At 38.4% G+C, this 110,381-nt stretch overlaps 1 long non-coding RNA gene across 1 annotated transcript; it reads left to right on the top strand.

The window, feature by feature from the left end:
* Positions 1–35,982: 35,982 nt before the first annotated feature.
* On the top strand, positions 35,983–108,437 carry LOC132342163 (uncharacterized). The gene is made up of 3 exons (XR_009490411.1): positions 35,983–36,062; positions 54,816–55,093; positions 108,137–108,437. It is a non-coding gene; the product is annotated as an uncharacterized lncRNA (long non-coding RNA).
* The last annotated feature ends 1,944 nt before the right edge of the window (positions 108,438–110,381 follow it).

Below are 110,381 nucleotides of genomic sequence, written 5' to 3'. Positions count from 1 at the left end.
GAGGAGAAGGGGACAACAGAGGATGAGATGGCTGGATGGCATCACCGACTCGATGGACATGAGTTTGAGTGAACTCTGGGAGATGGTGATGGACAGGGAGGCCTGGTGTGCTGTAATTTATGGGGTCGCAAGGAGTTGGACACAACTGAGTGACTGAACTGAACTGAACTGTGGAAAACAGAGTAGAGTTTCCTCATGAAAGCAGAGCTACCATATGATCTGTGCTTCCCGGTGGCTCTGCGGTAAAAGAATCCATCTGCAATGAAGTAGATGCAGGTTCGACCTGATCCCTGGGGAATGCATGGGCAACCCACTCCAGTATTTTTGCATGAAAAATTCAATGGACAGAAGAGCCTGGTGGGCTATGGTCCATGGGGTTGCAACGAAGCAGACACGACTGAAGTGACTGAGCACCATATAATCCACTTTTGGGAATATATCCAACAGAAATAAACAGTATACTGAAGAGACAGCTTTACTCCCATATTTATTGCAGCATGATTCACAACTGCTGTGATTTAAGACCATTCACAAAATTGGAATGTGGATTACATTAAGTACTGTATCAATATTAACCACCATAATTAAATTCAGAAAATTTATCTAAGAATATTCTTGTTTTCAGGAAACTCACACTGAAGCATTAATGGTTAAGATGGCCTTGTATATGCAGCATGCTTTCAAGTGGTTCAGAAAATATAGATAAAAGTGTGTGAGTGTGTGTGTAGATACTGAGACAGAATAATCAAAATGTTGGGGTCAGGAATTTAACATTAACCAGTAGTAAAAGCTGGTAAGTCTGGGTATAGGGTTTCCTTTCATTATTCTTCTAAATTTTAATTTTTCAATTATTTCAAAATTTAAAAAGTTCTAAAGGAAGTAGTGTTTCAATGAACTGTTTTACACTCTTTGCTCTTATTCTTTCAATTAGATTTTTTTTAAAACAATTTCTTTCTCTCTGTCACCCATGGCTCAATTGTAAGAACAACTTTAAGAATACTAATTGTCTCATGAGTCACTGGATCATAGCAAAAATAACATTCCCTCTACAGTCCCAGTAAAATACATTTAATTTCATGCAATCTTGCTGTGATTCTAAGAATTTTGATGTAACCAAAACAAAGGAGCATCACATGGGTATACAACCAAGTTACTAGTATAATCCTTTATAATACAGGGTACAACTATTTTTATTATTTAACAGTATGTGAATATGAATAGCAACCAACTTCTCATATAGCTTAATGAACTGCAGGTTAGTTCAGATGTAGCGATATGTAGCACAACCTCAGAATTCAAATAAGTTCAGTTATAAGAAGTCAAAAGAAGTAAGGGAAGAAAAAAAGGTACTGATACCAGAGATGGAAAATTCTCAGTAGCTTTCATGTCTTACCTAGGGATGTGTTCACACTGCCCAGTTATATGTATTTCATATTAATATGGACATATACTTACGTAGACATACACATATACCGAGGTGAAAGTCCCTTAGTTGTGTCCAACTCTTTGTGACTCCATGGACTACACAGTCCATGGAATTCTCCAGGCCAGAATACTGGGCTGAGTAGACGTTCCCTTCTCCAGGCAATCTTCCCAACCCAGGGATCAAACCTAGGTCTCCCGCATGGCAGGCAGATTCTTTACCAACTGAGCCACCAGGGAAGCCCATACACAAATACTTACATATACTTATGTGGGCATCCCTGGTGGCTCAGACAGTAAAGAGTCTGCCTGCAATGTGGGAGACCCAGGTTCAATCCCTGGGTTGGCAAGATTCCCTGGAGAAGGGAATGGCTACTCACCCCAGTATTCTTGCCTAGAGAATTCCATGGAAAGGGAATTAAATACCTGGGATCCCAAAGAGTTGGGCATGATTGAGCGACTAACACACACACACAAACACATATACTTGAATAGAGCTTTGTAAATTACAAAATGTATTTATATACATTGGGCCATTTGAATTTCGAATTTTAAATGTGTCAAAAATCTTCACTCATTTTACAGCTTAGGAAACCAGAACATAAGTGACAAAGCATTTCGCTTAATGGCTATTAAGTTACAGGAATAGACAGTGATTGAACTCCATTCTTATTTTAAGGTTACTTCCATCTTAAGGTGGAGTCACCTTAAGATCTTTTGTCTATATCCATGACAACAGGAGTGAACAAAGAATTTAGAATGTTTTTCAACAGTTCAAGTCAAAAACAAAAGGGCCTTGATTAACTGCTAGTAAGCATGTAACAAAACAGTTATGCAGAGTACTTGGCATATTCTGATGGAATGCAATTCAACTTACATATAGATAGCAGACTATGAGAACCCTTTTAATGTCTCTGTGATATCTAATATTCTAGCAATTGCATCTATTTAAAGTTGAGGAATTGAGGCACAGTTTAACTTACTCAAAATATAGAAAGAAGCCAGGCATCTTTACATAAGCAGCATGGTAAAGAATATTCTTGATTGAAGATTTTGATTGAATCAATCACCTGCATTTGCTCTTTGGGGAGGTATATTTGGAGTGATGGATACTTGGACCACTCAACTGATTGCACTGCTGGATAGAGTGCTGTAGATTTCCTGTGGGTTTTGGAGCTTAAATAGTGAACTTTTCTCCGACCCTTAAAGTACAGACCCCTGCCTTCGTCCAATAACATTAGTATATATTTATCTTATGAAAGGACAATGTACCCTCTAAGCAGTTTCAGATTCCTTCATCTTTAAGTATATATACTTTTTGAGAAGATAAACAAATATAAAAGAAGCAAATTTAGCTGCATAAGAGACTGACAATACTTTAACTTCTTATATTTCTGTTGAGCTGATGGTAAGGATTAATTCATGGATGCAAATTCCAAGTTGAACCTGGTATTCAGTCAAACCCAGTAAAGTGAAGTGGTTATGAGCATGGGATTTAGGAGCAGATTTCTGGATTTGAATCCTTGTCCAGAGCTGGGTACCAGGGGCAAGCTAATTAACCTCTCCGATACTCAGCTTCCTCATCTATAGATTGAGGGTAATGACAAAATCAGTGTCACACAGTTGTTTTGAAGATTGCATGTGTCCACGTGTGAGAAAACTGTTATATAAAAACAGTGCTCAGCATATTGTGTGAGCTCAATGGCTCAGTCGTGTCTGACTCTTTGTGACCCCCATGGACTGTAGCCTGCCAGGCTCCTCTGTCCATGGGATTTTCCAGGCTAGAATACTGGAGTGTGCTGCTATTTCCTACTCCAGGGGATCATCCTGACCCAGGGGTCAAACCAGTGTCACTTGTGTCTCCTGCACTGGGAGGTAGATTCTTTCCCAGTATGCCACCTGGAAACCTGAAAAACCTTACTCAGCATATTATGCACAATCAACAAATTAGTATCTCCTAAGAAGAGCCACTGTAGAAAATCCAAATCAAAGCTTTTCATATCTTAATCCTCATAGATTAAGCAAATACTCAAAACTGAGACAAGCATTTTTGGGGCATGTACACTTCTGATAACAAGGGCATTCATGTACTCCTACATGAATGTACAGAACCTGGGCCACCACAAGTAGAGACAGGGCACCAGAGAGAGCCATTAAGAGCACAAAGCTGAAAGCCACAACTCTGACCCGAGTCAAACCGTAGGAATGTCCAAATAGAAGTAATGGAGGCCTAGAACCCAGGCTAATCTCTGCTTGAACAAGGGATTTAAAGGTATCATTGAAGACACCTGGTTGGCAGGGCATCGCCTTCCATCATTCTTGGCATCTGTTTTGCAGGACTGATTTATTCCTTTCACTTCATGGACCCCAAGATTCTGGACGGCAGTAATTATTATCATTTTTTTATTTTCAAAATACCCCTGTGCTTGGCATATTACCAGATGCTTAATAATTAGGGTAAACATATGACACAGTTTACCTTGAGAAAGCCTGACTTATACATTTTATTCCCACATAATTATTAATAGCATTTCCATTTCACTCTCAAAAGTTAACACAGCTTGGATAATCAATTACACATCTTTCCTATTAATAGCAGTAGCTGAATGAACAAATTTTCCCTATCCATATATCACTGTATTCTACATCTGATTTATGTTCCCTGTCTTTTTAGTATTTTCGTCTACAAATAAATAAGTGAAGGAAGTATTATATTCTGTTAGGTATAGGCCTTTTGTATTTTTCCTTTTTATTGAATTGAGACAAAGCAGTGGAAAGTTGTATGACGTTACTTAATAGAAAATAATATACCTTTAAATATATTTAACCTTCATGAGAGTTAACATAACTATAAGAGAAAAAGCCATTTCAGAGAAAGTATGGGAGAGGCAATTTTCAACTGACTGTAGTAAAGGCATGTACTATCAAAGTGAAAGTGAAAATCGTTCAGTCATGTCCAACTCTTTGCGACCCCACGGACTATAAATTCCATGGAATTCTCCAGGCCAGAATACTAGAGTGGGTAGCCTTTCCATTCTCCAGGGGATCTTCCCAACCCAAGGATTGAACCCAGGTCTCCCACATTGCAGATGGATTCTTTACCAGCTGAGCCACAAGGGAAGCCCTCCACTAAAAATTGGGCAAAAAATACTCTGCTTCCTTGATCACATCGCCACATATTTGAACCATCTGGGGGTAGTTATTGTTTCAGATTATTTTATTAATACAACACTTGAATAATGTACTATTACAACCACCAGATAGATTCAAATATAATAGGAGGCTTCCAAACTTTGTTTTAAAAAGGACTGATAATTCAAATTAGCTCCAAATTGGAAATGTTCACAATTTCATGGAAGCAACTCAGAAATACTATAAGAATTCTATTTGCTGATACACTCAAACATTACTGCTATCAATCCTATTTCTGTTTTCTCATCCATTCATTTTGCAAGATATAATTCAGTTCAATTAAAAATTCTGCAGGTATTTTATCCTTTTTCACATAATTTATGTCAATTGAATTTCAACCAACCAGAATATCACCTTCCTTTGCTGCAATGACACATTCAATTACTAGTAACTAAAGGCATTATTTGGACTGTTTATAACTCTTGGAAGTTTCTGCTAATGCAAGAAAAGTTAGAAGTCATTTTAAGGACTTATTGTTACTACTTAGAAAAAAGTCATAGAAACAGCAGTGTCAGTAAAGATCAGGCTTCTGCCTCCCTACCAGCTCTCTCCCTATCCTTTAGCTTGGCTCATTCTGCATGGTGTTTCTTACCACATTTATATCATTTAATTGCAAACAAAAATTATATTAGTTTCAGTGGGATTAAGACCAAAAATATTAACCTGAATTAGTCTTCACCTTCTCTTTATCTTTTTCCTCCAAAAATGTCAAGGGCAGCTCCATTGTTTATCTAATTTGTGGGTAAGTTATGAGGTTGAATGTAATAAATTTTACACTTTAAATTCTTAAATGAGCATAACTACACAAGTATGGTTTATAAACATCCATATATTTTAGCACTACAGATGGTGACTGCAGCCATGAAATTAAAAGATGCTTACTCCTTGGAAGGAAACTTATGACCAACCTAGATAGCATATTCAAAAGCAGAGACATTACTTTGCCTACAAAGGTTCATCTAGTCAAGGCTATCGTTTTTCCCGTGGTCATGTATGGATGTCAGAGTTGGACTGTGAAGAAGGCTGAGCGCCGAAGAATTGATGCTTTTGAATTGTGGGTTGGAGAAGACTCTTGAGAGTCCCTTGGACTGCAAGGAGATCCAACCAGTCCATTCTGAAGGAGATAAGCCCTGGGATTTCTTTGGAAGGAATGATGCTAAAGCTGAGACTCCAGTACTTTGGCCACCTCATGTGAAGAGTTGACTCATTGGAAAAGACTGATGCTGGGAGGGATTGGGGGCAGGAGGAGAAGGGGACGACAGAGGATGAGATGCCTGGATGGCATCACTGACTTGATGGACGTGAGTCTGAGTAAACTCCGGGAGTTGGTGATGGACTGGGAGGCCTGGCGTGCTGCGATTCATGGGGTCGTAAAGAGTTGGACACGACTGAGCGACTGATCTGATCTGATATTTTAGCCATACTAAGTACTCACTGGATAACTACTAACATTTCAATGGACAAGAAATGTTTTTACATGGCAAGTCCAATTTAAATTTCAAAAAATCACCAAGGATAAAATTTGGTAGAAATATTTTTATTAATATTTAAAACATATGTTTGCTACATCTAAAATGGTGTTGTGCTCATCTGCTTTAAATTCCTATTTTTAAAATCCTTGGCATCCTGGAAGCTCTGTAGGTTTAAACCATCTATTTTCTCATTATTCCTTTATCCTGCCAAGTTTAGAAGATAATATGTCACACCACTGCCTTTATAAGCTATTCTTGACCACATATTTTGGATGCACCCTTAGAACATATTACACTAGAAGATGGAAACTGGTGACTGATTTTCACTACAGATATAGAACAACATAATTTAGAGAAACTGATTTATCAGTAGCTGATTATCTCCATGTTGGAAAGACTTTTACTTCCTGATATTTTTTTCATAAATCTTTTTTGAAAACAAAGGAACAGCCAATAACTACTTTAAAAGCCTGACCTGCTACAAAAAAGGAATAATGTCTCTAGAATATTTGATTGATCACGCAAATTACAATGAACTTAGTAGATTTAGTTGGCCCAAGTGGTGCTTTGGAGAAGGCAGTGGCACCCCACTCCAGTACTTTTGCCTGGAAAATCCCATGGACGGAGGAGCCTGGTAGGCTGCAGTCCATGGGGTCGATAGAGTCGGACACGACTGAGCGACTTCACTTTCACTCTTCACTTTCATGCATTGGAGAAGGAAATGGCAACCCACTCCAGTGTTCTTGCCTGGAGAATCCCAGGGACGGGGGAGCCTGGTGGGCTGCTGTCTATGGGGTCGCACAGAGTTGGACACGACTGAAGCGACTTAGCAGCAAGTGGTGCTTTAAAGTTAACATTCTATAGTAATCATTTGATTATTCACCCTTTTTTTTTTTGTTCTCAATTTGATACTGCTTTGCCTGATTGAAAATTATTTTCTAGTCTAATAGATTCTGCAAACAGATGAGTGATTAGCTTGCTACCCTCATAAGCATAACCAGTGACCAGCGAAATTTTATTGACAGAAAAAACCATAGGCCAGCAGAAGTTATTATCTGAGTTCCAGTCTGTTGATCCAACATCGTAATATGTGACTATGCATGTGAGCATCTTTGTGAGGAGTGGGTTTTGAACTTTTATATAACCCTCAACAAAGCTTGAGACCCCAAAATGCTTGAGAACATGTACACCACACTTCATCACAGAGGCACCCTCCATTCAACTGCCTGTGTACCTCCACCATCTGCCCAAGGCTTCATTGATTCACCATATAGATATTGAACATCTACAATGTATCAGACCATTGGGGAAAATAATGATTAAATACAGACTCTGTACTTTTGTAGCTTACAGACTCTTAAAGGGGACAGGAACAGAAATTATTACAAAATGTAATAAAACCTGTGACTGACAATAGAGGTATCTTCAAAATGCTGAGAAACTATTCAAATAAGATCAGAGTTGATCGTGTGGAAGAGTGGAGGTTTCACAGAGAATATGGCATTGACCTATGTTTGGATAGGTAAAAATGAAGACAAGATTCTGAGCTTTGGGAACAGAATAGGAAATGGTAGAATATAGGTGTGAAAAATTTGAGGAACAGCAAAAGTGGCTGGAGTGTAGTATAAGAGGGTGCAGTAGATAATTAGCCCAGAAGTAGGAAAGGACTCAGTGTAAAGGGATTTACATGGCAGGTTAAGTAACTCATTAAGTTAAGATAATAGTTCTCAATATGGGGGTTCATGTATCCTTTCTAGTGACCCTGGAAGAAGTCTAAATACTATCATCAATGTTTCAAAAATTCTGTGAAGACAGATATTTGCACAAGATAAAAATATTTACTTTTGTGCTGAGATTTTATTTAAAGTGAAGTGAAGTCACTCAGTTGTGTCCCACTTTTTGCAACCCCATGGGATTTTCCAGGCAAGAATACTGGAGTGGGTTGCCATTTCCTTCTCCAGGAGATCTTCCCAACCCAGGGATTGAACCCAGTTCTTTCGCACTATAGGCAGATGCTTTACCATCTGAGCCACTGTTAATGTATTTAGGGAATCAAAATGTTTCAAAACATAGGGTTCATGAAAGAAGAGTAAAGATATCTTTGGCAAAGTTTGAAAAATGTTGTTACTGAATCATTGAAGTTGATGGATTCTAGATTTAAGGATTTGTGTACACTTGGATGTGGAGATCAAGGGACAGTAGATGAATGAAATCAATCCCATCTTCTTATCCTAATCATAGATAGATATAGGTACTCTCCTCTAAATAGACATTCCATTCATTTAGGGAATAAAAAAAGGTATTCAACAGACAACCTCTATAACCCACTCCTGGAGATTAGGGCTGGGTATATCAATTTAGTGCAATATTGTTATTGTTGTTGTTTAGTCACTAAGCTGTTACTGACTGTTTTGCAACCCCATGGACTGTAGACCATCAGGCTCCCCTGTCCATGAGATTTCCAGGCAAGAATACTGGAGTGGGTTGCCATTTCCTTTATTGGTAGAGTGTAAAACAAAAAAAGGAATCCTTGGTGAACACAAATATTTAAGGGCTAAATGGACATGACAGCTATAAATACAATGTGTAATCCTTGATAGATCCTAAATTGAGCAGGGTGGGGAGCTACAGAAGACATTATTAGGCAATAGGGCAAATCAAAATACAGATTATGTATTATATAATAAAATTGTTGTTGTTTAGTTGCCAAGTCGTGTCCAACTCTTTTGCGACCCCATGATCTGTAGCCTGCCAGGCTCCTTTGTCCATGTGAGTTTCCTAGGCAAGAATACTGGAGTGGGTTGCCATTTCCTTCTATAGGGTATTCTTCCCAACCCAGGGATCAAACTCGCATCTCCTGCACCGGCAGGCAGATTCTTTACTACTGAGTACCCAGGGGAGCCCATATAATAAAATTACACAGTGTTAAATTTCCCAAGAGTAATTGTTCTCAGGAGATACAGGTATGTGTATGGAGGCAAGGTGAGGAAAGAGTTAAATTAGGAAAATGTGAATTATTAATAATTGGTGAATCTAAATGTAAGGCATGTGAATAGTGATTACTGTATACTATTCCTGCAACTTTTCTGCAAATTTAGAGTGTTCAAAATCAAAAGGGAACAAAAAGATAGATCTAGAAAAAAAACAAACTGGTAAAGAGAAAATTTGGCATGGAAATCAAGAAAGACAAGCACTGGATTAGAGTATTGGTATGAAGTTAGCCACCACTCTCTTCAACTTTTGGAAGAACATTTGTCTCTGAAAGAAAGAAGAGAGGAATAAAGGGAAGACATCATTTGTAAGATAATATCTGAAGACTGCTATGTTATGTTAGTAAAGGAAGGACACTTGGAAAGGAGATCAGTTATATTATTTTAGCTACTAAGCCCAGGAGTTAATGCTTAAAAGCAAATACATATTTTGAAGGAGGACTGTACAAAAACTCTAAGAACTACTTTAACCAAAATGCATTTGTTAAAGGCAAAAATCTCTTGAAATTTTTCCATGATGACTTTTTATTTCAATTATTTGAGGCCATTGCAGAATTCATTAGTATTTCCTACAACTCTTTTGAAAGATGCCATTCTTTTAGAGAAGATTTTTTTCACCTTCTGAATGGTGATAATATACATCATTATAATATATATAAAAATTATAATTAGCATCTTTTGAGTACTTATTATCTTCTATGTACCAGACAAAGAGCTTTGGCTGCATAGCCAGGTTTGACTCTTACAGAAATTCTATTTGGAGAAATAAATTTTATTGATATCTCCGAAATTTTGCCAATTTTACAAGGGAACTAAACAAGTGAGATGTAATTACATGTCTGCTGCTGCTGCTGCTGCTAAGTTGCTTCAGTCGTGTCCAACTCTGTGCGACCCCATAGACGGCAGCCCGCCAGGCTCCCCCGTCCCTGGGACTCTCCAGGCAAGAACACTGGAGTGGGTTGCCATTTCCTTCTCCAATGCATGAAAGTGAAAAGTGAAAGTGAAGTCGCTCAGTCGTGTCTGACTCTTAGTGACACCATGGACTGCAGCCTACCAGGCTCCTCCGTCCCTGGGATTCTCCAGGCAAGAACACTGGAGTGGGCTGCCATTTCCTTCTCCAATTCCATGTCTAAGGTCATTTAATTGAAGGCCATGGAATCATGACTCAAAGCTCTCTGATTCTAAAGTTGTGTTTTAAAACATAGGATATTTATTTTGAGAAAAATATCCTAAATAGTATTACCAACTTTTCATTAATTTCATAATTTAAATGACTTATTGATATTTATATAAATCATATTGATTATATTCTTTGCAGCTGAAGATGGAGACAGTATATACAGTCAGCAAAGACAAGACCTGGAGCTGACTGTGGCTCAGATTATGAACCCCTGTAAAGAAATACATTAGACTGTTCAGGTATGATCAAAATCAAATACCTTATGATTACACAGTGGAGCTGACAAATAGATTCGAGGGACTGGGTCTCATAGACAGAGTGCTTGAAAAACTATGGATGGAGGCGTGTAACACTGTACAGGAGGTGGTGACCAAAACCATTCCCAAGAAAAAGAAATGCAAGAAGGCAAAGTGGTTGTCTGTGGAGGTCTTACAAATAGCTGAGAAGAGAGAAGTGAAAAGCAAAGGAGAAAGGGAAAGATATACCCAACTGAATGCAGAGTTCCAGAGAATAGCTAGGAGAGATAACAAAGCCTTCCTAAATGAAAGTGAAATAGAGGAAAACAGTACAATGGGAAAGACTAGAGATACCTTCAAGAAAATTACAGATACCAAGGGAATATTTCATGCAAAGATGAGCACAATAAAGGACAAAAACAGCAAGGACCTAACAGAAGTAAAAGATTAAGAAGAAGTGGCAAGAATATACAGAAGAACTGTACAAAAAGGTCTTAATGACCAGGATAACCATGATGGTGTGGTCACTCACCTAGAGCCAGACATCCTGGAGTGTAAAGTCAAGTAGGCTTTAGGAAGCTTTACTATAAACAAAGCTAGTGGAGATGACGGAATTCCAGCTGAGCTATTTCAAAACCTAAAAGACGATGTTATGAAAGTGCTGCATTCAATATGCCAGCAAATTTACAAAATTCATCAGGGACCACAGGACTGGAAAAGGTCAGTTTTCATTCCAATCCTAAAGATAGTCAATGCCAAAGAATGTTTATACTACCTTAAAACTGCACTCATTTTACATGTTAGCAAGGTAATGCTCAAAATCCTTCAAGTTAGACTTTAAGAATACATGAACTGATAATGTCCAGATGTTCAAGCTGGATTTAGAAAAGGCAGAGAAACCAGAGATCAAATTGCCAGCATCTGCTGGATTATAGAAAAGGCAAGGGAATTCCAAAATGTCTACTTCTGCTTCATTGACTCCACTAAAGCCTTTGATTGTGTGAATCACAACAAACTGGGAAATTCTTCAAGAGTTGGGAATACCAGACCACCTTACCTGTCTCCAGAGAAACCTGTATTCAAGACATGAAGCAACAGTTAGAACAGGACATGGAACAACATACTGGTGCAAGATTGGGAAAGGAGTTCATCGAGGCTGTATATCGTCACCCTGCTTGTTTAACTTCTATGCAGAGTACATTATGCAAAATGCCCAGTTGGATGAAGCACAAGCTGGAATCAAGATAGCCAGGAGAGATATCAACAATCTCATATATGCAGAAGATACCCCTCTAATGGCAGAAAGTGAAGAACAAAAAAGCCTCCTGAGGGTGAAAGAGGAGAGTGAAAAACTGGCTTAAAACTCAACATTCAAAAAACTAAGATCATGGCATCTGGGCCCATCACTTCATGGCAAATAGATGGGAAAAAGTAGAAACAATGACAGATTTTATTTTCTTGGGCTCCAAAATCACTACAGATGGTGACTGCACCCATGAAATTAAGACATTTGCTCCATGGAAGAAAAGCTATGACAAACCTAGACAGTGTATTAAAAAGCAGAGATCACTTTGCCAACAGAGGCCAGTAGAGTCAAAGCTATGATTTTTCCAGTAGTCACGCATGGATGTGAGAGTTGTACTATAAAAAAGGCTGAGTGCCAAAGTATTGATGCTTTCAACATGTGGTGCTGGAGAAGACTCCTGAGAGTCCCTTGGAAAGCAAGATTAAACCAGTCAATCTTAATGGAAACCAACCCTGTATATTTATTGGAAAGACTGATGCTGGAGCTCCAATACTTTGGCCACCTGATGCGTAGACCTAACCCACTGGAAAAGACCCTGATGCTGGGGAAGATTGAGGGCAAGAGGATAAGGGGGCAACAGAGGATGAGATGGTTGGGTGGCATCACCAATTCAATGCACAAGAGTTTTAGCAACCTCTGGGAGATAGTGAAGGACAGGGAAGCCTGGCATGCTGCAGTTCATGGGGTCACAAAGAGTCAGACACGACTTAGTGACTGAACAACAACAAATAGACCTTAAATCTCAATGTAATAGGTTTATAAGTTGCCCTCCCCACTTCTTTCCTAACTTGAAGCATTTTGCAAAATAGATTTTCTATTCATTCATACCCATTTATTTGGGGAATTGGTTTGCCTCTATATGACTGATTGCAACTAATAAGACATGTTGGTGCCACGTCTTGAGGGAGGAGAGAACGAGGGAAATCTACAGATCCTGGCAAATGCCACATCTTGGAATAGTCTGGAAAACTTCCCTATTTCTCCTTCCTTCTCCTACTCCAGAAAACAAAGAGTCACCAATTCCAAAGTCCAACTGGCCTCCTCCTCACTCCCACTCTTGTTTATCAAGGATTCTTTCAAAGAAACATCTTTAAAAATGAAGCCCTTGTTGTGAAAGCATCATACCATGTCTTTAAAAAAAAAAAAAAAACACCACTTGAGAATTCATTCTTCCTACTGAATATGAGTATTCCCAAGAATTCACATAAAAAAGAGGCCTAAACTAAAACCTTGGCACAATTCTTGCCCAAACCAAATAAACCCAGGAGATGATGCCCAAGGCCAGCAGTTCTGGTAAGGAATGATGAGTTACTTCCTGAGGATACAAGATCTCAGAGTTCTGTTCTTTTAGAAGAGACCTAACTGATTACAGAAAAGCCTAATTGAAACATGAATAAAAGAACAATCTTTATGTGATCATAGGTAAATATTTTTTCAATGGGAAACAGATTCTAATGGAGTGATACTTTCCATAAATTCAGCAGAAATACATCAAGAGGCAACAAATAATTACCAGTGAAAAATCAGGGTCAAACATGGTCTGCTGGTTGAACAAACACACATGTTTCAATTTCTTGTATGAAAATAGGCTTTTTGAATTTCTTGTATGAAGGCTTCTGCAATTTCTTGTATGAAAATACTCATATAAGAGTAGTTTCAATTTCTCATATAACTTCTATTCCTGCTCAATTAGGCCTTACTTCAGGCTTTCAGAAATAGTGATAGGCATTGAGTGGTAGAGAATCTGCCTGCAATGCAGCAGACACGTGTTTAAGCCCTGATCTGGGAAGATCCCCTGGAGAAGGAAATGTCAACCCATTACAGTATTCTTACCTAGAAAATCCCATCAATGGAAGAGCCTGATGGGTTACAGTCCGTGGGGTCACAAGGTGTCAGACATGACTTAGCAACTAAACAACAACAAAGCATTGAGTGAAATGATAAATCAGCCATAGCTGATGGATGGACCTTGTTGAAGAAATGGTGGGGCGGGGCAGGGTGGGAGAGTGATGATTTAGAAGCCCTACCCTACAGAGACCCAGGAGATTACAGTTGTATCGATTTGACAATGCATAACTGACCCAAAAGTGAGTATTTGGTTTAATTAGGTTTCTCACAGTTCAAATAAAACTTACTAAATGTTTGAACAAATACACTTAAAAAAAAACTAATTTAAGTGAGGCAATCATCTTGGAAAACAGCCTGAGGGTCCTCAAAAGATTAAATAGAGTCACTATGTAATTCAGCAACTTTAATTTTTTTAGTTGTATACCTAAGAGAAATGAAAATATATGCCCACCAAAAATTGGTACACAGACATTTGTAGCAGCATTTTTCTTTATAGTCAAAATGTGGAAACAACCCAAATGTGCATCTGGTGAACAGATACAATATGGTGTATATTATACAGTGAAATTAAAAGGAACCAATTATTGATACACGCTACAACATGGATGAACCTTGAAACCATTATGCCAAGTGAAAGAAGCTTGTCACAAAATACCACATATTTCATGACTCCATTTACATGAAATGCCCAGGAGAGGCAAATCTCTAGAGAGATACCAGAGGTTGTCTAGAACTAGAGGGATAGGGCTGGAGGGTGACAGCTAATGGGAATTGGTTTTTGGGGGGCATAATAAAAATGTTCTAAAATTAATTGTGATGAAGTTTGTACCAACTCAGAATTACTGAAAAATCATTGAGTTGTACATTTTAAATGAGTGAGTTGTGTAATAGGTAATTTATCTCTTAATAAAACTGTTACCAGGAAAAAAAACCACCTAATTTCGCTAACAGAGGCAAAATAAAATAAAAACAAGAACCATTTCCCTTTTGTCTTCTTTCCTGTTATACTGGTGGCTCTTTGTGAGGATGCAGGCTTCAGATCCATTTTTTTTAAACCAAGTTGATCTCACTGCAGTGGATCTTGGAAACATAAAAGTTTAGATGTGTAGCATACAGCATCTATGATTGGGGAACAGCAAGAAATAAAACAGAAAATATAGGACTTGCAACAAGGTAACCTGCAGTCAAGACTTGACCTTGCCATTAACTATCTGGTTGACCTTGAAAAGGTAAGCTAAACACTGTTAGCCTCAGTTTTACTGATTTTTACAATTTAATTGCATAGCAATGAGAAGGACCTTACATAACTGTAGATCAAAAAAATAGTTTCATTCGTTCACTAATCACTACGTTAGGGGTTATAACTAGGGACTTGCAGACCCTGGGGGAGGCTGATAGAAGTTAGCTCTGAGAGCTTTGAGAGCAGATGGGAAAAGCACTTGATCCTGATGAAAAATTTAAGGAATGAACCTCTCAGGAAAGGTTGTACCTTGGCTGATTCTTGAACATGGAGGATTTAGGCAAGCAAGAAGGTACTGTGGTAGAGCTGAGGTTTGAAGGAGGAGAAGCTAGACGAATGCTCAGAAGTGCATATAAGCAGTCTGTTCAAGGAACTGCATGTAGTCAGACACGATGAACAGTGGTTCTCAAACAATGATGCCCAGACCTTTAACATCAACATCACACAGAAACTTGCTATGGATGCAAATCTCAGTTCATACCACAGACCTGTTGAATCAGAAGATGATTCTTGGGACGGAGCACAGCAATTTGTGTTCTAATAAGGTGGTTGTGATGCCTGATTAGACTTGAGAGCCACTGGATTAGAGCCTTGGGTTCTAGTAGCAAGAGACGTGTTTGCCTACCCTTGCTGCATATTTGCACAGTTTACAAAGGCAGTTTTATAGGTCAGTTTATAAGCTGTATAAGTTACGTTAGGCTATTTATCAGGAAATACAGAAAAAGCTAAAGAAAAATGTAATCTCATTATCTATACATACATATTGTTAGTATTTGGTGAATTAAATAGAGTTTTTTTTGAAACATTGGATCATAATGTACTTTTTTGTATTCCATTTTTGTTAACTTAATATTTTATGAGTATTTCTCCATGGATTTTGAATTCTATCAGTCCTAAACACTCATGGAAAATATTTTTAATGACTCCAAAGTATTTCATCGTGTGAGTAGACCATAATTTAATTTACTACTTATTACTGTTGGAGATTTAGATCATTTCAATAACTTTTATAAATAATACAATGATGAAAAACATTTTCCATAAGTATTTTTTCTGCACTTTTACTTCCTATGGTAGATTTTTAGAAGTAGAGTTCTATGCTGAGTACCTATTCTTTGTATCTCTCCTCCTTCTGGTAACAGGCCCACCTTCTCTGGCCACCAGATTGTCAAGTGTCCTTGATTAGGCTAATTATGATGCCCCATACCTCTAACCACACAGGCCATTCAGATATGTGACAGGCTGGACCAATGAGCTTAATGACTATTTTGCAGGGAAGCCATTCCCCTCCCCCTCTCAAGAGTAGAAATAAACCAAGTCAGCTACAGAAAGCAATGACATTAATTTGTAGAGAGCAGAGATGAGAGTCCGAGAGCATCCAAATTCTCAATGTTTTCTAATTTACTTACTATTCCAAAACAAAAATCACTTAAAAAGTCTAGTTCAAGCTAGATATATTAGTCCTGAGTGATACATAGGGCCTTGAATGGTATGAGTACAATTGCATTAAAGCTATTCCTAAGTCTGAGAACACTGACCAACTTTATAGTATCTAGCCTTCCTATTTGGAAGCATTTGATGTTTCTCCAATTATTTGGATTTTCTTTTACAATTTGCAGTAAAATTTTGTAATTTTCTTCATTTAGAAGCAATAATTCCTTATAAAGTATATTCTTAAACATGTTATTTTGGGTCGCCTTTGTTATAATGAGCTTCTCTCCTGTATAAATTTCTAGAGTTGCTGTTAACTAATTACCACAAACTTAATACAAATTTATCATCTTACTGTTTTGGAGGTCAGAGTCCAAAAGGCGTCTCAATGGGTTGAAACCGGGTGTCAGTGGGAATGTGTTCCCTCCAGAGGCCTCTTGTCATTCCATCTCCCTCAGTTTGAGCTATTTGTTGACTGAAGTGACTTAGTAGCAGCAGCAGCAGCCCCCTTCCATATCCAAAGCCAGGAATAGCCATCGAGTCCTTCTCAGGGCATCTTCCTTCCGCTTCTGAGTCTTCTGCTGCCTTCTCCCCTATTTAAAGGTTCATGTGTTTAATTGGGCCCACCTGGAAATCTCCTAACTTTAAGGTCAGCTGATTAGCAGCCTAATTCTTTCTGCAACCTTAATTTTCCCTTGCCAGGTAACTTAGCATATTCATAGGTTCTGAAGACTGGAATGTAGATCTCTTTAGGGGATTATTATTGTACCTACTGTACCCTTCATATACATATCAATTGGCTACTGTTTTTATACACATATGTATGTTTGTATGTGTGTGTATTATATATAATTTTCTGCTTTCACAGCAAAACTCCCCAAGCAATTGTGTGTCTGTATTTTCTCTTGAATGTATTGCAACTATGGTTTCAATTTCGCTATTCTTTAGAAATTTATTCAAGGTTATCAATTACTTACACTCTGCCAAACCCAGGGGTTTATTCATTGTTCTCATCAGGGGATGCTTACTGACATTCATAAAGTCTCCATGTCTTGGCACAATGAAAGCTTGTCTTTTTTGCTCCTAACACAGTGAAATGAAGGTTTTAATATGGGACAACTGGGATCCACACTGTCATTATATGACTCAAACCCTTTCCAAATAATAATTGCATCCTCCCCCAGAGCCCCAGAGTCTTCCCGAGTCCTCTGTATACAGCTGGCAGATGAGGGAAGAGGTAAGAAAAGGGTGCATAGTTTGTTTTTTTCAAAGGAGCTAGTGCAAGAACAGTGTACATGATGTTCATGATGTGCATAAAACTTCCACACCCTGTTTGGCATAATTCAGTTTCCTTGCACCATCTCACTGCCAGACATGGTGGAAACTGGATCTAGCTGTGAGGTCAGGAGGAAAGACAGACGGGGATTAGGGAACACATGGCATTGTGTCTGATGCTCACCTGTCCCGTGCATTTGGTGCGATTGGTACCAGCCTTCCTGAGCCTTCACTGGGCTTCCCTGATAGCTCAGTTGGTAGACAATCTGCCTGCAGTGCAGAAGACCCTGGTTTGATTTCTGAGTCTGGAAGATCCTCTGGAGAAGGGATAGGCTCCCACTCCAGTATTCTTGGGTTTCCCTTGTAGCTCAGCTGGTGAAGAATCCACCTGCAATGTGGGAGACCTGGCTTTGACCCTGGGCTGGGAAGATCCCCTGGAGAGTGGAACGGCTACCCACTCCAGTGGCCTTCATTATTTCCCTGAGACCAACTCAGATAGTGTCTGGAAACTTCAGCCAATTTCAAAACCAATATAATTTGCACCAAATATAGGGCATGTGAGATGATTTAATTCTGTACTTATTTTTCTCTCCCCAAACTTTTCCTTCTCCTATTTTCCATTTATCTTTAGTAGTATTATGGTCTTCCTTACTACTTACTATTTTTTCACTCTTCCCCCAACTGTGACAATATTCTGTCATTTCCTACACAACCTTTGGAATCCATGTTCCATTGTGAACATGGATTACCCCCACCCTCACACTTTTTATTCCCTCAAATAATTTCCTCTCTTTTTTTGATAAAAGAACTTAAATATGGACATTTCTCTGTGAACCTCTCTAGTGGACAATAAACATTTCCCTTAGTTCACATAAAAATGCTGGAAGAGGAAGTTGGCATTTTTTAACAAGAATTCTGCTTGTTTTTTCAACCTCAATCCTTGGTATTTTATTCCAAACTTTGGCCATATAGAATTTAATGTTTACCACTACCATTAATAACACTGAAAGACAAATAGTATTTGTTTATATACTTTCCAATGATTAGAATAAAGATTTACATATATTTATTTAATCTGCAAAAGAACAATTTCTTCTCCCCTTAATTTTGAAGAAAAAGCTCTCTTCCTTTAACACATCGAATTTCATTCTGTTCAACCTCACAATTATTATCTGAAGGTCTTTGCTAATTATTATTTTTTAGAATTTTGTTTAATATTTGATCTGTCACAATCCTTTTTCATAATGATAATGACTACCATGTCTCACATGCCAATTATGGGCCACATTTTAAGTGCCTTATGAGAACTGTCATATGTAATACTCCAAGATGTTGGTACTTTTTACCTGCATTTTACAGAGCAGAAAAGAGGCACAGAAATATTTAAGAAGTTGTCTTAGGGCATGTAGTTTCACAAGTGGAAGGGAAAGATCCATAACAGAGACCCAGCTGACAGGTGAATTCCAGCCCCTGTGTTGTTGTTACAGTTTTCCAGTTGATGGTTCCTTTATCATTTGGCACTCGACTCTCCCATATGCTGACTGCTCTGCCTAGATCCTTGATCGTCTTCTTTATAGCATGCATCCTGTCCCTAGCTCATTTTTGTGCTGGATCTCTTTTATCTACTTTATAAAATGCTAATACATTAAAAATAGAAACAAGGTGGGGATTTTTGTACGTATTCTTTTTAAAATAATCATGTCCACATATTTTCTTTTTTTAGATCTGCATTTATGGAATTTTGATGGTAAAATTAGAATCAAGTTTATGTGCAATCTAGAGAAATGGTATGCTGCTGCTAAGTCGCTTCAGTTGTGTCTGACTCTGTGCGACCCCATAGACGGCAGCCCACCAGGCTCCCCCGTCCCTGGGATTCTCCAGGCAAGAACACTGGAGTGGGTTGCCATTTCCTTCTCCAATGCATGAAAGTGAAAAGTGAAAGTGAAAGTGAAGTCGTGTCCGACTCTTAGCGACCCCACGGACTGCAGCCTACCAGGCTCCTCTGTCCGTGGGATTTTCCAGGCGAGAGTACTGGAGTGGGGTGCCATATAGATGGTCCTATTTGCAAAGCAGAAATAAAGACACAGATATAGAGAACAATTGTATGGATACCAGGGGGGAAAGGGAAGGTGGGATGAATTGGGAAATCGGGACTGACATTTATATGCTATTGATATTATATGTAAAATAGATAACTAATGAGAATGTACTTATAGCACAGGGAACTCTACTTAATGCTCTGTGGTGACCTGAACGGGAAGAAAGTCCAAAAGGGAGAGGATATAAGTATACGTATGGCTGATTCATTTTGCTGTATGGTAGAAACTAACACATTGTAAAGCAACTGTACTCCAATAGAAAATTAATTAGGAAAAGAATTAGGGTTTGATTTTCATGAGGTCATCAATTAGCTACATTTAAAACACCGCATTTTTATACTAAAATTTTTCTAAATAAGATAAATTCAGGCATGTGAGAATGAGATACAATCTCATACCAGTCCAGTTCTACAGATGTTTACAACAGGAAGAAATGAGGGTAATTTTTGAAAAAGATTTTAAATTCAAAGTTCAACATTACTAATGGTGTGATAAATAAAAACATGATAAAAACCAACACACAAATGTCCATATCTGGACAAGGTTACTAATCCATGAACTTCTAGCATGGGTTCAAGGAGGCAATGATCACAAAAACTGTTCCATCATCTCTTGACTAAACAAACTGTTAATAGTCACCTCTCTAGTCATAAGATTGTACACAAGTCATGGTGAAATGAGTAGAATAAAATAGGCTTTGAGGTAACCTGACCCAGAAAATTTCCTGGCTTTTCTCTAAATCCATGTTCAATAAATTCTGGTAATTTTAATTTAGCCAATTCATGTGCCAAGATGAAAACCAATAAAGAGATCTCTTCCAGTATCATTTTGGAGAAAAAGTCTTCATGTTTATTGATAGTAGAACAAAATTCAAAAGACTGAGGTTATGTTGAAATTTTCATTAATGAAATATTCTAAAAATGTTTGTTAGGCTTTAGTTATAAGGAAAGTAGATTACATTCTTATTTGAATACCAGTGTTGACCTTAACCCAATGACACTTGTCAACTTTGAAAGTGAAGAGTGTAAAACTGCCTGGATTTCCATGGTGATTTAACTTTGCTGACCCTTTTCATCAGTTCTTATTTTTGAGGATTTGTGGTTCAAAGAAAAGTCTACAGTTTAGCCCGTTACAAAGTAGCATATGCTCAAATCTGTGTGAACTGCACCAAACATTAACCTAGCTTTACTGGATCTCTTTTGTTTCCTAAAGAATCTGCAGCTACTTAGCAAATGTTTCCTAAAGTCTAATTTGATTCTTCTCCCAGTTTCCCGGATGTATCATCTACATATCTATTAACTACTTAAATCTTTTCAACAAAAGCTGTAAGAATACATACAAAATCAAGGGTAGAAAGAGACAATTACACAAATAAACATAATCTCACCTTTAGTCCTGCTCCCTGTTAATAAATCAAGTTTGCTCTCCCTTTTTTCAGAATATTTTAAAAATCAAGTCAATGTGTTGGTCACCAGACTGTGTTACTGTAACAATATCATCCAAAGCATATAAATGATTCTATGATTTTTATTCTACTCTTCCTACCTCTAGATGCTTTATGTCTGCATAAGTTTATATTAGGTCACATAACATTTGATTTTTTAAATGTACCTTTTTAAAATCTAACTTCCATTTACAAAAGTTGAAGAAGTATCATGAGATCTTAAGTTTTATTCCTTTTAACAGCCAATTCTGTCCTGCTGACCAGACAAGCAGCAGTTTAACGAAGATATTTTCTAGCATCAGTCATGAAAGTTTGGAATTAGAAGGGAGGTGGGTCATTTGTGCAACATTCTTCCCTTGGGTCTGATGCTGGTTAATTTAAGGCTTAGAGCTAATGGGTCTTATCACCTCCTATGACACAGAATTGGCCAGAGGCCCAGACCAAGAACGTTTAATTGGATGAATGATTATTGATTCTGAAGACAATATAAATCAAAGGATTTAAAGAATAGGGCTGTTAATGTTCATCACGACTGGCATCTTTGGTAAATTTAATAATTCCCATTCTACCAGCACTGGCAGACCATGTTAATCTTGGAGAGGGTTTCAATGTAAGAAAAGGTTCAGACTAATATGATCACCAAGCTGTGCAGCTCAGACTCCAGACAAGGTCGATGTAACATTATCTGGGAGCCACCAGATGTCGTACATACATTGTTCTTATTTGATTCCTCCAACTACATATAGTAAGCACCAGAAAGAAAGTTCTGCAGTTGTTAAAAGGTTAAGAGGATTCTATCCAGAGCAGTGTTGAATGCACTGATAAAATTTGCTTCCTCTACCTCTGTACATACAGTTTATTAAAAAAACTTCTGCTTCATTCACGGGAAGCATTTTAAGTTAACATGAAACAGAATAATCATTTTTATGGTGATTCAATTTCCCTGAACACATTTAAAATAGCTTTTCTTTTAAGCTAAGGAAAGGGTTAGCCACTCAGTTGTGTCCCACTCTTTGGCGATCCCATGGTCTGTAGCCTGCCAGGCTCCTCTGTCCATGGGATTCTCCAGGCAAGAGTGCTGGAGTGGTTTGCCAGTTCCTTCTTCAGGGAATCTTCCCAACCCAGGTATTAAACCCAGGTCTCCTGCATGGCAGGCAGATTCCTTACCATCTGAGCCACCAGGGAAGCCCTCAAGCTAACTCCTTACTTATTTTTCATTCATTCAATGTACAACTCCTCACTGAGTGTTTCCTATATAATTATTGTCAGGGCTTCCCTGGTAGCTCAGATGGTAAAGAATCTGCCTGCCATGCAGAAGACCTGGGCTCGAGCCCTGGGTTGGGAAGATCCCCTGGAGTAGTGCATGGCAATCCACTCCAGTATTCTTGCCTGCGGAATCCCCATGGACAGAGGTGTCTGGCAGGCTACAGTCCATGGGATTGCAAAGAGTCAGATATGACTGAGCAACTAAGTTCAGCACATATCTCAGCATTAATATATAATCATCACTAGCTAGGTGCTGGGTATACAGAACTAAATAGGACTTCCTTTGTCCTCAAGGATCAGACAGTCCATCAGGAGGCAAATGAATGGAACACAGCTACTGTGGGGTCTCAGGTTCGGCTCTCTAAAAGCAGGTGCTGACATGGGAGTTGTGGGTGCAAGATGTTTATTATTTGTGATGAACACCTGTGCAAGAATGGGGGGTGGAAACAGGCTTGGGCAGGGGAAAAAGTCAAACTGATGCCCATCTGCCAAAGTGTTGACCAACATGGCAGAACATTCTGGAGCAAGTATTAATCGCCCATCAGAGCTGTTCCATGCTAGGCTGGGTCTTTAAATCTCTTACTCTGCTCAGTGGCTGGATATAGGGGTACCCTAAGAAGGTCATGGCCTTGGAGAAGGTCTTCTCTATCAGCTAAAGACTTTCTGATGGCCATCATCCCTGTAAGCTGGGAAGGAAGTTCTTTCTTCAGGGAAATATAAGTGATACATCCCTGTATTGACCACACATGGGATGCTCTGGGACCTTGGAGGAAGGTTAGTTGAATGTTAGGGGCTAGTTCATAGAGGTTTAAAATGAGGCCATGATGAATCTTAAAAACAATAATGATAATAACAACTAAGATTTATTGAGCAATTACTGTATGTCAGGTATAATATTAAATTTTATACATGGATTGTCTCATTTAAAATTTATCCCACACCTGGGAGATGGATACGTAACTATCAAAAAGTATAGCAGATGAATGATTAAGTAATGTTCCCAAGTTGGATTCACAGTTGAATTCAATTCCTCAATTCAATTTGATTCAATACAATTCAATTCAATTCAAGGCTGTATGACTTTAAGATCCATTGAGTATAATCATATACACCAAAGAGTGTGGGCTGGGCTGTTATGTTGGGAAAATAGTGCATAAAGACATGAACGACCTATCAAAGTTCCAAATGTAGAATGTGAATTGAATAAATATTTGTTGAACAAGGTAGGAAAGGAGGGAGGGTGGAAGAGAGGGATGAAGGAAGGAAAAGAGAAAGTAGACAAGTGTATTTAAAGAACTGTTAAATGGATATGATTAGATAACTGAATCATAATGGATATGATTAGATAACTGAATCCCAAGTGCTGTTAAGAATCTCCCAAATTTTCCTAAAAAGAATTGAATGAGTATTAGGCATGTTGTTCTTTGTGTTCTCTGTATGGGAAGACACTTCTTCTGAGAGTACTTCCTCTAATTCACCATTTTTTAAGCTGTACATATGATTTCTCCAGGGCATATCAGAGATACTCTGTGTTGGGATTACTTACAGATGTCTTTACACCTTTCCTGTGACCTTAGGGACCTCATGATTCTTGTCTTGGAAAGATGTTCAGACTGCCTACTGGATTTCACTTCTCAGAATCTGATGTTCATGCTGTTTTGATTTTCAGCTCTGTGTCTCTTTCCCAGCTCTCTCCCTTTCTATACATTTTCTATTCAGTCCAACTCATTTACAGTCCAGGGGTACTTGTGTCTCTTCCTCAGTTAGAAAGCTTCATGGAAGTGTGTTCACACAACACAATATCACTCTCAGTAATATTGGAGAGTTGTATTCTTGGTCATCCAGTCTATCCTAAGCATATAATGTTGTTAAAGATTATTAAAAGACTACCATGTGATGCTACTTATGATAACTGATACTATTATGACACTTTGTCTGGTAACCTTATATAAGGGTTTCAAGATCTTGTCGATTAGCTTTTTCTACTTTCTGGCTGTATTTTAACTTACGTGTCTCTAAAGCCAGTGTGTTATAGTTTCTGGAGTTGAGGACAACACCATGTACAAAAAGAGCCTCATATCTAAGATCCTATCATGGAAAAGAGTAATAGAAGAGGTGAGTGACCATGTATTTGTTTCCTACACGAGTTTGGAAGAGATAACATGTCAGAAAATCAGTTGCAATGGTGCTGGCTGTAGTAAGCCTCTGGAGCTCAAACATCCAGCAGTGTTTTAAACTTCCACCAGAAGTTCATTTTTTAAAAATATAAGAATCTTAATAAAAAAAGAAGCTGACACCTCTATGAAAAGCCTACACCCCAGGTCCAATCTAGGCCCTGCAGATGTTTGATTTTCTGTTGAGTACTGGTGAGCAGAATTGACCCCAGTGTGATGTCCAAGGCCAGAGCAGAAGTTTTACCTGCAATGATACAGAAAGTAGGACCAGAGCAGCGAGAACTGGACGAAGCATGGGCTTAGTATCAAATCCAAGGTTAAATAAGGGATAGTAAACAAGAAATGGAGGTGATCAAGTACATATCTGAACATCCTGCTGACAGAACAGTGAAGCAGGGTAGAGGTTCAGACAACAAAACTTAATAAAGGCACAGTTTGGAAACACCTCTTAACTAGTTCAGGGAAGGGTTAGGTTAACTCCTTCCCTGATGGCTCAGATGATAAAGAATCTGCCTGCAATGCAGCATCCCTGGGATGGGACGATCCCCTGAAGAAGGGAATGGCTACCCACTCTAGTATTCTTGCCTGGAGAATTCCATGGACAAAGGAGTCTGGTGGACCACAGTATTGGGTCACAAAGAATCAGACATGACTGACTAACACTTTCACTTTTCACTTTAGCGTAGCTTGAGTTTTGATAGTGGCTGTGGGGGTGGTTGTCTTAACATGGGGAGCAGGAGAAAGAGGGAGGTGGATGATCTGAGAAGGCACATTCTACTTTATTTTCTGTTTTTATCTGATCTACTCACATATATAAATATTTTTCAATGTACCTTCACTTGACTGCTGCTAAGTCACTTCAGTCATGTCCAACTCTGTGTGACCCCATAGATGGCAGCCCACCAGCCTCCCCCATCCCTGGGATTCTCCAGGCAAGAACACTGGAGTGGGTTGCCATGGCCTTCTCCAACGCATGAAAGTGAAAAGTGAAAGTGAAGTCTCTCAGATCAGATCAGATCAGTCGCTCAGTCGTGTCCGACTCTTTGCGACCCCATGAATCGCAGCACGCCAGGCCTCTCTGTCCATCACCAACTCCAGGAGTTCACTGAGACTCATATCCATCGAGTCAGTGATACCATCCCGTCATCTCATCCTCTGTCGTCTCCTTCTCCTCCTGCCCCCAACTCTTAGTGACCCCAAGGACTGCAGCCTACCAGGCTCCTCCGTCCATGGGATCTTCCAGGCAAGAGTACTGGAGTGGGGTGCCATTGCCTTCTCCTTCACTTGACTAGTAGACACAATTCTACATGGAGCCCCAACATAGAAAAGAAATAAAGGCAGAGCTATAATGGTTGAAAGGGGGTGGTAATTGGAACCAAGACTTCCTTTTCTCCTGAGGGTCCCCTGAGGGGAAGCTTTTAGCAGTTTCTACAGGTTAAATAGTATTTAAGAGGAGAAATCAGATTAAAGAATTATAGAATGTTTTTATAGATATTTTACATGTACTATTAATATAATGGGGCTTCACAGATAGTGCTAGGGGTAAAGAACCCATCTGCCAATGCAGGTTAGACATAACAGACACAGGTTCGATCTCTGAGTCAGGAAAATCCCCTGGAGTAGGAAATGGCAACCTACTCCAGTATTCTTGCCTGGGAAAGCCCAAGGACAGAATCCCATGGACAAGAGGAGCCTGGTGGGCTATAGTCCATAGGGTCACACAGAGTCAGACACGACAGAAGCAACTTAGCACATTAATATAATGTATAGTTATTTTAATATTTAGTATTCCAAATGGAATTTAATCCATTAAATTTAATTGTTGTTATCATTAGGTCACTTATAGTACAATATATAGGTTGAGAGTAACTCTAAAGCCAGACTTCCTGGGATTCTGTTCCAGTTTCACCACATGCCTGATATGAATTCCTTATTCTTACTGTGCCTCAGTTACTCATTGAAAAATTGTATGCATTTCATAGGTTCTATAATGAGAATTAAATGAATTAATACATATAAAACACTTAGAATACTCTCTGGCATATAATATATGTTATATATTTTCTACTATTTTTATCATTATTACTATTTTCTGTACCTTGCATTGGCAAACAGGTTGCAAACTTCCTGGAGTCAGAGGCACTTTTATGTCTGAGTGACTAATGTTTTGTATATAATAGATATTGAAAAAAGTAATTAATTAATTAACCACCTGTTAACTGGGCACCTATGATACAAAGGCATTCTTAGGGTGAGGGCATAAATATGAGTAAAAAATGGCTCCTGAGAAACTTACACTCTAATGACCCTAAGTAAAATACAGTTAATTAATTTAATGTAATTTAATTTGATGTAAATTAATGTATAAAAAAGGGCTTCCGTGGTGGCTCAATCAGTAAAGGGTCTGCCTGCAGTGCAGGAGACCTGGGTTTGATTCCTGGGTTGGGAAGATCGCCTGGAGAAGGAGACAGCAACCCACTCCAGTATTCTTGCCTGGAGAATCCCATGGACAGAGGAGCCTGGCAGACTATAGTCCCTGGGGTCGCGAGAGTCGGACATGACTTAGCAACTAAACCACAAAACACGATGTATAAAAAAGAGCTCTAGTAGAGGTATGGAAACAAATTTTTACAAATGCTTTGGGAAAACAGGTACTTTGTTTAAATTTTTCTCATTGGTAACAGTACCCTGAATTTTGAGTTGAATTTTGAAGAATGCATTAGAATTTGCTAGGCCTAAAAGTGTAAAGACTTCTGCCCAATAGCATGAATGAAAGTAAGGGCACAGGTGCCAAAAGCAGCGTGGTATTGAGAAATAGCACGTTCTTTAGGTTCTGAAAGGGTGACAGATTATTACTTGCATAGATGTCAAGGTAAGTAGGGACCTTGAACATAGAAGTGCAGTGTGCCATCCTAAGATTTAGGACCAACTCCTGTAGGAATTGAGGAACTATGCAGGCTTCTCTGCATAAATCCTTGTGGATCCTGATGATTTCTGTTCTGGATTGAACAACTTCATCAAGCTCCCTTTGGGGCTTTTGGATTTTTATACATAGATCTTTTACTAAGTGAAAAGTAAAAACGAAGACCTTTGCTTTTTGGCGGCTCCAACTAAGTGTCATTAAAGGTTACTACAAATAGTTGAGAGACTGTGTATTTTGATTATTCACTCTTCCAGGTTTAATTTTGAAATCCAGCTTTTCTGAAGAGAAATTAGATGTTTTTTATAAATATATATATAGTAAAATGTCAGGAACATAATCGTGGGAAGTTTTCACTTGGACAGAAACCACAAGTTCATAGTCTACTGTAATTTTGCAGAAAGAAGAACAAGAGCTAAACTTGGCTGTAACACATTCTTTCTCTACATTTAGGAGAATGAGAACCATCAAAGTACATGGGGTGGCCTGTGAGATTTGTTGATTTAGCTGAATTTCAGTCTACCCTTTTGTACTTTGTTTATCTTTAAAACTGACTTATATTTTTATTATTTTATTAGATATTTTATGCACTTAGGTTTGTTTTTTTAACATTTACCTTAGAGCAAAAATTCAATAGATAATTGTGATGTAATTGAATAATACCAACTAAAAAATATAAAGTTCATGACAAATAAAAATTTCTGAATTCAAATAGAAGTGGAAAGTCTCAGCAAATCTCCATCCTTTAATTTCTATAAGTGAAAAATAAAATTTTCCATCTTAAGCTCACCAGCAAATGCCTTCCCCTTCCTTCTTACTGCTTTCAATGCTAATGGCCTCCCAATTCCTAGATTTTAATAATGGATCACTTTCTCAAAATTGACCTCTAACAGGTGACATGTCTTTTTTCTTGGAGGAGAGGAAGAGGGAAAACAAAGCAAATGAAAACTTCTGCTTGCTCTGTGAAAGCACCAACATTTTCCAAATAAGAATATTACCATATGTTGAAAAGCACATGGTTTTCAGAACTGCATCTGGGTTCAAAACTGGGCTCTGATACTTGTGTGACCAGGCTTGTGACCTAGGTTAATTTACTTTTTACTATTTTTAATTATTTATTGAAGGTTAATTGCTTTACAATTTTGTATTGGTTTCTGCCATACAATAATGCAAATATATACATATATGTGTGTGTGTATATATATATATATATATATATATATATATATATCTCCTCTACCCTTCTTCTTGAGCCTGCCTCTCCACTCCTCCAGGTCATCACAGAGTGCCAGGCTAGGTTCCCTGTGCTATACAGCAGCTTCAATTTACTTTTTCAATAACAAAGTGAGGAATAATAACACATACATCATAGTTGTTTTGAAGATTAAAGAGAAAGCAGGCACACATAGCATAGTGAGCATCATCTGTTGTAAATAGAAGTCATCCAATACACCCCCTGGGTATCCATGCTGCTGCCAAATTATGACTCATGGCTTCTGGAAGCCACTGTCTTTCTAGAAATCTAAACCATGAAACTTTCCTAAAATAGTTACTGAAAATAAGAGTGCAATGAATTCTTTATGATTGCTTACATTGAGTGGTATGGGAGACCTTTCCAGTATAAGAAGTACTCTTTCCCATAGCTGTGTGGTTGAGATAACCCTAGTCACTCCATTCATCTATGAAAGCGATGGTCCTGGTGGTCATAAACCCCAATCAAAATATTTCTTGCTTTAGCCAAAGAGATTGGTTAAGAAATGGGCATGGGATCTCAGTTACGATTCTTCCCTAACTTTTCACCATAAATAATAGTGAAACTATTTCTTTCCACTGGACTCAATAAGTTGACAGGATATGAGTCAGGGGTTGTCTTCAGCTAACTCAAGTACCACAAGAAGAACTGCCTGAAGAAGGAAAAAAAGAGAGAGAGAATCTTATAGTATCAGCTGAATTCCTGAATACAAATATTCTAGAAGCCATTTTTCTCTCTAGATTTCTTCACTATATTCTTACACTCTTTGAGATGGGTTTCTGTTATTTGCCATACAAAGAATTCTGAAAATATACAGTTTGGATTCTAGAGGAAGTTACTTTGATATATCAAAAATATCAATCAGCCATTTTACACATTTATAATTTTCTAAGGACAATTTTATGTTGGAAAAAGATATATGTATATTAATACTGAATATTTCCCCATTTTTAGATCCTTAGTATTAATGGCTGGACTAAAATTTGTAGAGTGGGATCAGACTTTGTTGCATTCAGGTCAGCATATTAATATTGAAGTTAGAATACACTTTTCATTTTCACTTTTCACGTTCATGCATTGGAGAAGGAAATGGCAACCCACTCCAGTGTTCTTGCATGGAGAATCCCAGGGACGGGGGAGCCTGGAGGGCTGCCGTCTATGGGGTTGCACAGAGTCGGACATGACTAAAGCGACTTAGCAGCAGCAGCAGTACATTCAAATACACCTCAGAAGCAGAAGAGGCCACTTGGGTTAAGAATCCCAAGAAAGTCAACACTATCACCAAAATCAAAACCATAGACATGCTGAGAATATCCAAAGGTGTTAATCAGGGCAAGTGCTTGACTAAGCTGCTGGATACAAGCCCCTGACAGCGTCCCTAGAATCTCTACAGTATCTGCAGTGTGGTTCTCTACACCTCACCACTCTCTGGTGACAAGGGATTTAGTACAATTGAGATGAGAGAAAAAGTAAATTTAACAACAAAAAAGTAATAAAGGAAAATGACTGCTTACAATGATATAGAAGACTAAAAATTTGTTCGTGACTAAAAGTCATAAAACACAGGAACTCAATCTTCTTTGGAAACTAACCAGCACCTACAGCATGTCAGTAAACCATTCAGTGTTCATTTATTCCTCTCTTCAACAGATAACAAGTTCCCTTTAAAAGCTTGCTACTCATAGAATCAAGCTTCTATGTTACTCATAGAATCGATCAGTGGGGATACACCACTGTACAAATGCAGATAAAAACTACAATGAGACATCACCTCACACCAGTCAGAATCACCATCATTAAAAAGGTCTACAAATAACAAATGCTGGAGAGGGTGTGGAACCCTCCTACATTGTTGGTGGGAATGTAAATTGGTCCCACCTTTATGGAGAACAGTATGGAGGTTCCTTAAAAAACTAAAAATAGAGTTGTCATATAATCCAGCAATTCCAGTCCTGGGCATATATTGGGACAAAGCTGTAATTTAAAAAGATATATGCACCCCTATGTTCATAGCAGCACTACTCACAATAGCCAAGACATGGCAACAACCTAAATATTCATCACTGATGGACAGATAAAGAAGATGCTGTACAGATACACAATGGAATACTACTCCACCATAAAAAAGAATGAAATAATGTCATTTGCAGCGATGTGAATGGACCTAGAGGTTTTGATAGTAAGTGAAGTAAATCAGAAAGATAAAGACAAATACCATATAATATCTCTTTTAAGTAGAATCTAAAATATGACCCAAAATGAACTTATCTATGAGACAAAAACAAAGACATTGATAACAAATCTGTGGTTGCCAAGGGAGAGAGGAGGGATCAGGGTGGGACAGATTGGGAGTTGGGATTAGCATATGCAAACTCTCAAAATATAGAAGTTCCAACTGTATAGCACGGGGAACTATATCCAATATCCTGGAATAAACTATAATGGAAAAGAAAAAAACAGTAATCAGCTAGTACAGAGAAGCAATGCAAATAAGGTATGTGATAAATTTTCTGAGATATTTTTGTTTCTTAGAGTGCCACCCACTTCTTTCTGCAAATTGTGTTTTAATTGATAGTGAATCTTCCAGGGCTCTCAGTCTCCCCACTTACTCAGCAGTAAACAGAATATGTTCAACTCCCACAGGTGGTAGACCCACTGTATGTCTATGCTCACAGGTCATGGAGATTCCTCCCTATACGCAAAAGAGGTGGCAAGAAATTTCCACATGCACATATCTCCTCTGTTCACACATGCTCCATTGTCCTGTTAGAATTAGCTTAAAAAACATACTTTCAAAGAGTGAGAATTTCAAGGCAGTAACAGCAGAGCATGAAATGAAGCATGGGATGACCTCACAGGTTGCACACCCATAAGCCTGCTGCTGCCGCCAAGTCGCTTCAGTCGTGTCCAAATCTGTGCGACCCCATGGACTGCAGCCTACCAGGCTTCTCCGTCCCTGGGATTCCCATAAGCCTAGTCCTATCTATATCTTACATTTCATTAAGGCTCTCTCTTTCTTTCAAAATTCAAGATCAAACTGCTAGGATTCTTACATAGAGAAGGAGACTCACAGTACTTCCCAAACAGTTTTCTGCTACTTGACTATTTTCTGTTCCTCTTTCATTTTTGCTTGCCTCATTCTTGGTTTTGCCTTGGAAACTTTCAAATCTTTTCAGTCTTTCCTTAAATTGTAGAGTGCTATCCTCATTCCCACATCCAACCCCACCAGAAACCGAGCACCAGTGGAGAGTAGACCCTTGTATCCATATCACTCATCAAATGTCTCTGCCATTTGGTTTTCCCGTTAACTTAATTAACTACCTAAAAGAATTTGCTGTCATTTGTCAAGTTTTCTTCAGCCTATTACCTCATTCAGTTCAGTTCAGTCGCTCAATCGTGTCTGACTTTGCGACCCCATGAACCGCAGCACACCAGGCCTCCCTGTCCATCACCAACTCCCGGAGTCCACCCAAACCCATGTCCATTGAGTCGGTGACGCCATCCAGCCATCTCATCCTCTGTCGTCCCCTTCTTCTCCTGCCCCCAATCCCTCCCAGCATCAGGGTCTTTTCCAATGAGTCAACTCTTCACATGAGGTGGCCAAAGTATTGGAGTTTCAGTTTTAGCATCAGTCCTTCCAATGAACACCCAGGACTGATCTTCTTCAGAATGGACTGGTTGGATCTCCTTGCAGTCCAAGGGACTCTCAAGAGTCTTCTCCAACACCACAGTTCAAAAGCATCAATTCTTCAGCACTCAGCTTTCTTCACAGTCCAACTGTCACATCCATACATGACCACAGGAAAAACCATAGCCTTGACTAGACAGACCTTTGTTGGCAAAGTAATGTCTCTGCTCTTGAATATGCTATCTAGGTTGGTCATAACTTTCCTTCCAAGGAGTAAGCGTCATTTAATTTCATGGCTGCAATCACCATCTGCAGTGATTTTGGAACCTCATTACTTCTGTGCAAACATATTTTTACTCTTTTCAACATTTTTGAAAATGTGATACAACTTAAAATCAATATGCACCTGTAACAGTGTTTCAGGTATGTTAAAATGTGAGGGTGGGAGAATGTGTAAAATACAACCGGCTAACTATTTGCAAACGTTTGGTGGCCTTTGAAAGAACTAATTAAAAGAGAACACATGGCAGCTACCCCATGCTCCTGAGGAGTAGTTTATACATAGTGTGATGACAATACTTATTATCCAGAATTACAAGTATTTATACCGTATGTGCTTTTGCTGCTCTACTGCTCGTACTCTGAGGACACAGACTGTGTCATATGCAGATGGACACCCCATCACCACCTGCAGGGATGATTTTTGGGCAACTAAGAGAAGGTATTCAGCACTTATATCCTGAAAGAATGCAGGATTATTTCTTATTCCTGGGGTTACAATTTTAATTGAGCTTTCAAAAATGCATTTTAATATTTACAAGGCATTTTTCATAGACTGCTCCAAAACTTTTGGTTGATTTATGTGGGAAACCACATTTAGGAACCTAAATGGTTTGAGAATACACGGACACAATATCTTCAGCATTTTATGCCTTGTCTGTACATACACCTTTAATCCCTCGAATCTCTGAATATAGCTTTTTCCAACATCAATATTAGACAAAAGATCGATGGCTACAGAGTGAAATTGCTCCCCCAGGGCTACCCTGTGCCTTTTTCTGGACACTGCTCAGTGCACGTGTGTCCCCATCTGTAGCAATATTTTCTCCTAACTTTCAAGGTCATTGCCAGGGCACCAGTATGCAAAAGCTAAGTTGACATAGAAGAGGCCTCTATCATTCTACCACGCCCACCCCCTTATATTTATTTTATGGAATTTTAGAGCCCCTGAATTGGGAGCAGATTTGAATATCATCTAGCCTGATTCTTTCTTAATACAAGAATTCAGTGTATATCACCCCTGACAAGTTTATAAAAATTTGTCTTTGAGTTCCAGGCTCCGAATCAAGATGCGAAAGTGTGCGCCCTGGAGTAGGAAAGAATGTGTTTCTGTTTTATACTCAGAACGCTTCTTCAAGGGTGGCATTTCTCAGTCACCACTAGAAGCTACATGCCTTTTGATTTCATAAGACCTCAGCTTTCAGAATGCATTACATTTTAAATCATATTTTTCTTTTAAGAATTCAGAGACTTTTTTTTTAATTACTTGACCCTAAATGGCAATAGTTATAATTCTGACTACAGCTATGAATCTCTTTTATTTATAAATGTGCACCTATGCCTAAGATCAGGGTATTTGAATGTAAATCCCCATTTGCTTATTATTTAACAAATATTATTTCACCTGCAAATAAAGTGAGGATCTATTAGGTACTAGATGCTTTTCTTAGGCCCTGGAAATAAAGTGATTGTCTTAGAGCTATGGCTCCTGCCTTCAGAAAGTTTCTAGTTTTGAAGGTAGAAAAGTAATTAAATAACTAATCTTGTTGGACTTGTAGGAGTTTTCTGATGTGAGAAGAACTGTAGGAGAATATGTTAGGAATGCCTACCTGGTTAGTTTTCCTGCACAATGAATCTTTCTACTGATACCTGAATAAGTAGGAATTATCAAGATGAAGAGAACAAGGAATCTATATTTGATCATCCAATAACCAGAGATATCATGGTAAATAAATTAAAGGAACTAAAAAAAAATTAATATGGCTGGGGTATGAATAAAAGAGGGTCATCCAGTGAGACTGGAGAGATAAGCATGGGCCAGACTGTGGAGGGTTTTATCAGTTTGGTGAGGGGTTTGCCACTTAGAGTGCAGGGAAATGGGAGCTACTGAAGTTTTTAAGCAAGGAGACTACAGATGATTGGCTGTGTAAGACATCACATGGAGGCAGTGGTGGGCTTGAGCCAGCTCACACTGACCCAAGAATGCCAGTTGTTAAATGTTTAGGAATTTTGTTAACTGGTTGTTAAACTGTGGGTGGTTTGACATAGAACATGGTGGAAAAATTTACGTGTTGGAAATTGGCAAACACCACAAGTGAGGGTTTTGAGTTTTGCTGTTGTTTTGGAAAGCTGGTTTACCAGCACTCCACTGGATAGACGTAAGCGAGACGGAGACAAGGGGAAGCATGATGGCCTGGACCAGGGTGGCAGCAACAGGAGTGGAAATACACAGTTAGCTTGGAGAAATATTTAGGCATAGCCTGTCCTTGTCGAAGTACATACAAAGATAAAAGAAAGGCATAGCAGGCACCAGGGTCATTTCCAATGTGTCAGTGGACCTCTAAATTGACATCCTTTAAGTAGCCCCAGTGTGAAAGCAAAGGTCAAACTCTTTGGACATTCCATTCTACATCCACTCATGACATTTGCTTCTTGAGAAAACGTGTATTTAAAAATCTTACATAGGTTATTCTGAACTAATTAATAACACTGTACTTCAATTTTGATCATACTATCTGTAAAATAAAGCAAAACCCTCTTTCTCTCCAGAGGCTTGTTTCACTCATCTGGCATTTATTGCTGATGTTCTCCAAGCCCTCTCAAAGACAACGGGAATGCCAAAATGGAAGGCAACTTGGACATGAAACTCTATGTCCTCATGTGATGCTGCAAAGATGACTTTTCTCCAGTGTAATGGTGAAGCAGATGTTACAATTCTGTGAAAGCTTTATTTGTAATTTTATGAGATTAGCCCACCAAAAAAAAAATCCATATGGTATCTTCTTTGGGTTTTCAGCAAGAATTACACATATTATGGAGACGTAAAAAGCAGAAGAGAGATTATTATTTATTTTGGCCAATTCAGTTGCTAAGCAGACTCATTATTTATGTCCTGGCTCAAAAGCAGCACATTTTAAATGCAGATCAGAATACTTTTTTTTTTTTTCCTTGTGTCAGATTACAAGGTTGAATCACTTCACCAAAAGTTACCATTTCTGAAAATGCTGAAAAGCCATATCTTGTCAGTTTGACGTTCCAAAGATGACTCTGTTTAAATAGAGAAAAGTGTCAGGAATGAAGCTTTCTGACAGCAGGGTGAAACTCTCTCACATTGAAAGAATTCTCTCACCAGAAGTGTTTGCAATCTCCCTGTGATTTTCCCTTCCTCCTAAAACCTGTTTGAAGATAAAGCGGAGTGTAACCTGTGCCCTGTCAACTTCCTGCCGAGTGTTAACTCAGAAACCTCCAGGTCACAGAGTACATCATGTAACAAGTTCCTGGTGCTCAGGAATGAGTTCCAGATCACTTTCCTTAGGACTGATCATCTATCGCCGAGGCCATTGCAACTTCTCCTGAAATCTTCAGAAGGCGATATCTAGCTTCCTGATTAAAGAATCTTGAAACAAGGTACAGTGTGAGTCCTTGTCAGCAAATTCACCTCAACTCCCCCAGACGAGGAAGATATGAAGTAGCTTATGAAAATGCAATAGATTTTTTTTAAAAAATCGAGTATGAGAACACTCTTGATATCCAGGGTGTGTTGTTACTGTAGTTATGGTCATTATTTTTAAGATATAAAAATACTACTTTTTTCTTAAAATTTTTACTTTTAAGATATAAGTCCAAATCATTAGATATTATTTTTAGTTCAGTTAAAAAAATCCCCTCATTGCACATTACATGTGGCTACTGGGGCTGCAGTGATGAAAACAACAGATAAATTTCTTGCATTCTAGGAATAATTGATTGATTGAATTAATACATGACAGAAGACAGGAGGTTGAATCAATTTTTTTACGGAAGATTCCTTCTAGCTTTTAAAAACTATTTTAAGTTAATTTTGGTCTTAGTAAGAGTTGCAAAGATGGTTCAGAGAGTTCCTTATTCCCTTAAGGTTAACATCTTACATTTTGCCTGGTAAGATGACCAAAACTAGGATATTAACATTGGCACAGTACTAGTTACCAATCCATAGATTTTACTTGCATGTCCCCATTTTCCCCTAGGGTCTTTTTGCTGTTCTGTGTCTAAGCCTGGATATCATGTTACAGTCAGTCGTCACATCTCCTCAGTCTCCTCCCATCTGTGACAGTCCCTCTGTCTGGCCTTCTGTTTCATGACCTTCTGACCTTTCCTGACCTTTCAACACTTGTGAACCATTTTGGTCACAAGTCGTCTAATATATCCCTAAGTTTGGGTTTGTCTGTGTTTTCTCATGACTAGACTATGCTTGTGGATTTTGGAGAAGAAAACACAGAGATGTGTTCTCATGATCTGAGAAGGTACATGTTATCAGTGTTTTATTATGAGTGATAGCCTACAAGGATTTGCTACTGTAAAGTTACTAAATTTTCCTTTCCAAACTATTCTTAAGAATTCAACACTAAGTCCACACCACACTTAAGGGAACTGGGGATTAATTTCCACCTCCTAGGGAGGAATATCAAAGAATTTGTGGAAAGAATTTGTTAAAATTCAAAGAATAAAAAAAAAAAAAAACAAAGAATTTGTTAAAACTATGGAACAACTATGTTGAAGGAGGTAATTTGAGGCTATGCAGATTTCCTGTTTCTCTTTAATTTAGCCTTGATCCCTGAATCTTGCCTGCAAAAGTTATTACTGTAGTCTTCTTACTGTGATCTAGGAGTGATCTGCTTCTCTCATTCATTCAACATTTATTAACTAGAGTTCTTCAGCTCTCCAGTTCATTTGTGTTTTTGTTTGGTCATTTATTTGCATCAGTGTGGATTCATGAATATGTCCTTTATTCTTTGGGTTAGAAAACAATCTTACTATTATTTATTTCATTGTTCAAATTGTGTAAGCCTTGGCTAGTTCATTTTTGGTTGAACATTCCACTGTTTGCATCTGAGTGTTGGCATGGTTATTTTTTTTCTCTGTACGACACAGTGGAATTTCCTTCTGTGAGAGGCAACTCTGTATGAAATATGTGAGCTTTAGAAAGAAAACTGAAGCTAAGAAATTATTCTCACTGACTGTGAGAATGATTCACATGTATATTTACAAAAATCAACTGCATTTTGGTGAGGAGAAGCAATAACCTTAGCATGGAAAAATAGTGAAAAAATACATTATTATGGGGTTGTTAATGTACTAGTAAGAACAACCATGCATTTCTTTAGGTGAAATACCATACCATGAAGACAAGTGTCAATCCTTGAAAGCTTTCTCTGAGCCTGCTAAACTGTCACACAAGAAAACCTAGCTAATCATTACTTATTGAATGTCATCTCACCTGAAGTCCATTTTGGTATGGGGAAAATTAGAAATGCACATTTGTTGAATAAATAAAGACATAATTCCTCCACTGAAGAATTGGAATGTTCATCAGTGAAAAAAGATGAAAAACTCTGAGGCAATTAAATCAGAGCAAAACATTACATATGGGCTTCACAGGTGGCTCAGTAGGAAAGAATCTGCCAGACAAATGCAACAGATTCAGGAGACATGGGTTCAGTCCCTTGATGGGGAGGATCCCCTGGAGGAGGAAATGGCAACTCACCCCAGGATTCTTACCTGGAAAATCCTATGGATAGAGGAGCCTGGCAGGCTACAGTCTATGGGGTTCCAAAGAGTCAGACACGACTGAGCGACTGAGAATGCATACACAAATTACTTATACATAAATTTACATTTTATGGAATAGATAGTAAGGGATGCTTCTAATTAGAGACTTTGCTTTTTGTTGTTGTGGTAATTAAGCTTTAGAGGTTTAAATGTGGTCTTCATTAAAAACTGAAATGGCTATGAGTTTAGGCTGATTAATCTATTATAAGAAGGCAGACAATATGTTCAATGTCATAATCATTTTTTCTTGTTAATTGGCACCCTAATTTAAAATTGCTGTGAATTAGATTCCTAGCTTCAATCTAATCTAATCTATTACATTTAAGGGATCTCTGAATGACTTTGTAATTTGAGAATATTGTTGGTAAATACTCAGTCAAGATCAAAGTGTTTCAAAGGAAAATTGTTAAGATTCTTCAGTGTATTTCCTTACTCTAAAATGATCTTATCCATCACAGTGTAGAATGGACTATTGTTCCATAGGGACCTTCTCCAGTGTCCAAATTCACTTGAGTATACAAATACAAAGCTTCATGAAGATGTGTGTGCTAATAGATGCTGGGCTTACTCATAACTCACTCATCCATTCTGCAGAGCCAGCATACACCCTTTGTAATAATAGGTTCAGGGGCAGCTAAGATACACAGACATAGACACCATGTACCTGTGGGGTCACTCAGGAATACTTAACATGACAAATTTAAATTGGAGAATTCCAAGTATGTAGTGTTCCTTCAGGCAATATTTAGAATATTTTTCAACATAAAATTTAATTTTCTTATCAGATTGCCAGTCTTTTTTGGTCTTTATGTTTTGGTATCCTGATATCCAGTGGTCAGGATTCTGTACCTTTAGGAGCATTTGAGCTTGAATGGAGGATTACAAGCCCTTCTTCAGTATTAGAGTAAGATGACTGTTGAGATGTAGGACTTCAGCAGAATCAGCTTTTAAAAACAAAGGTTCAGGCAGCTGTCTCTACATCCATGGGTATGTTTGATGGAATCAAGCTTGTGGAGAAGAAGGAAGAATGTATGGGAGTTTCCCTACTAGGGCCTTTGAGAATGTACTTCCCACACATCTAGCAGTATATATTACAGTGTAATATAATGTGGTATAATAAATTTAATTTTATCAACTGTAATGTCTGGGCCAATAATTATTGTATTTTAGAATAGAGCATCATAAAGATAAGCATCAGGATTGTAGAAACTGTAGGTAGGATTAGAAAAACATGACAGGAGGAAATCGATTTCTAGGAGTCATTATTGGGAGGGACTAGAAATCACTTACATAAAATTATATCTTGGTTTTATCATTATAGGTGAGTGGTTTTCCTCTTGTTGTTATATACAGATTTAATCTCCCTCATACTCCTTAGTCAAATGTAACACTTCAAGTGGGTTGGTGGATTATTTCACTGTTCCTTATCTCCTCACCTGACAATACTACTTTTTATTTGCATTTGTACACACACACACCGCCCCCCATATATACATCAGGTCAGATCAGATTAGTCACTCAGTCGTGTCGGACTCTTTGCAACCCCATGAATCGCAGCATGCCAGGCCTCCCTGTCCATCACCAACTCCCGGAGTTCACTCAGATTCATGTCCATCGAGTCAGTGATGCCATCAGCCATCTCATCCTCTGTTGTCCCCTTCTCCTCTTGTCCCCAATCCCTCCCAGCATCAGAGTCTTTTCCAATGAATCAACTCTTCACATGAGCTGGCCAAAGTACTGGAGTTTCAGCTTTAGCATCATTCCTTCCAAAGAAATCCCAGGGCTGATCTCCTTCAGAATGGACTGGTTGGATCTCCTTGCAGTCCAAGGGACTCTCAAGAGTCTTCTCCAACACCACAGTTCAAAAGCACCAATTCTTCGGCGCTCACCCTTCTTCACAGTCCAACTCTCACATCCATACATGACCACAGGAAAAACCATAGCCTTGACTAGACGAACCTTTGTTGGCAAAGTAATGTCTCTGCTTTTGAATATGCTATCTAGGTTGGTCATAACTTTCCTTCCAAGGAGTAAGCGTCTTTTAATTTCATGGCTGCAGTCACCATCTGTAGTGATTTTGGAGCCCAGAAAAATAAAGTCTGACACTGTTTCCACTGTTTCCCCATCTATTTCTCATGAAGTGATGGGACTGCATGCCATGATCTTCGTTTTCTGAATGTTGAGCTTTAAGCCAACTTTTTCACTCTCCACTTTCACCTTCATCAAGAGGCTTTTGAGTTCCTCTTCACTTTCTGCCATAAGGGTGGTGTCATCTGCATATCTGAGGTTATTGATATTTCTCCCGGCAATCTTGATTCCAGCTTGTGCTTCTTCCAGCCCAGCGTTTCTCATGATGTACTCTGCATATAAGTTAAATAAACAGGGTGACAATATACAGCCCTGACGTACTCCTTTTCCTATTTGGAACCAGTCTGTTGTTCCATGTCCAGTTCTAACTGTTGCTTCCTGACCTGCATACAGATTTCTCAAGAGGCAGATCAGGTGGTCTGGTATTCCCATCTCTTTCAGAATTTTCCATAGCTGATTGTGATCCACACAGTCAAAGGCTTTGGCATAGGCAATAAAGCAGAAATAGATGTTTTTCTGGAACTCTCTTGCTTTTTCGATGATCCAGCAGATGTTGGCCATTTGATCTCTGGTTCCTCTGCCTTTTCTAAAACCAGCTTGAACATCAGGAAGTTCACAGTTCACATATTGCTGAAGCCTGGCTTGGAGAATTTTGAGCATTGCTTTATTAGCGTGTGAGATGAATGCAATTGTGCGGTAGTTTGAGCATTCTTTGGCATTGCCTTTCTTTGGGATTGGAATGAAAACGGATCTTTTCCAGTCCTGTGGCCACTGCTGAGTTTTCCAGATTTGCTGGCATATTGAGTGCAGCACTTTCACAGCATCATCTTTCAGGATTTGGAATAGCTCAACTGGAATTCTATTACCTCCACTACCTTTGTTCGTAGTGATGCTTTCTAAGGCCCACTTGACTTCACATTCCAGGATGTCTGGCTCTAGGTCAGTGATCACACCATTGTGATTATCTGGGTCGTGAAGATCTTTTTTGTACAGTTCTTCTGTGTATTCTTGCCATCTCTTCTTAATATCTTTTGCTTCTGTTAGGTCCATACCATTTCTGTCCTTTATCAAGCCCATCATTACATGAAATGTTCCTTTGGTATCTCTGATTTTCTTGAAGAGATCCCTAGTCTTTCCCATTCTGTTGTTTTCCTCTATTTCTTTGCATTGATCGCTGAAGAAGACTTTCTTATCTCTTCTTGCTATTCTTTGGAACTCTGCATTCAGATGTTTATATCTTTCCTTTTCTCCTTTGCTTTTCACTTCTCTTCTTTTCACAGCTATTTGTAAGGCCTCCCCAGACAGCCATTTTGCTTTTTTGCATTTCTTTTCCCTGGGGATGGTCTTGATCCCTGTCTCCTGTACAATGTCATGAACTTCATTCCATAGCTCATCAGGCACTCTATCTATCAGATCTAGGCCCTTAAATCTATTTCTCACTTCCACTGTATAATCATAAGGGATTTGATTTAGGTCATACCTGAATGGTCTAGTGGTTTTCCCTACTTTCTTCAATTTAAGTCTGAATTTGGCAATAAGAAGTTCATGGTCTGAGCCACAGTTAGCTCCTGGTCTTATTTTAGCTGACTGTATAGAGCTTCTCCATCTTTGGCTGCAAAGAATATAATCAATCTGATTTTGGTGTTGACCATCTGGTGATGTCCATGTGTACATACATACATACATATATATATATATAAACACAATTGTTGTTTAGTTGCTAAGTCATGTCCAACCATTTTTCAACCCCATGGACTGTAGCCCACCAGGCTCCCCTGTCCATGGTATTCTCCAGGCAAGAATACTGGAGTGGGTTGCCATTGCCTTCTCCAGGCAGTCTTCCTGACCCAGGGATCAAACCCACATCTCCTGCATTGCAGGCAGATTCTTTACTACTGGGCCACTGGAGAAGTCCCATAAACACACATATATTTATATAAATTCTTAAGTTTAGTTATTAGACTATCATTATAATCATCATCATCATGTTATTATTTCTGGCTATTCTTATCCAGAACAGTAATGGGTGAGAAAATAAACGAAAGGATTTTTTTTAAACTCCCAGCCTTATATATTAGATGACAGACCTTTTAGAGAAGGGAAATTAGAAAATGTTACTTACTTATTAACTTTTAAAATCCTTTTAAACTCCATTTTAAAATAAGAAATATCTTCTGGCTTTGGTGGTCATAAAAAGATCCTCTCAAAATAGAAAAATTAAAACAAATATAAACAGATAATTCTACCACCATCAACAATGAGAGAATTACTATTAACAGCTCTTTTTTCTTTATTGCAAATGCTGGTTTGGGAGGTCTGGCTTCTAAGAAGTCTGCTTATCTAATGAAGTAGCTCTACATAAATTGAGACTTAACATTACCCAGAAATTTGGCTAAGATTCATCACTGACACACATCTTATTACTCTTAGATGAAATTTTAAGGAAGCAGACATTCGCCTGTTTCTGATCATGTAGCCTCAACTCTGTGTACTCACATTTAGAGAAGTTTAAATTACAAATCTTATTTAGAATGTGAGCACCACTCTGATAAGAAGCTCATAAATAAGAGCACGAAATACATTTAAAGATTACGAGCCTTACAAAGTAGATTCAGGAACATATCTTTATAGTGTGAGTTACATATGGGAAGGTTCTCTTTAAGAATTATTACTATATTTGAAAATCAATATTATTTCTCTTGTAGTGAAGTAAATGGGAACCCACAATTTAACATTGCAAGTCAAACAACCCACTTATTATTCCATCCCCCAAATTCTGCTGCAAAATTATTCAGTTGGCATTTTAGAAGTTTAAAAATAGGATCATATTTTATATAATTAAGTATCTGTGACAATGGAAAAATAAGAGTAACATGTTCATTAAGTTTTACTTTTAAAGACTAATGATACTATATTTTTCATCAAATTTAATATTGCTACATGACATTTAATTCTAGTGTCCTCCCTCCAAAAAAAATCAATTAAGAAAAAGTACCTCTTTCAAGGAAAGGCTTAAAAATAGGTTTCAGTTTGTAATTAGTTCATCACTAGCATAATGTATTATTTCATTGTGCGTTAATGAAATATTCAATTAACATATGTGAAAATTAATTAAAAATAAAACATAGACTAAAACTGCTTATGTTAACTTCATACCCTTAAGAATGGACCATGTATCTTTACCGGAGCAAACGCTTCTCTGAAACATTTCATGGGTTCTTTAAGCCTTTTGTTAGGAGAAGGCAATGGCACCCCACTCCAGTACTCTTGCTTGGAAAATCCCATGGACGGAGGAGCCTGTTAGGCTGCAATCCATAGGGTCGCTAAGAGTCGGACATGACTGAGCGACTTCCCTTTCACTTTTCAATTTCATGCATTGGAGAAGGAAATGGCAGCCCACTCCAGTGTTCTTGCCTGGAGAATCCCAGGGACGGGAGAACCTGGTGGGCTGCCGTCTGTGGGGTCGCACAGAGTCGGACATGACTGAAGTGACTTAGCATAGCATAGCATTAAGCCTTTTGTTAACTTCCTGCTATTACCACTACAACTTGTGTGTGTGTATATATATATATATATATATATATATATTTATATATTTATGTGTGTGTGTGTGTATATATATATATATGATCACCAGCTTTCTAATTTCTCTCACCTTCCTCCAGTTTTCTTTTACTTCTGTGGTATCTTGCACAGTTAGTCCAGACTAATTTCAATTTTATTCTCATCATGTCGTTGTCTTACTCACAGATCTTCAGTGGTCCCTCCTCCTTTATTTTTCTTAATGAATAGTACAGACTATTATTAGCTCTTAAAAGCTTTACATATCCAAATGCAACATGATTTTTGAAATTAAACCTTACATTACTCTTTTACATTTTTCTTCAGCTAGTGTGTCTTGTTTGCTGTCTCGTGAAGGAGAAATACTTATTGCTGATCCTATAACTTTTTTCTCAGCCTCGCTTTTATTAGAATTTATGTCCCTCTTCTCAGTTTGCATTACCTTTAAGTACAGTTACCTTTCCAATAACCTTTGTTTCTGGATCCCATTCAACACCCACCTTGTTTCTGATCATTTCAAACTCCACTAACCTCTCCTCTCAAGCACTTATCATATTATATCCATCTCTTAATTTCATGATTACTTTTTGGCATATATTATGTCTTTTTAATCTGCTATAGTTTAGTTCTTGGGCTGTCATTTAACAAATTTTTCAGAGTCCAGTAGGATGGAGGATGTGTATTTTAACCTTTGGAATAGTATGCATAAAAAAGATGCTGATTTTAGAATAGGTGATCCTAAGATGTGACTCTTAACACCACTGTTACTAGCTGTGCCAGGGGTATTTATAACTTCTTTCAGTCTCAGTTCGCCTATCTCTAAGCATGAATGAGACAACTCCTTTATAGGATTGTAGCAATGATAGTCATACTCAGGTAAGGCACTTAGTACTCAATACATGTTCTTCCCCCACCTTGTACCATGTACGATAGCATTGCTCAGTAATTATTTATCAAAAGCATGGAAGAGGCATTCACATGTCTGTTTGACCCTCCCTTTAATTAGTAATTTAAGGCTGTATCAAAATCCAAGTACAGGAAGAGGTTTGAGAGCTACATGGCTCTCTGTGGAAAATTCTTTGTGGATGGTATCCCTGAAGCATTTTACCAGCATCAGCTACATTCTAGGCTCAGTTTCATGTCAATAGGATTAGGTTACCAAAAAGAAGATCTTGGAACAAGCCAGTCATTAGGATGCTAACAAAGCTGCCTCAAAATCAGCTCCATTGAGGTAGTCACATGCAGGAGACAGATGACAGTGTGAATGTGGCCCAGGAGCTCTTCTAATTGTACACGAGGTTGACTAGGCAGCAAAGTCAGGGCAATGTCATATTATCATACAGGGAAAAAACTTCAAACAGAGCACAGTAAAAGAGAGATTTGGAAGGTATGAGCAATGAAGATGGAAGAATTCATATTTAACTACTTAGACTTAGCTAGTCCTAAGCAATGGGAAGGAGCCCAAATCACATTAGATTGTGAACAACAACAAAAGCTGAGCGTGATAATAATAATTGTTAATATAGAAAGTTATATAGAAAACTGGAGGACTTGCATTGATCTTTAAAATCACACTTATATATGTAAAAGTACTGTAATAAATGCATCATATTCAGGAAAGTGTCTGTGGTAAGGGAGTATAGTCTAAAGAACATTTAAATTATTCATTTGTAATAATGCTCATGTAAATATATTTGAACTTAATTTGTCCAGCAAAGATTAAAAGGACATGAGAGCACAGTATGGATACACACATAAATAACACTGAAAAATCTGGTCTGGCCACAGGCTTTCATATCAGAGAATATAATCCACTACTTGAAAAAAAAGAAGGATGTGAATTTCCAGGGTGCTTCTGTCAAAGTGTCATTTCTCTTTACTTTAAAAAATGTTAAATTGTTCCCAATATGTTTTCAAAATATTTATGTACCAGGAGTGACTACTCTTCAGAATGCTTGGGAAATACTTCAGAAGGCATTAATCATTACTGTTGATAGAAGTCTTTACATTATTATTGCTAAATAATGTATCTCATTTATATAAATCTGTAATTCTTTTAAAGGATTGAAAAAGCAAGAATACCTTTTTGCTTTCAGAGATTTTGATGATGTGAAATGCATAGTGTTCAAAATTCTGAGTACATTTTTTGTCATTTTTTGAAGCCCACTTTTCTTTTTTGGTACCTAAGAACATTCAGCAGGGTGCACAGGATCAGACAGTGATTCCTGCTCTACAACCCAAGCAAGGATAAACTATATAAACATTTGTTTCTCTTTTTCTTTAATAAGTTTAAATAATGATTTTCAGACTTCACTTTAGAATCAAAAGCCAGTGGTAAATCAGCTAAATGGCTTGGCCAACTCCCTGAGCAAGAATCAGTTAAATCAGTTTTATGTAGTGCTGAAAACACAACTGATTGAAAAGTGAGTGGTTCTTATTTTCAACTGGCTGTCTGGACCTCACCCGAGATGCAGGCTTAGAGAAGACCCTGGGAGCCTCTTCTTGACTTCTTACCATTTGCTATTGCAGTGGCACTGCAGGGGAGAGGCTGAGGCTCAGTCACACTGACCCATAAAGCAGAGGCAATAACGTTTGCACATTTTATATACTCCTTACTCTGACCCTATCTACTGTTATCACTGGACTAGGGTAGAGAGATGATCCATCAGTTCTCAGGAAGAACTCACACGAGTATGTGTGTTTTGCTTTTTGTTTTATCTGTAACTACAACTTTTATCTGTAACTACAACTTCGAGGACATAATTTGCAATGTCTATCCAATTGTCTTAAACTGTATCATAGTGAGTGCAAAGTGGACAGGAAGAAGGAAAGGTCAAACCTTCTATTTAGACAAGACTTGGCCTAAAGAAATTTGGGACAGGAAGCTCTATTTAAATTAACTGGGGATCACTCTAGATTGAGGTTTATTGTCATCACTGTGCTACTTCAGCACAGTGCTAAAGTAGCTTCTCATTTTGTCTTAAGAAAAAATAGTACTCTATAATGAGCCCTGAGACCTTTGATTACATACATGAACTAATAAATTCCAAAATAAAGAAATGTCTTTAACTATGGGGGTCTATACCCCGGTTAACAATGAAAGAGATGATAAGTCTCCCCAGAGGCTCAAGCCACACATGGGAAAGCAATGGGTCCTTATATTTTATTTTTCTGAAAATGTTTTCTTATCCTAAAATAGATACATGTATATTTATATAGCTACACATAGAGTATAAGTGTATATTTATACACATATATACCAATACACTTCATTAGAGAACATTAGAGGTCAGTTTTTGTCTGTACCCTTAAGATATTTAAATACACTCTGTTCATTTCATTAAAATTAAACCTTAATTACTCAACCCTTCTGTTCTTGGGTTGGATCCTGGTTCCTGTATCTTTAAACCCTTCAGAAAATCCAGGAATCAGGATTGAAGAAGCCAAAGACTTTAGTGAAGAGTTAGAGAAATTCTTAAGAGCTGAGTGAAAGATATAAGATGTGCTAAGAGCTTAGCATCCTATCCAGAAGAAAGGATCAGCATGTGGTCAGAGCCAAACCTCACTGGTGCTAAGTCAAAGATGTTTAGAAAAAACATTTCAAAAAGCAAAAGAAAGCAGCTGTTCCAGCAGTGTGTGTTGGGTGGCAGCATCAGTGGATTGCGGATGATGCAGTGGTGATTAGTAGAAGTTATGTGATGAGTTTGAGTGAACTCCGGGAGATGGTGATGGACAGGGAGGCCTGGCATGCTGCAATTCATGGGGTTGCAAAGAGTCGGACACTACTGAGTGACTGAACTGAACTGAACTGATGTAGGTTGAATAAAGCTAAGAAAAGTAACATCAATGAACAGATCTATAGGCAAATGCTCTAACTTCTCTGAGTCCCAATTTCTTCATTAGTACTAGGAAAATTAGTGATTGAGATAATAAAAATATCTACATCACAGGATTATTACATCAAAAGATATTCACATAACAAATGAAAACTGTTGAGTAAACTGAATTCTTCCTGTTAGCTCTATAACATAAAGTTTTCAAAAATCAGCATCTCTCCTGATATTCCATGCCTATCCACCTACCTATGGTTTATGTTGACTGTATTACCTTATTGATACATTGGATTGTGTGTTATGTACAGTGACAGACTTAATTTTCTTGGACTCCAAAATCACTGTGGACAGTGACCACAGCCATGAAATTAAAAGATGCTTGCTTCTTGGAAGAAAAGCTATGACAAACTTGTTATTCAGTTGTCAATCATGTCCAACTCTTTGTGACCCCATGGACTGCAGCACACTAGGCTTCCCTGTCCTTCACCATTTCCTGGGCTTGTTCAAACTCATGTCCACTGAGTCAGTGATGTTATCCAACCATCTCAAGCTCTGTTGTCCCCTTCTCCTCCTGCCTTCAATCTTTCCCAGCATCAGGGTCTTTTCCAATGAGTCGGCTCTTTGCATCACGTGGCCAAACTATTGGAGTTTCAGCCTCAGCATCAGTCCTTCCAATGAATATTCAGGACTGATTTCCTTTAGGATGTACTGTTTGGATCTCCTTGCAGTCTAAGGGACTCTCAAGAGTCTTCTCCAACAGCACACTTCAAAAGCATTAATTCTTAGGCATTCAGCTTTCTTTATACTCCAACTCTCACATCCATAGATAACTATTGGAAAAACCATAGCTTTGACTAGATGGACCTTTGTTGGCAAATGAATGTCTCTGCTTTTTAATATGCTGTCTAGGTTTGTCATAACTTTTCTTCTAAGGATCAAGCATTTTTTAATTTTATGGCTGCAGTCACCATCTGCAGTGATTTTGGAGCCTAAGAAAATAAAGTCTGTCACTGTTTCCCCATATATTTGCCATGAAATGATCAGACCAGATGCCATGATCTTTGGTTTTTGAATGCTGAGTTTTAGACTTAGACATCATATTAAACAGCAGAGACATCACTTTGCCAACAAAGGTCCATATAGTCAAAGCTATTGTTTCTCCAGTAGTCATGTACAAGTGAGAGAGCTGGACTGTAAAGAAGGCCGAGAGCCAAAGAACTGATGCTTTTGAATTGTGGTGCTGGAAAAGACTCTTGAGAGTCCCTGGGACAGCAAGGAGATCAAACCAGTCAATTCTAAAGGAAATAAACCCTGAATATTCACTGGAAGGACTGATGATGAAGCTCCAGTCTTTAGCCTCTTGATGTGAAGAGCCAACTCATTAGAAAAGACTCTGATGCTGGGAAGGATTGAGGTTAGGAGGAGAGAGGGATGACAGAGGATGAGATGGTTAGACAGAATCACCGACTTCACTGACTCAATGGATATGAGTTTGACAAACTCCAGGAGATTGCAAAGGACAGGGAAGCCTGGAGTGCTGCAGTTCATGGAGTCGCAGAGTCAGAAACAACTTAGTGACTAAACAGCAAATGAGGATGTTAATGTTAAGGATGCATTAGTGGCCATGGAAGCTAAGATTTTTAAGAATGATAAACTCTCAGTGGAGAAGTGTAGTGAAGTTTAATATAACATATTAACTACTTGGACCAGATACTGACTCAATTTGGAAATAATAGATATAGATGTTCCAAGACAGCATTAGCCTTGTCTATGTGATTCCAAGTTCAGCTGATAAGTTGTGAGGAACTTTCAGAGGGAAGAGTTCTGTGGATGGTGGATCTTCTACAAGTCTCTTGTGATTATTTAAGGATTTATTGAAGCAATAAAAATAAGTACAATAAAATAATTAAAAATTGGGCAAATCCTCTTTCTTAGGTAGTGTATTATTAAATTCTCAAAGGTTACAAAAAGGAAAAGATGCCTACAAGGAAACAAAATAATGCTTTTGTTTTTGAAATCCTGTAAATAGTATATTTATGACAAGTTAGATATAAACAAATTAGTTTTTAAAAATATTGAAAAGCCTGTGTGAGAATGACAGAAGAAATTAAAACATTCAAGAAGATGGTGAAAATCTCAGAAGGGCAATGGTTTTTAGGAGATTTGTTCATTGACCACATTTTGCATTAAACTGCTTCTAGGCAAAGGGGCTTTAGATAAAGTAGATTGAAGTAAATAAATCTAGATCTACTTGATCCAAAAAAGAGTTGTCATTTCACACCATAAGAGATTTTCTGGATTTGTCAGATCTGCTTCAAACTTCAATCACTGAATGACTGAATTGTGAATGTAGCATGATGAAGTAAAAGTAATGATCCTCCAAGAACACTCATTACTGTATTTGGGACGAGCTTCTTGTAAGGTAGTTGGTACTTGGGTCTTTTTAAAAGATCCAAGTTTCTACTGGGATTTATCATTTATGTTCATTGCTGCTAAGTTGCTTCAATCGTGTCTGACTCTGTGCGACCCCATAACATAAATGCTGGAGAAATGGAACTTGAAACATATGGCGTTTTGCTGAAACCACAGATATTTCAAATGTATTAGTCTAGACAGTCTGACGGCTTCCTAGGTGGAGCTAGGGGTAAAAGAATCTGCCTGCAGGAGATGCAAGAGATGTGGGTTCGATCCCTCGTTGGGAAGATCTCCTGGACTATGAAATGGCAAACCACTCCAGTATTCTTGCCTAGAAAATTCCATGGATAGAGGAGCCTGGCTACAGTCCATGGGGCTGCAAAGAGGTGGACATGACTGAGCGACTGAGCACAGGGAGTCTGATGTTCCAAGAGGGTAGACACAGGTGTTAATGAATGACCAGGACAAGCTATGTTCTGGAACTCTACTGCCTGGATGGAAACTTGCTTAGGATTAGCTTAAAAATGATGATAGCTGTATGTAAATTGAGGATTTCTGCAAAAAAGTCTGAACAGTATATTAGAATATCATCCAAATATACTACATAGTAACTTTGATCTTTCCCAAGGCAAGAATTAATGGAGTAAACTCTTCATTGGTTAATGGGACACAAAATTACAATGGCATACAGGCATCGGAGAGTTTTACTTGGCTTAGGTGTTTAACCAGAGGAGTTTGTAGGTACCCTAGAAAGCTAGCTTTTTGTAGACACATGAATCTGTAATACAGGGAAACCAAACTGTATTCTTAACTACAGTAAATCCAAAGAAGACCTATTGTCCCAGAGATGCCTGGGTTTCTTGTTGTTGCTGACAACAGGCCAATTGCAAAATAACAGTTGTAGTGTGAGACCTAATATTTAACTTCCTAATTGGAAAAGCCTCCTTCATATGTCACATATTTGGGAAACATCTAAAGTACGGGATAGAGGAGATTTGTAATCTCAGCTGGTCAGAAATGACTGCTTCAGAAATATTCTGTCAGAAAGCACAGTGAGTACTGGTAGCCCTCGCTTTGCATGGTGACCTATGTGAATTCCAAAACAGTCTCCTTGTTCTATATGGTTTCACTGTGCAAAGGTAGCAAGCAGTATTCACATGTATGAGTTTCCATTAACATAATATCAGGCAAAGTGGTAACTACGGTAGTTACTCCAGGACTTAGTCATAGGTCGGTGACAATATAATTTGTTATTCAAACTGGGATGGGTTTGAAAGTGAAAGTGGGCTCTATTAATTATCACGTTGGGACAACAGGCATAATTTAGCACTGTTCCAAGCATATATGGTCACTGTGAGCCTAGGTTTCTAACCAGGTGAGACCACGGATGAATGGGAAAGAAGTGGTAGACACCAGTGGTACCAAGAGCTCTGTGCAGACACGAGGCATGGTCTTGAGAGGATTATGGAGAGTGTTAGCCTATTACGTTGTCAATTCCTTGACTTATATCATGTCGTGGCTCCAAAGGCAGGTCTTGACTGCTCTGTATTGAATAGGTAGCCCAACGCTGCTAGCATTGGCAAAGGTTTCAGGGTTAACAGAGGTCACACCTGAGCTTGACTACCTTCCCCAGTACTGTGGGATGTGGTATTTGGCAATGACAAAGGCAATGACAAAGGCAATGACAAAGGCAATGACAAAGGCAAAATGGACTTGCCTTTCTAGGTACATGGTACTAATAAACCAGCCTACTTGGTATATGAAAACAATCAATAAATATGCAGAAAATGAAATACAAGATGCTGTCATAAAACTCCTTGACAAATGGTCATCTAGATTCTGCTAGAGCTCTACAGCACACCATCTGGGACAGAAAACAAACTTCATAAGGAGTCAATTTCATTGTTAGACAACTCTAGGTGTTTGGTATTCTTTCTTAGATGATGTTGATCTGAAACTTGTCTTTCTATACTTACTGTCCTTTTCTGTCTTCTGAATTAATAAAGAACATGTTTCTTTCATTTCTTGGTACTCTCATTTTACCCCTTGATTCCTTGTTTTACTCCAGGGGGGAAAAAACCCCATTGCTCCCACCATTTATCATATGATTTGTTCTAGCTACTTAGAAGAAAAGTATATTAGAAATATCTTGGGAAGACACATGAAATTCTCTTGCTTTGTGTCAGAATTAACAGATAAGTCACACTATTTGCTTTCTCTATGATATAGAGGATTAACGTCCTGATTCATGAGCTGAACTTATTACTGATGATAAATTTTAGTGCCCTGTTCTGTTAGCTATTATCTTTGCTTTTTCCCATTTATCACTTTTTAATCTACTTTGTGAACAGTCAGATCTGTCACTAGAATTTCAAGAAACTATTAAATAAAACTGTTTTCTAAGAAAATATACTGTCTCCGTTATTATAGAGTCATTTTGCTTAAAAAAGATTTACAATATTCCTGCACCATCTTCCTGTCCCTAATCCACTGCTGCTTCGGTGTTATTAAGCTAAGCTTCAGTGGATATATTAATTCTTTTAAATCAGTCATTATTTCCATAGAATTTTTTTTTTTAAAGTACATCCTAAATGTGCAAACTTGGCATTTATGTTGCCAAGTTTCCAGCAGGGAAATAAAGCTGCTTAAATCTGGATAACTTAAAAAAAAAAAAAGTGGTGTGTGTAAACCACAAACTTCTCACATGATGAGAAGGAAGCTAATAAAGAACTTAGGTTTGCTAGGCAATAGTAGAACTCCTTTATAAAGGGCCTCAAGGGCTAAGACGTATTTTTGTGGATTTTATCTCATGTGGTTTTAAAAAACTGAAGGTTTTTAAAGAAAGAAAACTCAGAGTGCCATCTACACTATGAAGATCTTTTCTAGAATCGATTCTTGATTTTTGAAAGGCAAACCGATGTGACACAATGAAGGGAGGACTCCCAGTGCAGTGGTCAGGACTGCCTTGGGACAGCTCTCTTCAACACGCACAAAGGGAGGCCACGTGCTCTGTGGCTGCCTTTGACATTAGCCACTCTTGGTGATTTCTGCTCTTCACAGTTTATTTTCTTACTCCAGTTCTGAACCAACAAATTTTCGTTAAGCATTGTCTAGGTGTTCACAGCAGGACTCTTAGCTCAGTATTTCAGAAAGAAAAAGAATGTGAAGTTGCTCAGTCGTGTCCGACTCTTTGCAACCCCATGGACTGTAGCCTACCAGGCTCCTCAGCCCATGGAATTTTCCAGGCAAGAGTACTGAAGGGGGTTGCCATTTCCTTCAGAAGCAGAGTGTAAAGGAACAACTGTTTTTAGATTTAGGTGATTTGAGAGTTGGATGTAAGCTGTGAACTTGAATCAAATCAGGAAAATGTATTATTCCAGAGGCTGGATTTTTTGAGGATTTCTCAAGAAATATTCATCTCATGATATTTCATCATTAACTCTGGATGTTTCTCCCCAAACACGTTAACTGTAAGCCTATCCATTTTTAAATTACTCTGTTTTTTAAGATACACATTTTTAGCTCTAAGACAGTAAAGAACTTGAATTTGCCCCTAGGTCAGCAGTTGGACTCTAATTGCTGACATTAGGTGAATACCAACCAGCTAAATCACAGTGGCTCCACAATGTTTTAAGGAGCCGTGTCTGCACAGTATATGGCCTCAAGTGCAAAACAGAAGGCTGCTTATACAAACAGTAGTGTGCACGTGCAAATTCCTTTTTGGGTTGAGAGCTGCTTATTTTGTACAGATAATTACCAGGCCGCATTCCCACTAAATATATTCTGCTGCCTTAAATTGGGGGCTTAATTGTGAAAATTGATCCTTTGAAGACATGAAACTCTTTGAAGGTTTCTTTCCTGACTGCAAAATTTTATGGGTTCTGTCTATAAATTGAGTTGTGCAGGATGACTGGGCTGATGGATTCTATAGACTGAGGTCTAGTGGTGTCACATTACCATTTTCTACCAGAGTACCCTCTTTGGCACAAAGACCCATGGGCTGTAGGTTGATAGTGACCTTAACTCTCAAGCAAGTCAGGTCTCTGCTACTGGACATTCTCCCCATTTGGACCGTTCCTCATTGTGCCAATTGGAAAACGTGTTTCTATCAGGATAAAACATATGGAGGTGAAGGCACTACTTAACACTGCGTGCTGTGTGCTAAGTTGCTTCAGTCGTGACCTGTGACCCCATGGACTGTAGCCCGTCAGGCTCCTCTGTCCATGGGATTCTCCAGGCAAGAATACTGGAATGGGCTGCCATGCCCTCCTCCAGGGCATCTTCCCAACCCAGGGATTGAACCCACATCCCTTACATCTACCTGTGTTGGTAGGTGGGTTCTTTACCACTAGCACTGCTTAACGCTAATGAATGATTGTTTGTTACATTTCAGTTTTGAGCACTGGGGAAGAAATGGCATTATCAAGTCTAAGGCATATACTTTCTCTGTATATCATTTCTGAGGGAGAAAGTGACAGGCAAGATTAATATTAGGTTGCCAGATCTTTCCATGGTCCCAGATAAAAATTTACTTGACATGTAGTTGCTGAGAGCATCTACATAGGCAGGCATATTTTGCAAAGTTATCTTTCAGAATCTAGGTTCAGAGATTCACTGGAGATTTTCTATGTGTGTTTTTACTTATTTCCTTCTCTGTTCTGATTTTGTCCTGCAGAATCAACATGTGATCCTGAAAATAACAGTGCTAACCTGGCTGGGAAAATATTTAAAAAATACCAACAAAAATAAAAACCCAGCATGTGACTGTGACCAGCATGCAAGGTAGGCAGTGAATACTTGTGGTTTGCACTCTAAATCCAGGCTGTTGCTAGGAGCTACTCTGTAACTTTGCCTCAGACATTCCACCAAGAGACCTTCTCCGTTGCCACATACCAAGCCATTCAATCTGCTGTGGTTTGGCCGGGAAGCCCACATCTGTGCCATGTTGTGAAGGTAGGTCACACTGTGGTTTTAAAAGACTACTTTTTAATATATTTTGCCTGTGAATTGATGCAACTCTCCTGAAGGGAAATTCAGCATTATCCACTAGAGGACTTAAAAATGTCTACACTTCATGACTCAGCAGTTTAGCTTCCTGGAATTTATCAGAAGAAAAAAAAAAACAGTGTGTTAAGATTTATGCTATAGTTCTTCAAAGTGTTAGCTATAATTTAAAAATTATACAAAGTGAAAGACTGTTCATATAAATCCCACAGAATAATTGTAAATCAACTATATCTTAATAAAAATAAATAAGCAAAAATAAAATATATTTCATAGAGGAGAATGGTATATGGCCATTAAAAACTAGTATGACTTGGAAATGGATATCAGGAGATGTTTATAATTGTTTAAAAATGGAAAGAATAGTTTTGGAAAGTATGACCACTTTGAAACTACTTTTTGTAAAAAATAAAGGAGGTAACTGTATAATAATGAGCACTGTCATATTACAAAATGTGTGTGTGTGTGTATGATGTTATAGGTTATTATCATCATACATTATCATCATTAACTCTAGATGTTTTGTATTTTATTTTTTGCAATCTTTGGTATTTTCAAAAAAATAATCACCATGTAATAATAGTATTCCCAAGTGGTACGAGTGATAAAGAATCCACCTGTCAATGCAGGAGCCGCAGAAGATGCAGGCTCAATCCCTGGGTCAGGAAGATCCCCTGGAAGAGGGCATAGCAACCCACTCCAGAATTCCTGCCTGGAGAATCCCATGGACAGAGGAGCCTGGTGGGCTATAGTCCACAGGGTTGCAGAGTCTGACATGACCGAGGTGACTTAGGTAGGCATGAATAGTATTATAATTAAGTAAATAATAGCTCTTCTATTTTCATGCCCTCATAGAGAATTACCAAGGGCAGCAGTGTTTTATGGAAGAATCTTAGAAACAATGAGTGGGTCTTCAATTAAAAAAAACCCCTTTATTACACAAAAGCTGTCTAGTTAATATGCGCAAGCTGTCTAGTTAATATGTGCTCATATCCTGTATTTGGTCTTCCTGGGTGCAACGAAAATGGCTACAGTTTCATTCTGAAATCATTGTCCATTCCTTTCCAAACATTACCGAATGGCAACACACAATGCCCACCTCTCCTTCCCGCTGCAGAGCTAGAAATAAACAGCGTCCTTGTATGTTATAGCGTAGTTAACGCTTCAATCAGTGAAGGAGTATCCTTTTATGAAGCTGCTTCTGTCACACTGGAAGTTGAGGAAGGATTAAAGAAATATTAAATTGGTTGAAAAGAGACTGCTGTGTGTGGAGACTGGTTTGACTTTCAGGTTTCTGGTTTGACCTGGTTATAGGAACAGAGATGGATAAGGGAAAAAATACACTGGAATCTAAACACAGCATGAAAAAATTAGCAATGCCACTTGGCAATAAATGTTGCAGGGTTGTAATTGCTGTAGTTTGGACACTGAAACAGTTCAATTGAGAGGGCTTGCCTGTAAAAGTTTTGCAGAAAACCCCAAAGGGAATCCTGGACCATGGCTTCTCGCCACTTCCATTGGACTGCAGGTATCTTCGCACACTACAAGTCCTACTGAGCTGCGATACCACAGCCCATCACCACAGCAAGGGTCTAGGAATAGAGAGATGGACCAGGCACTGCTGTTCACCTGTGACAGCTCTTGATGTAGAAAGTAAGAACAAATATTATAATGCAATGTAGTTAGCATAATAATTGACATATGTACTCCATACTGCCAGCTCAGAAGAAGGAATAATTACTCCATGGACCTTGAAGCTCTGTTTAGGTTTCAAAACCAGGGTGATGCTTGATTTGGATCTTAAAGATTGAGTAGGCATGAAAATTATGAGTTCTTACAAAGTTTGAGTACTACAAATTATGAGTGGTGACATGTGGCAATGTAGTCCCATCATTTAGGGTTTTCTTAGGCCAACACAAAGGTCACATTTGGTTCAGTCAACTGAACCACTGGAAAATGTCATTTTGAATTTTACAAATATAGCCCTCGCCCCACATGCCATCTAAGAAATACCAAAAATTTCATAGCTGTGAGAAATGAGGCAAGTCTTTAACATCAAAGACACAAGACCCACACAGGCAGCAGATTCTGATTGCGAAGCATAAACTTCAGAACAAGAACTGATAAATGTTGTAGAAATGAACTTTCAGTAATTTCACCAATTTATCACAAGGCTCAGTTTAGTGTTTCTCAAACTTATTTTCTCCATCACTCCCTTGGCAAAAAGCCTCAGACTTTCCCCCCTAATTCCTTCTTCTTCTCCTCACAAAATTTCTATTTGTTTGTACACAACTGCAGATCATTTTAACACCTGAGATTATTCCACCTTGCAGGAGTCAGCTTTTGCCCCCTTGGGGTTCATATTGCTCCCCTTTACTGTGTGTGGTTTTAAATGAAGATGCTAGTCTCAAATTTTGTCCCCTAGATTGCTTGTAGCCCAAATTACTTTTTTAAGATTTTTTTTTTATATGTACCATTTTTTAAGTCTTTACTGAATGTGTTACAACATTGTTTCTGTTTTATGTTTTGGTTCTCTGGCTGCAAGGCATGTGGGATCTCAGCTCCCCTACTAAGTATCGAACCAACACCCCACCCCACACTGGAAGACAAAGTCCCAGTCACTGGACTACCAGGGAAGTCCTCAAACCAAATTCTTTTAAAAAGGGGTCTGTATTTTGTTTTGTTGTTTACATGCCTCAAGCATATAAATCGAAACTCACACATTGACTACAATAAAGTCCTTTAATGTGACCCCAAATAGCCATTCAAAGCAAGAAATCTTGTTCAGATTCTTTATGAAACCACTCTCAATTTCTAAAATGTAGTTTTCCAATGAAGACTGTGACTGCCTCTCATTTCTCAGATTTTCTAGCAATACCTCATTTTTGTTGTCACAAGTATCATGAGTAATAATTTTAAAGAACAGACATAGATCAAAAATCCTTCAAGTGGACAGTCCTCCTTTTTTTGGCCATAATTTGCCCTGGCTAACCTCAACTATACAAAATCACAGCATTAGGCAATTAGAGCAATTTCAAAGAACACACACATACTCAAGAACTAAAAAAGAGGCATAATTTTGTTTGGCAAACACAGACTGTGGCCAAAATTGTTCTGTAAAGTATAATGCTTCAAAAAATAGTATACCCACAACTATGCATCATGGGAGCTCTTATGAAAGAAAATAGAGATTGGCTGGGGGAGGGGAGAGCCTCTACAAGAAGATAAAAGGGACGGCTTCCAGGTTTGGCAAAGTTAAATTGGAAGTCATTTGGAAAGGAGATGCGCTGAGGACTTCAAATACATGGGAAGCTAACCCCTCTTCCCTGGACATATTTAGGATCTGAGGAGCAAAGGGCTTTAGATCCCTTCCCAGGATAAAACCAGCATGCACACGAGGGGCTTCAACAAAATGCAGATGGAGCTCAAGAACCCCCAGAGATGAATGTCCTGGGAACTAAAGCAAGAACATCAGCAAAGCATGGAGGACACTCGACAAAGACATCCTCAAATTTCACCATCATAGCTTGATTCACATGCACCAGAATTTTACAGCTGCAGGCAGAAGATTTTGCCAGTTTTGTACACCAATCACTGAAATGACACATCATTAAAATGATTAATTAAAAAAAAACTATGAGTAAAATAATTTAGATGTGTTGCCCAGGAGTAACAGAAATTAGGATGAAGGGCTGAGGAGGGACGGATCTGTCACCTTGTCCGTGAGAGTGTTTACCAGAAAAAAAATCAGGTTGCAATGTCTAGAGAAGGGGGCCACAAGCAAACTGTGCCTCAGTGGTCTCCCCTCCCCTTGGCTTCCTCTGTCATCACCAGATCTCTCTGCCATCCCCACTAGATCTATCCTTCAGCCCTCAGGCACCTGCCCTCTTGACTCCTGGATGAAAGAAAGTTACCATCTGAGACCCACTGACATGACTGATCTATAAACTTTCCATTGGTCTAGGACTTAAGGTTTGCAAAGTGCTGTCCTAAATGGATGGTGGATGTGCACAAACAAAAGGCTCCATGGGAAACTAATGATGAGAAACTAGGATGAATACATTTCTACATAGTTGCTATTGTTGTTTAGTTGCTCAGTTGTGTCTGACTCTTGAGATCCACGGACTGTAGCCTCCCAGGCTCTTCTGTCCATGGGATTTCCCAGGCAAGAAGTCTGGAGTGAGTTGCCATTTCCTTCTCCAGGGGATCTTCCTGATCCAGGGATCAAACCTGTATCTCCTGCATTGGCAGGTGAATTCTTTACTGCTGAGCCACTAGGGAAGCCCTTAAACATCTTTATCAATATGCTATCAAGAACTGGATTCTTCAAGAGAAGCATATGGTATAGTTTCCTAACATTGGGAGATAATTTGAGAAATGCTAAAATGCACCATTGTATTTTACCTTTACACTGACTAATGGAGGCTGTTATTTGTTAATACTCATTTAAAGTTAGGGGTATAAATAACTTTGGTAAGCAAAAAAATCAACACCAAAACAAACAAAAAAACCCAAAACAACAAAACGCCCTCTGTAGTCACTTGGGCTCTATATGAATATTCAGTTTATTAAGTCTGACAAATTTGAAAAACTTGGCTTTCTTTTAGTTTTTCAATTCAACCTGTAGTTCTTGATCATCTCTCTGTATATCTATGATTAATACTATGAGAATAAGATCAATTTCACCTGCATCAAAATACCAATAAATTAATTCAATTTGAACAGACTAAAATCACCTTAAACCATCAACTATATTTAAAATTTAGTTAAACTCCTCTAAATGTCTTTTTTGTTTTTATAAATTTAATTATTGTCTTAAGTGACTCAACTATATGACAGTGTACACGTATGAGCTTAACTTTCAAAAACTTTCTAAACCCTTACAGCCAATATTTATATAATGCTTACTTTATGCCAGATAATGTTCTAAGTTTTTCATTTATTTAATCCTCAAATCAGTCCCATGAGGTAGCTATCCTAATTTTTAATTCTGTCTAATTAAAAACTGTTCTAATTTATGTTTTATAGGTTGAGGAAACTGAAGTACTGAAATCTTGAATAACTTGCTGGAAGTCACACTGATAATAAGTGACAAAGTGCTCATTAGTTTAATATAATAAACTTAACAGTAAAATAAATCAAATTATTTTAGTCATGCCGATACTCCTAACTTAAATTCTCTAGAAACTTTCACTTAAAAATGACAAAACTGACTGATTCTCTCCAACATACAAATACCTTAAACAACAAACAGATTATTTGGAACTTAAAATCATCTTTTAATACTAAGTTTGATATTTATTTCTAAGTGTTCGTAGAGTTTACAAGACCTAAATGAAGAAGAGATTACCATCTCAGTCAATTCACAAATTCAGGATCACAATACAGTTACTTCTCAACCAGAAACCAGAATGAGAACATGGGGCCAGGGAGCAAAAAGCTTCCAGATGACCCTCCAAGCATCACAGTGAGAATGTCAGGTCATTTATTTTAGTACTGCCCACGGAGCATTGTGTTCAACTGAAATTGCAACCTACTTCTGAAATTATAACCTACTCTACTGGTGTGTGAGTGTGTGTGTGTGTGAGAGAGAGAGAAAGAAAGAGAGTCTAAGGAATGCTTGGTTGGATTTACATGCTTTTTTTAAATTTAAATTTATTTATTTTAATTAGACGCTAATTACTTTACAATATTGTATTGGTTTTGCCTAACATCAACATGAATCCGCCACGGGTGTACATGCTTTTTTTTTTTAAACCATCTCATTGATTTCATTGATTTTCATGTGTTTCCTTTCAGTAACAACTCTACAGCCCTCCTCCTCATGAGCAGTTTGCAAATAAGGAAGCTGAGGAGCAGAGAATTAATTAATTTGCCCAGGGTCCAGCAGGGGATAAACAGTAGAGCCGAGGTTCTAAGCCCAGGTCTTCTACGTCCCGATCCACTTGTTGTTGCTGTCGTTCAGTTGCTAGGTTGTGTCGAGTGCTAAGTCGACTCTGCCAGCCCCTGGACTGCAGCACAACAGGCTTCCCTGTCCTTCACTGTCTCCCGGAGTTTGCTCAGATTCATGTCCACTGAGTCAGTGATGCTATCTGATCATCTTATCCTCTGCTGCCTTCTTCTCCTTTTGCCGTCAGTATTTCCCAGAATCAGGATTTCAATCCAGAAACTTGCCCAGAATTGGTTCATAGTCCACCTGTTGTGCTGTTCAGGCTGAACTTGGAACCTGCTGTGCAATAGTTCTGCACCTCATGTTGAAATTATATTCCCCAACTTCTTTCTTCTGGCTGTGCCTTTGAAAATATTCACAGTTACTATTAGGTCATTCATTATTTCATCAGCCAGTCACAACACTTACTGGGCTGCTGTCAAACACTGGGCACTGCTTTTGGCACTTCCAATGTTGTGAGACCAAAGTATTAATTTATATTGAGAGAAGGGTTAGGCTGTTTTTAAACAGAGCCATCACTACTGTACTTGACAGGGTTTTTTTCCCCCCCCAAAGTAACAGGAATCCTACTTAAATAAAATTGAGAACAAATGGATTTATCTGTATAACTGAAAACTCTATGAGTAGGAAGCCAAACATTCAGGCATGGCTGGATCAGAAGCCTAAAGGATGTTACAAAGTCTACCTCCCTTGCTCTTAAAATCTGTTTCCACACATTCTCTGTCTCCAAGTCTCAATTTGCTACATTTTGAGTTCTGGCCTGATTTTTTCCTGCTGCTGACTTCTTCTACTTAGCAAATGAAAGTGACTGCAGATCTCACGTGCCTCTCCCTTTCAGCTTGTGATTTTAAAAGGAGCAAGAGCATCTCTTCTAAATGTTCTTGGAGAAGAAATCTTGGAAAGAACCTTAGTTGACCCATCTCTTTGAGCCATGTGCCCAGTGCTGAATGAATCATGGTAACCAGGGGTTTGGAGAGTCCTGGGCCACAGGCCCTGGAGTAGAACCATGCCTGCCTAAGCCACTTGGAATGGTAAAGGTGAGATGATGGGCAGGCAAGCCTCTCGAACCACATGTGTATTCTTATGTCTCTGCCTCCCTCCATCCCTCTCTTCTTTCCTTCCTTTAACAGTCATTGTTATCTATCATAATAATATAATTATAATACTATTATCTATTAATATATATTATATAACATATATAAACTATATTTAATATATAACTAAGATTAAGCTTCAGAAAAAGGAATATGACAAGACTGTATATTCTCACCCTGTTTACTTAACTTATAGGCAGAGCACACTATGAAAAATACCAGGCTAGATGAGTTACAAGCTGGAATCAAGATTGCTGGGAGAAATATCAACAACCTCAGATATGCAGATGATACCTCTAGTGGAAGAAAGTGAAGATAAACTAAAGAGCCTCTTGATTAGGGTAAAAGAGGAAAATGAAAAAGCCAGCTTAAAACTCAAAATTATTTTAAAAAGTAAGATCGTGGCATCCAGCCCCATCACTTCATGGTAAATAGAAGGGAAAAAAGTGGAAGCAATGATAGATTTCCTCTTCTTGGGCTCTAAAATCACTGTGGATGGTGTCTGCAGGCTTGAAATTAGAAGACGGTTGCTTCTTGGAAGGAAAGCTATGACAAATCTAGACAGTGTATTAAAAAGAAAGGCATCACTTTGCTGACAAAGATCCATATAGTCAAAGCTATAGTCTTTCCAGTAATCATGTATGGATGTGAGAGTTGGATGATAAAGAAGACAGAGCACCAAAGAATTGATGCTTTTGAACTATGGTGTTGGAGAAGACTCTCGGGAGTCCCTTGGACAGCAAGGAGATCAAACCAGTCCATCCTAAAGGAAAGAAACCCTGAATACTCATTGGACAGACTGATGCTGAAGCTGAAGCTCCAACACTTTGGCCACCTGATGCGAAGAGCTGACTCATTGGAAAAGACCCTGATGCTGAGAAAGATTGAGGGCAGAAGGAGAAGAGGGTGACAGAGGATGAGATGGTTGGATGGTATCACCAATTCAATGGACATGAACTTGGGCAAACTCCAAGAGATGGTGAGGGGCAGGTAAGCCTGGCATGCTGCAGTCCATGGGGTCACAAAGAGTAGTACATGAATTGGTGACTGAACAACAACAACAAAAGCTTCAGAGATGCAAAGTTATATATATTTCCTTCCTGACTCTATTTGCATTAAGTAGCATAATATATTACTATTATATATTACATAATATGTTACTATTATAATCATACAGTTATAATAGATATCATTAATATATTACATATAATATATAACTATATTATATAAAATAATTATATGTATATATGTTATGTCTAAATATAACATATTTGTATTGTATTATATTACAAGGGAATGGGGGAAAAGGAAATGGCAACCCACTCCAGTACTCTTGCCTGGAGAATCCTAGGGATGGAGGAGCCTGGTGGGCTGCTGTCTATGGGGTCGTACAGATTCGGACACGACTGAAGTGACTTAGCAGCAGCAGCAGCACAAGGGAAGGGAGTCTGTGAAGACTCTGAGGTGGGCAGGACCATGGTGATTTACATCATGCAAGAGGCCTGTGTTGTTCTGAGCATGGAAGAATGGAGACAAGAGCATGAGCCGGGGGTTGGCAGGAGAACATCAGGGGCCAGATCACGCAGGATCTTGAGAAGTCAGGATGAGCCTCTGTGGCTTTATAGAGACAGTGCCCTACTAGTATTGAGGTTGTGTAATCCAAAGGAATGAAATTAACGGCAGGAATTTCTGGCCATTAGAAATGTGGAATGGGAAGACAACAAGATGTCAGGTTATTTAAGGGCCCCTGGGTCTTCAGCGTTCTGCAAATCACTCTATGTAGCTGGCATCTGGCAGGGAAGCAGTTGTTGCTTAGGTAGGGGTTCTGTCCTCAGTCTTTCTCAGCACATTCAGTTCAGTTTGTAAGGACGTGTGACTCGGGTTGGTATATTTTAATCTGAAGCAAAGTGTGCACTGCTTTTCAATTTTGAAAAAAATGAAAATGCCCTGAACTATCTTTATTGCACCACTTTATCTTCTATCTTCTGCCAAGATAACATCTGTTCATCCTTGGATATAAGCTCAACCATCACTTCTTTTGAAAGCCTTCCCTGATATCTTGTCTGGATCAAGATCCATCTGCCACATACTCTTTACCATAGTTCTCTTGCAGAGCACTTAGAGTTACTAAACACGTACTTGTGTAATGCTGCTGCTGCTGCTAAGTCACTTCAGTCGTGTCCAACTCTGTGCAATTCCATAGACAGCAGTTTACCAGACTCCGCCATCCCTGGGATTCTCCAGATGAGATTATAATAAAAACTTATCACACGAGCTTGTAAACTTTATGTGTGCAATGACTATATACCCCCAGTGCTGAACACATAGTAGGTGATCAATAACTATCTGTTAATAAGTGAATAATCTTAACTTTTCTGGGGTATATTTATTTTTTCATATTTACATTTAAATCTGGTGACGTTTTGTGATTGTGGTTGGTTTGCAGTTGAAGACTTTCTCAAAATGGGCTCTCAACAGTATTTGCTGAAAGGCACTAAATAAAGAAAAATAAATCAAGGCTGTTTTTAGAATGCCTGAACCATGTAACTTTTTACATATAATTTGATTAAGAGATCAAAAGTACAGAAGAAATATCCGAGTAATCTCCTTTTGAATTCCTCTCTTTGTAAAGTCACACGTTCATGACCTTTGTTCCTGTCTCTGAATCCCTCTGTCAGAAAAATGCCTGCTGTTTCAACCCTGAAGGGGGATGAGACATGGGGAAGAAGGGACAGAACCTCTGAGCCAAGTAATAACCTCTCTTTCAGCAAATACTGTAATATGCTATGGCTCAGCTCTTGCCTGGAAAAATCTTCTCAGACATTTTTATTTACTAACTGTTCAGTGTTTAAATGATTCTTCATGGAAGAAAATTGAGCACACACACAAACACACACACACACCACACACATTTCCCATTTGCTAAAGATGTCTCTCATGTTTAGCTCCTGTGCCTAACCATAACTTTCACAATTTTACATTATCCTTGAACTTTCAGTTTCCTCTTGAATAAACAGGCCCAGACCTCCAGCAGTAGCTGGTTAGGACGGCACTGTGGCTACTAGGAGATGAGATTTCAGTGATGCTAAAATATTCATGGCATTTGGACTCATAATGGTTGTACTATTCTAGAAGGGGAATCTTGAAGATGAGTTGACATAGCTCCATCAGCAAACATCCCACCGGATGTTTTCTTAAGCATTTTGAACAAAGTTCAACTGCCCTTTGAGAAAGAAAGCACATTTCTTTCTCATTTATAATTTTTGGAAAGATACCAACCCCCAAATTCTGAGAGTTCATTAGAGGAAAAACTGCCCAAATATAACAATACTTTGTTTGTCCTTTAATCCATAGAACCACATAGTTATTTTTTAAGTATCTCGGCAATTAATTACTACCATTTCTTGAGGAAGGCAGGAAATACTAGCCACATTTTATAGCTATTATAACAGAAACAGGAAGGATTTACTCTTCTGAGATTAACAGCCTTCCTGGAAGAAGGTTAGCTTCTTGGAGAATGTGTTAATAATTTAAGATCGTGGTTAATTTTAGCCCTGTACAAGAACAGCAGAATTCAAACTGACCAAGATAGACTCTTATGTTAGCAAATACAGGTTGTCTTGTGAGGTTTGCTTAAAAAGATGAAGGACCTAGTGATTAAGAAAACTTGGAATAGTTATGTGGAAAATATTTATGCTTCACTGAATTACACTTACACATTTATCTTACTTTTCTTTAGGCCACCGCAGCTTATAGTGCACAGCAAATCGTAAACAAAGTAATAGTTTTCAAAGATAGCCCCTTTCCAGCAGTATCAATGAAACCTGAGTAGTCTAAAATATTTTATTCCAGTTTAAGCAGTGTTTGCTTTTTCCCATGTATGCAGGAGTAGCTAAGGGGTTCGTCTTTTTCAATTTTGTGGTAATCATCCTTGTTGGTTCTAAATGTTCAGGGATTAGATTCCCTACCAGGACTTCCAATCTCTGGTAACCACTGAAGTTTTCTCCATCTCCCTAGTTTTGCCTTTCCCAGAATGTCATGTATTTGATATCATAAAATATGGAGGCTTTTCAGATTGACTTCTTTCACTTAGTAATATGGGTTTAAGGTTCTTCCATGTCTTTTCATGGCTTGATAATTCATTTCTTTTTAATGCTGAAGAATTTTCTATTTTCAGGATATGCCATAGTTTATCCATTTACCTCCTAAAGGACATAAACATCTGTGTGTGGGCTCATCTGGGTGGTGAGGTGGGGTGGGGCGGGGGGGGGCACTTTTGTATGTACATAAGTTTTCAACTCCTTTGGGGTTAATACCAAGGACGGTGATTACTGGATTGTATGATAAGTATATGTTTAGTTTTGTAAAGAAACTGCCAAACTCTCTGCCAATGTGGATACACCATTTTGCATTCCCCAGCAATGGATAAGAACTCCTGTCACTCCATATCCTTGCTAGGAATCGGTGTTGTCAGTGTTCTGGATTTTGGTCATTCTAATAGGTGTTAATTTATATTTATGATTCATTCTCATTGATGTGAGGTTTATTTTTTTCCCTTGTCTGTGTAATAATTTATTGTTGGATTGCCACTTTAAACATTGTTTCATCTCTTGATAGGTTTTTGGGTTGTCAATAATGTGTTTAATACTCTGATGGTTCTCTTGTGAACATTCATGTTCTGTGCAGTTCTCTGTACAGAAGTGCAAGTGTTTCTCTAGGGTATATGTGTTAGGAGTGAAATAGCTGTTGCAGAGTCAGTTCAATATTACTAGGTGAGGCTCAGTTGTCTTCCAAAGTTGATCCTATATACATTCACCTATAATGGAGGAGAATTCCTTTTGGTTAGTCTTATCAACCCTGCCGCTAAGTCGCTTCAGTCGTGTCCAACTCTGTGCGACCCCATACACGGCAGCCCACCAGGCTCCCCCGTCCCTGGGATTCTCCAGGCAAGAACACTGGAGTGGGTTGCCATTTCCTTCTCCAAAGCTTGAAAGTGAAAAGTGAAAGTGAAGTCGTGCAGTTGTGTCCGACTCTTCATGACCCCATGGACTGCAGCCTACCAGGCTCCTCCGTCCATGGGATTTTCCAGGCAAGAGTACTGGAGTGGGGTGCCATTGCCTTCTCCATATCAACCCTTAGTCTGACATTTATCATTTTTGCAAGTTAGTTTAATGTTATATCATTATTAGCAAAGTTGAGTATTTTTCACATTTTTATTGGTCATTTATGTTTCCAGTGAAATGTCTCTTCATGTCCTTTGCCTTTGTTTTGTCTTTTTCTTATAAACCTGAAGAAGTGGTTTACAATTTACATGCTCTGAGTTTTACTTAAGAAATTCTTCCCAACTGTAGCCTCATAAAATTTCTCCTATATATTTTTCTAAAAGTTTTGTCTTTGACATTTAAGTCCTGAATCCACTTGGAATTGTTTTCATGTATATTTTGAGGTAGAGATCCATTTCCCTTTCTCCCCACATGGATATTTTGTTTTCAGTACCGTTACTGAGTGGGAGTCCTTTCTTTCCCCATTTGTGTGCAATACACCTCTGCCCTGCTTCTATTTCCATGAATTTTGTGTTATTCCCAAGCCCTGTATTTGATTCCATTAGAAAATTTGTCCATGAGCAAAGAGCATCTGCTATCACAGTCTTATTTAATATAACTTGAATTTTTTTTATATCTAGTAAGTCATTTTCCTCTGGCTAACTAACTCAGAAATGGTTTAGCTCTTCTTGGTCCTTTACCTTTCATATAAATTAAACATTTATAAAAAAATCCTATTGAATTTTAATTTGGTCTTATATTAATTTATAGATTAACTTAAATAGAATTGAAATAGATGTCTTTAAGCTCATATTCTATGATCATGCTAAATCTTTCCATTATATAGACCTTCCTTGAAATGCTATAACAGTTTGATAAATTTCTCCAAAATAGTCTTATACATAGTTTACTAGCTTTATTCTTAGGTGCTTTATATTTTCAGCTGCTATTAGAAATTATTTTTTAAATTTCTTGCCTAACGTTTTCTTTCCAAAATATAGAAACACAATGGACTCATGTGTGTATCAATTCTATATCAACCTTGTTAAAATCTCCAGTGAATTCTAATAATAGTTTGTCCACTTATAATTTTGGGGTTTTTTTGTGTATAATCACAGAACCTGTAAAAATATTATTTATTCCTTTTTGAAATTATACATTTGCTTTTTATATTTTTGTGTAGTCCAAGAGATCATCTCTCTCTGTCAATATAAAGACATGCTTTTGAGGTTTGTTTGGTGATAATGTGAACCAAAATATTAAGACTATGAAATGGTATTTGGGAAAAAAGTTTAAACTACTGAAAAAAATATGGTGCTGTTGTAGGACTCCTCAGGTTCTATTTATTATTTATGACAATTTGGTACTTTTAAAATCTAGGAATTTATTTCAGATAAATTTTCAATATTTTTACTCAAAGTTGTTTGTAATTTTATCTTTTATGTCTTTGTGTTATCTCTAATTGTAATACCTTTATTATGAAGTAATAAGCAGTTTTGAGTATTTAAAAATATATAGTAATATTATTTAACAAATAAATACAGATTTTTTAAGTTTTTTTTTCTTGTTTTAAATTTCTAAAACTAGATAAATAAATGTCTGAATATAAAGATGTTTGAAACTTTTTGAGATGCTATATAGGCTTATGTATGATGAATTTATATATATATGTGTGTGTGTGGGTGTATATATACATATATACATGCACATATTTCATTGTGGCAAAGAATATATATTTGCAATGATGGGGTATAATGTTCTACATATGTCCATAAGATCAATCTTGTTAATTGTGTTATTTGTATAAAGTGTTAGTCACTCAGTTGTGTCCAAGTCTTTGTGACCCCATGGACTGTAGCCCACCAGGCTCCTCTGTCCATGGTATTCTCCAGCAAGAATACTGGAGTGGGTTGACGTTCCCTTCTCCAGGGGTTATTTGTATAGTCTTATTGATATTGATTATCTGCTTGTATATCAATATTTATAGAAGCATTAAAATGTTCAATATTCACAGTTGATTTGTCAATTTCTTATGTAGATATATCAATATTTTCTCTTTATATTTTGAAAGTCATCATAAATCCATTTAAGTTTAAAATCACTATATAATCCTCAGGAATTAAAGATTTATAATTATGTGATGACCCTCTTTATCACTAACATTGCTTTTTGCTCTAAAATACATTTTCTGTATTATTTTGTTGTTATTCAGTCGCTAGATCATGTCTAACTCTGTGACTCCATTAACTGCAGCATGTCAGGCTCCCCTGTCCTTCACTATCTCCCTGAGTTTGCTCAAATTCATGTCTATTGAGTCAGTGATGATCTAACCATTTCATCCTCTGCCTCCCCACTCTCCTATTGCCTTCAAGTTTTCCCAGCATCAGGGTCTTTTCCAGTGAGTTTGCTTTTTGCATCAGGTGGCCAAAGTATTGGAGCTTCAACATCAGTCCTTCCAATGAGTATTCAGGGTTGATTTCCTTTAGGATTGACTGGTTTGATCTCTTTGCAGTCCAATGGACTCTCAAGAGTCCTCTCCAGCACCACAATTCAAAAGCATCAATTCTTTGGCACTCAGCCTTCTTTATGGTCCAGCTCTCACATCTGTACATGACTTCTGGAAGAACCATAGCTTAGGCTATATGGACCTTTATCGGCAAAATGATGTCTCTGCTTTTTAATATGCTGTCTAGGTTTGCCATAGTTTTCCTTCCAAAGAGCAAGAACCATTTAATTTCATGGCTGCAGTCACCATCCACAGTGATTTTGTAACTCCAGAAAATAAAATCTGTCACTACTTCCACTTTTTCCTCTTCTATTTGTCATGAAGTGATGGGACCAGATGCCATGATCTTCGTTTTTTGAATGTTGAGTTTCAAACTACTCCATTTCTTCTAAGGGATTCTTATCCAGAGTGGTAGTTATAATGGTCACCTGAATTAAATTCACCCATTCCTATCCATTTTAGTTCCCTGATTCCTAAGATGTCGATGTTCAATCTTGCCATCTCCTGCTTGACCACAGGCAATTTATCTTGATTCACAGACCTAAAAGTCCAGGTCTTATGCAATATTGTTTTTTATAGCACTGGACTTTACTTTTACCACCAGACACATTCACAACTGAGCATCATTTCTGCTTTGGCAGGGTGCTTCATTCTTTCTGAAGCTACTAGTAATTGCTCTCTGCTGTTTCCCAGTAGCTGTATTGAATACCTTCCAATCTGGAGGGCTCATTTTCTGGTGTCATATCTTTTTGCCTTCTCATACTATTCATGGGGTTCTCGCAGCAATAATACTGGAGAGGTTTGCCATTTGCTCCCCCAGTGGACTACGTGTTGTCAGGACTCTTCACTATGACCCATGCATCTTGGGTGGCCCTGCATGGCATGGCTCATAGCTTCATTGAGTGACACTAACCCCTTCATCACAACAAGGTTATGATCCACGAAGGGGTTCTGTGTTACTAATATAACTAAATTAGACTTGCTTTGATTTATATCTACATAGCATCTGTTTCCGGAGAAGGCAATGGCACCACACTCCAGTACTTTTGCCTAGAAAATCCCATGGATGGAGGAGCCTGGTAGGCTGCAGTCCATGGGGTCGCTAGAGTCAGACACGACTGATCGACTTCCCTTTCACTTTTCAATTTCATGCATTAGAGAAGGAAATGGCAACCCACTCCAGTGTTCTTGCCTGGAGAATCCCAGGGACGGGAAGCCTGGTGGGCTGCCGTGTATGGGGTCGCACAGAGTCAGACAGGACTGAAGCGACTTAGCAGCAGCAGTAGCATATGTTTCATCATTTTTAAATTTAAACTTTTGTTTCCTATAAATAATATAAAGTTAGATTTTATTAGTCAGTCTAACAATCTTTGATTTTCAAGAAGAAATCATTTTGTTTACATATAGATCAAATCCAAGTCTCCCACATTGCAGGCAGATTCTGTATCATCTGAGCCACCAGAGAATTCTGAAGAATACTGGAGTGTATATTTGGATTAACTGCTACCATCTTATTTTCTACTTTCTATTTGCTGACTCTAATTTTTTTCTCTCTTGCCATTTTAATTGATTGATATTTTCTTCTTCTACCATTTAATATTTTCTCTGATATTTTGGTGGAGAAGGAAATGGGAACCCACTCTAGTATTCTTGTCTGGAGAATTCCATGGACAGAAGAGCTTGGTGGGCTACAGTTCATAGGGTCGCAAAGAGTTGGACACAACTAAAGCAACTGAGCATCTGATAGTTTGGGAGACATAAACTATTTTTCTATAGTTTTCTAAAGATTATAGTTTTAATATAAATTATTTTAAAAGTTTTAACACTGCATTTAAAAATACTAGAGTAACCTATTAAATTGTAAAGCTAAATATCTTTATTCTTCTGAATACTGTAAGTATCTTAAAGTGGCTTAACTCCAGTCATCCATTCAAGATAGTGATAATGCTTCATTCAATTCAATCTTGAATTTTTATTCCCACAATGATTCATTGTTAAAGTTTCATACATGTCTATTAAATTATATTTTTTCATATACTTACATTTTCATAGCTCACTATTCATCTCATATCTCAGATCTTTGTCTTTAAGGACATCTTTTAGAAGTTAAAATCATTATTTGCATAATAATCTCTGTTTTCATTTATCTGAAGTTGCCTTTGACCTTTTTCTTAAAAGATGGTTTTATTGGCTGTAGTAAATGGTTTATATTCTAAATGCCATTACTTCTTTTTCCCAGCACTTTGACTCTATAACTGCACTTTCTATAACTTTTATAATTTGAATCATGGCCCCAGTTCTATAGACCATTTTGATCTCAGACCAAGGTAGAATTACAATTTGATGACATATATTTTTGTGACATACATTTTTTCCTTTCCTCTAGTCCCACCAACAAACTTCATGGAAATCTAGCTTCTCCTTCAAAGTCTCCATGCTGTTCCTGGGAACTCCCTGGGGATGTCTCATGTGGGCCCACAAGCAAGTCACTTTTCTGATCATCTTGTTCTTCAGTCTTAAGTCGTGCGACACTTAGAGACCCCATGGAATGCAGCACACCAGACTTCCCTGTCCTTCACTGTCTTGCCGATCCTGCTCACAGTGCTAATTGTCTCGCTGTATCTCACTGTGTGCGCTGTTCTCTGAACTTATGGTAGGCAAGCCAGGAGCTAAGAGGCTGGAAGAAAATGCAAGGAGCGGTAGGAAGTGCAGATGCATTTATTCTCTACTGGCTGCAGCAGCAGCCAGTAGCAACAGGCGTAAACAACATAACCACACACAACGCTTCAGGGCTTTTCCAGCTGAAGCTTATAAATATACTTACAGACCAAATGTGGCCCCCTAGCCAAACAAGTACCCCATGATGTGCATGCACAGTGCTATGAATGATCTCAGCTGTTACATAACCATCCAAAGTCACTGTTTACCAAACATGGGGAGAGGGTGTGAGGATGTGGTGTGAGAGAGCCTGACTGGTGCCATCTTGCTAATTTCCCCGCATTCACTATCTCCCAGAGTTTACTCAAATTCATGTCCATTGAGTATGTGATTCCATCCAACCATCTCATCCTCTGTTGTCCCCTTTTCCTCCTGCCCTCAATCTTTCCCAGCATCAGGGTCTTTTCCAATGAGTTGGCTCTTTGCATCAGGTGGCCAGGGTATTGGAACTTTAGCTTCAGCATCATTCCTTCAAAGGAATTTTCAGGGTTGGTTTCCTTTAGGAGTCACTGCTTTGATCTCCTGGCTGTTCAAGGGACTCTCAAGAGTCTTCTCCAGCCTCACAATGTGAAAGCATCAATTCTTCAGTGCTCAGAGTTCTTTATGGTTCAACTCTCACATCTGTACATGACTACTGGAAAAACCATAGCTTTGACTATTCAGACCTTTGCCAGCAAAGTGATTTTTAATACTCTGTCTAGGTTTGTCAGAGCTTTCCTTCCAAGGAGCTAGGGTCCTACAACTTCATGGCTGCAGTCACCATCCACAGTGATTTTGGAGTCCAAGGAAATAAGATTTGCCACTGTTTCCATTTTTCCCCATCTATTTGCCATGAAGTGATGGGACCAGATGCCATGATCTTAGTTTTTTGAATGTTGAGTTTTAAGTCAGCTTTTTCCACTATCCTCTATCACCCTCATCAAGAGGCTCTTTAGTTCTTCTTTGCTTTCTGCCATTACGGTGGTGTCCATCTGCATATCGTACAGCAGGTTCCAGTCTTTGCCAGGGTCTTTGCTTCCTCCAGGCCTCACGTGCCTATAAACCTTCATGAGAGGATGTACTTCTGCTGGGCGTCCCCCCTCATGGTTCTGATATTTATGCCATGTCAGGGTTCCATCATCTCTAGGGTCCTGATGGTGTTATTCTTGTGCCAGTGACAGGCTGAGTCACATGGAGAGGAAGGGGCAGAAGGCAGGGAGGTGAATGGAGGTGGGTTTCACCTGTAGGGGGTTTATGGGAGAACTCCATATACAGCAGATGCAGAATAAGAGACACTGCGCTCTGCAGAGAGACCTGCCTCTCCAGTGACTGATGTGTTGTTAACGAGATAATCTCCTGTCTTTCCCTTCTTTAGAATGAGCTCTTTCCTATGTACCTCTTTCTTCCATCAGGCAAATATCCTCCTGGTGGACCCATCCCATAAGTTTCCCTAGATACCCAAGTATACCTGAATGCCAGACTGAAGATCTGGGTATAAATGAAACCTGGAGCCCTCTAAACAGCATAAACTGGATGTTTTATAAGCAGATTTATACCCTAATTTTTACCATAACATTGTATCCATTCTTTACTGCATCTCTCTTAATTTGCTTTACATTTAAATACAAAGATTTTTATTTTTAGAAATTTTATTCTTCTAAAATTTCTCTATTGAAGCATTTGCCATATATTTAGCTGGTTTTAACCTTCATTCCTATACTTTAAATATAATTAAGTGCATCTTTCTTCCACTTGTTGGAAGTTTCTTCTATATTTTAAAGAATTATTTTTCTCATTTTCTTAACTTCCTGTTCTCTATTTGTATTTTTTAGTTGATTGTGCTTCAGGTCTTGAAAGTTGAATTTCTTGATGTCTGTTTTTTCTTTTTTTTAAAATTTGCTTTCTTCATTTGAGAATGTTTTCTGCTTATTTATATTTCTTATCCTTTTTCCAAATGATGTTAAGACTTTTGTGGTGGTTTACTCCCTGGCCTTTTTGATATGTTTTAAAATTAACTGAATAAAGATTTTGCAGAAGAAATTTAATCTGTCTTATTTTAGATACATTTTAATTTCACTTTTTACTTAAGCATAATGTGAAGCTTTCCCTGGAGAAGGAAATGGCAACCCACTCCAGTATTCTTACCTGGAGAATCTCATGGACAGAGAAGCCTAGTGGGCTACAGTCCATGGGGTCACAAAGCGTCAGACACGACTGAGAACACAGCACAATGTGAAGCTTTATAAATATTATTTACTGTTCTGCATTCTCAAATGAACACAAGGACCATGTTCATTGTATTGCAACTAAAGCCTCCAAAAATGATATTCAACTTATCTCAAGACATGTTGGCTACCACCAGTGAAAATATCACTGACCCTAGAGAAAAGCAAAGAAGTGGAATTTCTAATATATATATATATACACACACACACACACACACACACACACACATATATATATACATATGTGTATACATATATATATATAAACTTGGCTTGAACTTGGAGAAATATAAATGTTTTATTCTTTGTTCTCACTTTAATATCAGAGTCCCTGTTTTAAATGATCACATTTTCCATAGGAATTCAAAGCACTATCAGAACAAATATGAAATATGAAAAAACTCTATCAGTGGGATCAGCATTCTTAAAGGCAATGATGTGTATGTGTGTGCGTGTGTATAGAATCCCTTTTTGTTTTAATTCTGCCATGCATTGATGTTCTTATATGTACCTGGAATTCTGTGTATACCTTTCTATATGTATGTTTGATATTGTGTAAAGTGATTTAGAATTTGTCTTAAACATATGCATATTCTACAAGCAACAATTTAATATATTTATTCCTGAATGTGCCAGGTTGCATGAGGTGTTTGTTTTTAACTTTTGTAAAAACCTCCTTACTCTGCCTTTACCACTGGACAAGAGGGACAGTAAAATCATCACTGAAAATGCATTACTGCTGGCTCGTCAATAAGAAGCAAGTAATCTACAGGAATGTACTGTACAATCCCTGTCACAGAACAGTGTGTTCCCAGCAGTGTCTCACCTGGCAGCCAATCTGGAAGACTTTTTCCACCCATTTCTGCCAACTGTGCTTTCCAGTGCAGTCTTTCCCTCTCCAGCTTCTATGGAGCCTGTTACTTTTTTTTGCATATCCCGAACTTAAAATTGTTACCACTTTGCCATAGCTTTTATTTAATTTTTTAATTGGAAGATAATTGCTTTACAATGTTATGTCAGTTTCTGCTATACAACAAAGTGAAAGTTATATGTATACATATATCCCCTCCTTCATGAGCCTCCCTTCCCCCTCTGCATGCCAAGTCATCACAGAGCACAGAGTTGAGCTTCCTGTGCTACAAAGCAGCTTCCTGCTGGCTATCTGCTTTACACACGGTAGTGGATATATGTCAGTGCTCCTCTCTCAGTTCATCCTACCCCCGCCTCTGTGTCCACACGTGTTCCCTACATCTGTGTCTCTATTCCTGCACTATAAATAGGTCCATCTGTACCCTTTTTCTAGACCCGTATATATGCATTAATATACTGTGTCTGTTCTCTTTCTGACTTACTTCACTCTGTATGACAGACTGCAAGTCCATCCACATCGCTGTAAATACCCAATTTCACTCCTTTTTATGGCTGAGTAATGTTCCACTGTACTTACGTATCACATCTTCTTTACTCATCTGTTGATGGACATTTAGGTTGCTTCCATGTCCTGGCTATTGTAAATAGTGCTGCAATGAACATTGGAGTATATGTGTCTTTTTGAATTATGGTTTTCTCAGGGTGCATGCCCAGGAGTGGGATTGCTTAATCATATGGTAGTTCTATTAAAACAAAAGTAAACAAATGGGAACTAATTAAACTTAAAAGCTTTTGCACAGCAAATAAAACCATAAAAAAGATGAAAAGACAACCCTCAGGATGGGAGAAAATATTTGCAAAAGAAGCAATGGACAAATGATTAATCTCCAAATTATACAAGCAGCTCATGCAGCTCAGTATCACAGAAACCCAAACAACCCAATCAAAAAATGGGAGGAAGAACTAAACAGACATACAGATGGCCAACTAACATGTGAAAAGATGTTAAACATCATTAATTATTAGAGAAATGCAGATCAAAACTACAATGAGGTATCACCTCACAGAAGTTAGAATGGCCATCATGAAAAAGTCTACAAATAACAAACTCTGGAGATGATGTGGAGAAAGGGGAATCTTCTTGCACGGCTGGTAGAAATGTAAATTGGTACAGTCACTGTGGAGAACAGTATGGAGGTTCCTTAAAAAACTAAAAAATGGAGGCTGTTACTCCTGAGGTTTCTTCTCTCTCCACTGCTCACCACTGGCCTTTTAGGTCCACCTTCACAGACCAGCTCCTCCCTCTTCCTACAGCTCACTCCTTCTCTTTCTCTTTTGACTGGTGATACCTGTCATACAGCCTCAATTGTTTTTCTTTTCTTCTGGATAAAACAAGAAAAGCTTCAAATCCAGGGAGGTTTGGGGAAATTGAGAGAAGCCAGTTAGAAAAACGTGTACTGGTGTGATCTCAATGTCCTTATCTCTACAAGGCAAAAAAATCTCAGCCTAGCCAACGACTGTCTCTTGCAGGATACCTGTGCACTATTTCATCAAAGAGACCCTCTGTCTCCTATCTTGCCCTCAGGTGCAGTAAAAAGGGGCTCTCTTTTGTCATCCAAGCCTTCTAAGTGCATGTTCCAGAAGGGTGATGGGTGTGTTTTGTGTTCCAGTGTCAGGGTGGGAAGGAGAGAAAACCTCATACATCTTGTAGCTGTTGAAATGGACTTGAACATATTGAAAAAGCCATCACAGATGGTTCTGGGCAAAACATAATTAGAAAACTGTAACATTTCTTGGTAAATCTTGGTTTGAAATCCATTGGCTTACAGTGAAGTAGATCTAGATGGTCAGAGAGGAGTGTTGGGTTCAGCCCATGACATTTTCCCAACCCTTCTTAAAGCAAGTTATGCATGTGGGTGGTTAGTGAGGAGCTTGTGGCTTTCGAAAGAAATCTACACTAGGGGCAAGATTCCAGCTGGTTGAGCAAATAATAGTTCACTTCACACCTGCTTAGTGTAATGGACATTTTCAATGCTTTCTGCACCCCTGCCCTGGAGTTAGGAACCTGGGCTTGAAGATTGGATTGTTGACGTGTGCGGTCATTTGAATTATTCCTGGACTTGTCTCATCTGGTTTTGGCAGAATGCAGTTATAAAGTCAAGCTAAAAATTCTCTAGGGAAAGCAATGCATGTGCCAGCTTTCAATGTTCTTTGGAGATTTTTTTCAAAAAGACATTTATATGGAATTTTCTGTACTGGTAAAATATACATTACAAATGTAAATAAGGACATTGCTAAAGTCATTACCATTTACTGGGATTTAAAATTATTTTCATGTGAATTTTAGAACATGCCCTGGGGTAGTATTTAATCCTCCTAACCGTGTATTTGACTGTCCTTATCTAACTTAAAGGATGCCTAAAATAAAAACTAGAACAATACAATTCAATGCACAATGATTAACTATTGTCTTTAAGGGAGTACACACAAATTCTTTACAGTCTAGTATCATACAGATCCTCAACTGATGATTTTTAAGAGGTGTGTGTGTGTGTGCGCACGCTCAGTTGCTCAGTCATGTCCAACTCTTTGCGACCCTGTAGACCATAGCCCTTTAGGCTCTTCTGTCCATAGAATTTTTCAGGCAAGAAAACTGGAGCGTTTCAATTTCCTAGAAATTGGTGGAAGCCCATCTTCCACCATGAAAAACAACACAGAAAATGTAACATATGCGTGCTATACACTGCTCCCGAAAATGATCAGGGTTAATGTCCTCAAATATCCTTGTTGCTCGACCTCATTTGAACTTCTGAAGCTTAGAACTGTCCAGTGCTCATAAAATTATATGTTTAGGCTTTTAGTCTTGAATATTTAAAGGATAAATGACCTAAACAATGTAAAAAGTGTTTTCTTAAAATGTGAGCTATAGAATAAGAGTATCCAGGAATTTCATTCATGTTAATCCCTCAAGAAAAGTTCAGTTCTTAAATAAATTTGGGAAATTCTGGATTAAACAAATTTAAACAGGATTCATTATTGAAATTCTGTATAGTATGTTACGATGTCACATGCCTCTAGATAGAAATCAGGCAATAAATATTTACCTAGTCCCTACTGTGTGCCAGGAACAGCACCATATTTTGCTCAAACAAACGTCAACAAATCAGATATGGTTTCTGTCCTCACAGGGTTTTCGAAATAATAGGAAGGGAGAGATTAAACAATGATGTAAATATTTAGATTGCATAAACTTTTAAATTGTATGGTGCTATAAAGGGAAAGAATAAAATGCTATAAGAATGAACAAGAGGTACCAATTTAACTAGAGGATGGATTTAGGGAAGAACTCTGGTAAGAAGTAAGATGTAAGCTGAAGCTAAAAGAAGTAGGAATTAGCCAGATAAAGAGGGGCATTTTGTTGCTCAGTCGTGTCTGACTCTTTGCAACCCCATGAACTGCAGCCTGCCAGACTCCTCTGCCCATGGGATTCTCCAGGTAAGAATACCGGAGTGGGTAGCCATTCTCTTCTCCATGGGATTTCCCTAACCCAGGGATGGAACCCCGTCTCCTGCATTGCAGGCAGATTCTTCACCGTTTGAGCCACCAGGGAAGCCCCAATTCCATGTAGAGTGAACAGCAAAGACAAAGCCTTGAGGTAGGAGAGAGTTTGCTAAATTGGAGGAAGAAAAGAGCAGTGGGGCTAGGGTACAGTAGACAAGAGGCCACGAAGAAGGAGAATAAATAGTAAAATGTAAATTCATGCAGAATCTTAGAAGCTATATAAAATATTTTTAAGTGCAATGGGTTTTAGCAAGAGGACTGGTGTTAAAATATCATTTCCATAAAGTAAAATAAAGTATTACATTCAGCATTCCCCAACTGTATTTGACCATGGAAACATTTTGCTGAGAAATTTCCTGGGAGCAGTATCTTTAAAAAACATACTATCTGTTCTAACCAAGGATTGTGTCCTCAGATTGTAAGTGACAGAAAAGCAAAGGAGACTTCGGCAGTTCAAATTCATTTATCAGTATCAGAAACATTCAGAAGGATGGCGGCCAACATGGAGGAGGGGTGCAAATGTTATTAGGCTCAAGTTTCTCTTCATCTATCAGTCTTTCCTGTCCCTGTTTTAGTTTTATTCTGAGGCTCATTAGTATGTCCCCAGAAGCTCTGGAATTTTCCTACCGCAGGGACAAGGTGAATGAATCATCTCCTCACATGCTCCCAGACTGCATGTCAGTAGGAAAGAGAAGCCTCTTTCACAGCATTTGCAGGAAAATTACATTGCCTCGTGTACCTCTCATTGAAGTGCCCGTCTGGAATCCAATCACCGAAGTAACCACAGGCTATGTCAATGGGTTTAGGCCTAGGTTACCTGTAGCCTTGATTATTTGGATTCACAAACATAAATCTAGGGTGAATATGACAAGAAAGACACAAGGCTGGAGAGGCAGAGAGCAAAACTACAGTGTGATTTTTTTTTTTAATTTTAGTGTTTTAAATTATATGAATAAGTTTGAAGTAATCATGTTGTATACCTTGTGAAAAGTATATAAGAGGGAAATGCAATAATGTTTCTAAAACAAACACAATGTGCCTTTGTTGCTTCTGGGTGGTTATAGAAAGTAGAAAAATTAGGGAAGGATGAAGTAGGACACTTACGTTGTTACTACCACTGATAAGTCACCTCCATTTTTGACTTTTCTTTTTTTGTCTTTTCTTTGTCTTGACTTTTCTTTGTCTTTTCCATCTGCATGGAAATTAGCCTACATAGTGAGTGAATCTGGAGAAGGTGATGGCACCCCCACTCCAGTACTCTTGCCTGGAAAATCCCATGGACGGAGGAGCCTGATAGGCTGCAGTCCACGGGGTCGCGAAGAGTCGGACACTTACTGAATGACTTCACTTTCACTTTTCACTTTCATGCATTGGAGAAGGAAATGACAGCCCACTCCAGGGTTCTTGCCTGGAGAATCCCAGGGACAGGGGAGCCTGGTGGGCTGCCGTCTATGGGGTCGCACAGAGTCGGACACGACTGAAGTGACTTAGCAGCAGCAGCAGTGAGTGAATCACTAAATAATGATGCCATGTGCTTCACTGAAATTGTCATCAGCCCTTCCAATACACAGGCACACACACACACAAATATGTATGCACGTGCATGTATGTGTGTATATAAAATATACATGCCTTTATAAAAACATAAAATTTCAGGATTATAAAAGGATGATTTTACCATTAGAGTCTTCAATCAAAATGTTCTCTAGAGTTCTTTTAAGATAGTAATAGATATTAGAATTTATAAGAGGCAGTAAGTCAAACTCCTGAGCATGTAAAATCAAGTTTAGAAGTATAAGAGTGAAAAATAAATGCTCTTCTATGAGAAGCTTATATGTTCTGAGTGATCAAAATAGACTTAGATAAACTACAGAGCCTGCATAAAAACCACAGGTCAAAGAAAAGCTATGACCCTTACAGAATCAACTAGCAACATATTTTTAGTCTTAAAGAGAGTGTTTAACACTTCTGGTCATTTATACTTTGTTCCTCATTTTATGACTGTCATCTAAAAATAGTTGGGGCCATACCAAGGCAGGAATTGTTAGGGAGGAATTTGTGGATTAAATGAGACTTTGGGGAATTCTTTTCAAGGAGGTTGTTGGAAGTCCATTGCAGAGAGTTCTAATAGGATGTCAAATAGACAGGGAAATAGTTTGGCAAATGTTATTTTACCATTTCCAGCTCAAAAACAGGTCTATTTGCCTCAAATCCCAAGAATGGTCCTATAGCAAATTTCTTAAGGATTTCCAGATTTATAGACCATCAAGGCTAGATTATATTTTCTAATTTCATTCTGGATATTTGTGTCCCTCTAAATTCCCCTCTCACCCTAGAGAAATAACAGAATTAGATTTGCTTTTAAAAGTGAAGAGAAAAGCCAAGTATACATTTTCTCTTCTTTTCTCTCTTTGGGTTCTTCTGAATTAGGTACATAGGTGCAGAAGTTTTAAAGGCAGTGGGTTTAAGCATAAATATTATATAAATGTACTGTTTTGCTTAGCAATCATTAAGTGTTAGAACACTTAATTTATAACTTATATCCACAGTTGCCCTGTGTCATCTTACTGGTTGATGTTTCCTTATGAAAATCCAAATTTACACGAGCTTATTCCTATAACATAAAATTTACAAATGTTTATTCTTAAATAGCTGTATCTTTAGGTTTTATAAGAAAAGGGATTAGTAAACAATGAACTGTCACGTGTCTCTGTGATGTAAAGAGGGCGTCATTGGAAATGTTTTTAGAATTATTAATACAACTACTAAAATTATTTCCTGAATCATACAAAATCCCATGCATAATGTTCTAGATGCTTTTAAGTATTATACATGTTTATTCTTTAGTTTAAAATATAGATTCTTGTACTCTATATAAGAATACTAATATTTGTATATGTTTAGTTAATTAAATTTTGCTAAGGTGATGCGTTAGAATAAACACATTAAAAAATCTCTTAGGCATGTGTTATTATAAAATTACTGAATAATGTACTTCAAAAGTTAGTAAGCCAATTAAGGTAAAATGCTGACTATAAGAAACAGTGTAAATGACAGAGGAAAGTAGCAACATGTAATCCCAGTAAGAGTATACATCTACAGATAGGAACAGATTGGAGGTAGAAGATTCCAGGAGCAGTCCAGAAAAACAGAGTAAGTTAATAAATAAAAAATAATTTAGAAAATAACCTTACTATACCAGATTAATGGTGATCAACCATGATTGTCTATCATTTTAGCATAGTCTAGGGAGCTGTAAAATTATATCAGTGGCTGGGGCATCACTAAAGAGTTTTGGATTTCATGAGTCTGAGTGTGGTAAGTGGAGGTTTGAAGGGGAGAGGACTGAGTTCATCATACTCATTTCATGACCATTATTGTCCTTGGCCTTTGCCTGACCAAATTCCTAATTCTTTGATTTTCTTTGATCCCTATGCCACACTTCATTTCTTCTCCCACCATAGGAAACCATTTTGATTTCTTATACAGTGTCTGTATCTGTATGTATGTATACATATCTGTATGTATACATACATTTGTGTGTATCTGTATAACCACATAAAATGGTTTACATCTGTTGAATTGTGGAAAAGCCATGAGTCATATATCTCCACTCCTATTTTTTCTCCTTGGGATTCCATGTTACAAGGTCATTCTATTTTGTTCTGTGTCAATTTCTGTGGAATAAACAATGTACATGAAGCAACAATGGATAGTTATTTCTCATGATTCAAGGGCAGTGCTGTTGGTTGTACATGGTCTTATTTATGTCTCTGCAGTCAGCTGTGATTCGGGCAACTGGAATAGTCTGGACTCTCCCTCTTTGTGGTCTTTTATCTGGGCTTTTTTACATTGTGTTTTCTCATGGTTCCCAGGGAGTAAAAGCAGAAGTTTCAACAATTCTTTTAAGACTTCATTTAGGAAATAGAACAATATCATTTCTTTTATATTCCTTTGATCAAAACAACACAAAGTCTAGCCCAGATTCAAGAGGCAGGGAAACAGCCTTTGCTTTTTAATAGGAGAGGTAACCACATTGTAAAGGTCAAGGAAAAGAGAAACATACTTCGTTGGGACTATCACTGTAACCATCAGCCTTACATGTAAAATACACACACACAAACTGAAGGAAAATAAGAAAATGTAAGAAAATGTAAAAGAGTAATTGCAGACCACTACGAGGCACTGAACAATATTTACATAATCATCATGATAATTTAAATACTATTTATCAATCTGAGTAAAGAGAGGATGATAACTCTAAGGCTAGATGCTCATCTAGCATCATTCAATATTAACGATAATTTATAAAATCAATAAATTATGGAAAAGTAGCATAGTATTTTATTTTTAAAAATTGGGGTAAATACTTAAGGAAATAACTTGAAAAATTAAAAATTGAGCCTCTGGGGAATGGTTTTTGGATTGGAAAAGACAGGAATTTCTATTTATTTTGTGTGAGTGTGTGTGTTATAGGTATTTTGTCAAATTTTTAAAGTGTGCACTTTAATTTTTTAAAGAGTTATTATAGAGCAATGGGCTTCCCTGATAGCTCATTTGGTAAAGAATCCATCTGCAACGCAGGAGACCCTGGTTCAATTACTGGCTTGGGAAGATCCCCTGGAGAAGAGAAAGGCTACCCATTCCAGTATTCTGGCCTGGAGAATTCCATGGACAGGGTCGCAAAGAGTCGGAAATGACTGAGCGACTTTTGCTTTCACTAAACATACCTTAAAATAGACACCAGCATGTCAAAGTTTTAGTGATGCCATATATTATAATACATAAGATATTATTGAACTAACAATAACATTTTGTTAAGGAGGATTTTTTTTTTCATCATGAATCTAGTTGTTTAGACACACGACATTTATTTAAGCTTTATTGAGGTATACTGAACAAATAAGAATTGTGTTAAGGTTACAACTGGATGTTTTGATATATGGATGTTTCTATATATGTATGCTTTGTGAAATTATCAACACAATCAAGATAGTTAATATAGGCCTCACCTCAGCAAGTTACCATTTTCTTTCTTTCTTTACCTCCTCCCTTTCTCCCTCCCTCCTTCCTTCCATTTCTCTCTCCTCCTCTTTCTTTCACATGTAAGATCTACCCTCTTAGAAAGCACCAAGTTTACAGTACAGTATTGTTAACTAGAGTCACTATGTGGTATCTTATATTTTTTAAAAAGCCATGTTTTATTTAGTATCACATTTTGCAGTGAACACTTATCTGAGAATTTTAATCTACCACATTATATTTTTTATTTTCTTTTATAAGACCCCACACATAAGTGAGACCAAATAGTGCTTTTCCTTCTCTATCTGATTTATTTCACTTATCATAATGGCCCCAAGGTCCGCCTCTGTCATTGCTTGTACCATGTTATTTTTTAAAACAAACACAGTAAACAAGGAGGTGATTATGAAAAAAATTTGACTGATATGATGGCTAAACTACATTAAAGTAAAACTCAAGAATTCCTATTTTCTTTTTCTCAAATTTATATAATAATCTGAGGAGCCTCAAAAACACAGGCTGTGACCTAGAACATTCAGTTCAGTTCAGTTCAGTTGCTCAGTCATGTCCGATTCTTTGCGACCCCATGGACTGTAGCACACCAGGCTTCCCTGTCCATTGCCAACTCCCAGAGTTTACTCAAATTCATGTCCGTTGAGTTGGTGATGCCATCCAAACATCTTATCCTCTGTTGTCCCCTTCTTCTCCGCCTTCAATCTTTCCCAGCATCAGGGTCTTTTCTAATGAGTCAGTTCTTCGCATCGGGTGGCCAAAGTATTGGAGTTTCAGCTTCAGCATCAGTCCTTCCAATGAACACCCAGGACTGATCTGCTTTAGGATGGGCTGGTTGGATCTCCTTGCAGTCCAAGTGACTCTCAAGAGTCTTCGCCAACACCACACTTCATAAGCATCAATTCTTCGGCACTCAGCTTTCTTTATAGTCCAACTTTCACATCCATACGTGACTACTGGAAAAACCATCGCCTTGACTAGACGGACCTTTGTTGGCAAAGCAATGTCTCTGCTTTTTAATATGCTGTCTAGGTTGGTCATAACTTTTCTTTCAAGGAGCAAGTGTCTTTTAATATCATGGCTACAATCACCACCTGTAGTGATTCTGGAGCCCCAAAAAAAAAAAAAAAAAATAAAGTCTCTCACTGTTTCCATTGTTTCCCCATCTATTTGCCATGAAGTGATGGGACCAGATGCCATGATCTTAGTTTTCTGAATGTTGAGTTTTAAGCCAACTTTTTCACTCTCCTCTTTCACTTTCATGAAGAGGCTGTTTAGTTCTTCACTTTCTGCCATAAGGGGAGTGTCATCTGCATATCTGAGGTTATTCATATTTCTCCCAGCAATCTTGATTCCAGCTTGTGCTTCATCCAGGCCAGTGTTTCTCTTAATGTACTCTGCATATAAGTTAAATAAGCGGGGTGAAAATATACAGCCTTGACATACTCCTTTCCCTATTTGGAACCAATCTATTGTTCTGTGTCCAGTTCTAACTGTTGCTTCCTGAACTCACTACAGATTTCTCAGGAGGCAGGTATGGTGGTCTGGTAGTCCCATCTCTTGAAGAATTTTTCGCACTTTGTTGTGATGCACACAGTCAAAGGCTTTGGTATAGGCAATAAAGCAGATATCTATTTTTCTGTAATTCTCTTGCTTTTTCAATGATCCAGAGGGTGTTGGCAATTTGATCTCTGGTTCCTCTGCCTTTTCTAAAACCAGCTTGAACATCTGAAAGTTCATTTACTGTTGAAGCCTGGCCTGGAGAATTTTGAGCATTACTTTACTAGCATGTGAGATGAGTGCAATTGTGCAGTAGTTTGAGCATTCTTTGGCATTGCCTTTCTTCGGGATTGGAATGAAAACTGACATTTTCCAGTCCTGTGGCCACTGCTGAGTTTTCCAAATTTGCTGGCATATCGAGTCCAGCACTTTCACAGCATCATCTTTTAGGATTTGAAATAGCTCAACTGGAATTCCATCACCCCCACTAGCTTTGTTCACAGTGTTGCTTTCTAAGACCCATTTGACTTCACATTCCAGGTTGTCTGGCTCTAGGTTAGTGATCACACCATTGTGATTATCTGGGTCGTGAAGATCTTTTTTGTATAGTTCTTCTGTGTATTCTTGCCACCTCTTAATATCTTCTTCTTCTGTTAGGTCCATACCGTTTCTGTCCTTTACTGTGCCCATCTTTGCATGAAATATTCCCTTGGTATCTCTAATTTTCTTGAAGAGGTCTCTAGTCTTTCCCATTGTATTGTTATCCTCTATTTCTGTGCATTGATCACTGAGGAAGGCTTTCTTGCTTTCTTCTCTCTCCTTGCTATTCTTTGGAACTCTCCATTCAAATGGGTATATCTTTCCTTTTCTCATTTGCTAGAACATTACTTTTAACTAATCTTCCTTAGCCTTATCATATGGGTAAAACAGAAAAGATACGTCCTTTTTCAGTTTACTTCCCCTACCTTTTAAGATTTTCCATGCCAGGTTCTATCCAGTTCTCACAATTTCTGTGAGCTCCCACTGTCCCAGCCTCAGCTTTGTGTTCTATCTCTAGAGGCCATGATACTAATTTCTCCTTCACTCATTAAACCATATTCATTACACACAGGACATGGACTTACCTACCTATGATACAGTTCCCAGAGTTCTATAGCTAGCTGTCTTGGTGCCAAATCAAGGAAACTCAGCAAAGATTTAACAATAAGCTCTTGTTTCATAATTGTCCCTGCTGCCCAGTCTCCAAATGCACTGAATCACCTATCACCAAAAGCACAAAAATCAGTAAATGTCATTATTATTTCCAAGTGCTGATGTTTTTCTTCTCCAATATCTGTGCATTCATTCCTTCCCCTCCACCTTCATTAATTAAGTTGTGCTAAATACCATACTGATTACTGTAGTATACTTTTTAAAAAATTCAAATTTTTGTACCAACCCATTATCATTTATTATCAGTGTTTTCTCTGCATTTTAGAAAATATTCAATTCTCCACTTTGGGGTCTTGCACTATTTCCAGTTACACTTTTCAATGAGTTCCATTTTTCTAAAAGTAGGATGGATACAGCAGAGAATGATGATATGAGATATAGATTTATAAAACAAGTTTTTACACAGAATTGTTCAGGATCTTCCCACTGCAAGTGACAGATAAAAATAATTGAAACTGTCTTAAGCTAAAAAATGAATAAAACTTTATGCATGGTTATTCAAAACCTTAACCAACATCAGTTGAACTCCCACTTACTCCATCCATCTTTAAGTTTTGCTTTTTTCTGTGTTGGGTTAAGTCTCAAATACTTTCTTTTCTTGGTGGTTGCACCAACTTCACTTTAAAATTTATCTTCTCAATATTCTATCCAATAATTCCAATAAATGTCTTAAAATGGAGTCTAATAGCCTCTGATTGGGACACATGCTTTTTCCTGAATTTATCCCATAACCAGGTGACTTCAGTGACCTAATTGGACATATCTTGGTTACATGTCACCTCTTATATCTAAGGGTAGAAACATCGTCTTATAGAACCACATGGACTAGAGTGGAGAAGGGGTGACTTTTAAAAGATGAGAGTACTATTTGGAGAACATAAAACCAGTATATGTAAACTTAAAATGAGAGGAAGAAAATCACATAGATATTATATCAATAGAGAGTATATATGAAAATATAAACAAATAATTATGAAGCTTAGTACATAATGATATAGTCTTGGAAATATTTGACATGGCAGTAATTATAGAATAATCCTTATTTTTTTTTTGTAAAAGACATAATATTTAAGCTTATTTGGAGAGTCACCAAAAAGTAGATGAAAGAATTTTCCAACAGGCCCTCTCTAACAAGGGTTCAAATTTTTTTCAAGAACCAGTGATCTTTTCCCCTCTAGATACTGGGGAAAAGAGGTAGATTACCTCAAAGGCATAGGCATATTCATAATACGTGTCAGGATGAGGTCCAAAAGCTTCATTATTATACATTTTTTCTGTACTTACTTGTAAATATCTTTTAAAAGTGTCATTTATGGAATACTTAGCTTCTTTACATATGTACTAATAACAAGGGACATATGAACGGAAAATGGATAACAAAGATGAGTATTACAGTCTTTAACTTAAATCCCTTTCAGGTGTACTTTGTTGCCCCTGCAGCAAAAGCAAGTAAAATTCACAATCCTGTGCAGAAGCTGCTTTTTCTGAAGTTGAGTGTAATCTGCAAAGTTGTAATCAGAGTAGGTTGAGAACAGTGCTCCAGACCCAGAAACAATCTCATCTTGTGGAGAAATAATTGAATTGTGAATAATGACTGGTGACCAAGAAATACCCAACACAATTTAGGAAAAAGACTAGTCTACAAATCAGAGGTCTGGATTCTGGCTCTGATTTGTTAATTTTCTGTGTGATATTGGGTGTCCCTGGTGGTTCAGTGGTAAATATTGACAATGCAGGACACATGGGTTTGATCCCTGGATTGGGAAGGTCTCCTGGAGGAGGAAATGGCAACCCACTCCAGTATTCTTGCCTGGAGTATCCCATGGATAGAGGAGCCTGGTGGGCTACAGTCCATGGGGTCGGAAAGACTCAGACAAGATGGAAACTAAACATTGGCTAAAGACTTCACCATTCTGGGCTTCAGTTTTCCCATCCTTAAAATGTGTGTGCATGTGTACATATGATTTCTGTTTTCTAAGTTCACTTCCAAGTACTAAGCTTCTATAATCCAGTGGGATGAGGAGATGTAAAGACATATGGATCAGAGAAGCACTGTTGAGAGCCTGTACAATTGAAACACAGCAATTGCTGTGCTGCTAAAATAAATACTGAAGAAGGGTTCTAGGCATGGGTGTAGAAGGACATCAAAATACTGGCAGCCAGGATCATCAAGACATGACTAATGGAGGGGACAGTGCCCTGAGCTCACCTCCTTCCACAGCCACATCAAAATTACAACTATTTATACAGCAAATAGAAAAACATCTATTTCTGCTTTATTGACTATGCCAAAACCTTTGACTGTGTGGATCACAATAAACTGTGGAAAATTCTGAAAGAGATGGGAATACCAGACCACCTGATCTGCCTCTTGAGAAACCTCTATGCAGGTCAGGAAGCAACAGTTAGAACTGGACATGGAACAACAGACTGGTTCCAAATAGGAAAAGGGGTACATCAAGGCTGTATATTGTCACCCTGCTTATTTAACTTATACACAGAGTACATCATGAGAAACACTGGGCTGGAAGAAGCACAAGCTGGAATCAAGATTGCTGGAAGAAATATCAATAACCTCAGATATGCAGATGACACCACCCTTATGGCAGAAAGTGAAGAGGAACTCAAAAGCCTCTTGATGAAAGTGAAAGAGGAGAGTGAAAAAGTTGGCTTAAAGCTCAACATTCAGAAAACTAAGATCATGGCATCTGGTCCCATCGCTTCAGGGGAAATAGATGGAGAAACAGTGGAAACAGCGTCAGACTTTATTTTTGGGGGCTCCAAAATCACTGCAGGTGGTGATTGTAGCCATGAAATTAAAAAACGCTTACTCCTTGGAAGGAAAGTTATGACCAACCTAGATAGCATGTTGAAAAGCAGAGGCATTACTTTGCCACCAAAGGTCCATCTAGTCAAGGCTATGGTATTTCCAGTGGTCATGTATGGATGTGAGAGTTAGACTGTGAAGAAAGCTGAGTGCCGAAGAATTGATGCTTTTGAACTGTGGTGTTGGAGAAGACTCTTGAGAGTCCCTTGGACTGCAAGGAGATCCAACCAGTCCATTCTGAAGGAGATCAGCCCTGGGATTTCTGTGGAAGGAATGATGCTAAAGCTGAAACTCCAGTACTTTGGCCACCTCATGTGAAGTGTTGATTCATTGGAAAAGACTCTGATGCTGGGAGGAATTGGGGGCAGGAGGAGAAGGGGACGACAGAGGATGAGATGGCTGGATGGCATTACTGACTCGATGGACATGAGTCTGACTGAACTCTGGGAGTTAGTGATGGACAAGGAGGCCTGGCGTGCTGCGATTCATGGGGTTGCAAAGAGTCAGACACGACTGAGTGACTGAACTGAACTAATACAGCAAATATTGATGATTAAAGACCAGAAGACTAGCAGAAAACATCTTCTACATCTTAAGGTATAGACAAGGAGGCACAACAAGATGGTTCTGAGGGGAAGGAGACATGGTATAGTCAAGACCCATATCCCTAGGTATGACCTACAAATGGGAGGATAATTACAACTGCAGAGTTTCTCCTCAAGGAGCGAGGGATCTAAGCTGCACACTGGGGTCCCCAGTGCAGGACACTTGTACCAGCAAGACTCACCCCAAAAATGTTTGGCTTTGAAGACCAGTAGGACTCAATATCAGGAGAGCTAGAGGGCTCCAGGAAATAAAGTCTCCACTCTTATAGGGTGCACACAAAATTTCAGACATTCTAGGGAACAAATATCTAGGGAATAGATATTTCCTTCTAGTGAATCCAGGGAAGAAGCAGTGATTTGAAAAAAGCCTAGGTCAAAGCCATCTGCTGATTTTGGAGAACCTCCTAGAGAGGCAGGAGACAACTGGAGCTCATCCTGGGAACACATTAATATACACTGGCAGCAGCCATCCTGGTGAGCTCATTCTACCATGAGCACACTGGTGCTGGTGAGTGCCACTTTGAATCCTCCTTCTAGCTTACTGGTCCAATGGACCAGGCTCAACCCACAAGCAGTTCGTCTGCCTTAAGACCCTGTGAGCTCTCTGAATTGAACAATGAATTGGCAAAATTGCAGGATACAAAATTAGTATATAGATCTATTTCATTCTTTTATCCTAAAAACAATCAGAAAGAGAAACTAAGAAAACAATCCTATTTACAAATGCATCGGAAATTTAAAAATATCTAGGAGTTAATGTAACTGAGGTAAAACATCTGTACTTGGAGAAATGTAAGACACTAATGAAAGAAACTGAGGATGACACAAATAGATTGAAAAGTACACCATTTTAATGGATTGAAAGAATTGATATTGTTTAAATAAAAAACTGCTCAAGGTAATCTACTAATTCAAAGCAATTTCTATCAAATGCCAATTCTATTTTTTATAGAACTAGAACAAATAATTATAAATTTTGTATGGAAACACAGAAGACCCCGAATTGCCAAAATGATCTTGAGAAATAAGATCAAAGCTGAAAGGATCACACTCTCGGATTTCAAACTATCCTGCAAAGCTACATTAGGGGAAACAGTACGGTACCAGTACAAAAACACAGATCAATGGAACAGAATACTGAGCCCAGAAATGAACCTACACTTATATGGGCAATTAATCTACAACAAGGAGGCAAGAGTATACAATGGGAAAAAGACACCCTCTTCAATAAATGGTGCTGGGAAAACTGGACAGCTATATGCAAAAGAATTGAACTGGATTACTCTCTCACACCATGCAAAAAATTAATTAAAAATAAAGATTTAAATGTAAGACTTGACATCATAAAACTTCTAGAAGGAAATATAGGCAGTAAGCTCTTTAGCCCTGGTCTTAATAAATTATTTTTTGCAATATATCTTCTCAGGCAAAGGAAACAAAAGCAAAAATAAATAAATGGGACTACAAAAAACTAAAAAGCTTTTGCAGTGTGAATTAAGCTATCAACATGAGAAAAAGTCACCTACTGATTGGAAGAAGTTATTTGCAAGTGATATATCTGATAAAGTGTTAGTATAAAAAATATACAAAGAACTTGTAAAACTCAAACTCAAAAAAACCAAATAACTTGATTAAAAATAAGGAGAGGATCTAAATAGACATTTTCTTATAGAAGACATACAGATAGCCAACAGAAGCATGAAAAGATGCTCAATGACACTAATCATCAGGGAAATGCAAATTTAAAGCCATTATGAGAAACCTCACATATCAGAATCCACCATATCAAAAAGATAAGAAATAACAAGTGTTGGAAAGGAGGTGGGATAAAGGGGACCAAAGTGCAGTGTTATTGGGAATGTAAACTGGTGTAGCTGCTATGGAAAGCAATTTGGATATTTTTCAAAAATTAAAAATAAAACTACCATATGATCCAGCAATTCCACTCTGGGCATTTAAACAAAGAAAACTGAAACAGTAATTAGAAAAGGCTTATGCACCCCTATGTTCATGGCACCATTATTTACAATAGTTAAGATACAGAAACAATCTAAGTGTCCATCAATAGATGCATGGAAAAATAAGATGTGATATATGGGGCTTCCCTGGTGGCTCAGACAGTAAAGAATCTGCCTGCAATCGGGAGACGTGGGTTTGACCCCTGAGTTGGGAAGATTCTGGGCTTCCCAGGTGGCACTAGGGGTAAAGAACCCACTTGCCAATGCAGGGGACATAAGAGACATGGGTTCGATCCCTGGGTAGGGAAGATCATCTGGAAAAGGGAATGGCAACCCAGTCCAGTGTTCTTGCCTGGGAAATCCCAAGGACAGAGGAGCCTGGCAGGCTACAGTTCATAGGGTTGCAAAGAGCTGGACACGACTGAAGTGGCTTAGCACACACGCATATACAAACAATGGGATATAGCCACACAAAAAAAGAAAAAGGAGTCTTGCTATTTGCAACATGGATGGATCTACAGGGTATTAGGCTAAGTGAAAAAAGTCAGGCAGAGAAAGTCAAATACTATATGAGGACATTTATACTTGGAATCTAAAAAATGAAACAAATGAACAAACATAACAAAACAGAAATAAGCTTTAGATATAAAAATCAAACAAGTGTTTGCCAGAGGAGTGGGGGATGTGCGTATAAAACATAAGTGACAAAGATTAAAAGATATAAACTTACAATCACCAAATATATGAAACATGGATATGAAATATAGTGTGAGGAATGTAGTCAATAATTATGTAATATCTTTGTATGACAAAGTGACAGCTAGTAACTAGACTTACGGTGATCATTTTGAAACATATAGAAATGTCAGATCCCTATGTTGTATGACAGGAACTAAGATAGGTTGCAGGTCAGTTATACTTCAAAATCAGAAACAACTAGAAAAAGATTAGATTCGTGGTTACCAGAGGCAAGGATGGGAGGGTGTAAGAATTGGATGAAGGCAGTCAAAAGGTACAAACTTCTAGTTATAAGATAAATAAGTACTAGGGGTGAAAGCTACAACATGATAAATGTAATTAACCCTGCTTTATGACATATATTAAAATTGTTAAGAGAGTAAATCCCAAGAGTTTTCATCACAAGGAAAAAAATGTTTTTCTTTAATTTTGTATCTATATGAGATGATGGATATTCATTAAACTTATTGTGATAATCATTTCATGATATATGTAGGTCAGACCATTATCCTGTATTCCTTAAACTCAAATGGTGCTGTACGTCAATTATATTTTAATAAAACTGGAAGAAAAAAAAAAGAGATGACTCAGGGAGGAGGTAGCTCTCCTGCTCAAGTACATGTGGCCCAGCATGAGAAGAGAGCTGGACAATTGGTCAAGATTGGAGATCGACATGGCCACCTGTGAAACCTGCTTCCTAGAACCTAAAGCATTTCTTCCTAGAACTAACCCCAGCCAGCAGCATGACTGTACCAAGGAGCAACTTGGTCTGAGCTGCTAGATCAGTAATGGGCTCACAAGCCAAAGTTGACCAGTGAACCTGTTCTTCAGAGATTTGAATATGGCTTAAGCAACATTCCCCTCTTGAATGGCTGGCCTTATAACCTGTGAAGTGTGTAACGGTCATGGCTTCTACCACATGGTTGAGATAACAGAAGAAATGAGAAAGAAGGATCAAGTGAATATTCAGAAATGTGAATAGTCGTGAGGCAGAGAAATTCCTCTTGGTTGTGAAATTCCTCTCCTATTCTTCCTGAGATCCCTAGCAACATTCTTGCCCTGGGGTTCTATGAGACTCCCCAGTATTATCTTAAATAGTTATTAATTCATGATTTATTTCCTAAAGTTAATTTGAATTCACTCTAACTCTTATCAGCTGGTGGTAACTGGAGTCAAATGTGTATTTGATCATAAGCTAAGCTTTAATATTTATTATAACTACTGGAGTTTTTGTTGATGAATTATTAGATATTCAGTATTAAACATAGATTATTTCCTTTAGGGCCCCCGGATTTTATGAAGTGGGAAATCTTATCCCCTTTCTACAGGTGAATAAACTGACTGATTTGTTTGTTTTTTGTTTAATGATTTTTTTATTGTGGTAAAAATCCTATAATATACAACATACTATTTAACCGTATTTAACTGTACAGTTCAGTGGCACTAAGTATATTCACATTGTTGGCAACTCTCAGCATTAATCCATCTCCTGAATTTTTCACCTTCCTGCACTGAAACTCAGTCCCTGTTAAACAGTAACCCCCATCTCCCCTCCCCACACACCTATCCCCCAGCCCCTGGCATCTGCAAATGTACTTTCTGAGTCTTTGAATTTGACTATTCTAGGTATCTTGTATAAGTGAAATTAAATGGTATTTGCACCTAATGTATATTGTAATGCATTTTTAAAGTTAATTTAATATATATCCTACAGATTGTACCTTCTTTCTGCCCCATCATGCTGTAACAGTAGGTTTTCATTAGTTACCTATTTCATAAATAGTAGTATATGTTAATATATATAACCCCAATCTCCCAGTTTATCCCATCCCACAAAGAAGATGTGGTACATATATACAATGGAATATTACTCACCTATAAGGAGGAATGAAATTGTGCCATTTGCAGAGATATGGATGGACCTAGAGACTGTCATACAGAGTGAAGTAGGTCATAAAGAGAAAAACAAATGTTGTGTACTAACACATATATGTGGAATCTAGAAAAATAGTACAGATGAACCTACTTACAAAAGCAGAAACAGAGACACAGACATAGAGACTGATGCTTGCTTTTGTCACTCATCCTGAATTCAGACAGCTATTTAGTGGTGAGGCTACTTTCTAATAGACTTCTCTTAGCTCGATTCTAACTCTACTCTGTTTAATCTCAGGCCCATGCTTTTAATCACTAATTCATAAGATTCGGTAAGATGATTTGCCAGAGGTAAGTCTGGGATAGAGAAAGTATAAAAAAATACTGGTTTTCCTAATACTTTTCAATTTTCTAGAAAATCAGTTTAATTTGGGGTTGCTGCTGCTGCTGCTGCTAAGTCGCTTCAGTCGTGTCCGACTCTGTGGGACCCCAGAGACGGCAGCCCACCACGCTCCCCCATCCCTGGGATTCTCCAGGCAAGAACACTGGAGTGGGTTGCCATTGCCTTCTCCAATGCATTAAAGTGAAAAGTGAAACTGAAGTCGCTCAGTCGTGTCCGACTCTTAGCGACCCCATGGACTGCAGCCTACCAGGCTCCTCAGTCCATGGGATTTTCCAGGCAAGAGTACTGGAGTGGGGTGCCATTGCCTTCTCCGAATTTGGGGTTAAGAATGGAGATAAGAGGAGAGTATTTAGGGGAGCGTTTATCAAAATGCATTTTTCTTATGTCAGATCTCTGTAATTCCAAACATTGAAGACTCATGGAGTGGCAAAGGAAAGGAAATTATGTAAGGGCTAGTCATTAAGAAGCGAAGTCTGTGCATCATTTGGCTGGTATTTGCCAGTGCCAGGGGTCAAAAGCTTCCACTTCAAGCATTAGTGGATTCTCCCTCAATGAATTTCCCCCAAGCTGCAGGGCTGTATAACTCTTCTTAAGTCTAGCAGGGTTGCTTTCACAAATAGTTTTAATCACAAACATTCAGTTGGCCACAAACACATTCCTGTACAATTCCTTCATGGGTGCCTTCTTAAGAGTGAGCTGAACTGTTAACTTACTTTTAAACAAAACAGAATAGTTGAAATGTCTGACTGCTTCCTATCAGTATTAAAAAAATATGGATTTATACAACAGCTGCAGCTTGTTCAGTAGGATTGTTTTACCCAAAGAAGGACAAAACAAAAAGTAACAAGGGAACACTAATGTTCGCAATGGAAAGAAATGAATATACCCACAGCTTTTTAATGTTGCTTAACATAAAAATGGCTTTGAGGATTAAATAAGTAACACCCTATTATGATTTATCTTATTTCCAGATGATTAGTAGTGCTGGGCTACAATGATTATACAATGACGAAAGAAAAGGGGAGAGTAGGATTTAGACTACACTATAAAAATTCAACACCAGTAACTACAAAACAGTTGATCAAACTCTATAAAATGACATAGCTGCTTTAAAAAGAATGGCAAAAATATGCCTTTGAAGTTCTTCCTCATTGACAGCCCTAGTAATCTTTCCCCATGAGTGAACGAGTTGGTATATTTTCAACTGACCAAAGTTACATAACAACATTAAATAGATATTAAATATTTTATGAGCACTCGTAACCCACCACTGCCAGTTAACAACTCATCCAAGCATGCATGATGCAGTAGCAGTGAGAGGGGAGCCACTAGCTGGATCTCTTAGTGCTGATATCTTGGCTGAACCACAGATTTTATGGTCAATCCTTGTCTTTAAAATCAGAACTGGGTGTTCTCAGCCTGCCAGAGATAATCAGTTTCTTAGGAACATACTTGTTCATCACATCATTCAATAAGCATGGCACAGAGGATGAGAGAGAAGAGTCAGGAGCCAGCGGTCAGGTGTGAACCTTACCAACTCTCCCACTTGGCCGTATGGCTTAACCACTGTGTAACGCAGTTATAACTAGTCAAATGAAGATAATATTAATTCTAACAGGATTGTTATGAGAATTAAAAATGTTAGTCATTAGAAAACCTTTAGGACAGCACTTGACACTGGAGTAAGCACTATGTAATGGCAGAATACAAAAATGAGTGTCATTGGCTTGTCCCAGCATTACTTATTATGTGCCTTCCAAAGCTTGGACAACATGAGTTGCTTAAGACTGACAAAGTACCTACCCTCGTGGAACTTATACCCTGGTTGGATAAGGGAGACAATGAAAAAGTAACAAATAGACAAGAGTATGGCTTCCCAGGGAGAAGGCAATGGCACCCCACTCCAGTACTCTTGCCTGGAAAATCCCATGGATGGAGGAGCCTGGTGGGCTGAAATCCATGGGGTTGCTAAGAGTTGGACACGACTGAGCGACTTCACTTTCACTTTTCACTTTCATGCACTGGAGAAGGAAATGGCAACCCACTCCAGTGTTCTTGCCTGGAGAGTCCCAGGGATGGGGGAGCCTGTGAGCTGCCATCCATGGGGTCGCACAGAGTCGGACACAACTGAACCGACTTAGCAGCAGCAGCAGCATGGCTTCCCAGGTGGTGCCAGAGGTCAAGAATCCGCCTGTCAATGCAGGAGACATAAGAGATGTAGGTCAATCCCTGGGTCAGGAAGATTCCCTGGAGAAGGGAATAGAAACCCACTCCAGTATTCCTGCCTGGAAAATTCCATGGACAGAGGAACCTGGTGGGCTATAGTACATGGGGTTGCAGAGCTGGACATGACTGAGTGACTCACACACAGCAGATACTAAAAATTTCTGTGAAGAAAATAAACGTTTAAATAAATGATGAAATGAGATTTGAGGTGGGGATATGAGGAGCAGGCACTGATCAGAAAAGCTCTCTTTAATATTTAATATTTATGAGAAGGTTCGTCATGTAAGGCCCAGAGAGAAGAGCTAGAGGATGTGGGGGGATAATCTGTGTCAGAGTGTGGGGTCAGTCTCATAGGAGCAATATGGTGAGAATGGAGACGGAGGGCTTTTCCAAAGGAAAATTTAAGTCCTCCTAGCTGAACATGTGGAGCAGGCAATGGCACCCCACTCCAGTACTCTTGCCTGGAAAATTCCATGGATGGAGGAGCCTGGAAGGCTGCAGTCCATGGGGTCGCTAAGAGTTGGACACGACCGAGCGACTTCAGTTTCACTTTTCACTTTAATGCACTGGAGAAGGAAATGGCAACCCACTCCAGTGTTCTTGCCTGGAGAATCCCAGGAATGGGGGAGCCTGGTGGGCTGCCGTGTATGGGGTTGCACAGAGTCAGACACGACTGAAGCGACTTAGCAGCAGCAGCAGCAGCTGAACACAAACTGATGGATTCTGGGCAGGTAAGCCCAAAAGATTTCTATCAGATATTTGAAGGGTTTTAACCGAGTAAATGATATACTCTTGGTTACATATATTAGGTACAATATTTTTGATCCACTATTTGACCATCAAAGAGGAGAGTGAAAAGTTGGTTTAAAGCTCAACATTCAGAAAACTAAGATCATGGCATCCAGTCCCATTCCTTCATGGGAAATAGATGGGGAAACAGTGGAAACAGTGGCTGACTTTGTTTTTCTGGGGCTCCAAAATCACTACAGATGGTGACTGCAGCCATGAAATTAAAAGACTCTTGCTCACTCCTTGGAAGGAAAGTTATGACCAACTTAGACAGCCTATTAAAAAGCAGAGACAGTACTTTGCCAACAAAGGTCCGTCTAGTCAAGGCTATGGTTTTTCCAGTAGTCATGTATGGATGTGAGAGTTGGACTATAAAGAATGCTGAGTGCCAAAGAATTGATGCTTTTGAAATGTGGTGTTGGAGAAGACTCTTGCGAGTCCCTTGGACTACAAGGAGATCCAACCAGTTTATCCTAAAGGAGATCAGTCCTGGGTGTTCATTGGAAGGACTGATGTTGAAGCTGAAACTCCAATACTTTGGCCTCCTGATACAAGGACCTGACTCATTTGAAAGGACCCTGATGCTGGGAAAGATTGAGGGCAGGAGGAAAAGGAGACGACAGAGGATGAGATGGTTGGATTGCATCACCAACTCAATGGACATGGGTTTGGGTGGACTCTGGGAGTTGGTGATGGACAGGGAGGCCTGGTGTGCTGTGGTCCGTGGAGTTGCAAAGAGTTGGACACAACTGAGTGACTGAACTGAACTGAAAAATACAATTTTTTCTTATTTTTCTGTAATTTAAAATAGATTCTCTGTAAGAAGCCATTCTCCTTAATGTCAAAAAATGTAATCTCAATGCTAGTAAATTCAATCAAATTAGCAATTTTCCTATTCACCTCCCTCCTCTCTCTTTGGCTGAAATGACCTGCATGCCAGCGGGTTTATCTAACATCATGTCTTTATGAGGTTGTATTAAGAGAACCATCAGAATTGTGGTCCAAGGTCCTCGTGTCTCCATGCTGACATCCACTGAAATGCATTTCATTTCCATCCCTCTTTGTGTCTTGGGATCTGTCTCCACTGGTATCTGTGGAGGAGTCACATTTCCATCTGACAAGCAGGCACTGGTCCACACACTGTATCCTCTTGGATGATACTGAAATTGATCCTCTCTGCGGAACTTCTGCATCCTTCTGAGGACCAGAGAAACTTTCTGATGCTCTCCAAATCATCAAACCTTGAGGTGGGAGGGCACACCAGCCCCTCTGTCCTGTATCTTCTTTTCCTCTGTGAATCACCTTGTGTGTGGGGTCACAAGAAGGTTTCTTGCCTCCTTAGGCTCACTCAGAGCTGGGCGCCTAAAATTTGCTTTCTGACCCTACTACACCTCTTTTGGAATGGGGACCATCTAGAGAAGATGACTTGAGGCAATCCTTCAGAAACTATCCAACCCCAGTTCCTACTGCCCTCTTCTCAGGCTCTGCTTGTCCTGCCTCAGTCTGAGTTCTGGAAAACAATTTTAGGGTAGAAAAACTGGATCATCTGTTGTATGCGTTCTTTTCAACTCTATTGGTTACATACAACAATTTTAATTTTGGTAATCAAAAGCCAGGCTTTTGGAACTCAAAAATCCTTTATTATACCCTATACTTTTGCTTGGCATTTCAAAAGTCTCTCTCTCTCTCTCTTTTTTTTTGCGAATTGACTTTTCCTTTCCCCATTCAGTATTTTTCCAATACACTGTATTTTTCCAATACAGTGGGTCCCATCCATACTAGCTGATGTCTGAACTCTCCTCTTTTGATAAAATTTCTATGTGCTCCAGGTCCATTGTCAGTCTTTGTGGGAAAGTGAGGGATGTATATATATGAACATGGTTAGTTTTTCTAAATCTTGTTTTCCAGGTGACCATTCTCACTTGTGGGTATCTTTTCCTAAGACAGAACTTCCAAGAGCTCTTCCAAAGCGTAGTGGTAAAATTCAGTTTTTTATTGTAAGCAACAAAAGTCTACTCTATTTTTTAATCAAAAGGGATCTACTTGGTTCACATCAGATTTCACAGATGGAATGGCATACAGCAGGAATTTAGGAGGCTTGTCACCTCTACAATCAATACAACAAACCTTGTCAATCCTAAAGGAAATCAGTCCTGAATATTCATTGGAAAGAACTGATGCTGAAGCTGAAGCTCCAATATTTTGGCCACCTGATACAAAAAAACTGACCCATTGGAAAAGACCCTGATGCTGGGAAAGATTGAAGGCAGGAGGAAAAGGGGACAACAGAGGATGAGATGGTTGGATGGTATCACTGATTCGATGGACATGAGTTTCAGCAAGCTCTGGGAGTTAGTGATGGACAGGGAAGCTTGGCATGCTGCAGTCCAAGGGGTCACAAAGAGTCAGACACAAATGAGTGATTGAATTGACTGTCACCTCTACAGTGGTAGAGAAAAACCTCTGACCATGACTCAGACCCTGCATCATTTACTCAGGTCGAGGTAGAGAGTGTCTCCCTGGCCAAGATTACATTCTACCTACTGCATGCAATGGGCCATGGAGAAGGGTTATCCAGGCCCAATCACTCTATAATAGGAAACAGAAGCTACTTCCCACCAAGACGTCACACAGTGGCGAAAGGACAACTCCCTGAACAGAAATCAAGATGGGATTAGGAAGGTGAAGAACTCCTGGACAGACAAAATGACTAGGTCTACTGCCACCATTCTATGATTCTGTGTTTTAAATAAAGTATTCAGAAGGCCTAGAGATATCACTAATGTGCTGTTGGGGAGTATTACTGTGATTTCTTTCTAAAGAGTAACAATTGAAAAAATCCTTTACCTAGAAAGAACTTTTTAGACAGTTTAGACAATTCCTCCTCCTCTGCAAGGCTTTAGTTGTGTGATATCATATACATGGGGAAAGACAGCACACCATGAATATTCAGTTCCTCTGCTGACCTAGACAGATCATTCTTTTCTATTAAGAAATAGAAAATAATGAAATGTTAGAGCCAACATATGGAACCCAGTTTGGAAAAGAGTCAGGGAATATAATAGGTAAAAGAAGGGGAATGAGAAGAAGCTGGGAGAGGGAGCAGGAAAGAAAAAGCAGGAAAAGAAAAGTATCATTATAATGATACTTCAGGAACAGTTTTAAATGGAAGACAACAAATGAATCAGTATCATGAACTGAAAGAATCTCTCTCCCATCCTTCTTTCATGCCTCCTTCCCTCCTCTTCTCTGTCTCTCTCTCTCCTCCTTTCTCTTTATTTTGACACAATATCTATTTCCTGGTATCTGCACTTCTGCAATATTAACTCTACTCCTCACCCAAACAATCACCACAAAATGACAATTCAACAGAAACCTAAAATACAACACAGAGATTTCTAGGATTTTTTTTTCTCTTTTCCTTAAAACTTCTAGAATCACCTTTAATATGTTCATTACAGCCAGAATGTAACTATTTCCCATACAAAGCTGACTTAAAACTTTGGCTTTTTGTCATGGTAAAGTGGTAAATAATCATAACATGATTTGAAAATGTATAGTTTTGTCTCAATCTAAACTACAGTTCCATGTAAGCTTGCCCACAAATGTGTTTCCACTAAATCAGGACAGCCTACACCCAATGGTGAGAAACACATAGAACTCCATTTCCCGGGCTTTAACGATTTCTTCAACGGAAGAGTCCTTTAGATCTTAGTTGGATGTAGACCAAAAAATTCATTCACCCAGATCAACAAAATCATTTACTCACTTGGATGGAACCATCAGATAGGTGTGTCATTGGACTGGCTGCAAGATTTCTTAAGCATTCAAGTTGTATGGCTTTTTGTGATTCAAGTTGTGTGGCTTTTCATGAGAATAAAAATAATCACCACTATTACCTTCAATAATTACTGAACACAGTCTATCTTTCAGGAACCATGCTCAGCACTTTAAATGTAGTGTTTCAGCCAATCCTAATAACCTCTGTATGAGGCTATACACTGCCGTGTATTGAGATATGTATTTTGATAGTTATTACCATCCGCATTTTACAGGTCTTATAGTTGTTTAGTCATTAAATCATTTGCAACTCTGTAGCCTGCTAGGCTCCTCTGTCCATGGGATTTCCCAGGCAAGAATACTGGAGGGAGTTGCTATTTCCTTCTCCAGAGGATATTCTTGACCCAGGGATCAAATCTGTGTCTCCCTCATTGGCAGGCGCATTCTCTACCACTGAGTCATCAGGAAGCTCTTTATACAGGTCTTATGAACAGCTGATACATAGTGAGCCAAGCTTTAAATCAAGATATGCTTATTCAAGAGCCCATGAGGCATTACATCCTGAAAGTTATGGGCTGGAGCACTTGGGCAAGGGTTGCTTTATCAAATTTGGCTTTGTAACTTAAACTTATGAGACTGATGATAGCACTCCAATATGCCTTGAGTGGATTTGCTGGAAGAAGGGCTTTTGCTAAGCTCACCAAGACACTAAGTGTATCATTCTGTTTTACTTTCTTCACAGCACTTCTCCAGCTTCAATGTGAGTTGAAGGGAGAAAGGATTTTGCCCATTTTTTTTTAAACGGCTGTTTCAAGAGCATCTTAAAAGACTGACCCATGGAACATGCTCAATGAATATTCTTTGAATGTTGCAGTTGCATATTGAATTTCAGTCATAAAAATAAACTCTGCATCAGATGCCCATATGAAAGGGAAAATCAGGCCATGGTCCCATGGATAATGTAATCTGTTTTCCCAGTTCTTTCCTTTACACATTCATCTGTATGCGTGTGGGCATTTGTATATATGTGTCTGTGTGCATGTTTTTGTATGGGGGAACATTCAGAGTATTTTCTCCAGCCTTAGTAGCATGGAGTCTGAAAATGTGCCACAGACAAACATTTAAAGCCCCAATTGCCTTTGAAAATTATTTGAAAGGACAACATATGAAAGTGATTAAAAATACGAGCTTAGTCTGGCAGCTGAAGTTAGATTACGATCCCTATAAACTCTAAATTACTTACTATATTCCCTTTACATTTCTCATGCAAATATTAGCATTTTCTTTCCCTTGATTACAATGTTAAGATATTTTGTTTCATTTTCTATCATATTTTCCTGGCTAGATCTTCCATTTGAATGTTAAATAGAAGCAGTAATAGAATCCTCCTTCTGTTCCTGATTGTAAAGTGAATGCTTCAAAATAAATTACAACAGTTGTATATTCTTGTTAGATTTCCATTAGTAATTGTGCCAGTTATCAACTTATTTCCTCTTGGCTCCAAGTATATACTTTATTGCCTGCTCTTTGAAAATGCAGATGGGCCCTTTAAATATTTTTCCTTTGACAGTCGGCATGACATTAAACTTGGGCTTCCCAGGTGGCTCAGTGGTAAAGAATCTGCCTGCCAATGCAGGAGATGCAAGAAATTGTGGGTTCAATCCCCTGGAAGATCCCCTGGAGTATGAAATGGCAACCTACTCCAGTATTTTTGCCTGGAAAACCCCACAGGCAGAAGAGCCTGATAGGCTACAGTCCATGGGGTCGCAAAGAGTCAGAAACAACTGAGCATGCGCACATGACAATTACACTTGGGTAGTAGCAGTGGGGAGACATTGCAGAAGGAAAGGGTTCTCCTTCCTGGTTGTGGTGTGCTCCCTGGGCACGTTCCTGCAGCTCACAGGCATTCCAATGCCTATCTCCTAGGCTATAGGCAGCTCTTCCAGCACCTGGCTCTGGAAGCACCACAGCTTCTCCAAGGCCAGGCTCCTACAGAATAGGCAGCTTCTCCAACATCAGGCTCCTGTGGTACACATAGCTTCCCTGATGTCCAGCTCCTGCAGCACTAGGCTTCTGCAGTGAATGGAGATTCATGGCAACTGGAGGCTAGCAGCTTCCCCCGGCATCCCCTTGCACTGTTTCATTGCATAGTTCCTCCAACAAGATACTTTGCCATGAATGACTTTCCCCAAAATCCTAGAGTAGATTTTTGGGCAATTTCCAGAGGGTAGATTTTCTAGCAAATTCTACTAGTATGCCACTAGAGGAACTTCTCTGCCCTCCTTCTCCCTAAAGGAAATCAGGGTGGCTAGGAGGAGAAGAGGAAGGGTCCTCCTTGGGCATTGTATCTCAGTTCTAGGGGTAGTGCTGCCTCTTTATTTTCGCCATATTCTTTAGCATTCTCTTTACTTTTCACTAACCAATCCCTCACTTATTCCAATCAGTTTTTTAAAATTCTTTAAGCTTTTCCCGTTCACATTGCTGTGTTGTTTCTGTCTCCTGATTGGACCCTGACTGATTTGCCAGGTTAAGTATGTTTTCTTCTATACTTATTTTACTCAAATTTTTTATTATAAACATTCTGAATGGGTAATGAGTGTAATTTAAGGCCTTTTTCTGCACTAATTGAGATAATGTCTCTCTTTTTTAAAATTTGTTAATGTCATGATATATATTAATTTTTCAAAAACACAAAACCATCCTTTCACTCCTGGGATAAATCCAATATGGTAATGATTTCTAATGCCCTATTATCTCTGATTTTCCAGTATTTTCTTAGGACTTCTCTGTGTATGCATAATACACAGAAGCTTAAGTTACAATTCTCCTTTCTTGTTTGTCCTTATCTGGTATTAGTTTCAACTTTATGCAAACCTTACGAAACATCTCAGAAAGAAACCACAGCTATCGTCTCAACTCCTTTTCTTTCTGGCCTTCTTTTCTTTGTCTTTGAGCAGCTACTATAGAACCTCTTTTCATTCTCTTTGTCTTTGACTTAGATCTCCATCGTCTTTAATTTGGATATTAACAAAGGCTTCCTCCCTTATCCAAATTGCTTCCTCCCTTACCCATTTAGCTAGCCAAGTTATCAGTCTCAAATAGTGCCCTGTTTTCTTGCAGAATAATATTCTTGAATACTTATCAAAGACAAATATATGCATGCCATGAAAGGAATTATGCATTATAAGAAAAACTCTCTTTCTGGAAGACTAAAAATTGATTCCAAACTCCTAATTGCAGTTCACATTTTAGACACAGACTTTAAAAATGTAGAACTAATATGTCATACATGTTTTTTGACTTTATTCTCTTCTCTCCTAATTATTCATGTAGTCAGCAAGTTTAGGTCTAATGAGTTAGCCTAATGATTCCCATCTTTATCTCAAATTTATTAAGTTCATGGGTTCTTTGCTTGTTATCACTAACATCAGCACTTTGGCAGAGTGGTAATTATGTTTGCAAAATAATAAGAGTAAAATGCAATGAAACATACTATTTGAAAAAATTTCTATGTTAAGAAATTGTAAAGTAAGTCCTACCACCAGAAAGGTAATTTAAAGAATGCATATTTAGATCCTATAATCTAATAGGACGTATAAATAAAATAAACCATGTATATTTAGATCCTAAAAGGCAATTTTAGGGTTTTCCATGGCTGAAAGTGGGCATTGTTTGAAAATATTAAAATGGTCAAGGCCTCTTTTCCAAAAAACTTTGTTTCCTCTTTTCCCTAAAATTAAATCTAAACTTTTGAGCACATCACTCAGTATCATCTGCAATCCCTGCTAGCTTTTCAAGCTAGAGATCTCACTCTTGTCTCACTCCCATCTCCCTGTGTGCCACTCACCGTTCTCAAGTGTGCTTGGTTTGCAAGCCTGATTCTATGACTTGCTGTCAGTCAAGCTTTACCTTCTCATCCCTCCTTTTTAATCATTCTACTTTTTTTAAGTCTTTGGAAACACTAACTCCAACTTGAGTCCTCTCCCTTCTTTAAGCATCTCCAGAACAAATTAATTTTCCTCCTATATTCCTATAATACTTCAATTCTTGAAACTGTATCTTCTAATTAATTGGAGATAACTGTACCAGTTTGAGGTACAATATAAATCACATCTCCTTTTACTATTCCAATTAAATAGCTTGAGTCATCATTTAACCTCTTCCAGTAATTTCTTCATATTCCCAGGGTCTACACTGTAGAACGATTCTGAGAACAATAAAAGTTCTAATAACTGTTGGCACTTATGCAGTACTTTACAATGTGCATTTTGTGTACATCAATGCACTTGGTTATGACAACAACCGTATAAGCAGACCTTATGACAATACCTATTTAATACAGCAGGATACTGAGGCAGAGAAAGGTTAAGAAACTTGCTCAAGATCACACAGCTGGCCTCTGTGGCCTGAGTCCATCCCTCTGAGTCTTATGGGGAAAGATCCTGCAGGCAAAAAGTGAAGAAACTGGTTTTGTGACTCTGAAGACCAGGATGGCAAAGCAGTTTTGAGGACGCGGGTGAAATGACACAGAGTAAGAGCAAGACGCTCTTCTCACTTCTGAGTGAATTGCATCCTGGTTTCGGTGCGGTGAGGACTCAGGGGAAAACAGTGGCCCAGATACCTTGGAGGATTCTGTTTGGGCAGCACTGAAAACCAACATTCTCAGCACAATTGCTGGCCTTCCTATGAGGGCATAAACAGCACAGACATGGGAAAGGATACTGGTTCAGAGGATACTGATGAGGAGAGCATTGGGGTGTCAGATATTGTCGGGGAGATATCCGTGGAAATGTCAAGAAGTAACCAGGTGAGACTGGGATAAACTAAATCCTCTCATTATAAGGGACTGGGTGGGAGACACTGAAATCTACATTGTTATGATTAATGAGACACCACAGTGCTTATGGTTTTGTGACATCTAGAACCACTTTAAATGCACAGATAATCTTATCTATTATCACAATTAGCATTCAAGATATGCGTTGTTATTTATACTTTATGTTTTTAAAAAACTGAAACTCAGATAAACAAATAACTTCCTCAAGACCAGGACTCTTGTAAATAGCAGCCTGGGGGTTCAAACCTAGCGATTTCTGCCTCCAAGGTTCACATTCTCTCCACTGCCTACAATGTCTCCCTGTAACGATGAAAAAAGAAAAAACACACTGTTGTGTCTTTTCTTTGACACACACAAGCAAAGCATTCCTTTCTGAGTACTTGGCATTTCTCATGACCTAGAAATTAGAATTCATTGATATTTTCATAAAATGAAGTCCCCAGTGAAGAGTTTTGTCCTCACCCAAGATAGATAAACCTCGGAATGCTGCTACAGTCTGATGAGTCTCAATGTGGTTTTCTTTAGAAAATGTGAGTGCAGATGTAGCTATCACTTTTAATGTGTGGATAAGTGTGTATGGAGACCACAGCCCTCACTCTCACCTCATATGGTAGACACATGGGGCAGGACCCTCCATTTCCCACAGTACACAGTCCGGCCTCATACAAGTATTTTTTTCATGTTTACAATAAAATGTGTTTCCCAAGAAATGATATTCCTCAAAAATCTGCACGTTATCTTTTTAAAAAAATATTTTCCTTTACTTATTTTAATTAGAGGGTGATTGCTTTACAATGTATTGGTGTCTGCTGTATTCTTTCGGCTGCTGAATCAGCCATAAGAATACACATATCCCTTCCTTCCTGAGCCTCCCTCCCATCCCCCCAGTCTAGGTCCTCACAGATCACCAGGCTGGGCTCCCTGTGTTATATGGCAACTTCCCACTAGCTATCTGTTTTATACACGGTAGCGCATATACATCAATGCTGCTTTCTCAATTTACCCCACTCTCCCTTCCCCGAGGTGTCCACAACTCCGTTCTCTTATGCACATTATCTTTTTAAGAAAGAAAATTTAAGAAATTCTCTGAACCTCTTCCTTTACTAAAAAGAAAAGAAAATGAGATTTTGTCTCAAAAGTAGTAAGAAGAAAGGGTGTTATAAAATCATCAATTGCAATAGAACTCAATTAGGGGATTCTGCATCAAATTAGATTCAGTTCCTGTTGGTTCTGATGAAATTGTACATCTGATTTTTGTCATAGCAAATGTGATTGTGATACCATAACTCAGAAGAAACTTCTTTCCAGAGACAAGGGAATGCCATTGCTTACTGCCAAAGTTAAAGCTTCACTGAGAACCTTAGTTCGTTTGCTGATCACACGTGGATTGGGAAAGCACCTGTGACACGTGAGGACACCTGGGCGGAGCATGTGAGTGTTCCCCAAGTGGGCTACTTCATCTGTACCTGCTCTGTTTCTCTCTCAGCCTATCTGAATCGATTGGGTCCCACTGGTGAAGTGATGCCATCCTTCCCTCCTTGTACCTAATTTTCTGACAAGCTAAAAATCAGCAACATTTCAGAAAATACAGTGCCCTTGGTTAAGGACTTAAATGCCCATGCTACACAAATAGGATTTTTTCTGGAATGCACAAGTGTAACAGGTTTATATTTATATAAATGTGTATTTTTAAAAGTTGTATGTAGAAGAAGAAGAGAAAAAAAAAATTATGTCTGGGAGTTAGTCCCTTACAATTATGTAAAAGTTCCCAAACTAACTGCCTGAAGGAAAATCAAGAATACATTTTGCCAAGAATGTTTCCCTCTAGTATTAAATATTTTAAAATCCCCCAAAATTCTGTGTGTCTCAGAAAATGAATCTATTCTTCTCTAACATCTTTAATTTGCTGGTGTTCATGATCATCTATAATTTTAATGGAGTCAAAGTGTGAAATGGGACATCAGTTCCAAAAAAAAAAAAAGACACTTTGAATTTTGTATCTGGTTAGAAGCTAAAAAGGCTTTTTTTGAATATTTGAGGTTTTTCTTCTTTTAACAATCATGAATAAACTACTGTTCTTGCACAATGCAGATGATTAAATGATAAAACTTGGAAGTAAATTCAATAATGGAATAACAATAAAAACTCATGAGGGCTGTAGTGCTCTCTTTGAGGTATTCCATTGAAATGATTGTTACTTCTGAACAAACGGTGTCTCACTGCTTTTGAGGCTGGTGTGTGATTGACTGCTGAAAATTTAGCAGATTATCCTGAGGCTCAGAGAGTAAAGAATCTTCCTGCAATGCAGGAGTAGTGGGTTCAATCCCTGGAGAAGGGAATGGCAACCCACTCCAGTATTCTCGCCTGGAGAATCCCATGGACAGAGGAGCCTGGCAGGCTACAGTCCATGGGGTCGCCGAGCCGGACACAGCTGAGGGACTAAGAGTGACTAATGTTTTAGAATATCTTAGGAGGGAAAATCTGTTGAAATAAATCTCTAAAGTCAGCACTAGAATCTGAAAACCTTGCAAAAAAGCCTGCTCTGTCCTCTTAGCTAGGAATGAGATACATCACTCTTCTCCCATCACACCAGGCTCCCCCATCTCCAGATGGTCATACTCTTTATGTGTTTCTAAATTCAGTTCAAATACCGCCTTCTCCAGAAACTTCCCCTTCACTCCTTTAAAGTCAGTTCTCTTATTTAAATGCCCTATCTATGTCTTTTTTTGAGGCAGATTTGTTCCTTTTTATTTATGTTCATTTTAATCCCTGTCTTATTTCCCCTACTTGATTCCAAAAGTTCATACACATCAGTTCATACACATATCTGGTTCATCTTCAATTCCTTCATGGAGCTTAAGTAGTGCTGGACACCAGCCAGGCATAATTGTAAAGAGAGCTTACCTTTATTGAGAGTTTACTATATGCCAATCAGTCTGAAAGGTGTTGTTTAATTCTTCAAAAAATCATGCAAGGTATGTACTTTTATTGTTTCTATTTTTATAAGTGTGAGACTAGAGACTTCAAGAGAATGAATAATAAGTAAATGTTCAAACACAGGCTTCAGACTCAGACTGTGTGACTTCAGAGATCGTGTTCTTAGGAAAAAAAAAAAAGACAATAAATTAGAAAGAAATGAATGTACCAAGAAATTTTCAGAATCAATGTGAAACAAAGAACAGATTAAAATTATGTGTTCCAACCTTCCACTACAAGAGGAGTCAGATAATCTAATTCCCATCTTTCATGTGCTAACCCTCTCTAAACCATTATAAAAACAGCAGTACACAGTTTCCATCCAAATAGAGTTTTCTGGTCAGATTTTTTTTTTCTAACCTGGCAGAGCCAGGATTTAAATCCAGGAATATCAGTCCAAAGCCATGTGCTATCCACCGCAACCCTAGGGCCCTCTAATCCCTTGAAGGTTTATCCTCAGCTTCTGTTACGATCGTTAGAGCTCATTTCCACCGTGTTCCTTTGTTGCCCTCTTGACAGGTCACAGAACCTC

Source organism: Bos taurus, chromosome 14 (genome assembly GCF_002263795.3).
Source record: "Bos taurus isolate L1 Dominette 01449 registration number 42190680 breed Hereford chromosome 14, ARS-UCD2.0, whole genome shotgun sequence".
In the NCBI taxonomy this organism is placed as follows: domain Eukaryota; kingdom Metazoa; phylum Chordata; class Mammalia; order Artiodactyla; family Bovidae; genus Bos; species Bos taurus.
Note: the sequence above shows the minus strand (reverse complement) of the source record. Positions and strands in the feature narration are given on the sequence as shown.